Source organism: Hyla sarda, chromosome 10, assembly GCF_029499605.1.
Source record: "Hyla sarda isolate aHylSar1 chromosome 10, aHylSar1.hap1, whole genome shotgun sequence".
Lineage (NCBI taxonomy): Eukaryota > Metazoa > Chordata > Amphibia > Anura > Hylidae > Hyla > Hyla sarda.
In genome coordinates this window covers 76,711,150-76,855,328 of record NC_079198.1, presented here as the reverse complement: position 1 = coordinate 76,855,328, position 144,179 = coordinate 76,711,150, and the positions used below count along the sequence as shown (strand labels likewise).

The following is a 144,179-nucleotide window of genomic DNA, read 5'->3' as shown; positions in this document are numbered from 1 at the left end:
GTGCGTTGAAACCATGTTGCTGTATCGATGCTGAAGTGGAACTGTAAAGATCCGCCCCTTGTTGCCGGGGGTGCGGAAGTCGGCACTGCACCATTGAGGCACTTCCAGACGGCGGCCATTTTCCCGAAACCCTGCATAAAAGGAGCAGCACCGTCGGATCCTCTCAGTTTTCCGTAAGTCATCAAATGGAGCAACATAGCAGAACAGGCAAGATGGCAAGAGTCCCAAGATGGCGCTGGAGGCCTGAAAAGTCTGGTGGCTATTTGGCGATAAGCCCGGACTAATCCAGTATATGAGGGAGCACCTTCTTCCCCAGCCAGGGAAGCCCATCCCTCAGTTCTGACAGCCCAGTCATCTACAGATGTGCTCAGGCCTAATCCTGTTGTCAAGGAGGTTTGGCCTAAACAGCGGGCACCAATTAAAGTGCCTTGGCCTACTGCTGCAGAGGAGGTTTGGCCGGCCCAAGGGGCACAGTCCCTTGGACCCCGTTACATGTCCCAGCCTCGGAAACAGTCCGACAGGCGAGGTTGGGATGGAAAATTTCCAGGCTGAAGAAGCCTACCAGTGATAATTCTGCTATCTGTCACTAACTTTGCTTTGTGGAGTACTTTTGTTGTTACAGGTTATGCAACGTTCAAGAAGAAGTGCCTGACGAACTTGCCAAGAAGTTTATTCGTAACCATATATGTAAGCATGTGCCTGGCTTTTAGTAGTGATTCTTTACTGAGAACTCAGTGGAGTGGCACTAGAAAAACATGTATATACTCTCAGAGTAATATATTTTCATTTATATATTTGCACAAGTGAATGCACATGGTGGTGTACTATAAAGTTAATGATGTGCTGTAATAAAATGTATATAATGTGTTTGTACAAAAATTTTAAGTGTACAGTGTCTTTTTTTCATGGCAATTTATAAAGGAGGTATCCTAACCAGATCAGGAGAAGTATAGCCACTACCTCACTGCCATGATAACTACCAGCTAGGTATAAGTGATAATGGTAGTGCTGTGTATAAAGTTGTCAGTATAACACATATTCTAATTCAGTCAGCTTATATAATGTATTATGTAAGCTAATCTTATATAGTCTTAGCCTAGTTAGTACTGTATCTAACATGTACATTTCCAGTCCATAATTCACCTGTCTAACATTTTTCCTGTCCATGTGTACAGGATACTGTTCTGGACAGAGGGTTCCCCAGAAAATATAAATAAAGCACGTAGAGCGACAGATTTGCTGCATATAAAGGTAACACTGGTATGTTATATAAAAACATGCATAGAGTTATGGGGAGAAGTGGTTGGTGCCGAGGGGCCCCAGTAGCGAAGGCATCAGGTAAAGAGCCTCAGGCAGCCTGATCTGAACTCAAGTATATTGAATGTGATAAAAGTGTAGTTATAAGGGTAATGAATCCCACATGTTTATGTTTCGTTATTGAAAGGAACATGTATGGACGTTTTCACAAAAATTCTACATGAATTTGTCTCAGTTCTTTTTATTCAGACCTGTGAAAGACATTCGACAATAATGTCCCAGGAACTGTCAGTCTGGACCCCAGTGGCCACTTCCAGTCATCCACCCTCCAGGACTGGGTGCCGAGGACGGCTGTGTTTAAGAGGGTGAGTTTGAGGTGGCCCAGTACAGGAGTTCATATTGTCAGGCAGCCTCCTTACAGTGTCCTCTGGGCTCCCCCTGTATCTGTTCTACTGTAATTGTATATTATCCCCTATGTTATGAATATAAGAGTGTTGTATTTTTAACCAAGCATTTTTCTGTTTTTGCACTTTAGTTTTTTCCTCCTCACCTTTTAACCTGTTGGGGACGAAGGGCGCATGCATACGCCCTTGCGTCCTGGTACTTAAGGACGAAGGGCGTATCCATACGCCTGTGGGAATTTCGGTCCCTGCCGCGCGCCGGGTGGGGACCGGACCAGGGTGACTGCCGATCAGCAGGCACCCCGTGCAAATGCCTGGGGGGTCATTAGATCCCCCATGTCGGCGATCGGCGCAAATCGCAAGTGAATTCACACTTGCGATTTGCGCCGATTACGGGTCATACAGGTCTATGGTGACCCGGTGACCCGGAATATAAGAGGGATCGTGGTTGTCTATGACACCTACGATCCCCCTGAAGGGATAGGAGTGAGGTGCCACCCCTCCTATCCCTGCTATTGGTGGTCTAGACGCGACCACCGATAGCAGATCGGGGGCGGGGGGTTAACTTTCATTTTCCCCATCCTGCCCACCCACAATAGGTGGGGCAGGACGGGGAAACCGGCGGGGACCGGCGCCAAAGATCCACTTACCGATCCGGAGGCTGCAGGCCACGGTGATCGGCGAGCGGCGATGACGTGCAGCAGAAGAGGACGGCTCCCTGGATCCTACGGAAGCCGATAAGTTGCCTAGGGCTACAGTCTGAGACCATTATACAGTGGCCTTTAACCTGTAGCCCTCCAGATGTTGCAAAACTACAACTCCCAGCATGCCCAGACAGCTGTTTGGGCATGCTGGAATATGTAGTTTTGCAACAGCTGGAGGGCTACAGTTTGAGACCATTATACAGTGGTCTCTAAACTGTATCCCTCCAGATCTTGCAAAACTACAACTCCTAGCATGCCCAAACAGCTGTTTGCTGTCTGGGCAAGCTGGGATTTGTAGTTTTGCAACATCTGGAGGGTCACAGTTTGGAGATCACTGCAGTGGTCTATAAACTGTAGCCCTCCAGATGTTGCAAAACCTCAAATCCCAGCATGCCCAAACAGCATGCTGGGAGATGTAGTTAAGTACCTCCAGCTGTTGCATAACTACATCTCCCAGCATGCCCTTCGGCGATCAGTACATGCTGGGAGTTGTAGTTTTGCAACAGCTGGAGGCACACTGGTTAGAACATACTGAGTTAGGTAACAGAACCTAACTGAAGGTTTTCCAACCAGTGTGCTTCCAGCTGTTGCAAAAGTACATCTCCCAGCATGCACAGTCTGTCAGTACATGCTGGGAGTTGTAGTTTTGAAACAGCTGGAGGTTTGCCCCCCCCCCCCCCATGTGAACGTACAGGGTACATTCACACGGGCAGGTTTACAGTAAGTTTCCTGGCTCAAGTTTGGGCTGCGGCAAATTTTTCGCCAGAGCGCAAACTCCTAGCGGGAAACCCACCGTAACACGCCAGTGCGAATGTACCATAAAAACGCTACACTACACTAACACAAAATAAAGGGTAAAACACTACATATACACCCCCTTACACTGCCCCCCCCCCCAATAAAAATGAAAAACGTATTGTACGGCAGTGTTTCCAAAACGGAGCCTCCAGCTGTTGCAAAACAATAACTCCCAGCATTTCTGGACAGCCACTGACTGTCCAGCCATGCTGGGAGTTTAGCAACAGCTGGAGGCACCCTGTTTGGGAATCACAGGCGTAGAATACCCCTATGTCCACCCCTATGCAATCCCTAATTTAGTCCTCAAATGCGCATGGCGCTCTCTCATTTTGGAGCCCTGTCGTATTTCAAGGAAACAGTTTAGGGCCACATATGGGGTATTTCCATACTCGGGAGAAATTGCACTACAAATTTTTGGGGGCTTTTTCTCCTTTTACCCCTTATGAAAAGGAAAAGTTGGGGGTTACACCAGCCTGTTAGCGTAAAAGAAATAAAAAAATTTACACTAACATGCTGGTGTTTCCCCCATAATTTTTATTTTCATAAGTGTTAAAAGGAAAAAAAGACCCCAAAACTTGTAACGCAATTTCTCCCGAGTACGGAAATACCCCATATGTGGGCGTAAAATGCTCGGTGGGCGCACAACAAGGCTCAGGAGTGAGAGCGCACCATGTACATTTGAGACCTAAATTGGTGATTTGCACAGGGGTGGCTGATTTTTCAGCGGTTCTGACATAAACGCAAAAAAATAAATACCCACATGTGACCCCATTTTGGAAACTACATCCCTCACGGAACGTGACAAGGGGTATAGTGACCCTTAACACCCCACAGGTGTTTGACGAATTTTCATTAAAATTGGATGGGAAAATGAAAAAAAAATTGGTTTCACTAAAATGCTGGTGTTACCCTAAATTTTTCATGTTCACAAGGGAAAATAGGAAAAAAGCCCCCCAAATTTTGTAACCCCATTTCTTCTGAGTAAGAAAATACCCCATATGTGGATGTAAAGTGCTCTACGGGTGCACTAAAATGCTCAGAAGAGAAGGAGCGCCATTGGGATTTTGAAGAGAAAATTTGTCCGGAATTGAAGGCCACGTGTGTTTACAAAGCCCCCATAGTGCCAGAACAATGGATCCCCCCCACATGTGACCCCATTTTGGAAACTACACCCCTCACGTAATGTATTAAGGGGTGCAGTGAGCATTTACAGGTGTCTGATTTTTGGAACAGTGGACCGTGAAAATAAAAATTTAATTTTTCATTTGCACAGCCCACTGTTCCAAAGATCTGTCAAACGCCAGTGGGATGTAAATACTCACTGCACCCCCTTATTAAATTCTGTGAGGGGTGTAGTTTCCAAAATGGGGTCACATGTGGGGGGGTCCACTGTTCTGGTACCACGGGGGGCTTTGTAAACGCATATGGCCCCTGACTACCATTCCAAACGAATTCTCTTTCCAAAAGCTCAATGGCGCACCTTCTCTTCTGAGCATTGTAGTTCGCCCGCAGATCATTTTATGTCCTAACATGGGGTATTTCCATACTCAGAAGAGATGGGGTTACAAATTTTGGGGGGCATTTTCTCCCATTACCCTTTGTAAAAATTGTAAATTTGGGGGGAAAATGCACTTTAGTGAAAATTTTTTTTTTTTCCATTTACACATCCGATTTTAACGAAAAGTCATCAAACACCTGTGGGGTGTTAAGGCTAACTGGACCCCTTGTTACGTGTCTTGAGGGGTGTAGTTTCCAAAATGGTATGCCATGTGGGGTTTTCTGCTTTTCTGACACCACAGGGGCTTTCTAAATGTGACATGCCCTCCAAAAAACATTTCAGCAAAATTCACTTTCCAAAATCCCATTGTTGCTCCTTGGGTTACACATTTTTGGGGGCTTTTTCTCTTATTACACGGTTGTAAAAAAAAAAACTGAGTCTACAAGAACATGCGAGTGTAAAAAATGAAGATTTTGAATTTTCTCCTTCACTTTGCTGCTATTCCTGTGAAACACCTAAAGGGTTAACACACTCACTGAATGTCATTTTGGATACTTTGAGGGGTGCAGTTTTTATAATTGGGTCATCTGTGGGGTATTTCTAATATGAAGTCCCTTCAAATCCACTTCAAAACTGAACTGGTCCCTGAAAAATTCCAATTTTGAAAATTTTGAGAAAATTTTGAAAATTGCTGCTGAACTTTGAAGCCCTCTGATGTCTTCCGAAAGTTAAAACATGTCAACTTTATGATGCAAATATAAAGTAGACATATTGTATATGCGAATAAATATATAATGTATTTGAAATGTCTATTTTCCTTACAAGCAGAGAGCTTCAAAAATAGAAAAATGCAAAATTTTAAAATTTTTCATCAAATTTTTGCATTTTTCACCAAGAAATGATGCAAGTATCGACAAAAATTTACCACTACCAAAAAGTAGAATATGTCACGAAAAAAACAGTCTTGGAATCAAATTTATAAGTAAAAGCATCCCAGAGTTATTAATGCTTAAAGTGACAGTGGTCAGATTTGCAAAAAATGCTCCTGTCCTTAGGGTCATAATGGGCTCCGTCCCCAAGGGGTTAAAAATCATAACCCTTTCAATTTTGCACCTAAAAATACTTATGAGGGATTATTTTTTTTGCCACCAACGCACCTACGCGTTTCGACTTAACAGTAAGTCTTAGTCATGGCCATGACTAAGACTTACTGTTAAGTCAAAACGCGTCAGAGCGTTTGTTTCTTGCTCTTTTTCTATGCTTTTATATTTTTCGTGCACTGGATTTTAACATGTAAGGAAGAAAATTTGACATTTTACCCAGCCTGGGAGCTGGAATCTCCTCCTTCCACTGTGCTTGACTGATAAAGCCTGGCCCTGCCAAGCTTTATCATTCTGAGCGCTGGAGCCGACACAGGACATGAGGTAAGCCCTCAGGCTACCTCAGCAGTGGATTGCTCCCCCCCCCCACCCCCGCGATCACGCTGCGGAGGGGGCGATCCACACCACTGGACCAACAGGGATGGAATAAAGGCACCTTTAGACGCCGTTGTCAGCTTTGAAAGTGGCGATCTAAGGGTTAATGCCCAGGGTACGAAGCCCCTGTAAGGCTACCCCTAAAACGTAACTTTAACTTTACTTGTTAAAAGGTATCATCCCAACAAAAAATAAGTTAAAACTGATGATCAGATGATCTAGTATAAGTGCAATAAATTATAGGAAAACTGTCTCCAATTATTGATCATATAGCCCTGCAGTGGCTACTGGATCAAAGGATCATTCTAGTATTGCTTAAAATTCACACTCTATTGCCGCCCCTACATGTTTCGCCGCGCCTGCGGCTTTCTCAAGAGGCAATAGTGGCAATGGCTGCTGCAAAATGGCGGCGGGGGTATTTATAACCCACCCCCTGATGTCATAATGGTGAGCTCATTCATTCTCACCAATAGATATTGCCATTACAAATACTGTCAAACAGATCACCAATCCCGTTTGGTCAGCCATTATAATCACCTGAGTAAGGTGCGGGACTCACCAATCGTGTGCTGTGCTGTGCCCTGTTTCCGAATGTGACGTGTATGCGTCACATTCCGTCATCTAGTAGAGCTGATATTCCATGCCTGTATCAGTACAATGCGCCGCGCATGACCGCTGAGCACTGTGGAAAACTTCTATACTTGCTGACATCATTTTATCTTATGTGCATGTGCTGAAACTTTAATACAAGACTCGCATCAAGGAGCAAGCTGCGCATGTATTGCCACTATTGCCTCTTGAGAAAGCCGCAGGTGTGGTGAAACATGTAGAGGCGGCAATAGAGTGTGCATTTTATGCGATACCAGAATGATCCTTTGCTCCAGTAGCCACTGCAGGGCTATATGATCAATAATTGGAAACAGTTCTCCTGTAATCTGTTGCACTTATACTAGATCATCTGGTCATCAGTTTTAACTTATTTTTTGTTGGGATGATACCTTTTAACAAGTAAAGTAAAAGTTACATTTTAGGGGTAGCCTTACAGGGGTTTCATACCCCCGGCTCAGCCCAGGGGTTAAGTGAATTTGGACATAAAGAATCCCGCCAGAGTCTACCCCATAAAAGTCCTGGGAGGAGTTTCTTCTCTCTCTTAGTTCTTGAGTCTTTGCTGAGGTGCAGTCGAGCCTAATAGTGTATCTGGAGTCATAGGAGGCCTCAAGTCAAGTCTGCAGCCACAAGCTACAAGTCTACAAGTAAGCTAAAGTCACAGCTTAGTCTGTCTCCAGTCAAGTCAAGTCAGCTAAATTGTCCAAAACCACTGCAGGTCCCAGCAAGCCCTTAAGGTCTCTGAAGTCACTGGTCACCTCCGTGGACGTGGCTACACTGTATAGACTGAATGAGTAAAGCTACCGTTGTCCGTAACTTGGCGTCGGAGTCATTATTGTCCCATGCCTAGCCCAGGATCTAGCGGTATACCTTCGGGTAGTATTGGCATCATGAATACAATGCCATCTGCCCCTAGGGTAATTCCATCTGCCCTGCATCTCACACCTCATACCACAAAGCAAAAATACATAAGAATTGCCGCCTTGTCAAATCCAAATTTGCTGATCTGGTTTTACAACTTAAAATCTGCAGTGGATCCGATTATTTTGGTGTGCAAATGTCAATATTTATGTTATTGTATTTGTTCTGCAGAGCCATACCCACTTTGTATAATAGTCAAAGAAGAATAATGGGGGCATTTATCAATACTGGTTTCTGATCAGATAATTTGTAAAAAAAAAAAAAAAAAAAAAAAGGCAAAATATTGTAAAAAAAAGAAAAAACTCACAATAATGATTTATGCAACATTCCATTACTGCATGGCTGCAAACAGAAAGCCCTTTAGCAATGCAGAGCCGCTGAACTATTTGGCCTTGTTCACATGGAAACATTTTCGAGCACAATCCAGCGAAAAAATGTAGCTCGTAAATTCCTTTGCAGCAGAGTTCCATTGTTTTCAATAGGATTCTGCTGCTCTGTTGCTCTGTGCACATGGCAGAATTTCCACACTGGAAACATCTAGCTTGAACATTCTAATTTCAGCTCAACGTCAATTTTTTCTGCGGAATCTGCCCGGAAATGCATTGGCTTCTATGGAGATGTTCTGTGGGCACCTTCTGTCTGCGGAATGTCCACTCGGAAATTTCCAGCTGGACATTCCGCCATGTGAACATAGCCTTATTTTTTGTTTAGATTAGTTTTAGATGATTTTATTGTTGTTGTTATTATTATTATCATTATTTAAAATAATAATATTTTTTATTATTTAAATTATTATTATCTAGATTATTTTATTATAAGCCTTACTTTTGGATTCTTTTCTTAGGCCCCTCAGGGGTTGGTGAGAAATAGTGACTAAATTGCTGGTTCAACAACTTTTTAACAGTCGCATTGAATAAATAAATGACCGCTGTTAACCCCTTAAGGACCAAGCCAATGTTCACCTTAAGGACTTAGGGAATTTTTGTTTTTGCATTTTCGTTTTTTCCTCCTCTCCTTCAAAAAATCACACCGCTTTTAATTTTGCACCTACAGACCCATATATATGGGCTTGTTTTTTGCGCCACTAATTGTACTTTGTAAGGACATCAATTATTTAAAATCTTCCGCCAAACCCAAAAAATATATTTGTGGGGTGAAATTGAAAAATAAAAACAAAAAACAAATTAAAACACCATTTTGTAACTTTTGGGGGCTTTTCGGTAAAAATTACAACTTCTCTTTATTCTGCAGGTCCATACAGTTACAAGGATACCCAATTCATGTAGGTTTTATTTAATTGTACAACTTTTAAAAAATCCTAACTACATGCATCAGAATTAGTATGTTTAATATTGTGATCTTCTGACATACATGGCTTTATGAGGGCTTATTTTTTGTGCAGTGGTCTGTAGTTTTTATCTGTACCATTTTTGTTTTGATGGGTCTTTTTGATCATTTTTTATCAGTTTTTTTTTTGGTATATGAAGTGACCAAAAATGCACAATTTTGGACTTAGGTATTTTTTTTTATGTGTTTGCCATTGACCGTGCTGTTTAGCTAACCCTACATTTACACATGTGGCGATACCACTTTTAAGAGGGAAGGAGTTAATTCACTTATTAATTTATTAACCTTTTTTTTTATATATTTTTTTTATTTATTTTTTTAAGCCCCCACAGGGGGCTACAACATGCAATCTTCTGATAGCATATACTGATCAATGCTATGCCATAGCATAGCATTGATCAGTGTTCTTGGTGCTCTGCTGCTCTAGCCTGCTGAGCACCCTTGCAGTAGCAAATCGCCAATCGGACGACGAAGAGGCAGATGAGGACCCTCTCATCGTCTGGTAAGATGATCGGGACATCACGATTTTGTCACAATAGTCCCAATCAGCTCCGCTTAGCTGCCTGGATAGTTTAACTTTCATTTTAGATGCTGCAATCAACTTTGATTGCGGCATCTAAAGGGTTAATGCTGGGCATCGGCCAAATAAGCAGTGCCCAGCATTAACCGTGGGTCCTGGCTGCCCGTAGCAACCGGGACCTACCGGGTTTAACCCATTCTTCGCTGGTGAGAATGGTTTAAACCTTGTAAACAGGACCAAGGCATAGATGTAAGCCCTTGGTCCTTAAAGGGGTTATCCACCATAATGTGATTTTAGTACGTACCTGGCAGACAGTAATGGACATGCTTAGGAAGGATCTGCGCTTGTCTTGGGACTAAATGGCTATGTCATGAGATTACCATAATACTGTGGCTAGCTTTTTGTGAACTGGTATTTCCTGTTTGACATTTTTTTTTACTACAAATCCCACAATTCCATTTTCCTCCCTCCCACACATCAGCCACCCCACCCATTGAAACATAAATGAGCTGCATCCATCAAAAGACCTGTGGTTTTCAATCAGGGTGCCTACAGCTGTTGCATTTGCAGATTGATTTCTCTCCCACCAAGCGATCCCTCCACCCATTGAAGCAAATAGGCCCTCTGTCATCAGCTGACTAGTGAGTCAGGTCTCGGCCGCATTGCAAGCTGGGAAAAATCTGAGACAACAGTCATTTTGTATGCTGATAAATATAAGTGAAAATCACAGAGGAAAACTGTCACACACAGGTACAGACACTATATTATGAACAACACTAACTTTACAGCCTCTGTAAAAATTCCTGGAATACCCCTTTAAGGGCCTTGATACTGTGAAAGGCAAGCCAAAAGTACACACCTGCTAGTGTTGTAGACAAATACTGTTTTAAGCATACTGGAGCGCATTGTCCTCCCCTCATAAGTGCATACCACATATGTACATCTAAGTGGTGTACCATTTTGTTCCTGTTAAAATCTTAAGGGCCTAGATACTGTGAAAGGCCAGCAAAAAGTACACACCTGCTGGTGTTGTACACAAATACTGATTTAAGCATAGTGGAGCGTATTGTACTCCCTCATATACGCACTAAGTATGCCAGTCAGAGAAGTGACAGGATGTGGCAGAGGCCTAAATACATCAGGCAGAGGTCGCAGCAGACTAGGGACGAGTGGAAGCAGGAGTCGCAGCATGAGGCCTGAGCTCCCGGTGTCAGCTAGCGGTCCTGTCTCAAGAAGCAACCCATCTGCCATCATCGATTGCTTAACACGATCATCCACTTCATCACAAGTGACATCTGACACGTCCAGTCAACAGTCGGTGGATTCCTCAGACACAACCCTCATTTGGCATGGCCCGGGAACAGTAACTGTCCTCCCATTGCCTCTGTCCTATGCTGTTCTCTCCCCCACAGAAGTATCTTATGCTGTGGGTTCAGCTCCACTATTTAGTGAGAATGATCTACTAGAGGACAGTCAGCAGCTACTGCCCAGCCAAAAAGTGGAGGAGACATCCGCCGCTTCCTCAGCGAGGCGGGCAAGTATTGATGAGGAGAGTGTCGTTGGTGTAGCGAGTGTTCAGGCTCCTGAAGCAGACACTGTTGAGGAATCTGAGGAGGACATCAGTGACGTGCAGACACAATTCGATGATGATGAAGCCAATCACACTTGGGAGCTGGATGCAGAAGGTGCTTCATTATCATCATCATCATCAAGAGAAGAGGGTTACAGGTTGCCCGTGAGGCAGCAGCTGAGCCAGCAAGGTGGTAGCATGGTTGGCAGTCAGCATGGTGGCAGAAGTGGAAAGTTTGGAGCCAAACGTGCCCGGGAAAGACCACCTGCTTCTCGGCAGCCTACCTTCCTGGGACATAGTGGAACAGGGGTTCTTGGAGTTGGAGGCAGTAGCAGTCAATCAGTGCGGACTGTTGGTGGGGAAATCAGCTACTTGGTAGTGTGGCAGTTTTCATTAAGCATTCGGAGGATGATAACCTGGCCACATGTCGGCAGAAGGTGAAGCGTGGCCAGGGTGCCATTGTTGGCACCATGGCCCTGCATCAACAATTGCAGCGTCACCATAAAGCGGCCTGAGAGAACCGTGGCTCCAATGTGGTGGTTCAGCCTGCAGCATCACCCAGTGGCATGCTGCTCCCTGTTTCAGCCAGTCAAAGCTCCACCTCCTCAGCCAAACGGAGCTGTGTCATACCCTCCTTCTCTGATGACTTCCGGCTCTACACCTTATTGGACCTTTGCTACCGGCACAAAATGGGGGCTTTTTTTACACCCACTGAGACGCAGGACAAACTGACCTAGTACAAAGACATCCTATGTAGTCAGCTGACCCATGCCTATCTGCGCCATCGTTCATCCTCTCAGAGGTCTGACTCGGGGGGTCCTCTGCCTTCACCTTCCACTGCCATGGCTGCTGGGGAGGGGAGGGGTGACAGGAGCAGTACCAGCTCCATCAGCAGGAGCCTGAGTCTACAGTCGCTGATGAGTAGCTTTCTTCACCTTCATAGTGAAGCAACTCATCAGCAGGAGGTAGACCTGGAGTAGGACCTGAACCAGCAGGTGGTGGCATCCAGCAGGTGGTGGCATACCTTGACATGACCATGCCAACACACCTTGAAGAGCCGCCGGACTTCTGGGAAGCCAAACTTGATTTGTGGCCGCAACTAGCAGAGTTTGCCCTGGAAAAGCTGTCCTGCCCGGCCAGTAGTGTGCCATCAGAGCTGTTTTTAGTCCCACGGGGGCCATAGTCACCCCAAGGAGAACTCGTCTGTCCACAAAAAATGTGGAGAGACTTACCTTTGTGAAGAGGAATTAGGCATTGATCAGCCAGGATTTCCACCCACCAATGCCTGATCAGAGTAGAATCAGAGTAGATTGACCAAGGTGCCATACAACACTTTACAAATATGGATAGTGCAAAACATATTTAAGGTGCTGCTCCCCAGTTACAGACATTCCTCGTCATCAGACCTCAAATAAGTATTGAGGATATGCATTAGCTAAAACTTAGCTAAAAATTTCCAGGCCAAAACTTTTTTTATATATCAACTGGCTCCGGAAATTTAAACAGATTTGTAAATTACTTCTATTACAAAAACGTATTCCTTCCAATAGTTATTAGCTTCTGAAGTTGGGTTGTTTTCTGTCTAACTGCTCTCTGATGACTCACGTCCCGGGAGCTGTGCAGTTCCTATGGGGATATTCTACCTAGTGTTGAGCGGCATAGGCCATATTCGAATTCGCGAATATTCGCGAATATATGGACGAATATTCGTCATATATTCACGAATATTCGCATATTCGTTATATGCTCGTTTTATTTTCGCATATGCGAATATTCACGTATGCGAAAATTAGCATATGTGAATATTAGCAAATACAAAATCAGTACACGCGAAAATTCGCATATGCGAAAATTAGCATATGCTAATTTTTGCATATGCGCATTTTCGTACGCCAGTCTCACACAGTAGTATTACAGCCTTCTTTACACCACACAAGCTGGAAGCAGAGAGGGGTGATCACTGTGATGTGTACTGTGAAGAAAAAAAAAAAAAAACGAATATTCGTAATTACGAATATATAGCGCTATATTCGCGAAATTCGCGAATTCGCGAATATGCGATATTCGCAAATAATATTCGAATTGCGAATATTCGCGAGCAACACTAATTCTACCATCATGCACAGCTCCCAGGACGTGACATCATCATTGAGCAGTTAGACAGAAAACTTCAGAAGCTAATAACTATTGGAAGGCTTAACATTTTTTAATAGAAGTAATTTACAAATCTGTTTAACTTTCCGGAGCCAGTTGATATATATATATATATATATATATATATATATATATATATATATATATATATAAGGTTTTGCCTGGAATACCCCTTTAACTTTTCTTTAGATAAAATATATGTACCCAATTTTTTTTTTTTTTTAATCAAACAAAAGGTAAGGTGTGCAAAAAACAACATGTGCCACCTACACCACTAAGTATTGATGTGATGCAAAGACTTCTAAAAGGTGGAAGGGAACAACGTATGGTCCATTGTAACGGTGGGGGTAAAATCTTCCCCTGTAAGGTCCTACTCTCGCATTATTAATTCCCTTAATGGATGAAGCTCGTGTAATGAGCGAAACAGAGTCTGTTGCCTACTACTTACCCCCCCTGCACAGATCCCTCTCCCTGACTGCATTTCATGTTGTGAGTATGTATCAATAAAGAAGCTTTTAAAGAGAAGACTGGTGAGTGCCACTGTATTGAAGATTTGAACTTTGCCACTACGTCAGAGCACCACCACATCTCTATTGGTTTATCCTTGTCGTACGCCCGTCTCACAGTCCAGCTTAGCCAGTAGGAGCAGAGCCGAATATCACATCTTCGCTTTGCCTTGAGATTTGTATATTACTTCTATTAAAAAAATCTTAATCCTTCCAGCACTTATTAGCGGCTGAATACTACAGAGGAAATTATTTTCTTTTTGGAACACAGAGCTATCTGCTGACATCATGAGCACAGTGCTCTCTGCTGACATCTCTCTCCATTTTAGGAACTGTCCAGAGCAGCATATGTTTACTATGGGTATTTTCTCCTACTCTGGACAGTTCCTAAAATGGACAGAGATGTCAGCAGATAGGTCTGTGCTTCTGATGTCAGCAGAGAGCACTGTGGTCCAAAAACAAAAGAATTTCCTCTTTCCAATACAGCAGCTAAGAAGTACTGGAAGCATTAAGCTTTTTTAATAGAAGTCATTTACAAATCTGTTTAACTTTCTGGCACCAGCTAATTTAAAAAAAAAAAAAAAAAAGTTTTCCACCAGAGTACCCCTTTAAGTTTTACGTAATGCATATCCCCAATACTTACTTGCGCACACTAACACTTTTACAAAAGAGACCGTTTTCTTCTGCCTACCCGTCTCAGCTAGTATTCTGATCCTGCCACCCGCATGATGCCACACATCTGATGCCAAGTTCTCCTTTTTTCACCTAACTTCATCACCGGGAACTGGTATAGCCACCCACCGAACCACTCTGTCACTGGGTCACTTTTGGGACTCCTGATGCTGCTGCCACCTCCAGGCTGTCTCATTCTGCCACCATATGTTCCCCTTATGCTGTTGCCACCTCTAGGCTGTCTCATTCTGCCACCATATGTTCTCCTTATGCTGCCACCACCTCCAGGCTGCGTCATTCAGCCACTATATGTTCTCATCATGCTGCTGCCAACTCCAGGCTGTGTCATTCAGCCACTATATGCTGCCACCAACTCCACGCTATGTCATTAAGGCACAAAATGGTCTCCTAATGCTGCCGCCACCTCCAGACTGTGTCATTCAGCCACTATATGGTCTCCTCATGCTGCCGCCACCTCCACCCTGTGCCATTCATGCACTATATGGTCTCCTCATGCTGCTGCCACCTCCACCCTGTGTCATTCAGGCACTATATGGTCTCCTCATGCTGGTGCCACCTCCACGCTGTGTCATTCAGCCACTATATGGTCTCCTCATGCTGCCACCAACTCCAGGCTGCATCATTCAGCCACTATACAGTCTCCTCATGCTTCTGCCACCTCCACGCTGTGTCATTCAGGCACTATATGGTCTCCTCATGCTGCTGCCACCTCCACGCTGGGTCATTCAGCCACTATATGGTCTCCTCATGTTGCTGCCAAGTCAAGGCTGTGTCATTTATACACTATATGGTCTCCTTATGCTGCCGCCACCTCCAAGCTGTGTCCTTCAGCCACTATATGGTGTCCTCATGCTGCCACCACCTCCATTCATTCAGCCGCTATATGGTCTCCTTATACTGATGCCACCTACAGACTGTGTCATTGTGCTGCTCTGCGACAGTGATTCTAATAGTGATGTCTCTGATCTGCATGCCATACTGAATAACAGTATTATTTCACTAACCAAACACACATGCTATGCATATTACAGCAAGGCAAACTGTTCTACACCCCCATTGAGGCTCTCTGTAGGCCAGAAATAACAATTTTTAATAGTGATTCACTGCCAATAAATTCAGACCAAAACAAATTTTGGGGGAAAAATCGGCCGAATCGAATTCTTCAAAAATGTGCTCATCTCTAGCTGCAACATTTCAGGCAAAAAATGTAGTCTACAAAAAAATGAGTGCAAACGTGATGGTAAATGCCCCCCCATTGTGTGCACACTTTCTGATTGCTATTGTTTGTGAGGTAACCACTCACTGTTTTCTTGTATGCCATCTTAGATTTAAAAAAATATAAAACTATTGCGCACTAACCCAGGAATGTGACCTTTGTTATAGAAATGCTTTCTTTTTGATCTTTTCTAAACATGACTGTGACAGTACATCATATTTTAATCATATCACTGCCGATTTCCCACCCTTTACTTACAACCTTTGATGGACATGTAGCATAACTGCTTGTTTGCTCCCTTTGAGGGAAATTTTGTCTAACTACATGGGTTTCTTTCATCAGTTTCTGCTGAGCTTTGCTCCAATAACTCGCACCCTCATGTAACATGTCTGCCGTACAGCTGCCTTGTCTCAGCACCACGCTCCGGCAGTAGTGGAATATAGATGCTTCCTAATTAGAAGAGATCAGGCCAGTGATATAGTCACATTAAACACAGCATTCCTGTCCTGATCCCAACATCAAATCTCCATCATCCCAATGAGTTGAATATCAGACACATCCTCACAGGAGCTTCCTGCTGTCTGAAGTATACACACGTCTTTTTATCACTTCAATAAAATGCTGAATATCAGCACAAATCAGAGACAAATCTTCCCTTGTTGAGAAGAGGGAGATATAGATAGTGAGAGAAATTCATCTCACAGTCTGTCTCACTGCTGGATATGAAAACACTGCCAGATGTAGGAACAATCGCCATCCTAACACCATCTTTCCAGCCTTTTGTGTCCAATATGTCTTTTCAGAAAGCAGCATCAGAGGGGCATGAAACGATGCGGTACAAAAAAAAAAAGACACTTTTATCAACAATTTAGATGGCAAAATAGCTCATGTTTAACTTAAAGTTTGGACTTGTAACAGTAAGGCCATGTTCACACAACAGAATCTTTTGGATGAGATTCTGCTGCACTATGCACATGGCAGAATTCCCAATTTTGGCACGGAAATCCCACAATGAATCCTATCGATTTCAATGAGATTCTGCTGCACTCTGCACATGGCAAAATTCCTGATTTCTTCAGCAGAAATCCCATTTCAGCATCCGCAGACATGTCTATTCTTTCAGCAAATTCTGCTAGGAAATGCATTGCTGTCTATGAGATGGGGCAGTACCAAGCAGTCCAAGCACCCACAGGAACATTTAAATGTACGAAATGTCCACCCGTATTTTCTGAGTGGACACTCCTCAATATCTTGTGTTGTTGTCGAAACCATTCCCAAGTTTCCTCTAAGAGTTCTGCATTGGGGGGGGGGGGGGCAAATTTACAATACACTAGGGGAAAATTTGATGCACCTCCCCCATCTATATGTTTAGTAAGATTTAAGCACTTCAGACCATGCTATTGAGTCCTGCTAAATAGGTGTATATAGTAAGTGACCAAGAGGAAGTCACTTGGCCATTAAAGTGAATGGGCCCGCTGCAGTGTGCCACGGTATATGGTGGCATCCCTTTTTAAAGGAAATGCTGTTATTTAACTACAGTAAGGCTAACTGCTGTATGGGGTTTTCTATGGGGATTTACTCCTTCTCTGGACAGTTCCTGACATGGACAGAGGTGTCAGCAGGGAACACTATGGTCTGACAACTCAACTTCCTCTGTAGTATACAGCAGCTGATAAGTTCTGGAAGGATTAAGAATTTTTAATAGAAGTAATTTACAAATCTGTTGAACTTTCTGGAACCAGTAGATTAATATATATATATATATATATATATATATATATATATATATATATATTCTACCGGAGTGGCCCTTTAAGGATTTATTAGAATTTTTTATAAATTACTAATTGAAATCTGGATTGGGTAGCCTTTCATTATACCTAAGACTTGATGGTACCATAAATGTGCATTTCCTATAATATAAGTCAAATCCTGTTCTTGGTTATTTCCTTTTAATTCAACAAGACTACAAAAACAAAAATGAAATGTGATTTCACTTAGCTGATGTTTTACTCTTAGAATACTGGAACCTTCAAGGGAAAGGTCTCAGAACATGTTCTTAAGTATAAAAAAAAACAACAAAAAAAAAACCGGGAGGATAGCCTGTTCTGTGACCCTCGGGAGCTGTTATAGGACAATGGAATTAAACTAACGATCTCTTTGAGTTGATGATATTTCCTCCCTTGCTGTTTAGTTTGCGATGGGCATTTGCTGACATGGCCGAGGCCCCTGAGATGTTCGTGTCGGCCCTCTTAATACACATATTGGAGAAATCATTACCCCAGAGTCCCAATTAGCAGAGATTTAGACTGGGATAATTACAATTTGATGGGAACCTGCGGCAGTTATCCGCGGGCAGAGAAAAGCCAGAAAAGTTTTCTCATTGTTACAGAAAAAGCTCTCTGGGTATGGAAGTTTTCACTTCCTCCCCCACTTTAACCATGTATCTGCCACATATCTCTTTTTGCCAGGTTTTTACAGTTCTGTTTCACGCATATCAGTTTCATAGAAGCTGTATATCATCTTCACTAACCAAAATACATAAGAGGTATAAGAGTCAGATCTCAAGTGTGATATAAAACTGCTGCAGTATATATTACATTATCTAGAATTGGGCCATTCTGGCATTTGGTGATCAGACAAAGTATTTTATAAGTTATTGAGTAATTCTTTTCAATCAGACTAGTTTCCAGGATGTCCACTGTGAGTACTTGGGACAAAGCGATGATATTTTCTAGCCAGGTTAACCTTTATGTTGTTCATCATCCAATGTTAAATGCTCAGAAAACATAAAGGATGTATAGTACACTTGTATGTCATAGATCATCCAGGAAATTATGTAATGCGTGCTATTGCCAACATTGCTGAATAACGTCAAATAAAATATTGTAAATATTATCTGATGGGTTCAAAGCCTTACAACAATAATGTAATAAGGGTAAAATGTAGGGAAAAGGGCTAAACATAGGAAAAAATTTGTATACACCATGGAAAAAACTATACTCCACTAAATCAGTAAATCAAGGCCACTGTGATCCACACAAAACAGTGTTACACAAAACTCCAGACTAAACTATGTTACATCTAGTGCAGGATCTGAGAAGGTGGAGCATGATTTAAAGGTAATCTGTTGCCTCATATTTAACATATGAGCTGCAGACACCATTAGATAGGTGACAGAACAATACCAAGCCTATATTTGTTTGGTTTGCCACAACTTTTAAAATTATGCTTTTCTCCCTAGGCTCATGTGACAAGGATATGGGACTTTACTGCTTGAGTGTTGCAGCATTTCTTGCCTCCTGGGTCCCCCTCCCAGCTTTGAGTGATCTGTACACTAGTGTTGCTCGCGAATATTCGCAATGCGAACTATATATTCGTAATTACGAATATTCGTTTTTTTATTTTATTTATTTTGTAATCACAGTACATATCACAGTGATCACCCCTCTCTGCTTCCAGCTTGTGTGGTGTAATGAAGGCTCTAATACTACTGTGTGAGATTGGCGTGCGAATTTTCGCATATGCAAATTTCCACTTATGCTAATTTTTGTAAATTCAAATTTTTGCATACGTGAAATTTTCGCATATGCATGTTGGCTCACTGTGGTGGAATAATGTAGACTTCCGTTTACTCACTCAGAAGTGGCCCTCTGACACAACACTCCAAAAGGTGCATCCAGAAAAGTCTTTCTGATGTGGCAGACAGGCATCACTAACTCCAACCGAAGGCTTCTCAAATGAAGATAAAATGCTCCCTCTCAGAGACAGGAATCTTGTATAATGCTATTCTCACATTTTGGACAGGACCAGGAGCAAGAACCAAGAACAGTGACCTTATTGTAGAAAGATGTTAACTGGTGTTATAGGACCAGGGGAAAGGAGTAAACATTTGAATCTGGTTCCTGTATTACACATTAAGGGGTGATTGTGGCTAGTTCACCTGAACTGCTCAGGTGCGTTATGAAACGGCAGACAGCTCACAAGGAGAGGGTTCTCTGCTCCTCAGGGAAAAGCATTGTGAGTAAGCAAGTGTTGGATGTTTTGTCTGGGAGCTGTGTGGTAGGGTCCAGCTCTGCTTTGTTAGTTGCTTATGTAAAGTTAGTGGCCAGATGGCTTGGGTTTACTTTTATACTGTTTGTTTTTCAGTTTGTTGCAGTCAGTTGTACTTGCTGGAGTGGACTGTATATGTGTGCCAAAAGCACCCGTCGAACCCAGGAGACAGCAAACCCGTGAGCTAATACCGTTGTACTAGGTGAAAGACATGTAGCCTAGATGTAGATATGCCTAGAAATAGCAGAGCTAGTAAATTTACATTTTGCTGGCTGAACTCTCAGCAAGTGTATGGCTTGAAAATGTTACCCTGCATTAAAGGGGTACTCTGCTAGAAAACATTTTTTTTTCATCTACCGATGCCAGAAAGTTAAACAGAAATTAGTTATATTTAAAAATCTTTAACCCTTCCAGTACTTATTAGCGGCTGTATACTACAGAGGAAGTTCTTTTCTTTTTAAATTTCTTTTCTGTCTGACCACAGTGCTCTGTGCTGACACCTCTGTTCACATCAGAAACTGTCCAGAGCAGGAGAGGTTTGCTATGGGGATTTGCTCCTACTCTGGATAGTTCCTAAAATGGACATAGGTGTCAGCAGAGAGCACTATGGTCAGACAAGAAAATTCAAAAAGAAAAGAACTTCCTTTTAAAAAAATGTTTTCCAGTCGAACACCCCTTTAACCCCTTAAGGACGCAGGGTGTACCCATACACTCCAGTTTCTGAGTCCTTAAGGACTCAGGGTGTACAGGTACGCCCTGCATTATTCAGGCCCCTGCCGCTCGCCGGGCAGGGACCAGACCGGGATGCCTGCTGATATCTTTCAGCAGGCATCCCGGCATATCGTCCAGGGGGGGCCTGGGTTTCCCCCATATTGGCAATCGCCGCAAATCGCCGATCAATTCAGATTGGTGATTTGTGGGGATTTTGGGCTGATCGGGTCTCTGATGACCCAATAGCCTGGAAAATAGGGCTGATCGGAGATGTCAGAGACATCCTCGATCATCCTGAAGTATAGAAGCGAGGTGGCAGTGATGCCATCTCCTCCTATCCCCTATCATTGGTTGGTTAGGACTAACCCATCAATGGCAGTTGGGGGCGGGGGAGTTGCAGTTGAAATCCCCGTTCTGCCCCTCCCTGGATGTCGGGCAGAGCGAGGGGAAGATGGCGGCGGGTACCGGGGCAGTGGATAATGGTTTCGGGACCAGCGAACGCGGCGGGATTGGCGGCGGTATCTGTGGCAGTGAGGAGGCGCTGGAGCAGCGGTGAAGGCAGCAGTGAAGATCAGTGGTAAGTGACCTTCACTACTGCATTCTTGGAGTTGCCAAACTACAACTCCCATCATGTCCAGACAGCTAAAGGCTGTCTGGGCATGCTGGGAGTTGTCGTTTTGCAACATCTGGATGGCCACAGTTTGGAGACCACTATACAGTCAGACTGTCCAGGCATGCACAGAGTTGTAGTTCTGTAACATCTGGCCCTTCAGATGTTCCAGAACTACAACTCTCACCATGCCTGGCCAGTCTCAGCATGCTGGGAGATGTACAGAGTGGGCCATTTATATGGATACACCTTAAAAAAAAAAAAAAACTTTTCAAGTGGGTGGTAACCATGGCGGCCATTTGAAGTCGGCCATTTTGAATCCAACTTTTGTTTTTTCAATAGGAAGAGGGTCATGTGACACATTAAACTTATTGGGAATTTCACAAGAAAAACAATTATGTGCTTGGCTTTAATGTAACTTTATTCTTTCAATGGTTATTTACAAGTTTCTGACCACTTATAAAATGTGTTCAATGTGCTGCCCATTGTGTTGGATTGTCAATGCAACCCTCTTCTCCCACTCTTCACCCACTGATAGCAACACCGCAGGAGAAATGCTAGCACAGGCTTCCAGTATCCGTAGTTTCAGGTGCTGCACATCTCGTATCTTCACAGCATAGACAATTGCCTTCAGATGACCCCAAAGATAAAAGTCTAAGGGGGTCAGATCAGGAGATCTTGGGGGCCATTCAACTGGCCCATGATGACCAATCCACTTTCCAGGAAACTGTTCATCTAGGAATGCTCGGACCTGACACCCATATTGTGGTGGTGCACCATCTTGCTGGAAAAACTCAGGGAATGTGCCAGCTTCAGTGCATAAAGAGGGAAACATATTATCACGTAGTAATTTCGCATATCCAGTGGCCTACATGATGATGTGTTTCCCTCTCTACGCACTGAAGCTGGCACGTTCCCTGAGTTTTTCCAGGAAGATAATGCACCACCACATTATTATTGTCAGGTCCGAGCATTCCTAGATGAACAGTTTCCTGGAAAGTGGATTGGTCGTCGTGGGCCAGTTGAATGGCCCCCAAGGTCTCCCGATCTGACCCTTAGACTTTTATCTTTGGGGTCATCTGAAGGCAATTGTCTATGCTGTGCACATACGAGATGTGCAGCACCTGAAACTATGGATGCTGGAAGCCTGTGCTAGCATTTCTCCTGCGGTGTTGGTATCAATGTGTGAAGAGTGAGAGAAGAGGGTTGCATTGACAATTCAACACAATGGGCAGCACATTGAACACATTTTATAAGTGGTAAGAAACTTGCAAATAACTCATGAAAGAATAAAGTTAAGTTAAAACCAAGCACATCATTGTTTTTCTTGTGAAATTCCCAATAAGTTTGATGTGTCACATGACCCTCTTCCTATTGAAAAAACAAAAGTTGGATTCAAAATGGCAGACTTCAAAATGGCCGCCATGGTCACCACCAATCTTGAAAAGTTTCCGCCTCACATATATCAATGTGCCACAAACAGGAAGTTAATATCACCAACCATTCCCATTTTATTAAGGTGTATCCATATAAATGGCCAACCCTGTAGTTTTTCAACATCTGAAAGAGCACAGAATGTACACCACTATACAGTGGTGTCCAAACTGTAGCACTCGTGATGTTGCAAAACTACAACTCCAAGCATGCCCAGACTGCCCAGGCATGATTGGAGTTGTTGTTTGACAACATGTGGCCCTTCAGATGTTGCCAAACTACGACTCCCAGCATGCCTGGGCAGTCTGGGCATGCTTGGAGTTACAGTTTGGCAACATCTGGAGGGCTACAGTTTGGACACCACTAGACAGAGGTCTCCAAACTGTTCTCCTCCAGTTGTTGCATAACTACAACTCCCAACATGCACTTCGGCTGTCTGGGCATGCTGGGAGCTGTAGTTTTGCAACAACTGGAGGCACGCTGGTTGGGAAACATTGTCTGTTTCCTAACCCAATGTTTCCCAACCCATGTGCCTCCAGCTGTTGCAAAACTATAACTCCCAGCATGCACTGACAGACCATGCATGCTGGGGGTTGTAGTTTTGCAAAATAAGGCACACAGGTTGGGAAACACTGAGTTAAGTAACAAACTTAGTGTTTTGATACTAGTGTGTCTCCAGCTGTTGCATAACTACAACCCCCAGCATGCACGGACAGCCAAAGGGCATGCTGGAATTTGTAGTAATGTGCCTCCAGCTGTTGTATAACTACAAGTCCCAGCATGCCCTTCTGCTGTCCGTGCATGCTGGGGGTTGTAGTTTTTGCAACAGCTGAAGGCACACTGGTTGCGTAACACTGATAGTGTGTTACCTAACTCAGTGTTTTGCAACCACTGTGCCATCAGCTGTTGCATAACTGCAACCCCCAGCATGCACGGACAGCCAAAGGCCATGCTGGGAGTTGTAGTTTTGCAACAGCTGAACCCCCACATGTGTGATTGTACCCTAAAAACACTACACTACACTACACCTACACAAAATAAAGGGTAAAACACTACATATATACACATACCCCTAGACAGTTACCCCCCCCCCCCCCAATAAAAATTAGAAACGTCTGGTACGGCACATCTTCTAAAACGGAACCTCCAGCTGTTGCAAAACAGCAACTCCCACTATTGCCGGACAGCCATTGACTGTCCAGGCATGCTGGGAGTTTTGCAACAGCTGGAGGCAGCCTGTTTGGGAAACACAGCCGTAGGGTAATTTTGATATCGGAGGCAAGTGTAATTCTTGCATCCGGGTCAGTCCCTATGTAAATACCTAATTTAGGCCTCAAATGCGCATGGCACTCTCTCACTTCGGAACCCTGTCGTATTTTAAGGCTATAGTTTAGTGCCACATATGGGGTATATCCGTACTTGGGAGAAATTGCCTAACAAATTTTGGGGGGCTTTTTCTCGTTTTACCCCTTATGAAAAGGTAAAGTTGGGGTCTACACCAGCATGGTATTGTAACATTTCTTTATTTTTTTACAATAACATGCTAGTGTTGCCCCACACTTGTCATTTTCACAAGAAGTAAAAGGAAAAAAAGACTCCCAAAATTTGTAGCACAATTTCTTCTGGGTATGGAAATACCCCATATGTGAACGTAAAATGCTCTGCGGGCACACAACAAGGCTCAGGAGTGAGAGCACCATGTAAATTAGAGGTGATTTGCACAGGGGTGTCTGATCGATATAGCGGTTCTTCTGACATAAACGCCAAAAAAAAAAAACATTTTGGAAACCACACCGCTCACGGAACGTAACAAGGGGTATAGTGAGCCTTAACACCCCACATGTGTTTGACAAATTTTCCTTAAAGTTGGACGTGAAAATGAAATTTTATTTTATTTTTTAACTAAAATGCTGGTGTTATCCCAAATGTTTAATTTTCACAAGGGATAATAGGAAAAAAGCCCCCCAAAATTTGTAACCCCATTTCTTCTGAGTATGGAAATGCCCCATATGTGGATGTAAAGTGTTCTGCAGGCGAACTACAATGCTCAGAAGAGGAGGAGCGTCATTGGGCTTTTGAGGAGAGAATGTGTCTGGAATTGAAGGCCATGTGTGTTTACAAAATCCCTGTGATGCCAGAACAGTGGACCACCCCCACATGTGACCCCATGTGACCAAAATTGGGTCATTTATGGGTATTTCTCACAGAAAGGCCCCTCAAATCCACTTCAAACTTAACTGGTCCCTGAAAAATTCAGATTTTTTAATTTTTCGTGAAAATTGCTGCTATACTTTGAAGCCCTCTAATGTCATAAAAAAGTAAAAACATGTCAACTTTATGTTGCCACCATAAAGTAGACTTTCTGTTGCCAGAGTTTCAAAGTTAGAAAAATGCAATTTTTTTTTTATTTTTCACCAAGAAAGGATGCAAGTAACACTAAAAATGTACCACTATGTTAAAGTAGAATATGTCACGAAAAAATAATAAACGGTAAAAGCATCCCAGAGTTATTAATGGACAAAATGACAGTGGTCCGAATTGCAAAAAAGGGTCTTTAAGGTGAAAAAGGGTCCTTAATGGGTTAAAGGGGTACTCCGGTGGGGAATTTTTTTTCTTCAAATGAACTGGTGCCAGAAAGTTATACAGATTTGTTACTTGCTTCTATTAAAAAATCTTAACTCTTCCAGTACTTATCAGCTGCTGTATGCTCCAGGGGATGTGGAGTTGTTCTTTTTAATTGGTGTGAAACAGCGTTGTCACTATGGCTCTCTGTTGGCGTCCTAACCCGACCTGACTGCATGTTTTTTACCGCACAAATTAAGTAAGAAAAAAGCTTCAGAAGTTGTGAGTGCCTTTTCTCTACATATTGCCGTTCTTTTTAATCTGACCACAGTGCTCTCTGCTGACACCTCTGCCCATGTCAGGAACTGTCTGGAGCAGGAGAGGTTTGCTTTGGGGATTTGCTCCTACTCTGGACAGTTCCTGACCTGTCAGCAGAGAGCACTGTGTTTAGACTGAAAAGAACTACACAACTTCCTCTGCAGAATACAGCAGCTGATAAGAACTGGAAGGATTAAGATTTTTTAACAGAAGTAATTTACAAATCTGTTAAACCTTTTGGCACCCGTTGATTTGAAAAAAAAAATTCCAAAATTCCAAAGAGTACCCCTTTAACTCTCCTGTACCTGAAACACATTTTATGCAATATAAAAAAAAACTTACTATTCTCATCTACCCGACTACTTTCTTATGATAGTAGCTAGGATAGTCATTTTCTTATACCTGATACTGGACTGCCCTTTAACCCCTTAAGGACCCAGGACGTATGGGTATGCCCTGGCTTCCCGGTAGTTAAGGACCCAGGGCCTACATGTACGCCCATGGGAATTCCGTTCCTCGCTGCGCATCGGGCGGTGGCTGGACCTGGATGTCTGCTGAAATCATTCAGCAGAAATCCCGTGCAAATACTCAGGGGGGTACTGAGATTCCCCCATGTCGGCGATCGCCACAAATCGCCGGTCAATTCAGATTGGCAATTTGTGGCGATTACAGGTCAATCGGGTCTCTGGTGACCAGGTGATCTGGAATAAAAGGGTGAATGGTGCTGTCCGAGACAGCCCCATTCACCCTTACCCAGCAGGAGTGAGGTGGCATGCGGGAGCGACCGATCAATCACTGTACTGCTGGGCGGCGATCGGGGTTGAGATGGGGGCCGGCGGGGGTCTCCTACCATTCCCTGGTCCGGCGGGGGTCCCCTCAGGAGTGGCGGTGGGGGTCCTGGTGGCAGGTGCAGTGGCAGCAGCGGCGATGGTCCCGGCGGTGCAGGCAGCAGGATACAGCTGGAGGTGAAGCCTGTTCCCCTCTTGCTGTTGCTTAGCAAGAACTCTCAGCATGCACAGCCAAAGGGCATGCTGGGAGTTGTAGTTTTGCAACAGCTGGAGTTCCAACTACAACTCCCAGCATGCCCTTTGGTAGTCTGTGCATGCTGGGGGTTGTAGCTATCCAACAGCTGGAGGCACATTTTTTCTATGAAAAAGTGTTCATCCAGCTGTTGCATAACTACAACTCCCAGCATGCACAGACTACCAAAGGGCATGCTGGGAGTTGTAGCAGTATGCCTCCAGCAGTTGCAAAACGACATGCCCTTCGACTGTCAATGCATGCTGAGTGTACAGTTTTGCAACAGCTGGAGACACATTGGTTGTGAAACAGAGTTTGTGTCCTAACTCAGTGTTTTGCAACCAGTGTGCCTCCAGCTGTGTCAAAAATACAACTCCCAGCATGCACTGAGAGACTGTACATGCTGGGAGTTCTAGTTTTGCACAGTACACCCCCCCCCCACCCCCCAGTAAAAAAAAGTCTTGTACGGCACTGTTTCCAAAATGGAGCCTCCAGCTGTTGATAAAAAACAACAACTCCCAGTATTGCCAGACAGCCACTGACTGTCAAGGCATGCTGGGAGTTTTGCAACAACTGGAGAAACCCTGCTTGGGAAACATTGCCGTAGGGTATTTTGGTGGCAGATGCAAATCCCCAAAACAGGCCTCAAACGCGCATGGCGCTCTCTCGCTTTGGAGCCCTGTCGTATTTCAAGGAAATAGTTTAGGGCCACATATGGGGTATTTCCGTACTCGGGAGAAATTGCGTCACAAATTTTGCTGGGCTTTTTCTCCTTTTACCCCTTATGAAAAGGTAAAGTTGGGGTCTACACCAGCATGATAGTGTACAAAATTTTTTTTTTTTACACTAACATGCTGTTGTTGCTCCATACTTTTAATTTTCACAAGCGGTAAAAGGAAAAAAAACACCCCAAAATATAGTAATGCAATTTCTCTTGAGTACGGACATTCCCCTATATGGGGGTGTAAAATGCTCTGTGGGCGCACAACAAGGCTCAGGAGTGAGAGCGCACTATGTACATTTGAGTTCTATATTGGTGATTTGCACAGGGGTGGCTTTTTCTCCTTTTACCCCTTATGAAAAGGTAAAGTTGGGATCTACACCAGCATAATAGTGTAAAAAAATAAAAAAAATGTTTACTTACATGCTGGTGTTGCCCCATACTTTTATTTTTCACAAGCAGTAAAAGGAAAAAAACACCCCCAAAATTAGAGATGTCGCAAATTGTTCCCCGGCGAACAGTTCCCGGCGAATTTAGCATGTTCGCGTTCGAATCGCCAGGCGAACATATGTTAAGTTCGATCCACCCCCTATACTTTAACATTGCAGTAAACTTTGACCCTGTGAGTCAGAGTTAGCATACACATTACAGACAATCAGCAGCAGTCTTTCCCTTTCAGACCCTCCTACCTCTTGCACGGACACCATTTTACCCTCATTCAGCATGCTGCAGGCTTAGGAAGTGGAGGATCAGAGAAGCTGCTCCTGCTGTATAGGGAAAGCGATAGCTAGGTTGCTACTAGGTGGTGTATTCAGGGTCCAGTTTACTTATAAAGCACTAGTGTAACATCTGCTTTAAGGACAGCACCCAAAAAAGCCCTTTTTAGTGCTGAAAGATTGTCTGTGTGTCTTGCAACAGCTGGAGGCACCCTGGTTGGGAGCGAACCGCTGGTTAAAAGGGGTCCTCCAGAATCAAACTTAAGTTCCTTCAAGCAATTAACTACTACAGTATTCAAAGGGCTGAAATATATCAGTCCGTGTGTTTTGCAACAGCTGGAGGCACCCTGGTTGGGGACCACTGCTTAAAAGGGGAACTCCGCTGGCAAGCTTTTTTGCTCATTGTCACACTAGTGCAAATCACATTAGGTGTGACAGTTGTGCAAATAAAAAAAATACCTTTTTTGGCTGTTAAATAAAATCAGTCGTCACTGTCAGTTTACGTCAAAGTTACCATTTTTTTTTGCCTGCAGGGCAAATTGTGTCACCCTAGTGCAAATCACATTTGGTGCGACACTTGCGCAAATTTAACCAAAAAAATTACAGGAAGAGGAAAGCTACCCCGCAGGGGCCGTCGTGGTGCTGGAATTCCCTTTGGCCCTAGAATGGCCAGTGTTCAGAGGCCACGTACCCTGAACCCCCAAAGTTCTGAGGACTTAGTTGGCTGGCTATCACAAGACACCCAATCTACTACAGCTTCCTCTCAGAACCTTGACGCACCATCCTTCTCCTCCTCTAGCTTAGCTTCGGGCACCTCTCATGCTACCACTTGCTCGCCTGCCGCCACCACCAACACTAGCACCACAGCAGCTTTACTTGATCTGTCAGAGGAGTTATTTACACATCAGTTTGAAGACATGAGTGATGCGCAACCATTATTGCCAGAGGATGTAGTTAACAGGGATATGTCTCAGTCAGGCAGCATTACACACATGGACGTACGGTGTGATGATGATTTTGTACCCGCTTCTGCTTCCTTTCTTGAGGTGTCAGATAGCGGTGAAGGTGTTGATGATGACGATGTGTCCGTGGATGCCACGTGGGTGCCTGCTAGAAGAGAAGAAGAGGGGGAAAGTTCAGATGGGGAAACAGAGAGGAGGAGGAGACGAATTTGAAGCAGGGGGAGGTTGTCGCAAGGAGCTAGTGGCACAGTCAGACAGCATGCATCGGCACCCGGGGTCAGCCAGATGGGACGCCAATCAACGCATGCTGTTGCCACCACCAGAATCCCATCATCGCAGAGCTCAGCAGTGTGGCATTTTTTTGTGTGTCTGCCTCTGACAACAGCGAGTCGTGGGAAGTCCAACACCCACCTAGGCACAACTGCTTTGCGAAGGCACATGATGTCACATCACAAACGCCTATGGGATCAACACGTCAGTACAAGCAGCACACAAAGTCAAAGCCGCCATCCTTCTCCTGGTCCAGCATCTTCAGCCAGGTCAACCACTGCGGCCCTCCTTGCCCCCTCTCAACCATTCGCCTCTCCGTCTCTCGCCATTAGCAGTTCCTTCACATCTGCCCACAGTCAGGTGTCTGTCAAGGAGATGTTTGAGAAGACAATGTCTCAAAGTCACCCCCTAGCCCGGCATCTGACAGCTGGCTTGTTGGAACTGCTAGCCCGCCAGCTTTTACCATACAAGCTGGTGGAGTCTGAGGCCTTTCAAAAATTTGTAGCCATTGCACAAAAGGCAATCCCCAACCTTTACTCCATTGTGCAAAAGGAAATTTTGGCATGTCTGGCACCCAGTGTAGGGGCAAGGGTCCATTTGACCACTGATACCTGGTCTGCAAAGCATGGTCAGTGCAGGTATATCACATACACTGCGCATTGGTAAACCTGGTGACGGCTGCCAAGCATGAAATGCGTGGCTCTGCAGAGGAGTTGGTGACACCTCCACAACTTGCAGGCAGGCCTGCTGCTACCTCCTCTACTCCTCCTACCTCTTCCATAACATCCTCGGCTGAGTCCTCTTCCACTGCTGCGTCTTGCTCCACATCACCGGCACCCCCCCAGCTCCCTAGGTGCTATTCCACAAGTTTCACGCCATCTTGGAGTTGACTTGCCTCAAAGCGGAGAGTCACACCGCACCAGCGCTCCTGTCGGCCCTGAACGCACAGGTGGACCAGTGGCTGACTCCTCACCAACTGGAGATCGGCAAGGTGGTTTGTGACAATGGAACAAATTTGTTGGCGGCATTGAGGTTGGGCAAGTTGACACATGTGCCGTGCATGGCACATGTGTGTAATCTGATTGTACAACGCTTTGTGCTCAAGTACCCAGGCTTACAGGATGTCCTGAAGCAGTCCAGGAAGGTGTGTGGCCATTTCAGGTGTTCCTACACGGCCATGGTGCACTTGTCAGATATCCAGCGGTGAAACAACATGCCAGTGAGGCGCTTGATTTGCGACAGCCCGACACTCCTAATGTTCGACCGCCTGCTCCAACAAGAAAAAGCCGTCAACGAATATTTGTATGACCGGGGTGCTAGGACATCATCTGCGGAGCTGGGGATTTTTTTGCCACGTTACTGGAGGCTCATGCTCAATGCCTGTAGGCTCATGCGTCCTTTTGAGGAGGTGACAAACCTGGTCAGTCGCACCGAAGGCCCCATCAGCAACATCATACCGTTTGTTTTCTTCCTGGAGCGTGCCCTGCGAAGAATGCTGGATAAGGCAGTAGATGAGCATGAAGAGGAAGAGTTGTGGACACCATCACCACCAGAAACAGCCTTATCAGCATCGCTTGCTGTACCTGCGGCAACACTGGAAGAGGATTGTGAGGAAGAGGAGGAATGTGGCTTTGAAGAGGAGGAGGAAGACCAACCACAGCAGGCACCCCAGGGTGCTCCTTGTCACCTATTGGGTTCCCGTGGTGTTGTACGTGGATGGGGGGAAGAATATGATACCTTCCCTGACATCACTGAGGACGAGGAACGGGACATGAGTAGCTCGGCATCCGTCCTTGTGCAAATGGGGTCTTTCATGCTGTCGTGCCTGTTGAGGGATCCTCTTATAAAAAGCATGAAAGAGAACGACCTGTACTGGGTGTCCACGCTACTAGACCCCCGGTATGAACATAAAGTGCCTGACATTTTAGCACATTACAGCAAGGCGGAAAGGATTCAGCAGGTCCAAAATAAATTAAGAAGCATGCTGTACACAGCGTATAAGGGTCATGTCACAGCACAACAGGGATCTAAAAGGGGAAGAGGTGAAAGTAATCCTCCTCCTCCTCCCACGAACACGCCGGCAAGGATAGGATGCTGTACAGATATGCTGTTAATGGAGGACAAGCGGAGCTTTTTAAGTCCTATGCATCGCCACAGCCCTTCGGGGTCCACCATCTGAGAACGACTTGACCGACAGGTAGCAGACTACCTGGCCTTAACCGCGGATATCGACACTCTGAGGAGCGATGAACCCCTTGACTACTGGGTGTGCCGGCTTAACCTGTGGCCTGAGCTATCCCAATTTGCACTCGAACTTCTGGGCTGTCCCACTTCAAGTGTCCTGTCAGAAAGGACCTTCAGTGCAGCAGGAGGTATTGTCACTGAGAAAAGGAGTTGCCTTGGTCAAAAAAGTCTGGATTACCTCACCTTTCTTAAGATGATTGAGGGATGGATCCCGAAGGGACTGACACTGGGTGATACATTTGACTGAACAAGGCCTGATCAGATGAGCTGCCTTGGCCTAAAAATGGTCCACACGCTGCTGTATTTGAACTCTGAATGCCGGATGACTTGCGTGACATATCCGCCACCAACTAGGGTTCAAGCCGCAATGCTTTAGGGCACTTTCTTCCTGGCGAAAGAAACAGAAATTTTTCTGGCCGCTGCTAGCAGCGGCTGCGACAATACCCAATTTTTCATCCATGTGTACATGCCTAATTTTTCTGGCCTCTGCTACTGCACTTGTTATTGTGCTGCAATTTTTATGGCCGCTGCTACAGCTGCGACAATACCAAATTTTCCAGCCAGGTGTACATGCCTAATTTTTCTGGCCTCTGCTGCTGCACTTGTTATGGTGCTGCAATTTTTATGGCCGCTGCTACAGCTGCAACATTACCAAATTTTCAAGCCAGGTGTACATGCCTAATTTTTCTGGCCTCTGCTGCTGCACTTTTTCTGGTGCTGCAATTTTTCTGGCTGCTGCTACAGATGCGGCTGCGACAATACCAAATTTTTCATCCATGTGTACATGCCTAATTTTTCTGGCCTCTGCTGCTGCACTTGTTATGGTTCTGCAATCTTTCTGGCCGCTGCTACAGAAGCGGCTGCCACAATACCAAATTTTTCAGGCATGTGTACATGCCTAATTTTTCTGGTACTCTCTGCTAACATCTCTGTCCATTTTAGCAACCGTGGATATTAGATGTATGCTAAGGGTAGCATGGTGGCTCAGAGGTTAGCACTGTCTTGGGTTCAAATCCCACTATGTGCTGCCTCAAGGGGGGCTCTAACTATGTGCTGCCTAATATGGGGGAATCTTATGTGCTGCCTAAAGGGGAGTTCTAACTATGTGCTGCCTAACATAGGGGAATCTATGTGCTGCCTAAAGGGAGGATCTAACTATGTGCTGCCTAAAGGGGGGCTCTATGTGCTGCCTAAAGGGGGCTAAAGCACATTATTCCAAAGAATTTAGGAATAATAGGTGATTTATGGATTAAAACCAGACTCTGCATCAACTACGTTCACGACATCACTACCTAAAATTTAGTAACGCAATTTGAGGTCTAAATTCGTGATTTGCACAGGGGTGGCTTATTTTACAGTGGTTCTGACATAAACGCAAAACAATAAATACCCACATGTGACCCCATTTTGGAAACTAGCCTTAACACTCCACAGGTGTTTGACGAGTTTTCGTTAAAGTTGGATGTGAAAATTAAAAAAATTATAGTTTTCACAAAAAATGCTAGTGTTACCCTAAATTTTTCATTTTCACAAGGGAGAATAGGAAAAAAGCCCCCCAAAATTTGTAACCCCATATGTGGATGTAAAGTGCATCGCGGGCGCGCTACAATGCTAAGAAGAGAAGGAGTGCCATTGTGATTTTGGAGAGAGAATGTGTCCGAAATTGAAGGCCATATGTGTTTACAAAGCCCCCATAGTGCCAGAACAGTGCCCCCCCACATGTGATCCCATTTTGTAAACTACACCCCTCACAGAATGTAATAAGGGGTACAGTGAGCATTTAAACCCCACAGGTGCCTGACACATTTTTGGAACAGTGGTCTGTGAAAATTAAAAATAAAATTTTTCATTTGCACAGCCCAGTGTTCCAAAGATCTGTCAAATGCCACAAGGATGTAAATGCTCACTGCACCCCTCATTAACCCCTTAAGGACTCAGCGTTTTTCCGTTTTTGCATTTTCATTTTTTCCTCATCACCTTCTAAAAATCCTAACACTTTCAATTGTGCACCTAAAAATCCATGATGGCTTTTTGCGCCACCAATTCTACTTTGCAGTGACATTAGTCATTTTTACCAAAAAATCCACGGCAAATCGGAAAAATAAATCATTGTGCGACAAAATTGAAGAAAACATTTAATTTTGTAACTTTTGGGGGCTTCAGTATCTACGCAGTGCATTTTTCAGTAAAAATAACACCTTATCTTTATTCTGTAGGTCCATACAGTTAAAATGATACCCTACTTATATAGGTTGGATATTGTCATACTTCGGAAAAAAATCATAACTACATGAAGGAAAATTTATATGTAAAATATTGTCATCTTCTAACCCCTATAACTTTTTATTTTTCCGCGTACAGGCTGGTATGAGGACTCATTTTTTGCTATATGTTCTGAAGTTTTTATTGGTTCAATTTTTGTATTGATCGGACTTTTTGATCGCTTTTTATTCATTTTTTCATGATATAAAAAGTGACCAAAAATACACTATTTTGGACTTTGGAATTTTTTTGCGCGCACGCCATTGACCGTGCGATTAAATTAACAATATATTTTTATAGTTCGGACATTTTCGCACGCGGCGATACCACATATGTTTATTTTAATCTTTATTTAAATTTTTTTTTTGTTATGGAAAAAGGGGGGTGATTCAAACTTTTATTAGGGAAGGGGTTAAATGACCTTTGTTAACTTTTTTTTCACTTTTTTTTTTGCAGTGCTATAGCTCCCATAGGGAGCTATAGCACTGCACACACTGATCTCCTATGCTGATCCGTGCAAAGCCAAAGCTTTGCACCAATCAGTCAGATAGGGGCTTGATTGCTCAAGCCTGTAGCTCAGGCTTGGAGCCATCAATCGACGATCGGACGCCGCGGAGAGAGGTAAGGAGACCCCTGCCTGCGTCCCAGCTGATCGAAACATGATTTTATCGCGATGTCCCGATCAGCCCGACTGAGCTGCCGGGAAGCATTTTCTTTCATTTTCAGACACGTCGGTCAACTTTGATCGCCGCGTCTGAAGGGTTAACAGCGCGGCACAACGATCGATGTCGCGTGCTGTTAGCCCAGGGTCCCGGCTATGATTATCAGCCAGGACCGACCCGGTGTGATGCGGGATCACCATTTTTCACACCGGTACCGGGCTCAGGGCATACAGGTACGCCCTGAGTCCTTAAGAGATTAAATCTGTGAGGGGTTTACTTTACAAAATGGGTCCAGATGTGGGGGGGTTCCACTGTTCTGGCACCACGGGGGCGCTTTGTAAACGCACATGGCCACCAATTTCTGTTCCAATCAGATTCTCTCTCCAAAAGTTCAATGGTGCTCCTCTTCTGAGCATTGTAGTTCGCCCGCAGAGCACTTGATGTCCAAACATGGGGTATTTCCATACTCAAAAGAAATGAGGTTACAAATTTTGGGAGGCTTTTTCTCCTATTACCCCTTGTGAACATGAAAATTTAGGGGTAACACCAGCATTTTAGTGAAAAAAAAATATTTTTCATTTTCACGTCCAACTTTAGCGGAAATTTGTCAAACACCTGTGGGGTGTTAAGGCTAACTGTACCCCTTGTTACATTCCTTGAGGGGTGTAGTTTCCAAAATAGTATGCCATGTGTTTTTTCTTTTTTTTTCTTTTTTTTTGCTGTTCTGGCACCATAGGGGCTTCCTAAATGTGACATTTCAGCTAAATTTGCTTTCCAAAAGTCAAATGTGACTCCTTTTCTTCTGAGCATTGTTGTACGCCAGCAGAGCACTTGATGGGGTATTTCCATACTCAGAAGAGATGGGGTTACAAATGTTGGGGGGTATTTTCTCCTACTACCACTTGTAAAAATGTTACATTTGGGGGAAAACTAGCATTTTAGTGGGAAAAAAATGAGATTTTACACATACAACTTTAACGAAAAGTCTTCAAACACCTGTGGGATGTTAAGGCTCACTGTACCCCTAGTTACCTTCCTGGAGGGGTGTAGTTTCCAAAATATTTCAGAATCCATTTCAGAAAATCTCACTCTCCAAAATCCCACTAACGCTCCTTCCCTTCCGAGCCCTCTAGTGCACACACAGATCACTTGACATACACATATGAGGTATTTCCTTACTCGAGAGAAATTCGGTTACACAAGATTTCTCTCCTTTTACCCCTTTTAAAAATTCAAAAACTGGGTCTACTGGAACATGCCAGTGTAAAAAATGAAGATTTTGAATTTTCTCCTTCAATTTGCTGCTATTCCTGTGAAACACTTAAAGCGTTAACAAACTTTTTTTTAATGTCATTTTGAATATTTTGAGGAGTGTCGTTTTTATAATGGGGTCATTTGTGGGGTATTTCTAAGAAAAAGGCCCTTCAAATCCACTTCAAAACTTAACTGGTCCTTGAAAAATTTCGATTTTGAAAATTTTGTGAAAAATTGGAAAATTGCTGCTGAACTTGGAAGCCCTCTGGTGTCTTCCAAAAGTAAAAACATGTCAACTTTATGATGCAAACATAAAGTAGACATAATGTACTGTATATGTGAATCAATATATAATTTATTTGGAGTATCCACCAAGAACATTTTTCACGAAGGCATTATGCAAGTATCCACAAAATGTTACCACTAACATAAAGTAGAATATGTCATGAAAAAACTATCTTGGAATCAGAATGAAAGTAAAAGCATTTCAGAGTTATTAATGCTTAACCCCTTAAGGACGCAGGGTTTTTCAGTTTTTGCACTTTAGTTTTTTCCTCCTTACCTTTTAAAAATCATAACCCTTTCAATTTTTGACCTAAAAATCCATATTATGGCTTATGTTTCGCGTCATCAATTCTACTTTGCAGGGACATTAGTCATTTTACCCAAAAATTCACGTCGAAATGGAAAAAAAAATCATTATGCAACAAAATCGAAGAAAAAACGCCATTTTGTATCTTTTGGGGGCTTCCGTTTCTACGCAGTGCATATTTCAGTAAAAAACACCTTATTATTATTCTGTAGGTCCATACGGTTAAAATGATACCCTACTTATATACCGTATATCCCGGCGTATAAGACGACTTTTTAACCCCGAATTTTCTTCTGAAAAGTCGGGGGTCGTCTTATACGCCGGGTATTGGGGTCCGGCATAGGAATACTTATGATTATCTTCCTGGCTAATGTGTGCAGCTGCAGGCGGGGGCCGGCCAGAGCATGTACAAACTAATAACTGTACAGTATACTTAAAAATCAGGGTGCCTCCAGCTGTTGTGAAACTACAACTCCCAGCATGCCCGAACCGGCAAAGGCTGTCCGGGCATGCTGGTAGTTGTAGTTTCACAACAGCTGGAGGCACCCTGGTTTTTAGTATACATGAATTCATTTTTACATGCTCTGACCGGCCCCCACCTGCAGCCGCACACAGTAGCCGGGAAGATAATCATAAGTATTCCTATGCCGGACATCCCTGTGTCCCGAAAAATCTTTTCGGAACATAAGGATGTCTGCGGGTCACTTACCATTCCCCGACCACCACGCGTCCTCCTCCGGTCCTCCTGCGGTCTTCCTCCGGTCCTTCTGCGCTTCTCCACCTCTCTATGGTTGTACGCACTTGACGTCAGCGACGTCCCGTGCGTGCAACCATAGAGTCGCAGGAGGACGAGAGCTATTGTGGGGGAACATGCTGCCTACCTAATGTGGGGGAACTATACTGCCTACTTAATATGGGGGGAACTACAATTTACTGTACATGGCGGTAGGAATGGTAGTCTTATACGGCAAGTATATCCCAAACTTCATATTTTAACTGTAAAAGTTGGGGGTTGTTTTATACGCCCAGTCGTCTTATACACCGGCATATACGGTAGGTTTCGTTTTGTTGTACTTCTGGAAAAAATCATAACTACATGCAGGAAAATGTATACGTTTAAATATGTCCTCTTCTGACCCCTATAACTTTTAATTTTTTCCACGTACGGGTCGGTATGAGGACTCATTTTTTGCACCGTGATCTGAAATTTTTATCGGTACCATTTTTGTTTTGAACTGACTTTTTGATCACTTTTTATTCATTTTTAATGGTATAAAAAGTGACCAAAAATATGCTTTTTTTGAATTTTTTTTACGTGTACGCCATTGACCGTGTGGTTTAATTAACTATATATTTTTATAGTTCGGACATTTACGCACTCGGCGATACCACATATGTTTATTTTTATTTACACTGTTTTATTTTTTTATGGGAAAAGGGGGGTGATTCAAACTTTTATTAGGGAAGGGGTTAATTGACCTTTATTAACACTTTTTTTAAAACTTTTTTTTGCAGTGTTATAGGTCCCATAGGGACCTATAACACTGCATACACTGATCTCTCATGCTGATCACTGGCGTGTATTGACACGCCTGAGATCAGTGACTGGATCTCAGGCACGGAGCAGTCATTCGTCGATCGGACACCGAGGAGGCAGGTAAGGGCCTTCCCGGTTTCCTGTAAGCTCTTCGGGACGCCACGATTTCACCGCGGCGGTCCCGAACAGCCCGACTGAGCATCCGGGTCACTTTCACCTTCACTTCAGACGTGGCGGTCAGCTTTTGAAGGGTTAATACAAGGCATCACCGTGATCGGTGATGTCCTGTATTAGCCGCGGGTCCCGGCCGTTGATAGCTGCCGGGACCGACCCGATATGCTGCAGGGACACCGAGTGACCCTGCGGCATATCGCGGGAGCCGTCGGAGGACATAAATATACGTCCTTCGTCGTTAAGGGGTTAAAGTGACAGTAGTCAGATGTGCAAAAAATGGCTGGGTCCTTAAGCTGAAAATGGGCTTGGTCCTTAAGGGGTTAAATGAACCCACACTAAATGAAACACACAGGGTTAAATTGTGGGTGAACTGGATTAAAACAATGCATTACCTAACTGGCTTGGTGCTGCTGTTCTGGAGATACACACTGTTATAGCATCCATTGCTAATATGTAAATAGATTGCTTTGTGCAATGGAGGTGGGACCCCGCATACCAAACATCCTTGCCTTCATCCCCTCTGCTCCAATATTCCTACCCACTTCTTAAATATTTATGGAACCACCCTCTGCCTTGTGAGAGTAAGGTGGGTGGGCATATGGGTGCAGAAGGGATAAAGGCAGGGATGCGTTTTATGCCAGCTCCCGTTTTCATTGTACAAACCGGGCCAATTACATATAAGCAATGGATATGCTATCTTTTTTATATACTTTAAGGACCCAAGTTCACATAAGCACAAATAAATTCTAGAGGCGGCTTCATATGATGCACTAAAACAGGAAAACTGGATTAAACCTGGATAAACCTCTTAAGGACGCAGGGTGTACCTGCACGCCCTGTGCCGGTCCCAGTATAAAAAGCGGGCTCACCCCGGCGTGACCCTGCATCATACCGGGTCAGTCCCAGTGGCTAATGATAGCCGGGACCCTGGGCTAATAGCGCGCGGCACCGATTGTTGTGCCGTACGAGGCAAAATTGATTGCCTCGTCTAAAATGAAAGTAAAAGCTTCTCGGCAGCTCAGTCGGGCTGATCGGGACCATCGCGATAAAATCGCAATGTCCCGATCAGCTAGCACGAGATCGGAGGTCGCCTCACCTGTTTCCGTTGCGTCCGATCGGCGATTGATTGCTCCAAGTCTGAGATTCAGGCTTGAGCAATCGCTATGGCTTTGCAGGAATCAGGGTAAAAGATCAGTGTGTGCAATGTTAAAAGTTTGAATCGCCCCCCTTTTTCCATAAAAAAAAACAGTGTAAATAAAAATAAACATATGTGGTATCGCCACGTACGGAAATGTCCGAATTATAAACATATATTGTTAATAAAACTTCACGGTCAATGGCGTACGCGCAAAAAAATTCCAAAGTCCAAAATAGCGCATTTTTGGTCTCTTTTTTATATTATGAAATAATGAATAAAAAGCAATCAAAAAGTCCGATCAATACAAAAATGGAACCGATAAAAACTTCAGATCACGGCGCAAAAAAATTAGTCCTCATACCGGCCCGCACGCAGAAAAATAAAAAAAATGATAGGGGTCAGAAGATGAGAATTTTTAACGTATACATTTTCCTGCATGTATTTATGATTTTTTTCAGAAGTTCGAAAAAAATCAAACCTAGATTTGTAGGGTATCATTTTAACCCGTTAAGGACTCAGCGTTTTTCCGTTTTTGCATTTTCATTTTTTCCTCATCACCTTCTAAAAATCATAACACTTTCAATTTTGCACATAAAATTACATATGATGGCTTATTTTTTGCACCACCAATTCTACTTTGCAGTGAAATTAGTCATTTTATCAAAAAATCCACGGTGAAACGGAAAAAAAATTCATTGTGTGACAAAATTGAAGAAAAAATTTAATTTTGTAACTTTTGGGGTCTTCCTTTTCTACGCAGTGCATTGTTTGGTAAAAATTACACCTTATCTTTATTCTGTAATTCCATACAATTAAAATTATACCCTACTTATATAAGTTTAATTTTGTCATACTTCTGGAAAAAAATCATAACTACATGAAGGAAAATGTATACGTATAAAATTGTCATCTTCTGACCCCTATAACTTTTTTATTTTTCCGCGTACAGGGTGGTATGAGGGCGAATTTTTTCGCCGTGTTCTGAAGTTTTTATTGGTACCATTTTTGCATTGATTGAACTTTTTGATCACTTTTTATTCATTTTTTTTTCTTTATATATTAAAAATGACCAAAATGCACTATTTTGGACTTTTTTTTGCGCATATGCCATTGACTGTGCGGCTTAATCAATGATATATTTTTATAGTTTGGACATTTACGATACCACATATGTTTATTTTTATTCACTGTTTTTTTTTATGGGAAAAGGGGGTGATTCAAACTTTTATTAGGGAACGGGTTAAATGACCTTTATTAACTTTTTTTCCCTTTTTTTTTGCAGTGTTATAGCTCCCATAGGGGGCTATAACTCTGCGCACACTGATCTTTTACCCTGATCCCTGCAAAGCCATAGCTTTGCATGGATCAGCATTCTAGGTGCTCGATTGCTCAACCCTGTAGCTCAGGCTTGGAGCAATCAAACGCAGATCGGACGCGATGGAGAAAGGGGAGGGGACCTCCGCTCGTGTCCTAGCTCCTTGGGACATCCTGATTTTATCGCGATTGTCCTGATCAGCCCGACTGAGCTGCCGGTAAGCTTTTACATTAGTTTTGGATGCGGCGATCAACTTTGATCGCCACGTCTGAAGGGTTAATAGTGTTGTGCTGCGCGCTATTAGCCCAGGGTCCTGGCTATCATTAGCAGCCGGGACCGACCCAGTGTTATGCGGGGTCACCTTGTGACCCCGTTTTTAAACACCGGGACTGGGCGCAGGGTGCACAGGTACACCCTGCATCCTTAAGAGGTTAACCGTGTGGACCTACAGAATAAAGATAAAGTGGAATTTTTACTGAAGAATGCACTGTGTAGAAACGGAAGCCCCCGAAAGTCACAAAATTGCATTTTTTTCTTCACTTTTATCGCACAATGAAATTTATTTTCTGTTTCGCTGTGGATTTTTTGGTAAAATGACTAATGTCACTGCAAAGTAGAATTGGTGGCGCAAAAAATAAGTCATCATATGGAATTTTATGTGCAAAATTCAAAGCGTTATGATTTTTAGAAGGTGATGAGGAAAAAATGTAAATGCAAAAACGGAAAAACGCTGAGTCCTTAACGGGTTAAAACTCTGCCATGCCTCCCTCCACCCCACTTTCCTACAAAATCTAGAGAGGAGAGTCCTCACCAATCCCTTTTTTATTTTTACTCATTTTGTCCATACTGGGGTTCATAGTACAATTCATATCTCCCATAACCCATAGACGATATAGACAAATGCCAGAATTACTGCCGTCACACCATTTACCATAAAGAAAAACAAATCTCCTGTATCTATCTGCCTTTTCCAGGGAGATTATAAACGGAGTCTTTTGGTGAACATACACAGATACACCTAGAGTTTAATTAGAGTACCTTGAATGATATTCCTGCAATGCTCATCTTTTTCTCAGTATTTTTTATCTGGTCCATTGTGGGTCTCAACCAGGGCAACAATATCTGGCAAAATGTCTTTGAATCACATCAAATATAGCAATTTTTTTTACCCTATCGGCCATACCACAAATATTCCATACTAAAATTTTAAGACTCACTACTCAGAGAGAAAAGAAGAGGAAAAAATTCTCTCTCTCCTTTCCCTCCTAGCCCCTCCCCCCTTAACCCCTTAACGACAGTAGGCATAAATGTTCGTCATGGCGCCTTGGTACTTAACGTACCATGACATACATTTACGCGCCATCATGATCGCAAGCACCGGAGCGGTGCTCGTGTCATGCGTGGCAGGTCCTGGCTGATATCAGCAGCCAGGGATCCGCCGGTAATGGCAGACATCCGCAATTGTGCGGATGTCCGCCATTAACCCCTCAGATGCCATGATCAATACAGATCACGCCATCTGCGGCAGTGCGGTACTTTGAATGGATGATCGGATCGCCCGCATCCGATCATAAAGCATGGCAGCCAGAGGTCTGCTCAGCTGTTTCCGGCTGTCTCTCGGGGTCTACTGCTGTGGTCTGAAATCGAGCTGACCAGAGCAGAAGGTCACCGATAACACTGATCAGTGCTATGCTTATGCATAGCACTGAACAGTATTGGCAATCAAATGATTGCAATAAATAGTCCCCTATGGGCACTAATAAAGTGTAAAAAAAAAAAAAAAAAAAAAATGTAAAATAAAAAAGTTAAAAAAATTGAAAAATCCCTTCCCCCAATAAAAAAAAGTAAAATGTCAGTTTTTCCCCATTTTACCCGGGGAAATCACCCCTGCAATCTAGGAGCGAGGTGGCAAGCCTGTCACCTCCTCCTATACCCTGCGATTCTTCGGTTAGTTAACAGACCAATCGCAGGGGGGGGGGGGGGGCGGTTACTTCCTCCCGCCCTGCCCGGCCCCTGGAAGTCCGGAGAGGACTGGAGGAAGACCGGAGGACGCAGCGGAGGACGGGGGAGTGCTGGGGACCGGCCCCGGTACTTACCTCGTCCCTGAAGACCCGGATCCCGGCGATGAAGATGGCGGCGGCGGCGACAGGTGAGTGGATCTTCAGCCGCGGTCGGGCCCTTTACAGCAATGCACGTCGCTGTAAAGCGACATGCATTGCTGTAATGGGACCCTGTATACTACAACTCCCAGCATGCCCAGACAGCCCTTGGCGTCTGAGCATGCTGGGAGTTGCAGTTTTGCAACATCTGGAGGTCCACAGTTTTGAGACCACTGTGCCCTTCCAGATGTTGCAAAACTACACATCCTCAGCATGCCCTTTCTGTCCAGGCATGCTGGGAGTTGTAGTTCTGTAACATCTGGCCCTTCAGATGTTGCAGAACTACAACTCCCAGCATGCTTGGACAGTTTTGGCATACTGGGAGTTGTAGTTTTGCAACAACTGGAAGGGCACAGATTGGGAACCATTGTATTAGTGGTCTGCAAACTGTAGTCCTCCAGATGTTGCAAAACTACAACTCCAAGCATGCTGGGAGTTGTAGTTCGGCAACATCTGGCTCTAAAGATGCTGCCGAACTATTACTTCCAGCATGCCTGAGAATGTTTGGGAGTAGTGGTTTTGCAACAACTGGAGGCACACTGGTTGGGAAACATTGTATGTTTCCTAACTCAGTGTTTCCCAACCCGTGTGCCTCCAGCTGTTGCAAAACTACAACTACCAGCATGCACTGATAAACTGTGCATGCTGGGAGTTGTAGTTTTGCAACAGCTGGAGGTTACCCCCCCCCCCCTGTGAATTTACAGGGTACATTCACATGGACAGGGGCTTACAGTGAGTATCACGCTGCAGGTTTGCGATGCAGCAAATTTTGTGCGGCAGCTCAAACTCGCAGCGGGAAACTCGCAGTAATCCCCCGCCTGTGTGACTGTACCCTAAAAACACTACACTAACACAAAATAAATTAAAAAGTAAAAAACACTACATATACACATACCCCTACACAGCCCCCCTCCCCATCCCAATAAAAATGAAAAACGTCTGGTTCGGCACTGTTTCCAAAATGGAGCCTCCAGCTGTTGCAAAACAACAACTCCCAGTATTGCCGGACAGCCGTTGACTGTCCAAGCATGCTGGGAGTTTTGCAACAGCTGGAGGCACCCTGTTTGGGAATCACTGGCGTAGAATACCCCTATGTCCACCACTATGCAAATCCCTAATTCAGGCCTCAAATGCACATGGCGCTCTCACTTCGGAGCCCTGTCGTATTTCGAGGCAACAGTTTAGGGCCACATATGGGGTATCGCCGTACTCAGGAGAAATTGCCTTACAAATTTTTTGGTGCTTTTTCTCCTTTCACCCCTTATGAAAAGGTGAAGTTGGGGTCTACACCAGCATGTTAGTGTAAAAAAATAAATTTTTTACACTAACATGCTGGTGTTGCCCTATACTTTTCATTTTGACAAGAGGTAAAAGGGAAAAAAGCCCCCCAAAATTTGTAATGCAATTTCTCCTGACCACGGAGATACCCCATATGTGGGCGTAAAGTCCTCTGGGGGCGCACAACAAGGCCCAGAAGGGAGAGTGCACCATGTACATTTGAGGTGATTTGCACAGGGGTGGCTGATTGTTACAGCGGTTTTGACAAACGCAAAAAAAAAAAAAAAACACATGTGACCCCATTTCAGAAACTACACCCCTCACGGAATGTAATGAGGGGTGCAGTGAGAATTTACACCCCACTGGTGTCTGACAGAGCTTTGGAACAGTGGGCTGTGCAAATAAAAAATTTTGTACAGCCCACTGTTCCAAAGATCTGACAGACACCAGTGGGGGGTAAATGCTCACTGTACCCCTTGTTACGTTCCTCAAGGGGTCTATTTTCCAAAATAGTATGCCATGTGGGGGTTATTTTGCTAAATGCGACATGTCCCCGAGCAAAATTTGCTCTCAAAAAGCCAAATATGACTCCTTCTCTTCTGAGCATTGTAGTTCGCCCGTAGTGCACAACTTATGGGGTACCTCCATACTCAGAAGAGATGGGGTTACAAATTTTGGGGGGTATTTTCTGCTCTTAACCCTTGCAAAAATGTGAAATTTGGGGGGAAACACACATTTTAGTAAAATTTTTATTTTATTTTTTTACATATGCAAAAGTCGTGAAACACCTGTGGGGTATTAAGGCTCACTTTATTCCTTGTTACGTTCCTCAAGGGGTCTAGTTTCCAAAATGGTATGCCATGTGTTTTTTTTTTTTTTTTTTTGCTGTTTTGGCACCATAGGGGCTTCCTAAATGCCCCTCAAAAAAAGCATTTCAGAAAAACGTACTCTTCAAAATCCCCTTGTCGCTCCTTCGCTTCTGAGCCCTCTACTGCGCCTGCCGTACACTTTACATAGACATATGAGGTATGTGCTTACTCGAGAGAAATTGGGCTACAAATATAAATATACATTTTCTCCTTTTACCCCTTGTAAAAATTTTAAAATTTGGTCTACAAGAACATGCGAGTGTAAAAAATGAAGATTGTGAATTTTCTCCTTCACTTTGCTGCTATTCCTGTGAAACACCTAAAGGGTTAAAACGCTGACTGAATGTCATTTTGAATACTTTGGGGGGTGCAGTTTTTATAATGGGGTCATTTGTGGGGTATTGCTAAGATGAAGACCCTTCAAATCCACTTCAAACCTGAACTGGTCCCTGAAAAATTGTGATTTTGGAAATTTTGTGAAAATTGGAAAATTGCTGCTGAACTTTGAAGCCCTCTGGTGTCTTCCAAAAGTAAAAACACGTCAATTTTATGATGCAAACATAAAGTAGACATATTGTATATGTGAATAAAAAAAATATTTATTTGGAATATCCATTTTCCTTACAAGCAGAGAGCTTCAAAGTTAGAAAAATGCAAAATTTTCAAATTTTTCATCAAATTTTGGGATTTTTCACCAAGAAAGGATGCAAGTTACCACAAAATTTTACCACTATGTTAAAGTAGAATATGTCACGAAAAAACTTTTTCGGAATCAGAATGATAACTAAAAGCATTCCAGAGTTATTAATGTTTAAAGTGACAGTGGTCAGATGTGCAAAAAATGGCCGGGTCCTAAGGTGTAAAATGGCTGGGTCCTTAAGGGGTTAAATTAAACCCCCGTTGGATAAATCTACGGTAGTTGGGGACAAAGAATGGTTTATTAAACAACTAGAAACCTTCTGGAAAATAAATATAAATTCAACCAACTATTTAAATGTGTGGAATACAAGGAAGGCAGTAGTACGGGGTCTTTATGAACGACAAATCTCAAGGAAAAAAAAAAGAGTTTGAAGCCACAGAAAGTAAATTACGTAGTAAAGTTTTGGGGATAGAATTAAAGGAAGGACAAGGTAGTGAAGAATGTCATAAGAAGTTAAGAGAGGCTCAAGATAAATATGCATCTTACCTATTAGAAAAAGCTCATCATAAAATGTAATTTCTGGGGCAGAGAAATTATTTTGAAAAAGGGAAACCTAATAAATTACTAGCCCAAACTCTTAAAAACCGGAGAGAAAACAATGAAATCATTATGTTAAGGAACAGTAGAGGAGAGATATTAAGGGACAGTGAAAAGATAGAATTGGAGTTAGTTTCATTTTACTCAGATTTGTATAGGTCGGAAGGGAGATCAAAAGATGAAAAGGTATGTACATTTCTGGATAATGTCAAATTACCAAAATTGTCAGAAATAAGTACTGCCGAACTGGAATGTTTGGCTTTATTGTCAATTGGTGGCAATACCACCTGGATCAGATGGCCTGCCTTTCCAAATTTATAGAAATTATGCACATTTTTTATTACCAAAACTGTCGGTAGTTATAAATTAATCCTGGATAGGGGGAGCCCTGCCTAAATCAATGTGGGAAGCAAATATTACCCTTATTAGATAACAGGATAAGGACCTGTTGGATGTAGGATCATATCCTTATTGAATACAGATATTAAATTAATCGCCAAAGTTTTAGCAAGAAGTTTAACCCCTTAAGGACTCAGCGTTTTTCCATTTTTCCATTTTCATTTTTTCCTCATCACCTTCAAAAAATCATAACGCTTTCAATTTTGCACATAAAATTCCATATGATGGCTTATTTTTTGCGCCACCAATTTAACTTTGCAGTGACGTTAGTATTTTACCCAAAAATCCACGGCGAAACTGAAAAAAATTCATTGTGCAACACCTTATCTTTATTCTGTAGGTCCATACGGTTAAAATGATACCCTACTTATATAGGTTTGATTTTGTCGTATTTCTGAAAAAAATCATAACTACATGCAGGAAAATTTATACATTTAAAATGTTCATCTTCTGACCCCTATAACTTTATTTTTACATCTACGGGCCCGTATGAGGGCTAATTTTTTGCACCTTGATCTGAAGTTTTTAGCAGTACCATTTTTGCATTGATCGAACTTTTTGATCGCTTTTTATTCATTTTTTTATGGTATAAAAAGTGACCAAAAATACGCTATTTTGGACTTTTGAATTTTTTTGCGCATACGTCATTGACTGTGCGGTTTAATTAATGATATATTTTTAAAGTTCGGACATTTATGCATGCGGCAATACCACATATGTTTATTTTTATTTTCACAGTTTTTTTTATGGGAAAAGGGGGGAGATTCAAACTTTTATTAGGGACTCAGCCCATTTTGGCCTTAAAGGGTAGCTCCCACCATCCATTTTTTTTCTTTCTGTCCCTGCCTATTGCCCATCTCTCCCTAACCCCCTACCTCCCTTTACATTTTTTTTTACTATATTAAAATTACTTTTTGTCTGCCTGGTAGTGTGCTCACTACCAGGCAGACTTCCCCAGCAGGCACCACGTCACTGATGCCTGCTGGGGCCGGCACTTCCGCCTTTAGCTCACTATACAGGGTGCCTCCAGCTGTTTCACCACTACAACTCCCAGCTTGCCCTGACATCTACTGGGTGTCAGGGCATTCTGGGAGTTGTAGTGGTGAAACAGCTGGAGGCACCCTGTGGTGAAAACAATAACTTTGTTTAACCAGCGCAGCAGTGCTACTTCAGGAGCAGCAGCAGCGGCGGCGGTGGCGCTCTCCCGAACCCCGCTCCCCACCCCCATACCTCTAGCGCTGAGCGGCAGCGCTCCCCTGAACCCCGCTTCCCCCACCCCATTCCTCCAGTGGTGAAGACTTACCGGAGGATCAATGAGCTGCCTCCGGACAGGGTAACGGCCTCCGGACAGGGTAACGGGGGTGGGCGGGGCCGCGCGCGAGGCCAGTGGAGCTGGCCAATGCGTGCAGCCCCAGCTATCAGCGTGCTCGCTCTCGCCTGTTTGATTGACAGGCGGGAGCGAGCACCGCAGTGACTGGATTTCGACTCATTGCCAGGCTGAAATGAGTCGAAATCTAGTAGTGACGTCACTGCAGAATGCATTCGGCCACTAGGAGGGCGACCCTTAGTGGCCGAATTTAAAAGTGATTTTAAACTTGTTTAAAATCACTTTTTTTTAATTAAAGTATATTAGAGATATGTTGTAGTACTTAAGTACTACAACATATCAATTTTTAGATTTCATGACAGTGCTCATTTAAGGACTCAGACAATTTAATTTTTACGTTTTCGTTTTTTCCTCCTCGCCTTCTAAAAATCATAACTCTTTTATATTTTCATCGCCAGACTAGCATGAGGGCTTGTTTTTTGCATGACCAGTTGTCCTTTGTAATGACATCACTCATTATATCATAAAATGTATGGCGCAACCAAAAAACACTATTTTTGTGGGGAAATTAAAAAGAAAAATTAGCAATTTTGCTAATTTTGGAAGGTTTCGTTTTCACGCCGTACAATTTACGGTAAAAATGACATGTGTTCTTTATTCTGAGGGTCAATACAATTAAAATGATACCCATTATTACATACTTTTATATTATTGTTGTGCTTAAAAAAAATCACAAACTTTTTAACCAAATTAGTACGTTTATAATCCCTTTATTTTGATGACCTATAACGTTTTCATTTTTCCGTATAAGCGGCGGTATGAGGGCTCATTTTTTGCTCCATGATCTTTACTTTTTTTTGATACCACATTTGTATATAAAAAACTTTTAATACATTTTTTATAATTTTTTTAAATAAAATGTATTAAAAAAGTAGCAATTTTGGACTTTTTTTTTTTTACGTTCACGCCGTTCACCGTACGGGATTATTAACATTTTATTTTAATAGTTCGGACATTTACGCATGCGGCGATACCAAATATGTCTATAAAATTTATTTTTTTCGCTTTTTGGGGGTAAAATAGGAAAAAAACGACGTTTTACTTTTTTATTGGGGAAGGGGATTTTTCACTTTTCTTCTACTTTTACTTTTACATTTTTTTACATTTTTTTTTACACTTGAATAGTCCCCATAGCAATACCATGATTGCTAATACTGATCTGTTCTATGTATAGGACATAGAACAGATCAGTGTTATCGGTCATCTTCTGCTCTGGTCTGCTCGATCACAGACCAGAGCAGAAGATGCCGGGAGCCGGACAGAGGCAGGTGAGGGGACCTCCGTGCGGCGTTCTGAATGATCGGATCCCTGCAGCAGCGCTGCGGGCGATCCGATCATTCATTGAAATCGCGTACTGCCGCAGATGCCGGGATCTGTATTGATCCCGGCATCTGAGGGGTTAATGGCGGACGCCCGCGAGATCGCTGGTGTCGGCCATTGCCGGCGGGTCCCTGGATGTGATCAGCAGCCGGGATCAGCCGCTCATGACACGGGCAACGCTCCGATGCCCGCGGTTATGCACAGGACGTAAATGTACGTCCTGGTGCGTTAAGTACCACCGCACCAGGACGTACATTTACTGCCTGCGTTCTTAAGGGATTAAATGAGCTTTAGTAATTTTTTTTGTAGTATTATAGCTCCCATAGGGGGCTATAACACTGCACACACTGATCTTTTACCTTGATCCCTGCAAAACCATATATTTGCATGGATCAGCATAATAGGGGGTTGATTGCTCAAGCCTGTAGCTCAGGCTTGGAGCAATCAAACGCCGATCGGACGCGATGGAGCAAGGTAAGGGGGGCCTCTGCTCGCGTCCAAGTTGATCGGGACATAGCGATTTTATCGCGATAATCCTGATCAGCCCGACTGAGCTGCCGGGAAGCTTTTACTTTTGTTTTCGACGGGGCGATCAACTTTGATCGCCGCGTCTGAAGGGTTAATAGCTTGTGGCACAACGATCTGTGCCGCGCGCTATTAGTCCAGGGTCCTGGGCGCAGGGCGTACAGGTATACCCTGCGTCCTTAAGAGGTTAAATAAAGTAATTGAACAGATTGTGAGAGAAGAGCAAGGAGGATTTATTCCTGGACGTACAGAACATAGGAATATTTAGAGAGTTTATGAGGCTATGCAATTTTATGGATCTGGTCCCCGCTCTATCCTGTCATTGGATGCTACAAAGGCGTCCGACAGGGTAGAGTGGGGATTCCTTTGGAGAGTCTTGGAGTGCTTCAGGCTGGGTCCGAGGTTCATAAGTTATGTTAAATTACTATATAATCAACCGGAAGCGAATATTTTGATTAATGGTATTCCATCAAAAAAGTTTAAATTGAGCATGGGAACCAGGCAATTGTGCCCCCTATCACCTTTGCTATTTGCATTATATATTGAACTGCTGGCAGTATGGAGGGAAGGCGGATTTTGAAGGATTTGGAGTAGAGGGAGTGAGTAATAAGATCCTGCTGTATGCAGATGATATTCTCTTATTTGTAACTAATCCCCGGGAAAAGTCCCTTTAATTATTAAGATGTTTGATACCTTTAGTTCAATCTCCGGTCTAGATATAAACTGTGGTGAATCGGTGCTATTCCCATTGGATGAAGAAATAGAGAATTCAAAGGAGAAACTCAAGATCCTTAACTAACAAATCAGAAAATTTTACGTTCCTGGGGGTAAAAATATGATCTAAAATTGATAGCTTTCAGCAAGATAATCTTATACATTTTGTATCTAATTTGACTCGAAGAGTGGGAATTTGGAGTAGGATGCCCTTTTTGATGTCCAAGAGATCGGCAATTATTATGATGGTCATTCTGCCCCAAGTTTTGTTCTTATTTAAAGCTACGCCCATAGGGATAGGAGCTTCTTGGTTTAGGAAAGTTGAAGTCCAACTTGGCAGGTTATTGTGGGGACGCAAATGAGTACAATTAGAATATTAGAATTTTAAACCCCTCTAGGAAAGGGGAGGTATTAATCTCCCTAATCTAAAAATATATTATATGTCTAGCCAATTTTTTTAATTGATTAACTGGAAGGAATCTGCAGTCCTTAATAAATTGATAAGAGAAAGGAGCTTAACAAATATCTTTGAATTTCTCGAACTAGGAACTTTGATGGAATTTAGTCGGGGGTTGGGTATTCTTTGGGGAAAATTTTATAAGATATGGTGTTCATTAAGAAGTAATCTGATAGGAGTAAATAGTTTAAATTTCACTGTAGTTAACAGGAATTTGAAGGAATTTTTGACTTGCAAAAGTAAATGTTGGGAAAAACTGGGGGTCCGTAGGGTTAATCAAATGTTTGAAAATGGAAAGTTACACGAATGTAAACACTTTAAAGAAAAAATTGGGATGAAGGATAGTGAAATTTTTTTTTATGTACAAATTAAACATGCAGTTGCCTGTACAACAAATAAAAGTTGTTTTATTATAAATAACCATAGAATTTTTGAGGGTTTATTAAGTTGGAATTGGGGAACAAAAAACTTATCACGTTCGTATAAATTTTTGAACTCCTGGTTAGGAGAGGATGGTTGCAAAATATAAAAAATTGATGAAAGAAGTTGGCGGGTTGGTGGATGAAACTTGGCACAATATTGGTGTTAATCTGAATGGGGTATAACTGAATATGCAGCACAAAATCACCCAGTTTAGAATGTTACATAGGGCCTATTATACCCCCATCCAAATGAGGAAATTTGGTATATGTGAATTGTCAAATTGCCTGAGGTGTGGAAGTGGGGATGCAGATGTTAGACATTATGGGAGAGATTTATCAAAACCTGTGCAGAGGAAAAGTTGCCCAGTTGCCCATAGCAACCAATCAGCTTGCTTCTTTCATTTTGCATAAGCCTTGTTAAGAAAGTAAGAAGAAAGCTGATTGGTTGCTATGGGCAACTGGGCAACTTTGCCTCTGCACAGGTTTTGATAAATCTCCCCTTATATGTGGGATTGTCAAGAAATATCTGACTACTGGGAGCAAGTATTGAACATTCTTGAAGGTAAAATAGGAAAAAAAGATTCCTCGTACTATTGTGTTCGTTATTTTAGGGGACATAGAAAATATGGGGACGATTAAGGAGTTCTTATGAAGGACTGTTCTATGCAAGATTGGTAATAGTGCGTAATTGGATTAAACCTGATGGACCCTCTGTGGGAGAATGGCAAAGAGAAGTTCAGAGTGTTAAAGGGGTACTCCGGTGAAAACATTTTTTCTTTTAAATCAACTGGTGGCAGAAAGTTAAACATATTTGTAAATTACTTCTATTAAAAAATCTTAATCCTTACCCTTATTAGCTGCTGAATGCTACAGAGGAAATTCCTTTCTTTTTTGGAACACTGATGACATCACGAGCACAGTGCTCTCTGCTGACATCTCTGTCCATTTTAGCCACCATGCATAGCAGATGCGTAGCAGATGCGTAGCAGATGCGTAGCAGATGTATGCTAAGGGCAGCATGGTGGCTCAGTGGTTAGCCCTGCTGCCTTGAAGTGCTGGGGACTTGGGTTCAAATCCCACTAAGGACAACATTAAATAAAGCGTTATTATTATAATAATAACATCAACAGAGAGAACTGTGCTCGTGATGTCATCAGAGAGCATTCCAAAAAGAAAATAATTTCCTCTGTAGTATTCGCAAGCTAATAAGTACAGGAAGGATTAAGATTTTTTTAATAGAAGTAATTTACAAATATGTTTAACTTTCTGCCACCAGTTGATTTAAAAGAAAAAAGGTTTTCACCAGAGTACCCCTTTAAGAGAAAAGAGCAATTATGGGCGAAAGGGAAGAAAGGAAAAGATAGATGGAATAAAATACGGAAATACTGGCCTTCATAAATATTAACAATAGTACTCTTTCACTTTTTTCTTTTCTCTCTCTCTCTCTCTCTCTCTCTCTCTCTCTCTCTCTCTCTCTCTCTCTCTCTCTCTCTCTCTCATTCCTTGATGGGCAGGGGCTTGACCCTTTAGAATAGGGTGGAAAACATTGCAAGAGATTATTCCTCCTCGTGTAAATCCTTTGTAAAAAATAACAATGTTATGGAAGATAAGATGATCAGAAGTTAGGAAATATAGGTCGCTTTAATGGTATTGTTGTAATTGAATTCCTCCCTTTTCTGGTGGGATCGGGGGTTGGGTATAGTGTGGGTGAATCAGCTTTCATTTTCCCTTTAATTCCTGAAGTGGACACTTTTTTTTTTTTTTACATTCAGGCATCTTGACAATAAAAGGGGAAGATATTACTGTATATGATCCTAGTCAATATCCAATTTTTTGCTCCACTTCCAATTATCAATAACCCTCCAGCCAAAGTTTACAAATAGAGATGAGCAAATCGAACAAAGTCGAATTTCTTTCCAAATTTCATAAAAAATTAGATTCGGACTGAATCCGGACTTCGAGTCGATTAGAAATAAGGAATTTCTTCCTTAGTGACACCCCTACGATCGTCCTGTATAATGTATAGATGCGAGTGGCTTTCTCCTGTGCTCGCATCTCTGCAATAGATAGGATGATCGCAGCAGGTTTCAGGAGTGACACCTGCTGTGATCTGTCCTTAACTGCAGGTACTACTACTCCCAACATGGAGCATATGATGATTGAGAACAATCCATGACACTGGCAGGTCTCAGCATTGCAAAGGGGGCCGTGCATGCTAAAAATTCTGCAGGGTGCCAAAACTTTTGCAGACACCATGTTTTCTGTTATTTTGAAAGTGTAAATGATGGAAATAAAATCTGACTTTTGTTGACATATTATAAGAATGTCTAATCTGTAATTTGATGCCTTTTGGAGATTTTCCCATCTTTCCTTGGCTTCTTTATGCACATTAATAACATTTTTCACCTGGGGTGCCCAAACTTTTGATTTCCACTGTACGTATATATACCGTATTTATTGGGGTATACCACGCACCGGCCTATAACACGCACTCTCATTTTACCAAGGATATTTGGGTAGAAATTTTTTTTTACCCAAATATCCATGGTAAAATGAGGGTGCGTGTGTGCGCGTGTATACCCCGATAGACCCCCAGGAAAGGCAGGGGGAGAGAGGCCGTCGCTGCCCGCTTCTCTTCCCCTGCCTTTCCTGGGGTCTAGAGCCCTGCTGCCGGCCCTTCTCTCCCCCCTAGCTATCTCCCCCCTTGCTATGCACGGCGCGGCGCACTGACGTCATGCGCCGCGCCGTGCAGCGCATAGCAACGACGCAGGGGACGCACGCCGGAGGCCTGCAGCAGCGCGGACCCGACCCCGGCAACAGGTAATTATGCCACCGGGGATGGGGGGAGGCTACGGGGCAGTGGCGCCGGCAATGGGTGCCGCTGCCCCTTCTCTCCCCCTGGCTGTCGGCGCCGCTTCTCTCCCCCTGGCTATCGGCGCCGACAATGTGGCGCAGGCACTGATAGTCATGGGGACAGAACTGGCAGCGGCGCCGATAGCCAGGGGGGAGAGAAGGGCCGGCAGCAGGGCTCTCGACCCCCAGGAAAGGCAGGGGGAGAGAAGCCGGCAGCGATGGCCTCTCTCCCCTGCCTTTCCTGGGGGTGTATCGGCGTATAACACGCACATAGACTTTAGGCTAAAAGTTTTAGCCTAAAAAGTGCGTGTTATATGCCGATAAATACGGTATATATATATATATATATATATATATATATTATTTTCTTCGCTCATGTAAATGTAGATGTTAACTTTCACATTAGCTCATATATATACAGTAGATATATACAAATATATATATATATATACACATTTTCACTCACACAGCAGACAGATGAATGAAGAACAGGAAATAGGAGTAAAAGACTTTCATTTAATAATGAAACCACAGCCAATTACGGTCAAACCACTTGACCTACATTCCTTTGATGTTCTATTATAATTTGACCTTAATTGGCTGTGGTCTCATTGTTCAATTAACCTTAATTAACCTTAATTTAATAACCTTAATGCCATAACAGGGTTTATCTTCTTTCTAGTAATATCCTATCCTGATCAAGGGAATTTTCTCATCACCCTGCCAGTTTCTGTATCGGGGCCATTAACTTTATTAATTATTAATAAACTCCAGCCCACAAACACATCTCCATAAAATAGGGTATAAGCATATAGGGGCAGGAATAGCACTTTAACATAAAGCCGCCATCATGAACCCAATAGCAAACACCCTTGCTTGTTTGGCTTGTCTATTGCACTGCAGTTAGTTATTCTACTATCTCTCTCTTTCCTAGCTGCAAGTATTACAATGCAGCATTTTCAGAAACTTGTGCAATAAACCAAATCGGTTGTCTACTCTAGTCTACTGCCCATGGCTTTTTCAAAGACATATTATTAAAACATTTTCTTTTTATTTATTTATTTATTTTTTTTACATTTCTATTTTATTGAATTTTATGTAGATAACATATAATCAATAGTGTTGCTTGCGAAAATTCGCAATGCAAATTTTATTCGTGAATATCGCACTATATATTCGCAATTACGAATATTCGTTTTTTTTTTTCACAGTATGCATCACAGTGATCATCCCACTCTGCTTCCAGCTTGTGTGGAGTAAAGAAGGCGCTAACACTGCTGTGTGAGACTGGCGTGCGAATTTTCGCACATGCATATTTTTGCATATGCAAATTTCCACATATGCAAATTTTTGCATATGCATATTTTCGCATATGCAAATTTTTGCATATGCGAAAATAAAACGTGAATATTACGAATATGCGAATTTAGCGAATTTATGACGAATATTCGTCCATATATTCGCAAGATATTGTAAATTCGAATATGGCCTATGCCACTCAACACTAATAATCAACAAATAAACTGGTCATATTATAAAGGGCATTTGTCCAGTTACAGGCAATGAGAGGTAGCAAATATTCAGTTGAAGAGCATAAAATCAACCTGTAGCTACACAATCAATGAATACTGCTAGACTGGCAATATAGCTGTAGCTAGCATCCTCAATACCTAACTTTACTTTACCAATCTCCTGTCACCATATGAGCACTAGAGATGTCGCGAATTGTTCGCCCACGAACAGTTCCCGGCGAACTTAGCATGTTAGCGTTCGCATCGGCGGGCGAACATATGTGAAGTTTGATCCAACCCCTATACTTTAACATTGCGGTAAACTTTGACCCTGTGAGTCAGAGTCAGCAGACACATTACAGCCAATCAGCAGCAGTCCCTCCCTTCCAGACCCTCCTGCACGGATGCCATTTTACCTTCATTCGGCTTGCTGCAGGCTTAGAAAGTGGAGGGACAGAGAAGTTGCTCCTGCTGTAATAGGGAAAGCGATAGCTAGGTTGCTGCTAGGTGGTGTATTCAGGGTACACTCTACTCCTAAAGCACTAGTCTAACATCTGCTTTAAGGACAGCACCCAAAAAAGCCCTTTTTAGGGTTCAAATATCAGTCCGAGTGTCTTGCAACAGCTGGAGGCACCCTGGTTAGGAGGGAACCGCTGGTTAAAAGGGGGTACTCCAGTGTAAAACTTAAGTTCCTTCAAGCAACTAACTACAGTATTAAAAGGGCTATAAGTTCAGTCCGTGTGTCTTGCAACTGCTGGAGGCACCCTGGTTGGGGACCTCTGCTTAAAAGGGGAACTCCGCAGGCAACCTTTTTTGCTCATTGTCACCCTAGTGCACATCACATTTGGTGTGACACTTGTGCAAATAAAATTAAAAAAATAACTTTTTTGGCTGTGAAATAAAACCAGTCAGTTCACGTAACAGTTGTGAGTTTTTTTTTGCCTGCAGGGTAATTGTGTCACCCTAGTGCAAATCACATTTGGTGTGACACTTGTGCAAATGAGAAAAAAAACTTTTTTTTTTAAGTGTGAAGTAAAACCAGTCAGTTCACGTCACAGTTGTGAGTTTTTTTTTTTTTTGCCTGCATTATTTATGATTTAGAATGAAAACTAGAAAAAAATTTATGAAATGCACCCCTCGTTCATTTTTAATATAGCTGAATTTCTGGTCCCTGCCCGCTCCCGAAAATTGAAAGACATAAAAAAATAAATTTAAAAAAAAGTAACATTTTAAACAGGGATCAATTTATGTGGGCGGGCAAGGACCTTTGTAGAGTTTCACGTCATACCTCGCCATACCTCGCCAGCTTCAAGGGAATATACTGGCGGAAGATGAGTCTCCCCTTAAAACTGATAAGAGACTCATCTACCAAGAGCTCCCTGAGGGGTACATAGGCCTCCCAAAATTTGGCCCCAAAGTGATCTATGAACAGCCTCACTTTGTAAAGCCGGTCATAGACGGAATGCAGGCATTTCCATGTGGCCTTGAACCATTCCCGAGCAATAGCCATACCGTAGAGTGGGGTTTGGTAGAGGATATCACCGCTCCAGTACTGCCGCACACTTTTTTGGGCCCATATGCAGCACGAGGCCCCAAAATGTCCTAATTTCGGCTGCATCAATGACGAACCCTCCATTGGGCCTAGCCAAAAAAGAATCAGGGTGGTGGGAAATGAACTGTTGGGTGTACAAGTTCGTTTGCTCCACCATATGATTGACAAAGTCATCACTGAAATAAAAACTAAAATAGTCTATTTCAGTGTATCTCGCCGTGTCAATCCGGATTCTTGAGTTGCCAACAAACTTAGGAATCCGTGGCTGATAACCCTCTGGGGGTCTCCAGACAGGATCACTGGAAGTGGGCTCCCGTACACTTGTCTGGGTGGTCGGACTCTTAAGAGCAGCATGGACGCTCGTACAAGTGTCAGCCACTGGGTCACTATCATGGGGGGTGTGGCCTCGCCTGGCAGCGCAGCCGCCACACAGGCAGCTCATCATCAGTGCTAGATGATTAGGAGGATGAGGAAGGACACAGAAAAGTAGGATCTTCCTCCTCCTCACTGGCAGATTCGGAGTCGGAGGCAAGTAAAGTGTATGCCTCCTCCGCCGAAAATGTCCGGCAGACCATCAACGTTTTTCTACATTGGTGGGCGGTGATGGGGGGGGGGGGGGGGGCTTGTGTGTTTGGTGTAACTTATGTATAGCGGTGTGTGATTATAACTCACACCGTCATATGGGGGGGAAAAAACGCTGCGGCCAAAAAATAAAGGGGGGCCAAATGCGGCGGACCCTGGAGGACCTATAAGGGGGTCAGGAGGGGAATTTTTTTACTTTTTATTTTTTTTTACCTCCTACCTGTCCCGTTACTTTCAATCTCATGGTCCACTACACAGCTTCTCTTCAGCCCTGAGGGGCACAATGGCTCCTTCCCAGAGCTCTGCCCGCTGACTGAACGTGGTGGGCAAGCAGAGCAAAGAGAAGGGGACATTAACCCCTCCTCTGCCGACTGCTATTGGTCGGACGAACCAATAGCAGCGCTTCTGGGGAGGTGACAAGATCCACCCCCTAGCTACAGGAGTTGATTGGCTTTGTATAGTACACCGCTGATCACCTCCTAATTCTGGGTCATCGGGTCACACAGGACCAGAATCGCCACAAATTGCCGGTGTGATTCATCGGCGATCGTTATAATGGAGGGGTGTGAGGACCCCCCTGGCCATTGTCCCCCCCTGACCCCCCTGGCCATTGTCATTTCAGCAGGCATCCTGTTCCGGTCCCCGCCCCGGTGCGTGGCTAAGACCGAAATTCCCACGGGCGTACAGGTACGCCCTGTGTCCTTAAGTACCAGGACGTCAGGGTGTACCTGTACGCCCTATGTCCTTAAGGGGTTAAACACATTAATAAAACATATTACTAATAAAAACTTGCCGAGAATTTAGCAGGATCAAATTGATTATTTTTTTTTATTCGGCGAATCGGCCGAATCAAATTTTCAAAAATTCGCTCATCTCTATTTACAAACTCTCGTTCATATCTTTCATCTATCCGTTTCACATCTTACAGTTTACTGTGGATGGGACATCATTAATCCCCTGCTCAGGGCTTCTCTCAGGTGACCAGAAGAATAAGAGAATTCTGCCAGAGCGTGAAATAATAAATAAATAAGAGACAGTTGGCAGATCCAGTGAAAGGCTTGCACATTTTGGGCTCCAACTCAAAGATAAACAGAGCTTCAGATAAACAGAACTGCTGAGCTCTTGGCACAGAGAGGAAACCAAACAGAATTACAGCTCATCAGGACACAACAGAGAGATCAGAGGGACAGGATGGAGTAGTCAGCGCATAATCTTCCAGGGGGCAGCATCTGGGGGGGTCCTGGTGCCACTTGGCAAATAAAGTTCCAAAGACCCTGTTAACAAAATAAACAGAGGGCAGCAGGATAGGGGCCAGTGAAGAGTCCAGAAATACTGCGATATCACAGAGAAGTGCTATCAGGCTTCAGCAATTAAAGTGAATTACTTTACATTAGAGCTAAAGGGGAAATTGAAACTGGGAAAAAATCTGTCTATGAATAAAGAACGGTAATTGCAAAGAGGATCTTCTTTTTTTTTTTTTTTTTATAAATCCGAACAACAGCTAATGAGTGAGGTCACAGATTAGTGGACTGAGATGGCAGAATTAAAGTGTATGGTGGTGTCGAATGGATTTACTGCAGTGTTTTAGAGATCTGCATACATAGACACTCTGTAATATATTATCACCAGCTCTTTCAAATCAAGTATATAAAAACTACACACAGTAGCAGGGGAGCTAGACGATTACCATGTAAGCACGACAACCCACACATATACAGGATATTATAAAGAACAGCCTGCATTCTGCTCAGAAGATCATCGATTGAGTCACAGCAGATATTTGCTTTGAGCAGCTTCATGGGAATGGGTCACTTAGATGGACTGTTTTTATTTGGTCCCAAACTCACTGGGTCAGGTTAGAGGACCCCCGTGATCAAGCATCTTATTCCCTAGGGGATAAGATGTCTAAGCGTCGGAGTACCCCTTTAAATCTTTCTGTAAAATGCTTCTGTTATGTACTGAAATACAATGATAAACATTTTAAATGTTTTGAAACTTTAGGTATGAAAGCAGATTTACTATGGCACAACTCAAGTTGCTTTACTACATAAATAGGGTAGGGTAGGTTTTTTGGTTCTCTACGCTTGGTTGCCATGGTTTTCCATGAATAAAGAATACTGAATTGAAGCATATGAAGCTTGGTGAGTGCCCTAATGATTTCTATCTTTATGAAATGATTGCTATTGGACTGCAACTTGATATAAGTGAGCACCACTTTTTGATATATGGCTGGAAACAGGGGTCATGTCCTGGAAAAAAAAGTGAAGGAACTCATCCAAGATTTTCATTCAATTGCTGGTCCTGCCGGACTCATGCTAATGGCAATGGTGTTCCTGCTGGGAAAAAGTGCAGGAACTCAGTTCCCATGCATTCCTGCAGGACTTGAGCCCTGCCTGGAAGTCTCTAAAAAGATGCATTTCCAATAGTGGGCAAAATTTTATGTACCTACAGCAGTGCTGAGGTTTCTCTCTTTGAAATTGTTTTTAGAGGATGTTTAGATAATGTTTATGCAAAATTGTGGGTGAACCCACTGCATTGGATGAAAATAACCTCATCCCACATGAATAGTCTCAACGATTTAATATTGGCATTATACAGGATAGGGTGATAGTGCTTACCTTTTCTTCTCAGGACAATCATTCTTACAAATGTCCCAAGCAGACTGAAGGAGCTTTATATGAGAAAATATTGTCATCCCTGTCCTCTGCAGACCAATCCCTTTCTTTTCTTCAGAATGTCAGTCTCTCCGAGATGCTTTTTCTTGGAGAGAAGTGACTTCTTTGCTGCCTCCAAAGGCCAGCCTCCAAAGACTTCACCTGCATGCTGCCCTTCCTGAGCAAGCTCTGCACTGGTGTTGAACCCATCCTGTGTTTGATGGTCCTCCTGGCACTTGATGGACTTTCTTGGATGCCCTGAAGCCTTCTTCACAACAATTGGACCTGTCTCATTAAAGTTCCTGATGACCCGATAAATGGTTGATATAGGGACAATCTTACAAGCCGTTAAGGCTTTAGAGCAGTTTTGATGCAAAGCAATGATGACTGCATGTGTTTGCTTGAAGGTAACCAAGGTTAAAGGGGTTATCCTGGAATCTAAAAACATTGATCGTTTCTTTCAAAGACCAAAGATAATTATGTGGCATGGCTAAGATATTCCAGGGATTCACGGTCTAATCAGAGTTATTCGCTTTTAGGACCATCATAAAGACTTCTCCTGGCCATCACACGTCTCTGCAGAATCTGCAGCAGAAAAAAAATGTTAGGGTCCTTATTCCAGCACCAATTCAGTTCAATACAAACTCCCCATGTGTATTACGCTGCCCCCATATAGTAGTTATAACTACTATACCTATATAGTTATACCTATATAGTTAGTTAAGAACCCCACACTGACCCCATATGTAACAGAGTGAGAAAAAAAAGCAATACTTCTATGTCACATGGCTCCCCCAAATCTTCAAGGACACTGTGCTTCCCTGACGATCCTCTCCTCTTCTATGAGCGATGAAGGCAGTTTGAGACAGAGATGCTGCCTACATCAGTCCTACTACTTGTGCATTTTAAAGTCACACAGACAGTTAAGAGCTGCGCTCACCTGGGGATCCAGGATGTGTGCCCCAGATCCCTGGGTAGGCCTCTCTTCCTTGTTAGTGATGAGCGGCATAGGCCATATTCGAATTCACGATATTTCGCGAATATATGGACGAATATTCATCCTATGTATGCTATGTTTGTTCTCTTTTTTTTCTATGCGAAAATTTGTAATGAGATTTGCATAGTGCGCATGCGTGATTCTATCTTTCGCCTAAAAGAAGGGAGGGATCAGTGTCCTCTGACTGGATATTGCATATTCGTGAATATTTGCATATTCGCATATATTCGCATATTTGCAAAAAAAATGAATATTTGTCATTACGAATATATATCTCTATAGTCTAAATATTCGCAAAATTGCGAAGTGTCGATATTCACTGTAAAAATTTGCATTTGAATATTTGCGCTCAACACTATTCCTTGTGACACAATATAAATTGTGCTTACAACAACAAATTACCATGCTGTGGATTTGGAATCCACACCACAAGTTAATTTCCAGATATACATACAGTATTTTTTAAATCTCATCCAGTCTGCTACTGTATATGCGGTAGATTTAAAGCATTCGTGTCACTAGGCTTCAGCAGCAGGATTCTTTTACACTTCCTGAGTAATCTTGTAGTCCAAGACATGCTCTAATACTCACACGACCAGATGGATTCCAGATGACCTACGACTTCGGAGTTCAGGGAACCTGTCTTATCACGTGAGTCTCAGAGAAACTCTCAGGCTGCAAGATTACTCAGGAAATTTAAATTGATCCTGCCGCTGAAGCCTAGAGACACTAACCCTTTACAGATCTTCAGCAAATAAGCAATGTGTGACCCACTCAAAGCTTGCCTGTCAATAAAAAAAACAAAAAAAACCCAACTTTGACAAATCCCAGCGACATTTTAATCGGTTGGGGTTTGAGACCTTGGCCAGCAACAAGAATGAGCAGGGAAAGTGCAGCAGCGTACTTCTCTCATAGCTCTGTGTGCATGAGATCTGGACTATCCAATAGGCTTAGAGGACACCCTGTTCCAAATTATTATGCAAATAATACTTAAGTGTCACAAAAATGTTATATGTTGTTTTTCAGTTTAACTCATGGATGGCATTGTGTCTCAGGGCTCTTTGGATCACTGAAAATAATCTAGGACACCTGTGATTATTTGATTGCCAGGTGAGCCCAATATAAAAGGGGTATTCCAGGATTTTTTTTTATTTGACTATGCTACAGGGGCTGTAAAGTTAGTGTACTTCATAATATAGTGTCTGTACCTGTGTGTGACGGTTTCCTCACAATTCTTTTGTGATTTTCACCCCAATATTTATTTTTAAGAGCAAACACAATGACTGTTGTATCAGATTTTTCCAGGTTGAAATGCGGTCGAGACCTGACTCACTAGTCAGCTGATGATAGGGAGCCTGTCTGCTTCAGCGGAGGGATCGCTTGGGGGGAGAGAGAGCAATCTGCAACTAGTGCAACAGCTGTAGGCACCCTGATTGAAAACCACAGGTCTGTTGAATGGATGCAGCTCATTTATGTTTCAATGGGTGGGGTGGCTGATGTGTGGGAGGGAGGAAAATTGAATTTTTGGATTTGTAGGCAAAAAAAAAAAGCTCATACAGGAAATTCCAGTTCACAAAAAGCTAGCCACAGTATCATGATAATCTCTAAGGAAAAATTACTAAAGGTGGGTGTTCCACATTATTAACCCCTTAAGGACCCTTGACGTATGCGTACGTCATGACAACCTGGTACTTAAGGACCCATGATGTACGCGTACGTCATGGAGAATTCCGGCCCCTGCCGCGCACCGGGCAGGGATCGGAAGCGGATGCCTGCTAAAATGCTTCAGCAGGCATCCAGGGCAAACGCCGAGGGGGGCCATGTAGACCCCCCATGTCTGCGATCATCGCAAATCACAAGGGAAATCTGCGGCGATACCGGGCTGATCGGATCTCTGGGACCCGACTGCCCGGTAATTTAGCATGATCCCGGTTGTCACAGACAGCCAGGACCATGCTGAAGGCTAGGAGCGAGGTGGCAAGCCTGCCACCTCCTCCTATCCCCTGCGATCCGTCAGTTAGCTGTCAGACCAATCGCAGGGGGGGGGGGGGGCAGTTACTTCCTCCCACCCTGCCCAGCCCCTGGAAGTCCGAAGAAGACGGGAGGAAGACCGGAGGACGCGGTGGGGGACGGGGGAGTGCTGGGGCCCGGTACTTACCTCGTCCCTGAAGACCCGGATCCCGGCGATGAAGACGGCGGCGACAGGTGAGTTCCTCTTCAGCCGCGATCAGGCCCTTTACAGCAATGCACGTCGCCGTAAAGCGACATGCATTGCTGTAATGGGACCCTGTATACTACAACTCCCAGCATGCCCAGACAGCCCTTGGCATCTGGGCATGCTGGGAGTTGCAGTTTTGCAACATCTGGAGGTCCACAGTTTGGAGACCTCTGTGCCCTTCCAGATGTTGCAAAACTACACGTCCTCAGCATGCCCTTACTGTCCAGGCATGCTGGGAGTTGTAGTTCTGTAACATCTGGCCCTTCAGATGTTGCAGAACTACAACTCCCAGCATGCCTGGACAGTTTTGGCATACTGGGAGTTGTAGTTTTGCAACATCTGGAAGGACACAGATTGGGAACCACTGTATTAGTGGTCTGCAAACTGTAATCCTCCAGATGTTGCAAAACTACAACTCCAAGCATGCTGGGAGTTATAGTTCGGCAACATCTGGCTCTAAAGAGGTTGCTGAACTACTACTTCCAGCATACCTGAGAATGTTTGGGAGTAGTGGTTTTGCAACAACTGGAGGCACACTGGTTGGGAAACATTGTCTGTTTCCTAACTCAGTGTTTCCCAACCCGTGTGCCTCCAGCTGTTGCAAAACTATAACTGCCATGCTGCATGCTGGGAGTTGTAGTTTTGCAACAGCTGGAGCCCCCCCCCCCCCCCCCCTGTGAATGTACAGGGTACATTCACATGGGCAAGGGGCTTACAGTGAGTATCAGGCTGCAAGTTTGCAATGCAAACTGTACCCTAAAAACACTACACTAACACAAAATAAAATAAAAAGTAAAAAAACACTACATATACACATACCCCTACACAGCCCGCCTCCCCAATAAAAATGAAAAACGTCTGGTACGCCACTGTTTCCAAAATGGAGCTTCCAGCTGTTGCAAAACAACAATTCCCAGTATTGCCGGACAGCCGTTGACTGTCCAAGCATGCTGGGAGTTTTGTAACAGCTGGAGGCGCCCTGTTTGGGAATCACTGGCATAGAATACCCCTATGTCCACCCCTATGCAAATCCCTAATTCAGGCCTCAAATGCGCATGGCACTTTGGAGCCCTGTCGTATTTCAAGGGACACATATGGGGTATCGCCGTACTCGGGAGAAATTGCCTAACAAATTTTGGGGGGCTTTTTCTCCTTTAACCCCTTATGAAAAGGTGAAGTTGGGGTCTACACCAGTATGTTAGTGTAAAAAATAAAATTTTTACACTAACATGCTGGTGTTGCCCTATATTTTTCATTTTGACAAGAGGTAAAAGGGAAAAAAGCCCCCCAAAATTTGTAATGCAATTTCTCCCGACTATGGCGATACCCCATATATGGGCGCAAAGTGCTCTGGGGGCGCACAACAAGGCCCAGAAGGGAGAGTGCGCCATGTACATTTGAGGTGATTTGCACAGGGGTGGCTGATTGTTACAGCAGTTTTGACAAATGCAAAAAAAAAAAACACATGTGACCCCATTTCGGAAACTACACCTCTGACGGAATGTAATGAGGGGTGCAGTAAGAATTTACCCCCCACTAGCGTCTGACAGATCTTTGGAACAGTGTGCTGTGCAAATTAAAAATTTCATACAGCCCACTGTTCCAAAGTTCTGACAGACACCAGTGGGGGGTAAATGCTCACTGTACCCCTTGTTACATTCCTCAAGGGGTCTAGTTTCCAAAATGGTATGCCATGTTGGGTTTATTTTGCTGTCCTGGCACCATAGGGGCTTCCTAAATGCGACATGCCCCCCGAGCAAAATTTGCTCTCAGAAAGCCAAATATGACTCCTTCTCTTCTGAGCATTGTAGTTCGCCAGTAGTGCACTTCACGTCAACTTATGGGGTACCTCCATACTCAGAAGAGATGGGGTTACAAATTTTGTGGGGTATTTTCTGCTATTAACCTTGCAAAAATGTGAACTTTGGGGGGGAAACACACATTTTAGTGATTTTTTTTTTTTTTAACGTATGCAAAAGTCGTGAAACCCCTGTGGGGTATTAAGGCTCCCTTTATTCCTTGTTACGTTCCCCGATGGATCTAGTTTCCAAAATGGTATGCCATGTGTTTTTTCTTTGCTGTTCTGGCACCATAGGGGCTTCCTAAATGCAACATGCCCCCCAAAAACATTTCAGAAAAACGTACTCTCCAAAATCCCCTTGTCGCTCCTTCGCTTCTGAGCCCTCTACTGCGCCCGCCGAACACTTTACATAGACATATGAGGTATGTGCTTACTCGAGAGAAATTGGGCTACAAATATAAGTATACATTTTCTCCTTTTACCCCTTGTAAAAATTCAAAAATTGGGTCTACAAGAACATGCGAGTGTAAAAAATGAAGATTGTGAATTTTTTCCTTCACTTTGCTGCTATTCCTGTGAAACACCTAAAGGGTTAAAACACTTACTGAATGTCATTTTGAATACTTTGGGGGTGCAGTTTTTATAATGGGGTCATTTGTGGGATATTTCTAATATGAAGACCCTTCAAATCCACTTCAAACCTGAACTGGTCCCTGAAAAATTGTGAGTTTGGAAATTTTGTGAAAAATTGGAAAATTGCTTCTGAACTTTGAAGCCCTCTGGTTTCTTCCAAAAGTAAAAACTTTTCAATTTTATGATGCAAACATAAAGTGGACATATTGTATATGTGAATAAAAAAAAATGTTGGGGGGGGGGGGGATATCCACTTTCCTCACAAGCAGAGAGCTTCAAAGTTAGAAAAATGCAAAATTTTCTAATTTTTCATAAAATTTTGGGATTTTTCACCAAGAAAGGATGCAAGTATCGACAAAATTTTACCACTATGTTAAAGTAGAATATGTCACAAAAAAAACAATCTTGGAATCAGACTGATAAGTAAAAGCATTCCAGAGTTATTAATGTTTAAAGTGACAATGGTCAGATGTGCAAAAAATGGCCGGGTCCTAAGGTGTAAAATGGCTGGGTCCTTAAGGGGTTAGAGCACCATTTTCAAGCAATATTGGAATATTTAAGCAGTATGGGAAAGATAAAGGACCACTCTGCTGCCAAAAAGAATGAAATAGATCAATGCCTTGGACAAGGTATGAAAATGTTAAATATTTCACGAAAACTTAAGAGTGATCATTGCACTATTAAGCGATTTATGGCTGATTCAGAGCAAAGACGGGTTCTTGCAGATAAAGGCACATTGAGAAAGATTTTTGCCAGATCCATTCATCAGATGAAGAGATCAGCTGCTTAAATACCATTACATAGTAACAAGCAGATATTTGAAGCTGCTGGTGCCTCTGGAGTCCCACGGACATCAAGGTGTAGAGTCCTCCAAAGTCTGGCAACTGTGCATAAACATTCTGTTTGGCCACCCCTAACCAATGCTCACAAGCAGAAACAGCTGCAACAATATGCAGAAAAATACACAAAGACTAATTCTCAAACAGTGCATTTCACTGATGAGTGCCGTGCAACACTGGATGGTCCAGATGGATGGAGTAGTGGATGGTTGGTGGACGGCCACCCTGTTCCAACAAGGCGGCAACGTCAGCAAGGCGGTGGTAGAGTCCTGTTTTGGGCCAGAATCATGGGAAGAGAGCTGGTCAGCCCCTTTAGGGTCCCCAAAGGTGTGAAGATGACCTCTGCAAAGTATGTGGAGTTTCTGACTGACCACTTTCTTCCCTGGTACAGAAGGAAGAACTATGCTTTCCGTAATAAAATCATCTTCATGCGTGACAATACACCATCTCATGCTGCAAAGAATACCTCTGTATCAATGGCTGCTATGGGAATAAAAGGAGATAAAGTCAGGGTGTGGCCTCAATCCTATTGAGAACCTTTGGAGCATCCCCAAACAAAAGATCTATGAGGGTGGGAGGCAGTTTACATCCAAACAGCAGCTCTGGGAGGATATTCTGACATCATGCAAACAAATTCAAGCAAAAATTGTCCAAGAACTTACAAGTTCAATGGATGCTAGACTTGTGAAGCTTATATCAAATAAGGGGTCCTATGTTAAAATGTAATGTGACCTGTTAAAATGTTTAAAAAGTTAAAGATGTTGTTAAAAGTTTGATTGAAATAGCTTTTGATTTCAGTAAATATGCTGCGAACACAACAAATGACAATTTTCAGTTCTTTACAACCTATAAAGTGTTTTGAAACTTACTGTAATATTTTGGAACAGTGCATTGTAAGATTTTTATGTTTAAAAAAAATATGGTTATCATTACGAGGTTTTTTCAATAACATTTGAATTGTACTCTTAATAGTTGATAACATGAGAATTATGCTGACTGTTATTTACATCTATTATTTAGGTAAATGAGAAAAATATCATTTCTATAATAGTTTGGAACAGGGTGTACATGTCCATGTACGTCACATAACACAGAGCTGGGAGAGAGACTGCTAAATCTCCCTTCTCCTTCTTGTGATTGGACTTGGTCAGACCCCAACTGATACAAAGTTTTCATATGTCTCTACCACATATCAAAAGTCTTTTTTTTTTTTTTTTAACCTCTTCAGGACATAGGGCGTATGGATACGCCCTGAATCCCGAGTCCTTAAGGACCGAGGGCGTATCCATACGCCCGTGGGAATTCCGGCCCCCACCGCTAGCCGGTTGGGGACCGGAGCCGGATGCCTGCTGAAATCGTTCAGCAGGCATCCCGGCATATCGCCCAGGGGGGTCATTATGCCCCCCCATATCGGCGATCGCCGCAGATCGCTGGACAATTCAGTCCAGCGATCTGCGGCGATTCCGGGTCAATCGGGTCTCCAGTGACCCGGTGACCCGGAATTACTGGCTGTTCGGGGTCGTCTCTGACGGCCCCGAACAGCCAGAGCCTGCAGGGGTGAGGTGGCACTGGTGCCACATCACGATCGCCCTGATTCGTCGGCCGGATTACCGGCCGACCAATCAGGGCGCCTGCTGCGGGTGTCACTCCCGCACCCGCTCCGCCCCTCTTCCGGAGGACGTGAGCGGGTGCGGGACGTGCACCCCGGGTGCTGGGGACCCCGATCCCCGGCGTCCCTGTTGGGATCGGGGCCCCAGGAGCAGCTGCGGCGGCGGGACTGACCTGCAGCGTCTGGATCGTTGGAGGTGAGTGACAGCCTCCTGCTGTTGCTTAGCAACAGCTCCCAGCATGCAAAAAGGGCATGCTGGGAGCTGTAGTTATGCAACAGCAGGAGGCAGACCACCACAACTCCCAGCATTCCCTTATGGGCATGCTGGGACTTATGGTTTTGCAACAGCTGGAGGCACATTCTTTCTATGGAAAAGTGTACCTTCAGCTGTTGTCTAACTACAACTCCCAGCTTGCACAAACAGCTAAAGTGCATGCTGGGAGTTGTAGTGGTGCATCTGCTGGTTGCATAACTACAACTCCCAGCATGCCCGTTGGCTGTCGGTGACTGCTGAGAGTTGTAGTTTTGCAACAGCTGAAGGCACACTGGTTGTGAAACTCAGAGTTTTTTTTAACCTAACTCAGTGTTTCACGACCGGTGTGCCTCCAGCTGTTGCAAACTACAACTCTCAGCAGTCACCGTACACCATGCACCGTACATGCTGGGAGTTGTAGTTTTGCAACAGCTGGAGGCACACTGGTTGTGAAACACTGAGTTAGGTCACAAACTCAGTGATACATAACCAGTGTGCCTACAGTTGTTGCAAAACTACAACTCTCAGCAGTCACCGACAGCCAACGGGCATGCTGGGAGTTGTAGTTATGCAACAGCTGGATGTCCCCCCCCAATGTGAACGTACAGGGTACACTCACATGGGCGGAGGATTACAGTAAGTATCTGGCTGCAAGTTTGAGCTGCCGCAAACTTTCTGCTGCAGCTCAAACTGCCAGCGAGAAACTACTGTGAACCCCCGACCATGTGACTGTACCCTAAAATCACTACACTACACTACCACAAAAAATAAAATAAAAAGTAAAAAAAACACTACATATACACATACCCCTACACAGCCCCCCTCCCCTCCCCAATAAAAATGAAAAACGTCTGGTACGCCACTGTTTCCAGAACGGAGCCTCCAGCTGTTGCAAAACAACTCCCAGTATTGTCGGACAGCCGTTGACTGTCCAGGCATGCTGGGAGTTTTGCAACAGCTGGAGGCACCCTGTTTGGGAATCACTGGCGTAGAATACCCCTATGTCCCACCCCTATGCAATCCCTAATTTAGGCCTCAAATGCGCATGGCGCTCTCACTTTGGAGCCCTGTCGTATTTCAAGGCAACAGTTTAGGGTCACATATGGGGTATCGCCGTACTCGGGAGAAATTGTGTTACAAATTTTGGGGGGTATTTTCTGCTTTTACCCTTTTTAAAAATGTAAAATTTTTGGGAAAACAAGCATTTTAGGTTAAAAAAAAAATTTTTTTTTACATGTGCAAAAGTCGTGAAACACCTGTGGGGTATAAAGGTTCACTTAACCCCTTGTTACGTTCCCCGAGGGGTCTAGTTTCCAAAATGGTATGCCATGTGGGTTTTTTTTTGCTATCCTGGCACCATTGGCGCTTCTTAAATGCGGCATGCCCCCAGAGCAAAATTTGCGTTCAAAAAGCCAAATGTGACTCCTTCTCTTCTGAGACCTGTAGTGCGCCAGCAGAGCACTTTTCACCCCCATATGGGGTGTTTTCTGAATCGGGAGAAATTGGGCTTCAAATTTTTAGGGGTATTTTCTGCTATTACCCTTTTTAAAAATAAAAGTTTTTTGGGAAACCAAGCATTTTAGGTAAAATTTTTTTTTTTTTTTTACATTTGCAAAAGTCGTGAAACACCTGTGGGGTATTAAGGTTCACTTTATCCCATGTTACATTCCCCGAGGGGTCTAGTTTCCAAAATGGTATGCCACGTGTTTTTTTTTTTTTGCTGTTCTGGCACCATAAGGGCTTCCTAAAGGTAACATGCCCCCCAAAAACCATTTCAGAAAAACGTACTCTCCAAAATCCCCTTGTCGCTCCTTCCCTTCTGAGCCCTCTACTGCGCCCGCCGAACACTTTACATAGACATATGAAGTATGTGCTTACTCGAGAGAAATTGGGCTACAAATACAAGTAAAAATTTTGTCCTTTTACCCCTTGTAAAAATTCAAAAATTGGGTCTACAAGAACATGTGAGTGTAAAAAATGAAGATTGTGAATTTTCTCCTTCACTTTGCTGCTATTCGTGTGAAACACCTAAAGGGTTAAAACGTTGACTGAATGTCATTTTGAATACTTTGGGGGGTGTAGTTTTTATAATGGGGTCATTTATGGGGTATTTCTAATATGAAGACCCTTCAAATCCACTTCAAACCTGAACTGGTCCCTGAAAAATACTGAGTTTGAAAATTTTGTGAAAAATCGGAAAATTGCTGCTGACCGTTGAAGCCCTCTGGTGTCTTCCAAAAGTAAAAACACGTCAATTTTATGATGCAAACATAAAGTAGACATATTGTATATGTGAACCAAAAAAAATGTATTCGTAATATCCATTTTCCTTACAAGCAGAAAGCTTCAAAGTTAGAAAAATGCTAAATTTTCAAATTTTTCATCAAATTTACGGATTTTTCACCAAGAAAGGATGCAAGTATCGACAAAAATTTACCACTATGTTAAAGTAGAATATGTCACGAAAAAACAGTCTCGGAATCAGAATGATAACTAAAAGCATTCCAGAGTTATTAATGTTTAAAGTGACAGTGGTCAGATGTGCAAAAAACGCTCCGGTCCTTAAGGCCAAAATGGGCTCCGTCCTGAAGGGGTTAAAGCTCTTGGGGACCAAGGGCGTACCCTCATCCTGCTCCCCTTCTATGAAGTGAGGTCACGACCTGACCCTGCGTCATAGCGGGTTGGTCCCGGCAGCTATATGCCGCCGGGTCCCGTGTCTAATGCCAGACATCACCAATCACGGTGATGCCTGGCATTAACCTATTACACACTGTGATCAAAGTTGATTGCGACGTCTAAAATAAAGAAAATACAGTCCTTCACCTGTCTCCTCCTTGTTCGATCTGTGCCTCCATGCTCCAGGAAGCCTCAGCAGCAGGGCTGGTGCAAGTATTTTTGTCACCCTAGGCAAAACCTAATTTGGACACCCGCCCCTTGGCCGCACCCCTTTTTGTGCACTATACTGTTATTAATTAAAATCTACTATACAAAGATCAATATTATCATATACAGTGACCTTACAGAAGTAGATACCAGTTCCACATAGGCTTCACGGGCAGTATAAGTAATTACAGCTACATGTAGGGACTCACAAGTGTAGACTTCTCTGATCTGAGTCAGTCACCTATTTTGATTACCTCATCTGGCCCAGACAATCATTAATTCTCCAGCATTGACTGTTCTTTGCGGAATCTGCAGGACAAACATTTTATTCTCCTCCTTCTACCACAATCCCCACCTCTATACAAACTATCTCTGTGTATTGCTCCACACAGCAATAGTGCCCACTTTGTTACCTCTCACATTACCCCCATATATAGCAGGCTCCTTACATATTCCTCACATTGACACCTCGCATACATTTCTCACGTATATCTTACATTTCTCTCATGTTCATTAAATTGCCCCTATATTCCTAGCATACATCGCCCCCATATTCCTTGCAGTAATTGCCCCATATTCCTTGCATACATTGCCCCCACATTCCTGATATAAGTTGCCCCCAAATTCCTCATATACATTTCCCCCACATTCATTTTATACATTGTCCCCAGATTCCTTATATAAATTGCCCCAAGATTCCTTATATACATTGCCCCCAGAGTCCTTATATACATTGTCTCCAGATACCTTATATAATTTGCCCCCAGATTCTTTATAAACATTGTCCCAGATTCCTTATATAATTTGCCCTCAGATTCTTTATATAAATTTCCACCTAGATTCCTTTTATACATTTCCCCCAGATTCCTTATATAATTTGCCCCCAGATTCCTTGTATATATTGCCCCCATATTCCACATATGCATTGCCCCCATATTTCTCATATATATTGTCTACATATTCTACATATACATTGCCCTTTCCTATTACTAACACAAATTTCACCATATGCAAGCCCCATTAAAAAATAAAAAAGACCACTCACCGTTTCCCTGAAACCCCATGCACTCCTCTCTCCGTGGCGCCTATTCTTTCTGTGCATGCAGCATCACACACGCTGCGAACACAGAAAGTCCAGTCCGCATTGACAGGATGGAGCTACGCAGCTCCATCCTGTTGCTGCCGCACGCAGCGTACTTTGAACTTTGTGTGTGTCTTAAAGACGCACACAAAGTTTAAAGTGGCGCTTGCTTAGAGCATATGGGACGTGAGTCCTGGATCCCTGAGCGGTGCCCGCATGTACTGGGCGCTCTAGGCTGGCGCCTACCTTGCCTAATGGTGGCGCCAGCCCTGCTCAGCAGCCTGGAACAATCAAGCACAGATAACACTGATCAATGCTACTTTAACCGCATGTTCAATGGCGTATACGTAAAAAAATAGTCCAGAATTGCGTATTTTTGTTCACTTTGTTTACCTTAAAAAATTGATAAAAAGTGATAAAGTCATATCAAAACCAAAATGGTACCAATAAAAACTACAGATCACAGCGCAAAAAATAACCCTTATACAGCCCCGTATACGGAAAAATTATAGGGGTCAGAAAAAGTTAAAAAATTTTAAAAGAAGCAAAACAAAACCTATATAAGTTGGGTATCTCTTTAATCATATAGGCCTACAGAATAAATATAAGGTGTCATTTTAACAAAAAAAGTGCACTTCATAAAATCAGAATCCCCCAAAATATCCAAAATTGCGTTTTTTTTTTTTTAAATTTTACCTCACAAATATTTTTTTGCCTACGGTTTCGTCATAGATTTTGTGATAAAATGATTGATGGTATTAAAAATTTAAATTGGTGGTGCAAAAAACAAGCCCTCATATGGGTCTGTAAGTGGAAAATTGAAAGCGTTGGGATATTTAGAAGAGGAGAAGAAACAAAAGAAAGTGCAAAATTGAAAAATTGCCCGGTCCTCAAGGGGTTAATGACAGTGCCCAATTACTTTTCTTCTTAAAACATTAAAAATAACATACATAGACAAGATAGATAAATTCACTCTAACACAATTTTCAGTACACACAGACATATACACAATTTAGAACAAATAAAAACTTACATACAGACACCACATATACATTACACTAACCTCTGTTAGATCTGTCATGCACTCTCCTGTCTTGGCAGATGGATCGCTCTCCCTCCATGCCAGGACATCTGTAGAGGGGTCAGGTCAGGAGGAGATATAGTATTCCAGCTGATGGGTGGCATTCTGTGTCCTCCATTCCTCTGTAGCTGTATGGGGTAAGGTGGCCGAGCTCCCCTGACATAGCCTGTCCCCAGCCCTCTTCCAAGTTCACAGTCAGATGTGCTCTGAAGCTCTGGACACGAAGATTCGGGGGAACTGTCCTTTGAATTTGGGTCCCGAGCCTGAATGCCTTTATGCTTAGTGGTGCCCCTGATTCAAGCTATATCATAGCCTTATTAAATAATGTATGTTTTCCCTATTTAGACATAGAAATATGGTAGCACTGCGGGAGATATAATATCCCAATAAAATTCTGAATGTATTGTATTCAGAACATTCTATAACATGTTCATAATAGGGGTCATATTCAGAACACTTTTACATAAAAAATTTTGTATTTGGTACAAAACAGTTTCCATCAGATATTCAAAGTGTTTTACATGAGAATGATCCAAGGTTTACACTAGTCTCACACCAGTTTAGCAAAAGGGGGCGTGGTTATGTAAACTTCATGATTTTCATTATATTTTCATAGGCGTGCGAGTCCATTTTACATCAAAAATTACACATTAGCTCTTTGCTAGAGTATAAATCACAGAAATGGTTTTATTTATTTTTGATTTGTTTTTTTATTTCTTTTTTTTTTTTTTTTTGGGGGGGGAAGGTGTTATTTAATCAATTATTGTAATATAAATATTAATATTAGCAAATGTTAATTTTTTTTTTTTTTCCCATGGTCACTGCACCTGCACTCGCATTTAACCCCTGGACATGTTTTATTCATACAGTAATGGCTTATATGGGCACTAGTAATCACGGAAGAATTTTCTGGGATGTACAATTTGACAACAAAAATGGCAATTTTGGTGCCAAACATGGCAAAAAAAAATCCATATCTCGGCAAAAATTTTTTTTCAATTTTGGCACAAATAAACATTTTAAAAAAGTGCCATGAAAACTAACTCTCACATATTTATTATATTTTTAAATCAGCACAAGAGACCTTTAAAATGCGAGGATGAAAAAAAGAGTGGATTAATATCGCTATAACAGAAATGACTGTAGTTTTGAATATTTCCCTCAATGTTTGTGTTTTGGTAGAACTTCGACTGGTGTTAGAATGGCAAGTGGGTTCAGATGGCAACTATCCCACATGGAAAGTGTGCGTGTGTGTGTGTGTGTGTGTATGTGGGGGGGGGGGGGGGGGTTACTGAAGATGATTACTAAGGAAGAATTTTGAAGAAGAAACACTATAGTAAAGTATTTATTAGACTTAAATCATAATTTTCTAAACATTCTAAACTGCCAACTGATAGCTGGCTACAATGTGTAAACTGCCCTTGCCGGCCTGTTAGATTGGGTTCACGTATGTCCGGCATCCGGCATAGGTGAACTCAGCCTAGTGTTTCTGGACGGCGGACAGAGGAACGCAGCAAGCTGTCCAGTGTCCTCCGGCGTGTCCAACCATCCGGCGTCAAAATTGACACGCTGGGTGATTGTAAACTGTCCCATTCAAATGAATGGGATCAGTTCTAGGATCAGTTTCCCTCCGGTGCATGCCAGAGGGAAACTATGTCGGACGCCCAATATATGTGAACCCAGCCTTAGTTGTCCTCTCACTCTTGTCTTCTTGGTGCACATTCTGCTATCACCGTCCTCACCAGTGGGGAGCATTTTAATTCCTTATTGTCTCAAGCCCAAAGTATCTGCATTCTGTTCTTTCAGCCAAGATTCCCTCAGCTTCTCTCTCTGTAGCTCTACACTAGAGACAGCCTCTCATGTTTCGCACTGTCATTTTTAACACTGCCTAAGGGTATGTTCACACTAAGGAATTGGAGAGGAATTTACTCGACTAATTCCGCTCGCTTATTCCTCTCCAATTCAATCAGCAGTGAAAGACCCAATAGAGTTTAACTGTATTTCTGCTTCTCAGTTCAAACTGAGGAATTTCCGCAAGCGGAATGCCAACACTGAATTCCATTCCGCATGAAAAATTAACATGTTCTTTCTTCATGCAGAATCCGCATCTTTGTCTAGAAATCAATGAAATTTTTTTTAGCCCGACGCTGTTCCGCGTAGAATTCACACAGAATTTGCGTGGAATTCGTGCAGAATTTGTGCAGAATTCATGTGGAAATTCCCAGCAAAAAAAAGTTAATTCTGCGCAGAATTCCACATCAATTCCACGCCAATTCCGTGGAAAAAAAATGGAAGTTCCACTACGGAATTTTTAAGCGACAATTGCTCACCAATTCCTCAGTGTGAACATACCCTTGGAGCTCCAAATCCTTGTATACAGCGATATGGTTAACTGTGTGTACTTTTACCTAAATTGTTAGATGGACAGGAACTTTATTGCAGAAAGAGGTGTAAATGTTAGGCCCAGGAAGTGAAATTAGAAGCATTATATTCACACCCATGAACCTGATTCATGCCCCCACAGCCTACGTATCACACCCCTAAAAATACTATTCACACACCTTTTAGTGATAAAGTTCCAATCTATCTGACAATTCAGTGAAAAGTACAAATAGTCAGACGAATCTTAAAACCTTTCGGAACAGGGGGAAGGGGCAAAAAAGCATTAACACCATTAGAATCAAAACACAAAGACTACAATGTAATATAAAAATTGGAGCCTGCCCTCACTCACCATGCATTAACTTCCTCCCTGAGTATACTGTACTGTGCTGGGTCTCTTCATCCAATCACTGCAGGTTGCTATGTAATCCTCTCCTCTCTGTGTTCTCCTCTCCCCTCTATCTGACAGGACATTAGTGAACACAGAGGAGTGCTAGTCCTGCCCTCATTTCCTGGACTTTGTTCATGCCTATGCTTCAGCTGAGACAAAGACGATGCTGCAGCCTGACAGGATTATGCTCTGGATCATTGGGAATCCTTATGAAGAAGAAAAAGAAAATAAAAACAGATTTTTTATGAATTATATGAGAAGGGTAAATGTTTTGCCAAGATGTTCAACATATAAAATTCTTTTTGATTTTGACATTACCCATTTAAAGTGTAGTGTAGTGAGACGTTAGTCCTTTGTTGTTTTTTTCTTTTTGTCTTTTTGTATTCCTCTGCAGCACTGAACAGTGGGAGGACTAGTGTGACACTAGTGTTGTGCTCAGCAACTTTTACCTAATAAGTTTCCCAACTGCTGTTCCTTTTACACTTTCACATAATGCAGTCTCACAGACACAGAAAGAAACTGCAGCTGCATGCCCCTCATTCCTGTCTTTTTATTGTACTACTGTAGATTTTTTTTTTTTTTTTTGTGACGGAGGTGCAGAAAAGGAAAGTAATTTTTCTCTTTATAGCAGAGACCCTCTAAATGATCACATCTTTTTTTTCATGTCTTATTCAACAGTTTCTCTTGAATTTACATATACTTTTATGTGTTGATTAAAGTGAAGGCTAATTGTTGTTAATTTTTAGAAAATGTCAAAGGAAAAGTTTTCCTATTTTCCTCTAATGGGATTAGCACCTGCTTTTGGCTAGAAATATGGGGGATGTAAGGCTTTGATCACATTGGTGTTTTTAACTATCCATTGGGATTCTGGTATTTTTGTCGGCAAGAATAATGTTGCCTGCAGCACTTTTCTTGCCGTTAAAAAATACCTCTAATAGAAACCTGATGAACTCTTTTACTCTTTTATAAGTCAATAGGATCTGTTAGAATTTTATTAAATTCAATTGAAATGGATCTGACATTCTTGTCATAGTTCTGTTATGAACAAAACCTGGAAGAAAAAATAAGGAAATTAGGCTGTGTGAATGTATTCAAAGTAAAATGTATCACTACTGATACACTATTCTATGAATGTATGAGGCCGTGTAAATGTATCCAAAATAAAATGTAAAATGGATATTGTATAAAGAAAGACCAGCTGAAATGGAACCACAACTCAAAGACCTGGAAGAAACTATAGCCACAGTTAAACAAACCAAATTTAATAGGGACTTCTGTGATTATACAACCAATTCTGTGTACACATGGGACAAAAACCGTCACAATCAAAAAACAAAATCAATCCTCAAAAAACATGGTAATGTGAACAGTGACTATAATAAGGAGAGGAAGTCTGTTAATTTCAGTTCATCGGATTTGGACGTAACCCACAATTATATTAATTATTCTGAAAATGACCAAAATGATCCGGCTCACCGTCCACCGTAGGCATAAAAAAAACGAGGAGCGTTTTTCCAAGAGGGACCAAAAAACAAAGACCAGGAAAAATCCCATAAAAAAATGAACAGCCAAAGAAAACGCAGACACCATAGAGGAGGACGAAAGCATCGGACGAACACAGTCAAGCCAAAACAAGAAGTGGAAAATGAAAGTAATGTTACATCACCTGTAGTCAACATGTCAGCTACCATTCTCTCTAAGGCACAGTTAAATGTACTTTTAAAAGGACTCAACTTCGTGCCCAAACAATCATTCAACATTTATGACACCATAAAAGATGTAAACCTATTTGTCAGAGCACTTACCATAAAGAATTTTTTTTTTGCCATCAATAACACAGAAAAACCTGATGACCTCATCAGTGTTGGACCATAATAACAAACATAATAATAAATAGTGATGAGCAGCAGGGGCCATATTCGAATTTGCGATATTTCACAAATATATTGATGATTATTCGTCCTATGCTCGCAAAATTTACATATTCGATATTCACTTTTTTTCCATGCAAAAATTTGCATGTGAAAAAAAAGTGAATATTCGTCATTTCGAATATATAACTCTATATTCTAAATATTTGCGAAATCACGAAGTGCCAATACTCGTGACAAAAATTAGCATTACCAATATTTGTGCTCAACACTAATAGCAAACACCGACGTAAGTGTTTGCTGGCACTGCCTATTGGAGAATTGTGCTATTTTACACAGGATGTAATTGTTGTACTGCATCCCTATTGGCACAAGTTGTTACAAGTAACGCTGATAGGTTTGTTATTATGGTCCAAAGCTGATGAGGTCATAGGGGTGTCTATAAATACCCCCCTCCACGATTTTGACACTGCCATTGCCACTGTTTGCCTCTTGAGAATGCCGTTGTAATGGCGAAACATGTTGAGGCTGGCGCTATAGTGTGTTATTTTAAACATTATTCAGTGGGTCAATAGGTATCGGCAGTACCTTGTATTCTATATTGGAGTAGTATCTCCCTGATACATACAGTTCATTGGTCCCACTGGAATAATCATTTAATAATCTTTTCTCGGTTCATTTTATCACATGGTCAATAAAAGTTATATTTTAGGGGTATATTAATAGGGGTATTATACCCCCGGCTACAGCCCTGGGGTTCAGTCAGTTGTCATCATATAAAATGCGGACAAGAAGGGATGCGTAGTTGCTCTGGACATTCTACTGTACGAAAAAATACTGTTGAATATGGTCAATGATCCGTGAACAAACAGGCAAATTCCTTAAAAAATAAGTTAATCAAGTTACTGGAGGAGGGTGTAATATAAGGTTTATTGTTGCAACAACAACATGATTTTTTGTGCCAATCTCATCCTGTTTGTCCTGTTTTCCATGCCCTCCCTAAAACACATAAGCATTGCTTTCCACCCCCTCTCTGCCCTATAGTGGCGGGGATAGGGTCTTTACTAGAAAGGTTCTTGGATTCATTCACTTGGTATGGCATACAGTAGGGTTTATTGAAGATACTAAATCGCTATTAAATACAGTAAACAGATTATCATGGCATGAAAATTATTTTTTTATCTTACGATGTATCACTGTATTCATGCATTCCACATAACAAAGCTATAATAGCAATTGAATATCATTTAAGTAAATACAGTGTATTCTGTTCTGATCTATGTACAGTGGGGCAAAAAGTATTCAGTCAACCACCAATTGTGCAAGTTCTCCCACTTAAAAAGATGAGAGAGGTCTGTAATTTTAATCATAGTTATAACTCAACTATGAGAGACATAAAGAGAAAAATAAAAATCCATAAAATCACATTCTCTGATTTTTAAAGAATTTATTTGCAAATTTTGGTGGAAAATAAGTATTTGGTCACCTACAAACAAGCAACATTTCTGGCTCTCACAGACCTGTAACTTATTCGTTAAGAATCTCCTCTGTCCTTCACTCATTACCTGTATTAATGGCACCTGTTTGAACTTGTTATCAGTATAAAAGACACCTGTACACAACCTCAAACAGTCACACTCCAACTCCACTATGGCTAAGACCAAAGAGCTGTCAAAGGACACCAGAAACAAAATTGTAGACATGCACCAGGCTATGAAGACTGAATCTGCAATAAGCAAGCAGCTTGGTGTGAAGAAATCATCTGTGGGAGCAATTATTAGAATATGGAAGACATACAAAACCACTGATAATCTCCCTCGATCTGGTGCTACACGCAAGATCTCACCCCTTGGTGTCAAAATTATCACAAGTACGGTGAGAAAAAATCCCAGAATCACACGGGGGACCTAGTGAATGACCTGCAAAAAGCTGGGACCAAAGTAAGAAAGACTACCATCAGTAACACACTGCGCCGCCAGGGACTCAAATCATGCAGTGCCAAATGTGTCCCCCTGCTTAAGCCAGTACATGTCTGGGCACATCTCTAGTTTGCTAGAGGGCATTTGGATGACCCAGAAGAGGTTTGGGAGAATGTAATATGGTTAGATGAATCCAAAGTAGAACTTTTTGGTAAAAACTCAACTCGTCGTGTTTGGAGGATAAAGACTGCTGAGTTTCATCCAAAGAACACCATACCTACTGTAAACCATGGGGGTGGAAACATCATGCTTTGGGGCTATTTTTCTGCTAAGGGCCAGGACGACTGATCCGTGTAAAGGAAAGTATGAATGTAGAATTCGATTTGGCCGATTCGCTGAAAAAATTCAGTTCAGTTTGAATTTATTTGCGGTGAATCGCTATAAAAATGGCTATTTCTGGGCTACAGAGAGCCTCAATAGGGGGTGTAAAACACTTTGCCTTGTCGTAACACGCATAGGGAGTGTGCTGTGTTAGTGAAATAATACTGTTATTCAGTATGACATGCAGATTACAGGTATCGCTATTAGAATCATTGCAGCAGAGTGTCTGGATGTGGCAGCAGGGTCGGGAGACCATGTGGCGTCACAATTGAAGAGATGAAAGAGATTTTTTTGTACTTAAATTTTCATTTAAATTAATTTTAATTTATTAAAAACATTTTTTATCCTTTTTTGAGGACCCATTCTGGTAAGCATCGAGCTGGTGGTCCACCGCGAGGCGACCTACCACCTGTCCCAGCCCCTGCCTCTAAGTGCACCCCCAAGTGTCCACTTGAAAAGGGAGGGACTGCAGTACCAGTAACTTGGACAGGAGCACATTCAGCTTCTGCACCATTGGATAAGGGGGCACATACTGCTAGAAGTTGCTGCAGTGAAAAAGCTTGTACTTGTATCTTGAAATTGAGTTGTCGGTCCTCCGCGAAGAGAACTACCACCTGTTCCAGCACTTGCCTCTCCGTGCTCCCCTACCCTACCCCGACTGTGAAACTACGAATGTTTAATTTAATCAGTTATGGTTCATGATTTGTATTATGTTTGTATTATGTTTATTGATACACAGGTCTTTATAACTGTGATTTGTAATTCTTGGTCAACTGCGTTTTAACACACAGTGTGCATAACATGTTATTGCATGTGATATAATTTTTTTCAACTTGTTCAAAAACTACAACTATTATAGCTGCAGGATACAGTAATAATTTTTGTGCCATATGCGTGTGGTCTGACAGTGTTCATACGTTTTCTTATGAAATCTTTACATCAGTTTTTTTTGCTTCTGTTGAACTGTGCGTATATCCAGCTGAATTTTCTGTTGGATACATGCCTACTTGAGAGACATATGCATACTATGGCACATTGTCAGGTTAAAGTCTGTTTATTTCTGTTTATACTGTCATATTACTATTTAACCCGGTGATACTTACCTGTACAATTACGTCATATGTTCCATCCCCGAAACTTTCGTCAGTAGAAGGCGTTCCGTCACTTGCAAGCCTTTCTTTGTTCATTACTCAGAGTATATAAAAGGTGCATGTAGCATTTAGTACTGTGCCATGATTAAGAACCAGATGGTTCAAAACGTGTTCGTTTCTGCTATGCTTTTAACTCACTCACCTTGGATATTATCATTTTAATCATGTGAAATACATTTTGGACTTTTAATATTTTTTGGGAGCTGGAGTTTTTGCTCAATGTTCTAAATAAAATGTATCACTACTGATAGACTATTGGATGAATGTATGAGGCCATGTGAACATACCTAAAATAAAGTTGTATAAGATCAGTGTGTGCAGTGTTATATCCCCTATGGGAGCTATAACACTACAAAAAAAAGTGTAAAAAAAAAGTTAATAAATGTCATTTAACCCTTTTCCTAATAAATGTAAATAAAAATAAATATAAACATATGTGGTATCGCCGCGTGCGTAAATGTCCGAACTATAAAAATATATCAATAATTAAACCACATGGTCAATAGCGTATGCAAAAAAAATTCCAAAGTCCAAAATAAAGTATTTTTGGTCACTTTTTATATCATGAAAAAATGAATTAAAAATGATCAAAATGTCCAATCAATACAAAAATTCTAAATATTCATTTTTCGCAAGTATGGAAATACCCCATGTGTGGACGTCAAGTGCTTTGCTGGCGCACTACAATGCTCAGAAGAGAAGGAGTCACATTTGGCTTTTGGAAAGCAAATTTTGCTGAAATGGTTTTTGGGGGCATGTCACATTTAAGAAGCCCTATGGTGCCAAAACAGCAAAAAAACAAAACAACATGGCACACTATTTTGGAAACTACACCCCTGAAGGCACGTAACAAGGGGTACAGTGAGCCTTAACACCCCACAGGTGTTTGACGACTTTTCGTTAAAGTCGAATGTGTAAATTATAAAAAATGTTCACAAAAATGCAGTTTTTCTCCAAATTTGAAATTTTTGCAAGGGGTAATAGGAGAAAATGCCCAACAAAATTTGTAACCCCATATGTGGATGTAAAGTGCTCTGCGGGCGCACTACAGTGATCAGCAGAGAAGGGCTTTTTTCCCTTGTGAAAATGAAACATTTTGGGTAACACCAGAATTTTTGTGATTTTTTATTTTTATTTTTCATATCCAACTTTAACGAAAAATTGTCAAACACCTGTGGGGTGTTAAGGATCACTATATCCCTTGTTACATTCCATGAGGGGTGTAGTTTCCAAATTGGGGTCACATGTGGGTATTTTTTTTTTTTTACAGAACCGCTGTAAAATCAGCCACCCCTGTGGAAATCACCAATTTAGGCCCCAAATTTACATAGTGCGCTCTCACTCCTGAGCCATGTTTTGCGCCCACAGAGCATTTTACGCCCCACATATGGAGTATTTTCGTACTCAAGAGAAATTGTGTTACAAATTTTGGGGGTCTTTTTTTCCTTTTACCTCTTGGGAAAATTAAGAGTATGGGGCTACACCAGCATGTTAGTGTAATTTTTTTTTTTACACTAACCACAAGTTTTCCTTTTCATAAGGGGTAAAAGGAGGGAAAAAAAATTGTAACACAATTGCTCCCGAGTACAAAAATGCCTCATATTTAGCCCTAAACTGTTTTCTTGAAATATGACAGGGCTCCGAAGTGAGAGAGCGCCATGCGCATTTGAGGCCTAATTTAGAGATTTGCATAGCGGTGGACTCAATTGCAAGCATTACAATTGCATCCGCTACCAAAAATATTCTGCGCCAGGGATTCCCAAAGAGGGTGCCTCCAGCTATTGCTAAACTCCCAGCATGCCTGGACAGTCAGTGGCTGTCCGGCAATGCTGGAAGTTGTTGTTTTGTTACAGCTGGAGGCTCCGTTTTGGAAACACTTCCGTACAAGCCGTTTTTCCTTTTTATTGGGGGGGGGGGGGGGGAGACAGTGTTTTTGGCCAGATGGTTCAAGCCAATCACAGCTCTCTTTGGGAAATAGGAATATGTGCATATATACTGCAGTGCAGGGGACTATAGAAGAGCAGCCGCTGCATCTATACATTATACAGGAGGTTCACAGCGGGTGTCAGGAGTGACATCCACTGTGATCTTTCCTTAACTGCATGTACTACTACTCCCAACATGGAGCACACTCTGCTCCATTCTGGGAGCTGTAGTACCTCGCTGCAACCTGTCTATTAATGCAGGTACTACAGCTCCCAGCATGGAGAAGAGTGTTCTCCATGTTAGGAGCTGAAGTACCTGCAGGTAAGCACAGATCACAGCGGCTATCACTACTGACCCCCAATGTGATCATCCTGTCTATTGCAGAGATGCGGAGCGGCTGTATACAGCATTCGCATCTCTGCACTATACTCTGGCCGGCCACTCACTCATTCATATTTCCCGCGAGAGCAGTGATTAGCTGCAACCATCCGGCCAATCCCCACTCTGGGCGGAAAATATGAATGTTCTATTCACATCACTGGCCGGAGTATAATGCAAAGATGCGAGCATTGTATAGAGCCGCTCCACATCTCTGCTATATTATGGACGATTGCATCGGATGTCACGACTAACACACAGGGTGATATGTCTATTAGTGCAGGTACTACTACTCCCATCATGGAACAGTCTGTTCCATGCTGGGAGTAGTAGTACTACCTAAATAATTTAAAAAATGTAGAACATTTTTTCCATCATTACTGTATCCTTTTTTATTTATTTATTTTTTTATTTTGGTACCCAACAAATTTTGGGTACCAAAAAAAAAACTGCCAAGGTGCAATTTCCACACAAAACAAAAAATTTCTGAAAAAACGCCAGACGCAGGAAATTGCTCTTCCGTTTTTCTGGCATTTTTTCTTGCGTTTTTTTCAAACCCCAAAATGCAGGACAAAAGAACAAGTAGAAACTTAGCCTTAGGGTACATTTGCACTGTCAGGGGTTTACGGTGAGTTTTCCGCTAGGAGTTTGAGCTGAGGTGGAAAATTTTCTGCAGCTCAAACTTGAAGCAGGAAACACCCTGTAAACCCGCCCGTGTGAATGTACCTTCTACATTCACATGGGGTAAGGGGGGGCAAACCTCCAGCTGTTGCAAAAGTACAACTCCCAGTATACACTGACCGACCGTGCATGCTGGGAGTTGTACTTTTGCAACAGCTGGAGGCACACTGGTTGGAAAACCTTGAGTTAGGATCTGTTACCTAACTCAGAATTTTCCAACCAGTGTGCCTCCAGCCGTTGCAAAATTAAAACTCCTAGCATGTACTGATCGCCGAAGGGCATGCTGGGAGTTGTAGTTATACAACAGCTGGAGGCACGCAACTACAACTCCCAGAATATCGAAACAGCTGTTTGCTGTTCGTGTATGCAGGGAGTTGTAATTTTGTAAGATTTAGAGGGCCACAGTTTAGAGACTACCGCACAGTGATCTCCAAACTGTGGCCCTCCAGATGTTGCAAAACTACAAATCCCAGAAAACTGCTGTGTGGGCATGCTGGGTGGTGTAGTTTTGCAACATCTAGAAGGCTACAGTTTAGAGACCATTGCACACTGATCTCCAAACCGTACCCCTCTAAATCTTGCAAAACTACAAATCCCAGTATGCCCAAACAGCAAACGGCTGTCTGAATATGCTGGGAGTTGTAGTTTTGCAACATCTGGAGGGCTAGAGTTTAGAGACCACTGTATAGTGGTCTCTAAACTGTGGCTTTCCAGATGTTGCTAGGCTACATAGCCACACCAGGGAGCAGTACCTCATGGACCAGGGACCTCCTGCCGCCGATCATCACAGATGGTAAGGGAACTGAACTTTAACCCCCCCCCCATCCCCGATCTGCTATTGGTCGGTTGCTTCTGACCAACCAATAGCAGGGATATGAGGAGTGGCATCCCTATCCCTTATTTTCCTGGTCACCGGGTCACTGGAGACCCGTATGACCCGGAATCGCCACAGATCGTCAGTATGAATTGACCCCCTCAGGCTCTCTGTTCGGCATTCTTGAGTTCTCCCATAGAGCTATATAGAGGGGGCTTGGTGGCCCCCACTTCGGGCAGGGTTCGTGATGCACCCATGTGATGGAGATACGGGGATCCAAACAGCATATAGCAGGGTGCCCCGCGATCTAAAACTTATCCCTTATTCTAGGGATACGTTTTTTTTTCATGAGACTTCTCCTTAAATGAGAAACCTTTCTATTGTGTAATATCATTGGTAAGTTTAACTTAGTCCTTTCCAGACTAAATGTATATATCATTTAACCACAACATATAAGTTCATGACATTCTAAGTGAATCAGTATGTTATGCATATTCCCCATTATTTATTGTTAGTGCACTTGAGTTCACCATTTATACCCTCCACTACCACCCCAATAAAGTGCCGTCTATTTTTTTTTTTTCTCCTTGAGAAACATGTAGGAAGAGGTAGACAAACATGTAGGAGGTAGACAGTATCTCTAAGTAGTGATCAGTTCCCGAAGCAAGTCAGAAAATAGAGTGTAATATCCATTTACCCTACTTTGCTGTGTTATATAGTTATACCTACCAGTGATATTGTACATACAGAGGTGTCTCATTAATACATCAAAGGCATCAGTTATAGGATTATTATTATTATTTGTGATTCAATTGGGGATCCTAGTTACAGTGTGACTATACTTGAATGGTGCAAGAAACTATCAATCAGTGTTTTTTTTTTTTTTTTTTTAAGGTATTATTAACCCTTGTGGGTTATTGATTGTGTTGACTGTAGCCCCTTCCCATGTGTCATTGGGCAAAATCCTGTTATACCTTTATTGAAATATTTCACAAAGCCGCTTTCTGCAATATCTGCTATGCAAACTAACCCTTATTAAGTCCTTTCATCATTATTTCTCTTTCTTATACATAAAGCATGGTATATCATACTCTTCTATTTCATAATTAGAAATATATAATTTTACCTATTATCTACAACAGATTATCAAATTATTAACATGGGTCATGTATTGATTGAGAAATTATAAGTCATTTAGTTATTGGCTGCTAAAGGGAGAAATCTCTGCCAGTAGGGTGTTGCCAACAATTCTTCTGAAATCTCGTACTTACAGAGTTAGATCCATAAATCCTCAAAACCTCCAGTTACACCATATTGACAAAGGGTAACTCAACTCCTGAGTGGCAATGGCAACGCATGTAATTTTGTATAGTTTTATTGCTCTTCTCTCAAATGAGCAGATGAAATAATTTCCTGGCAGGATCACGCGGGCTGCGTCCAGCCATCCTTATCACAGCTCTCTGAACGCCCTGCGGAGTTGCAGAGCAATTAGTGTATAAAGGTTTTTTTTTTTTCTGCAGAGGACGCCAGCATAACAATAAGAAAGAGACAGACAGAGATTTAGTCTGTTGCTGATACGGACAGCAAGTCTGGTGTGATACCCAATGCACATCACAGGCACATTACCTGACCTTTAGACATAGTCCTCTATGTGACCCAGGCCATGGTAGGCTGCACCAGTTTGGAAAAGAAGTCACTGATATATTATGGGATATTGATAAACACAAAGCAAGCACATGTGTCTGGGTGTACAGTTCCTCCTCTCCTGTGCAGACTCTAAAGTCTTTATTTATTTAAATTTTTTTATAAGTATTTATTTATAACTTTTTGGTAGAAAATAAACAAACATATAATAACACTTAGCTCAAGCACAGAGCTCCCCAACACCCCCACAATATAGAAGGTAAAGTCATGATGGTGTGGCCGCACAGGAGTGGAAAATTAAGGAGGCCTGCGCCTGAACAACCACAAACACAAAAGACAACACACAAACAATCAACCATACACACCTACTCCCAGAGCAACCCCTCACCTCACAAACCCAGGAAGAAACAAGCACCCTACCCAGAATCACTCACCCGTTCTGGGGGCACCACCGATTCACCTATTAGTACTAAAGTATTTATTTGAGCCTTCATTGTGTGCAATCTACAGCTAACCACTGTTAAAGGGAACCTGTCATTGCTTTCATACTACCGATACCCAAGTTATTGGATTGGTACTCGATGGTTTCTCCTTGCCCCTACTGCCCTTGATAGATATTTTACTGTTTGGGTACAGGGAGTGATATATTAATCAAAGTTTGTTGGGACATGGAGAAGTCGCCAGGGACCACCTCAATAACTTGTGGTTCAGGCAGCATTAAAGTGGTGACCGGTTTCCTTTAAAGGAGTACTCCAGAATACGAAAACGTATCTCCTATCCTAAGGATAGGGGATAAAGTTAGGATAAGTTTCAGATCATGGGAACCCCCGCAATCTCCCCTATGGAACCCCGGCAGTCTGCAAGAAGGGGGGGGGGGTGTTGACCATCGCACAAAGCAGCAGCTGACATAGCCCCTCAATACAACTATATGAGAGAGCCGGAGCACTGCATTCTACAATCTCCGTCTTTGCCATATCGCTACATTGAGGGGGTGTGCCGGCTACCACTTTGTGCGGTGGTCGACGAGCGCTATTTGGCCGGAGACCCATACAGAAGATTGCGGGGGGTCCCAGTAATTGGATCCCTGAGATCTAAAAGAGGATACGGTTTCATATCCTGGAGTACTCCTTTAAACTTATTTATGCACAAGGCAAGGATTATTTTATCCCAGTGGGACTAAGACTCAAATTCCTCTGCAACAGACAAACATGGTCTCAAACTAACTTCATAGAAATAAAAAAAAGCAAAATAAAATTGGCATGAAAGTTTTCAATGTACACCGAGTTCCAAATTATTATGCAAATTATATTTTGTATTTTGTAAGAATACAATTCAAATTTTACAATGCACTGTTCCAATATATTACAGTAAGTTTCAAAACACTTTATAGGTTGTAAAGAACAAAAAATTGTCATTTGTTGTGTTCGCAGCATATTTACTGAAATCAAAAGCTATTTCAATCAAACTTTTAACAACATTTAAACTTTTTAAACATTTTAACAGGTCATGTTACATTTTAACATAGGACCCCTTATTTGATAGCAGCTTCACAAGTCTTGGATCCATTGAACTTGTGAGTTTTTGGACAGTTTCTGCTTGAATTTGCAAGATGTCAGAATAGCCTACAAGAGCTGCTGTTTGGATGTAAACTTCCTCCCACCCTCATAGATCTTTTGCTTGAGGATGCTCCAAAGGTTAGGTTCTCAATAGCATTGAGGTCAGGGGAGGATGGAAACCACACCCTGACTTTCTCTTCTTTTATTCCGATAGCAGCCATTGATGCAGAGGTATTCTTTGCAGTATGAGATGGTGCATTGTCATGCATGAAGATGATTTTATTATTAAAAGCATAGTTCTTCCTTCTGTACCAGGGAAGAAAGTGGTCAGTCAGAAACTTCACATACTTTGCAAAGGTCATCTTTACACCTTCGGGGACCCTAGAGGGGCTGAATAGCTCTTTTCCCATGATTCTGGCCCAAAACATGACTCCACCACCACCTTGCTGATGTTGCAGCCTTGTTGGAACAGAGTGGCCGTCCACCAACCATCCATGACTCCATCCATCTGGATCATCTAGGGTTGCACGGCACTCATCAGTGAACTGGACTGTTTGAAATTTAGTATTCATGTATTTTTCTGTCCAATGCAGCCATTTCTTCTTGTGAGCATTGTTTAATGGTGGCTGAATAGAAGGTTTATGCACAGTTGCAAGTCTTTGGAGGACTCTACACCTTGATGTCTGTGGGACTCCTGAGGCCACAGCAGCTTCAAATATCTGTTTGCTGCTATGCAATGGTCTTTTAGCAGCTGCTCCAGCTGCTCTCATGATCCAATGCATGGATCTGGCAGAAATCTTCCTCATTGTGCCTTTATCTGCACAAACCCGTCTGTGCACTGAATCAGCCACAAATCTCTTAATAGTGCAATGATCATGCTTAAAGGGATACTCCACTGGAAAACATTTATTTTTTTTAAATCAACTAGTGCCAGAAAGTTAAACAGATTTGTAAATTACTTCTATTTAAAAATCTGTATCCTTCCAGTACTTATCAGTTGCTGTATGATCCAAAGGAAGTTATTTTCTTTTTGAATTTCCTTTCTGTTTGACCACAGTGCTCTCTACTGACACATCTGTACATTTTAGGAACTGTCCAGAGTAGGAGCAAATCCCCAGTGAAAACCTATCCTGATCTGGACAGTTCCTAAAATGGACAGATGTGTCAGCAGAGAGCACTGTGGTCAGGCAGAAAGGAAATTCAAAAAGAAAGGAACTTCCTTTGGATCATAACTGCAGCTGATAAGTACTGGAAGGAATACATTTTTTAATAGAAGTAATTTACAAATCTGTTTAACTTTCTGGCACAAGTTGATTTAAAAAAATATATATTCCAGTGGAGTACCCCTTAAAGTTTTCGTGAAATACCTAATGTCTTCATCTCTCGTCCAATGCATTGAAATATTTCACTCTTTTCGGCAGCAGAGATATCCTTTTTCTTCCCCAAATTGATTGAAAATGGTGCTCTGCTGAATAATGTATAACACTCACCTTTAGTAGTTTTTCCTTAAATTGGGCTCACCTGGCAATCTTATTATCACCGGTTTCCAAGATGGTTTTCAGTGATAAAAATAGCCCTGAGACATAATGCCATCCATGAGTTAAACTGAAAAACTAAATATTTACTCTTTGTGACACTTAAATATAATTTGCATAATAATTTTGAACAGTGTGTAATAATGATAGAAGGATCTATTAGAGGGAATGTATACATAAGAGAGTTGTTCCAACATATGGGCAGAAAGCAGCTACAGCTCCTCTTTTGTAGTTGCTAGATAGATGCATAAAATACATAAAATGATGGTGACAAGGACATGCAGCCACGGACAGGCATGTCAGAGACCCATTCAGAGCCAAAAGCATAGTCCAAATTTAAAGCCGAGGTCAGAAGTCGGAAGGTATCATTAGAGACAAATTGAGGTACAATATCGTAGTCAGAAGCCGATACCAGGACCAGAACCAGGAGGGAATGCCAGTAGCCATGTCAGAAGTCAGAAAGAGAAGCCAAATCGCCAGTGAAAAAATTTCGAAATTAGAGGGGACGGGAAGTTTTGGAGAAGCCGAGGAGCAGAGATCACCACTTTAGGCTGGACAGGTGAGTATGTTACACTGCGAAGTTTAGATGTATCAGGAAGTGGATGAGGATCAGTTTGCGATGTGTAGTCATATTAAACAATAAGACAGCTTTTTTATGGAATATATATTTAGAACTGATCTCTTTTATAATTCATTTTTGGTCCAATTTGGTTCATCTGTCCGATTTGTTTCAGATTTGGATCCTGATTAAGACATGCCCTGGTTGAGCTGCCAACCCAAAGTATGTAGAGGGAAAGGGAATCTTGTCAAAAGCTAGAGTCCCTTCTCCTGTACAGTACACTGAATGTCTGGACCAGGTACAGGACACCAGGCCCAGTGAATGCTGTAAGGGGAAACTGCGGTGCATACTGCAACATTGCTTATATCCAGGCTAATCAGTGTACAGGAGCAGGGAGGAAAACAAAGCTGAAACAAATTATAAAAGTATGGAAACTAAAAAGTATGATCTTTTTTAAAATCTAGCCAAATTTAATTGATGCCAAATGAATTCCCTCGCTAATATTCATCATTAGCTTGAGGGCATAAACGGGACTTTATTTCTTTAGTTATTTTGCCTTTTGTTAACAATTTGCAAAGATAACAGCATGTTTATATATATTATCTATATCTATCTATCTATCTATCTATCTATCTATATATATATATATATATATATATATATATATATATATATATATTAAATGCATATGCTATTGTATTATACAACATGTAAATGGCTCCCTTTTGGATCCATAAACCTTGTCCTGAACTGATGACATTTATAAAAAGAAAAACTGCATTTATTGTAACAATAAGCTGCAAGACAAAGAGCATACCGTACAAATATTCTCTACTGCCTGAAGCCCCTTTTTTTCAGAGCAAAGTTAAAGACTAAATTTAGAATTTATTGTCTTTAAACTTTAAGATGTTCACTTTGATCATCGTCAGTTTGCAGTCCTTATTCTGGGCATAAATCATCATGTCAAAGTTTATTTTGCCTTTCACATTCAAAAGTTGGTGCCCCAGATCAGCAGGTTTTAAGTTTTGCACAGGTGCTACAATCAGATTAATACAAAATATTGGGGTCTGGATGTTTTCTGTCTAGATTGCTGAAATCGGACACGTTGTTGACTGAGTTCCTCTACTGACCTTGTTGAACCTGTCTGACATTTCTACAGAAAAGTGGTTCAATTCTTCTGCTTCCCTGCAATCTGCAGAATGTGAGGGGCTGATCCCAGGAAAGACGATGTCACCAGGGGTGATAATAAGCTGTCACAGTGACACTGTCATAACACTGGCAAGTGACACAGTGACAGCTTATTACGGTCTCTCTTATCTGCAAAGCTATGGCTTCCCTAAGGCACTAAAAATGGATTAACCCTTCAATCCTCTCCATAGCACATGCCCAATATGAGCGGCTATTGCATCATCATCCCATCCTAGTCAATTAGAGAGATTTGTAACAAATAATCAACTGTAGATTTTTCTATAGACTTACATTGTTACATTAAACTTTTCTTTTCAGATTAATCCATTTACCGTGTGTGGAATAAATTGTTATCTCGGAACTCTGGTCCACCTGATTTGGCAAAGAATTAACTGAGATTTGCATTAAAGAGAAACAGTTTATATAATATAAAAATTGTAATGAGTTAGTGAGTGTTTGACTAATGAATTAACTTAGTATGGGAGCATATTATAAATCACCGGTTATTTTACTATTTTAAGAATAATATACAAAAAAGGAGATGATCCGCTCACCCTTTCAGCAGCAAGTCCAATAGTCCCAAACTGGCCAGGTGCACGGGGTGTGATAGCCACCATCACGGTGAAGACTGAAAGGAGCAACTCCCTGGGGGAGAAAACCAGCACTCCAGTTCCAGTCAGGGTATGTAAAAAATTGAAAGCTTTATTTCCATCTTCTTAAAAGCATTACAAAACAGGGGAAAAAAGACATAATATCACAAAGACACTGACACGTTTCAGGAGGACTTTTTATCAAGGAATACAAGACTGTAATGAAACCTCGAATCATAGGCATGCGCAGCCTATTGCATTAGGGTGTGCACCCTAAAGCACAAATACACATATATACACACACACACACACACACACAAATACACTCTTGCTTGCATGCACACATACATAAACAGACCTGCACTCATATAGCTGCAGTATAAGTCCCTGCAAATTAGGTTGGCAGTACAGTTCCCCCACATTAGGTTGGCAGTACAGTTCTCCCACATTAGGTTGGCAGTACAGTTCCCCCACATTAGGTTGGCAGTACAGTTCCCCCACATAAGGTGCAGTACAGTTCCTTCACATTAGGTTGGCCATACAGTTCCCCCACATTAGGTGCCGTACAGTTCCCTCACATTAGGTGCAATACAGTTCCCCCACATTAGGTGCAGTTCAGTTCCCCCACATTAGGTGCAGTACAGTTCCCCCACATTAGGTGCAGTACAGTTCCCCCACATTAGGTGCAGTACAGTTCCCCCACATTAGGTGCAGTAAAGTTCTCCACATAAGGTGCAGTATTGTTCCCCCACATTAGGTGCAGTATAGTTTCCCCACATTATGTGCAGTATAGTTCCCCCACATTACGTGCAGTACAATTCCTCCACGTTAGGTGCAGTACAGTTCCCCCACATTAGGTGAAGTATAGTTCCCCCACATTAGGTGTAGTATAGCTCCCCACATCGGTGCAGTATAGTTCTCCCACATTAGGTGCAGTATAGTTCCCCCACATTAGGTGCAGTATAGATCCCCCATATTAGGTGCAGCATAGTTTCCCCACATTAGATGCAGCATAGCTTCCCCACATTATGTGCAGTATAGCTCCCCACATTAGGTGCAGTCTAGCTTCCCCACAGACATACAACCTACAGCCATATACAGTGTATGGCTGGAGGCTGTATGTCTATGTACTTCCCCACTTCAGTGTTCTGACCACCGGTCCAGGGTCACAATCTACTGCTATGGCCAATAGATTATAGCAGTAGGTCCTGGGCCCGGAGGAGCGGTGGTCGGAATGCTGAATATTACATGCAGCCAGCTGGTGCTGGTGACTTACCATTCCGGCCGGCGTGTGTCCTCCTCCACGATGCTCCACTCCTCCGCTGCTATGGGCGCATGCACGGGCCGTCAGTGATGTTCCTGCATGCGCTACCTCCCGGCGGCACCTGCGTTTTTGTAGTTAACGTGGGAGCCACCGCAGAAAGGTAACCGAGAGATTCTCGTGTCCCAAAAAGATCTTTTTTAGACAAAGGGATGTCCAGAATGTGACGGGGGCCCCCTGCAAGCTGCTCACTGGCGGCCGTGGATCCCCCCCCCCCCCGGGCTTGATTAGGAAGTCCCTCCCTCTTCATTAAAGAGATTAAACAGCTGCTACATACCTCTGTGGAAATGGATATTAACCCTATTCATGATTGGATATAACAGGTAATAGACATACTGTGTATATACCTATGGGAAATATATGCATAAAAGATAATATCAATGTGCATACATATGTAACCTAGGTAATGAACACGTGTACCTGAACAGTTTCTTGACAGCAAAACATTATTTTTTTCAGGATAAAGAAAATGAAATTATGGCCACTACAACTACCATACCGGACCTCAACAAAAGACGAGAAACTAAAATTCCATTATATTTTGAGTTACGTGATCAGGTTACTTTAATGGAACTTAAATTACAGTATGACAGTACTGAGAGATATACAGTGTCATCTACTTCAACGAGACTCAGAATCAGAATCAAAAATGAACATTTTTATCCCATACAGTCTAGGTCCCCCCACATGAATTCCTTCCAACGTGTAGTTGAGAGGGAACTTTTTGAATTGGAGAGAGCAACTGCTGCAAGTAGTTTGCCGTTTCACATGACAATCAGAGACCGCAAAGCATTAAAGGAACTGCAAGAGTTCTCTGATATTAAAATCAAGTCATCTGACAAAGGTGGCTCGGTCGTCGTGTTGGACCGTGAACTACTGTAGATTGTAAACAGGTGTGGGATATGTTCAGCGACAGCACCACATATCGTAAACTTAATTCTGACTCCACTACTGACATACAAAATAAATCAAACACTAGAGTTTTTTTTCACGTAAGATGGAGGAGTCACTTTTTGTTTCAGAACCAACCATGTCCAATCTTCCATTGTCTACATAAGATACACAAAAATATATTCCCTCCCCCTCTCCGCCCAATAGTTTTGGGCATTGGCTCAATGAGAAGCTCTCGATGTGGTTGGATAGTCTATTACAACTGCTAGTCACCAGAGTCCCTCAGTACATACAAGACACCAAAGATCTTTTGGTGTCTTTTAAGGATTTCAAATGGGAAGCTGATATGACATGTATTTCATGTGATGTTGCTTCTTTCTATAGTGTCATACCCCATGACTGTGCCCTTATGGCACTTTAGTACCATTTCAATACTTATAGTAATTACAACTCTGATCTCAAAAACTGCATATTAGATGTCACGTATCTTTTACATACCAATAATTATTTTTCGTTTTATGGATCTTTCCTCCTTCAGGTCAGGGGTTGTCCGATGGGGGTCCCTCTTTGGCCAACCTCTACATAGCCTAATGGGAGGAAAGATCCATCCACACCACAGCCAATCCCTTTCTACGCCACATCGCGTGGTATGGACAATATATTAATGATATAATTGCGGTGTGGCGGGGACCGAGTGACCATCATACCATCTCTTCCTTTACACAGTATCTTAACAACAATACAGACAATTTATTTATCACATATAATTCCCACCCAAATGAAATGATTTTTTGGAATGTTTGTTTTCTTTTTGTTTGTTTTAAAAAAAAATGGCTATTAAACATACCGGTATAGTCAGTATAAAAGGATACACAAAAATTGTACTAATCATGCAAATTTTAAAATACAGTCTACAACTCTACAAGAACGCTTCAAAGAGAAACATTATCCCACTAAAGTATTAAGTAACGCTTACCACCGTACCAAAATACTCACTCAGGAAGATTGTTTGGTGACCAGCTTCAAGCAGAAAGATGAAGACAAAGAAAAAGCTTCATTTTCAGCCCCTTTCATTACTACCTACAGCAATGATGCCCGTCTCATCAGAAGAATAGTCACACGCCATTGGCGTGTATTACAAATAGATCCTCATTTTTCCAAAACTATCCCCCAGCAACCTCAGTTAATGTACAGAAAATTGGCATCACTGAAGTCTATTCTGGCCCCAAGCCAGATTAGGAGACAGCAGAATAAAGACATCACTCACACTGATCTTCTAGGGAGACCGCTCAAAAAAGGGAGCTACAAGTGCAAGAAGGCCCATTGCCTTTGCAGTCGGCAGATCTCCAATGGCTTGTCAAATTTTACTTCCTCATTGACAGGTAAGAATTTTCCTAAAAAATTTCATCTTACTTGATCATGTCATTTACATGATCCAGTGTCCCGATTGTCCACTACAGTATGTAGGATGCACCACTCATCCTCTTCCTCTCAGATTGAACCAGCACAGACAAAACTTAAAAAAGAAGTTTTTGCTCCACGGAGTTTCCAAACATGTCACTATATCACATCCAAACAGTGTAAAGCCAATTTCAATTACACCCATTGATCACGTACCGGCTTCAACAAACAACAGATTTGAACAGCTGAAGAGACTGGAAATGTTCTGGATGTATAAGATGCACACGTTATCCACGTTATCTCCCCATGGTCTCAATGAGATGAGAGAAATTATCACATGAACACCAACACTCACATTTGCTATACTTTGTTAATACATCATGGCCTCCCACTACTGACAATCTAATTGATGATCTAATTGATTGTAACAACTATACATACCTGTATACGGCATCACTCTTTTCATGTCCTTTGTGCATGTCTTCCGCAGTCCAGACCCATGATACGTTGTCCTATTTTTGGATCCATTTACTATTCAACATCATCTCTACTGAGCAGGTCTCTCAATACAAATATGCATCACTGTCCCTTTCTTTACGCACCATCTTGCAACCACTGTATCTGGAGGCTCATGAGATACGCCCCAAACCATACTACGGTACTCCACAATCATATGTATATATATATATATATATATATATATATATATATATATATATACACACACAGTATATATGTTTCATATATCATTGTTATTGTATATCTTATTTTAAGTGATGTCTGTATTTATTACATTCTATTTTGTGTTCTAATCGAGCGTTTTGTTTTTTTAATACTGTCTGTAACCTAGAGGGTTCATATGCCTGACAAAGAGCCCGTTCTGGGCTTGAAACACTTGTTAATGTCACATTGCATGTTCTGTTGGAATTAATCACCTTTATATCTACAATTCGTCTGAGTGTCTGCGCCCGATTGATGCCCCATTTTTCCAGAGGTACTCCTTGCCTCCACCTTGCTTTGCCATTAATTACCGGTCCTCATGTTTGGACCACCGGAGGGACCACGAGGCTGAGACTGTTTGATGCATGTTCACCCAGATGTTATGCTCTCAGCAGAACTCTGCCAGGTAAGGGACCATCTTTTTGGCCCCATTTTGATTCTACTTATCTACCGGGTAATCTGCACGAGGTGAGCACCTTTTTCTTTCTTCTCTTGTCATCAGGTTACATATTTATGCACATTGATATTATCTTTTATCCATGTATTTCCTATAGGTATGCATATGTCTATTACCTGTTATATCCAATCATATATAGGGTTAATATCGCTTTGCACAGAGGTATGGAGCGGCTGCTGTTTAATCTCTTTAATGAAGAGGGAGTGACTTGTACATTTTTTGTCTATTTATTCGGGGTTTCATTAGACTTGTATGCTTTGATAAAGAGTTTTCCCTAAACGCGTCTGTGTTTTTATGATATTTTGTCTTTTTTTGTAATGATTTTAAGAAGATGGAAATAAAGCTTTAATTTTTATACATACCCTGACTGGAACCTGGAGTGCTGCTTTTCTCCCCCAGAGAGTTGCTTCTCTCATTTTAAGAATAATGCCATGTTTTACATGGCTGAAAGTATGGATCTGTCAGTTACTTTAAAGTGAGCTGCAGAGTATGCATATGTCATGTCTGTGTTAGGGAGCAGTGCAGGCCTGGATCTCAACCCTTGTCCATACCTACTTGGACATTTTCCCCCCTTAACAGCAGCCCCCCCCCCCCCCGGGCGATTGGCCCTACACTGAATGCCAAGAAGTATGGGTGCAAACAAGCTTCAAACAGTCCTGGTGAGCAACACAAGTGATAACAAATTAGAAGAAAAAGGGTAAATAGAGACATCCATACAGTCAGAACCTAGAGGGCAGTGTAGTACATAATTAAAGTCAATACAGAGTCAAAAAGGCAAGAGTCAATCTTTGAGAGGGGTGAAGTTTGTAGGCAGGCAGGAGAGGTGAGGTGGAGTTTGTGAAGTTTGTAGAGCAGGCAGGAAAGAAGTCAGGGAACAGGCAAGAGGTCAAGTCACAGGAGGTCAGAACAGTAAAAAAAAAACTCTGGTAATAGAAATGCTTGTGACTGAACCATTATGACTGGCACAGCCTGGAAACATTGAGCAATATATATCTTCCACCTTTTTATTGGCTGGGCCATGACAAACATGCAGGGCCATCTTTAAGACAGCAAGAGATACCACGTAGTGAGAGGACAGCTGCATTTCTAACAACACAGCTTTAATTAAGAGTTGCATGATAGTGTTGAGCTAGACTGTTGGGCTTAATAAGGTTAACTTATAGTAAGGAGTAGTCTAGTAGATAACAGAAGATAGAAGTTCCATGGGATGGGCCCACCTAATGTGAATGGGAGTTGTCACGATGCCGGCTGGCAGGTAGTGGATCCTCTGTGCCAGAGAGGGATTGGCGTGGACCGTGCTAGTGGACCGGTTCTAAGCCACTACTGGTTTTCACCAGAGCCCGCCGCAAAGCGGGATGGTCTTGCTGCGGCGGTAGTGACCAGGTCGTATCCACTAGCAACGGCTCACCTCTCTGGCTGCTGAAGATAGGCGCGGTACAAGGGAGTAGGCAAAAGCAAGGTCGGACGTAGCAGAAGGTCGGGGCAGGCAGCAAGGATCGTAGTCAGGGGCAACGGCAGAAGGTCTGGAAACACAGGCAAGGAACACACAAGGAACGCTTTCACTGGCACTAAGGCAACAAGATCCGGCGAGGGAGTGAAGGGGAAGTGAGGTGATATAGGGAAGTGCACAGGTGTAAACACTAATTGGAACCACTGCGCCAATCAGCGGCGCAGTGGCCCTTTAAATCGCAGAGACCCGGCGCGCGCGCGCCCTAGGGAGCGGGGCCGCGCGCGCCGGGACAGAACAGACGGAGAGCGAGTCAGGTAGGGGAGCCGGGGTGCGCATCGCGAGCGGGCGCTACCCGCATCGCGAATCGCATCCCGGCTGGCAGCGGAATCGCAGCGCCCCGGGTCAGAGGACGTGACCGGAGCGCTGCCGCGGGGAGAGTGAAGCGAGCGCTCCGGGGAGGAGCGGGGACCCGGAGCGCTCGGCGTAACAGGAGTCTTATGACTCTCCCCAATGGCTAATGTCAGGGATAGGGGGGTAAGGTATCTTTAAAGCCATATGTTTTCAGTGGAATCATCCTTTCGAAGGGGATTCAGGGAGGGATGTTAGAAGCTGGATAGGCGTATGGTTGCGTTGTTATGATAGAGTATAAGATATGAAATATATAGGTTGAGGTTGTCTACTTGACATGGTGGGCTGGTGTTCTCATATCACCCTACAATATCAACCTTTTATGCCCTGCCAAAAACACATAAATCAACAAACCCAGTCAAAGGCCGCCCTATAGTTTCCGGCAACAACAATTTGACGGAGAAAATAAGTCAGTATGTGGATAAAATTCTTACCCCCTTTGTATCTTCCCTCCCCTCACACTTAAAGGACACAAAGGACACTGTCCTTAAAATAAATGACCTAACAGTGAATAAAAACACCTCTCTAATGAGCCTCGATGTAGAGAGCCTTTATAGCAATATAGCACATGATCTAGGGATCACAGCGGTGAACACTTTTCTCTCTACACGGAGTACACACTTCCATAGGCACAATCAACTAGTCTTGACACTTCTTGAATTTATTTTGACACACAATTACTTTCTTTTTGGTGGTGCCCTCTATCGGCAGACGAGGGGCACCGCCATGGGGACAGCCTGTGCACCGTCTTTTGCTAATTTATTTTTAGGGTGGTGGTAGAGCACGATTGTTTTTAGTGACGTTTTTTCACAATACACGGAGCACATTCTTTTTTGGGGAAGATACATAGATGATATTTTAATTTTTTTGGGATGGTGATGGGCCTTTGTTCGGAAGGTTTGTGGATGAACTTAACAACAATGATATTGGCATGAAATTCACGGCAGAGGTTGGGGGACGTAGTATCAACTTTTTGGACCTGACTATCTATATAGATAGAAACCAGCGGATCCAAACGGATATTTACCGAAAGCCAACCTCGACCAATAGTTTTTTACACTGGGAGAGCTGGCATCCTGAAAGCCTGAAACGAAGCATCCCAGTAGGTCAATACCTTCGAGCAAAACGTAATTGCTCAGAGGATGGCACTTTCCAGAAAGAAAGTAGTAACTTAATGGAGAGATTAACCGCAAGAGGGTATCCGAAGAGATGTATGAGAAGGGCCTACAATAGAGCAAAACGAAGTGACCGTGCAATCATACTGGGACCAAAGAAAGTACCGACTGTAAAACCTACCATTAGATGCATAGGCACGTACGATGCCTATGCTTCAAAGGTTAGGACAATTTTGACAAAATACTGGAGGATTCTTAAATCGGACCCGGATCTGAATGAGACACTAACAGAAAGACCAAGTATTACCTACAGACGAGGAAAGAATTTGCGAGACCTGCTTGTTCATGGCCACCACCAAGAAGGAAGAGAGGAGTCAAGACCGGGGACATGGTTACCGGCCCCCCCACAGGGATCATACCCCTGTGGTCACTGTGCCTCCTGCAAGTTTATGACAAAAACCAAGAATTTTACCAATCCACAGGATGGGAGAAAATACGATATTAGGAAATTCATAAACTGCAGCAGCCGGAATGTAATATACATAGCAAGATATACATGCCCCAAACTATATGTTGGAAAAACTATACAGGAGTTGAGAAAACGTATTAGCAAACACATCAGTACAATTAGAACAGGGACGGATACTCCTATAGCGAGGCATATGAGAACAAAACATAGTAATAAGCTGGATGAGATAAAATTTTGGGGCCTGGAGAAATATGAAATTGGCCCAAGAAGAGGAGATATAAATCAGACTCTACTTAAAGAGGAGGCAAAATGGATCTACCGCCTCAACAGTAAAAACCCTGGAGGATTGAATGAAGATTTTTCCTTCACACTCTTCCTCGAATGAAGAGGAAGATGCCTGTGTATGTAAACATTGAAAATAACAAAAATATTATAGAGATTATCCTGTGAATTTGTGAACACTTTTTTCACGTGCTGGCAACTACCTTCACCTTAGCCGACATGACCGGAAGAAGGAAAGGATAACATATGGTGATAGATATATACTAGGGAGGCTTGAGAATAGTAAGAGAAATTATAAGTTATAATTACGATCTGATATATATAGGGGGGATGACATATCCCCATTATAGACACGCGAAACAAAATCCCCAACCACCCCCCCTTTCCCCCTCCCCCCCTCCCCCTCCCTCCCTTCCCCTCAACCCCCCCCCCACCCCCCCCTCCATCCCCCCCCCTCTCCCTCCTTGGGAATTAACTAATAACAGCATCTGGATGTGAAAATATGATTAGGAGAACCCATATACCTAGACACAGGGAAACCTGAAAAATCTATACATACAAAAGCGATACCTGGGCACTCAAACATGAAAACAAGCAAAAATACAATAATTACCTTAGGAGAAGACGAGGACCCATGGGTGGAAGGGATGTGCTTGGAGGATGTGAACCTTAAAATCAACAACAAAAAATAATAAAATAAAAGGATGATAAAAAAAAGACTTATAAAATATCAAGATCCAATAAACTCTAAAAAACGAAAATTAAGAATGATTAGATATGTTTAATCTAACAGAATCATAGTAATTAAGGAGCAAATGAGACATAATGGAAAAACATAAAATCGATAAAATCACTACAAAAATACAGAAGATCTACAAAAATAAAACTACTATAAGGAATGATTAAATGATGTATAATAAAATCTACAACGAGAATGAAAGTAATAAAAGAAAAAAGCCTCAAAAATTTAGATCACCTAGCATACGTATACAGAAAAAGAATAAGCATACAAGAAACAGTCAAGGAAGGCTTAAGCTTATGAAGGATATGAAGAATAGAAAACTCCCTACGAGAAATGGGATCGATCAGGGACATATGCGCGCATAGAGAATAGAGATAGGGCTTGCGTGTCAGGAGACGGAGCTTGCGTTCCACTGAGAACGGGACAGAAAGTACTGCGCACGAGCGAGAGGATGCGCGTGCGCAATAGCGACAAGAAGATGCCCGGGATCATAAGATGACGGGGCATGCGCGAGAATGGCGGCCGGAACATACGGATTGCCAACCATGTCCTGATTGGACCCCAACCCTTCATTCGGCGCATCGGAAGTGATGCGCCGATACAGGGTTATAAAAGGCAGTGCCGCACGCTGAACGCCATATTAGGCAGCTCTCTGAAGAAGTTAGTTTTCTAACGAAACGTTAGAGCAATTTATCAAGATTTTAGACAGGAAGACAGTGCGTATTAAGGGTGCGGAGTTACTGTGTGATAGCAGAGTGATACACTCACCACACACAGTGAGAAACAAGATAACTCCTACACCAGTACTATAGCACCACCAAGTGGGCATATACAAGAAGACACACTGTCTCTCCTGATAATTTTAAATATATATAAGTTTCACAATCACAGTTAGACCTTTTAAGTAATAGGAATAAAAGTTATATTTTAATTGGATTACAGACAGGGTTTTGCTCCCCGGAAGGGAGGATCTCCTCCCAGAAGGGGATTGGAAAATTTGGTGTTCTCATATGGTGACATCTCCCAACCTGAAGAAAACCATGTACTGCCAGTTTGGACATCTGAAGTTTAAGTTCATTAGATAAATAAATAAAAAAAAGCAAGTTAAATAAATAAATAATATTTATCTTAAAGGACCCATGGTTTACTTTTATCACATTATCCATTTATTAATCATCCATTGAAATCAGGGATTTATTTTGAGGGTACTTCGACTAATGATGTAAGATAAGTACATTCTAGGTAACATTAAAGGGATCCAAAATCAAGTCCCATTATAACTCCTTCCATTCAATAGACTTTCCTTCCCCAATTACAATTAAGCTCTCTCCATTACAAATTGTAAAGGGAACCTGCCATCACTTTCATTCTGCCTGAAACACACAACTTATCAGGGCGGTCCCCGAAGGCTTCTCCCCACCCCACCTGTCTCATTTGATAGACCTCTCCTTGATGGTGTATCAATCAGTGCTGGTGGGGCAGCCCCAAAGACTAATGGTTCAGACAGCATGAAACTGATGACAGGACCCCTTTGAGATTGAAAAACACAGAACGCTGAAAACTCAGAGACAGGAAATGATAAACAGAATAAACTTTAATTAAAGCTGCCAATAACCACTGTTCATTTGCCCTATTTAGGCATATTGATGTCATAGAGGGGTTCATACCATGATCATATCCCATCATATTCCAGAGTTAAAAGCTGATACCTAGCAGCAGCTCTTGTAGACTTAGATTAGTCATGTATAACATTTGAAAGGAAAACTTGCACTTGTTTTATGCTGTCCAAATCACAGGCAGCATGAGCAGGGTCCTGGAAAACTATGATCTACTCTTAAATGCTCAAGCACTTTAGAAAAATAATAGTTTTAAAAAAGCTGCAGGGACCCTGGTACATAGTCACTGGGTATGGTCCCTGTGGCTATTTTCTGCTCTGCCAGTCCTGAGTAACAAATCTTTCCTTATTAAATCTTTCCTTATTGTGTTAAAGGGGTACTGCACCCCTATCCAAAGGATAGAGGATGAGAAGTCTGATCGCGGGGGTACCACCGCTGGGGACCCCCAAAATCTCCCTGCTGCACCCGGCATTCATTTAGAGCAATGGGAGCAGCGTCGGATGCCCGTGACTTCACGGCCGCACCCTGCTCATTACATCATGGCAACGCCCCGTCATTGCAAATATATGTGGCTTGCCTTGAGGGGGCACAGCAGTGAGGTCACGAGCGGGGCATGATTGTGACGTCACGAGCCTCTGCCCCGCATTGCAATTCATTCGTCACGGAGCGAAGTTCACTCCAGGCACCAGATGTCTGTGGTGCTGCAGCAGAGATTGCGGGGGTCCCCTGCAGCGACCCCCGCAATCAGACATCTTATCCCCTATCATTTGGATAGGGGATAAGATGTCCAGGGGCGGAGTACCCCTTTAATTCCCAGAGTAAATCACAGTGTTCTATGACCCAGCTCACTGTACCAAGTTCATGCTGCCCGTGGTTTTGATGACAGGTTCCCTTTAATTAGCACACTGTAATTGCATATTTTTCCTGGAGCCCAAGGTAATTCCCGTTAACAAATGTAGCTAAGTACAGGGGTCTTGCAAGCATCTTTGTGACTCTTCTATTAGAGGGGTTGTCTGTAAGAATAAAACCTTTCTACTATGTACTCTAAATGGTTAAAACAAACAACTTAATTAAATGCAAGAAATTAAATAGAAGCTATCCTGCAATCGTTCTGTCAGACAATTTTTCTTTGATTTGACAGGTCCTAAATTGTGATTGCCACATTATGTTCAATTTTGACTGCTATCTGTTGTCAGATAAAAAAGCCTGAAAAGACTACATGAGTCAGAATGGCACATTTATATCTGTCTAACCGTCCTTGTCCACTGTCTTTAATGAAAACATCAAAACTGTTTTTAGATGCTAGACCTAATTGATAGAGAACGAGATGAACTGTGTATTGAACTTAAATATGTCATCAAAGATGAATTGAAGAAAAAACTAAGTAAAAATGAAAAAGACAAAGAAATTGAAGTGGATGACAGACGATACAGCCAAATTGCAAAATAGAGAAGAGCTGCAAAACAAGAAGGATAAAAATCTTTTGAAGGAACTGAATTGTGAATTTAAGGGACATGACAGGAAGGACAAATGGACAATATTACAACACCTGAAAAGACATTAAAAATGGAACAAAACATGAAAAACTATCTGCCAGAATATCCATGACAATTCATGTGTATGTTGAAAGATATTAATCGGTATATTAAAACATATACCGGTATATTGAAACAAACATATGCAAAGAATGTAAGAGCGGCGATGAAAAGAGATCAATAACAACACAAATGGAAATATCTACATCAAACTAAATTGTGTCAGATTGGCTGTAAAGATGTATAAAAAAAACAAAGATCTAGAAATCAATAGAAATAAATAAAAATTGGCCCAATTGATCCCATTAACCTCTTAATAATGCAGCCTTAAAGGGGTACTCCAGTGGAAAACTTTTTTATTCGAAATCAAATGGTGCCAGAAAGTTAAACAGATTTGTAAATTTGAATCCTTCTAGAATTTATCAGCTGCTGTATGCTCCACAGGAAGTTGAGCTCTGTGGTCAGACTAAAAAGAACAACTTCCTCTGTAGTATACAGCATCTGATAAGTACTGGAAGGATTAAGATTTTTAAATAGATGTAAATTACAAATCTGTTTAATTTTCTGGAGCCAGTTGAACAATTTTTTTCCCCACCAGAGTACCTCTTCAAGGCCCATTTTCCAAATTTGACCTGTTTCACCCGTTTGACCTGTTTTATGGAAGTGTAAAATTTTGGTCAATACTTTTAGCTATAATTTTAGAAAAACTGAAAAATTTGGTAAAACTTTTGAAAAGTTAGCAATTTCCGAAATTTGAAATTTTCTGCTTTTAAGAAACATACTGTATTTATCGACGTACAATACGCATTTTTTTCGGCTAAAATTTTTAGCCTAAAGTCTATCTGCGTGTCATACGCCGATAAGCCGCTGCAGTTCAATGATTTAAAACAGGCGCTTTAAATCAATGAACTTCAGCGGCTTTTGCAGGTGCAGAGACCTGCCTTCGCTGCCAGCTTCTCTGCCCCTGCCTGTCCTGGGGTCTAGAGCCCTTCTGCCGCCGCTTCTCTCCCCCTGGCTATCTGCCGCGCTGCCCCATCTCTCCCCCTGGCTATCGGTGCCGCTGCCCCAATGGTTTCTGCTGCCCCTTTTCTCCCCCTGGCTATCGGCACCGGCAACGGGGCAGCGGCACCGATAGCCAGGGGGAGAGAAGGGGCAGCGGCGCCGATAGCCAGGGGGAGAGAAGCGGCGGCAGCAGGGCTCTTGACCCCAGGAAAGGCAGGGGGAGGGAAGCGGGCAGTGACGGTCTCTCTCCCCTTGACTTTCTTTGGGGCTTCTGCAGGGTCAGAAACAGTGTATCGGGGTATACACATGCACACACATGCACCCTCATTTTACCAAGGATATTTGGGTAAAAAACTTTTTTTACCCAAATATCCTTGGTAAAATGAGGGTGCGTGTTATAGGCCAATGCATGGTATACCCCAATAAATACGGTAATCATTCCCCATAAATGAGCAAATAATTTACATTTCCAATTTGTTTACTTTAAGTTGGCATAATTTGGTGAATGTCATTCCACTTTTTAGGATATCAGAGGGCTTAGAAGCTTTGCAGCAAATTTTGAAATTTTCATGAATTTCCAAAACCAATTGTTTTAAAGGACCAATTCATTTCTGAAGTGGATTTGAGAGGGATGGATGCAATAAACCCCCTCATAACACACAAATTTAAAAACTACACCCCTAGAAGAATTTACAACAGGATTACGAAACTCTGTTAACCCTTTAAGTGGTTAACAGAAAGTAAATTCTTGGAAGTAAGTTTTTAGAAGTAAAATTCTTGCAAATTTATCTGTTATTAATTTTACTGAATATCTGCATTTTTTTATTTTTTTTTTAAATATCACATGGCACTAATGTACTTCCTGACTCGCAAACATGCCTTAGAAATAAAGGAGTGCCACATGCCTCTCCAAGCAGTTGCAGGGGGTATTGGATGTGTATGTTAGCCAACTCCCACTGCGATTACCCCTCCTGCCACCTCTCAGCTCACAGAGCGTTTATTACCTTCACGCTATGATGTGTATACACGTCATATAGCGGGAAGGGGTAAAAGGAGCTGATCAGTGGGTTCCTGGCTGCTGGGACCCCCCAGAGAAAATAAGAACAGATGCGAAATGTTCCATGCAGTGAATAGAGTGCGCTGAGCAGGCACAGCCAGTACTCCTTTTATTTTATACGAGGCTGAGCTTGTAATCATAGGGGAATCCTGCAGTCAGACACCCACCGCTCAGCTAGCTATCCTCTATTCTATGGAGAGGGGGACAACTTTTGCTTGTGGGACAACTGCTTTTGAACATTAACCTTTTTTTTTGTTGCAAAAACCAATATGCTTCTCAGCTATTACGAGACCTCATATCTTGCCATTGCCCTCCTTAAAGGGGAACTCCACCCCTAGAAATCATATCTCTTATCCAAAAGGATAGGGGATAAGACTTCTGATCATGGAGCTCCTGACGCTGGGGACCCCCGTGATCTCCCTGCTGCACAAAGCATTCGTTTAGAGCATCGGGTGTAGTGCTGGAGGCTCGTGATATCACTGCCACGCTTCATTGGTGACATCACAGCCACGCCCCCTCAATGCAAGTCTATGGGAGGGGGCATGATGGACATCACGCCCACTCCCATAGACATGCATTCAGGCGGCATGGCAGTGACTTCACAAGCTCGGTGTGACTGTGATGCCACGAGCCTCCGCCCCACATCACCAGTCATCCTGCATGGAGTGAAGTTCACTAGAGATGTCGCGAATTGTTCGCCGGCGAACAGTTCCTGGCGAACTTAGCATGTACGCGTTCGCATCGCCAGGCGAACATATGTGAAGTTCGATTCGCCCCCTATACTTTAACATTGCGGTAAACTTTGACCCTGTGAGTCAGAGTCAGCAGACACATTACAGCCAATAAGCAGCAGTCCCTCCCTTCCAGACCCTCCTACCTCCTGCACAGATGCCATTTTACCTTAATTCGGCATGCTGCAGGCTTAGAAAGTGGAGGGACAGAGAAGCTGCTCCTGCTGTAATAGGGAAAGCAATAGCTAGGTTGCTGCTAGGTGGTGTATTTAGGGTCCACTTTACTCCTAAAGCACTAGTCTAACATCTGTTTTAAGGACAGCACCCAAAAAAGCCCTTTTTAGGGCTCAAATATCAGTCTGTGTGTCTTGCAAAAGCTGGAGGTACCCTGGTTGGGAGGGAACCACTGGTTAAAAGGGGTACTTCAGTGTAAAACTTAAGTTCCTTCAAGCAACTAACTACAGTATTAAAATGGCTATTAGTTCAGTCCGTGTGTCTTGCAACAGCTGGAGGCACCCTGGTTGGGAGGGAACCGCTGGTTAAAAGGGGTACTCCGCTGTAAAACTTAATTTCCTTCAAGCAACTAACTACAGTATTAAAAGGGCTATAAGTTCAGTCCGTGTGTCTTGCAACTGCTGAAGGCACCCTGGTTGGGGACCTCTGCCTAAAATGGGAACTCCGCTGGCAACCTTTTTTGCTCATTGTCACACTAGTGCAAATCACATTTGGTGGGACAATTGCTCAAATACCTTTTTTGGCTGTGAAATAAAACCAGTGCTGCCTGAAGGGGGGCTCTAACTATGTGCTGCCTAATATGGGGGAATCTAGGTGCTGCCTAAAGGGGGGCTCTATGTGCTGCTTAAAGGGGGGCCGTGCTGCCTAACATGGGGGAATCTATGTGCTGCCTAAAGGGGGGATCTAACTATGTGATGCCTAAAGGGGGGGGGGGAATCTAACTATGTGCGGCCTAAAGGGGGCTCTATGTGCTGCTTAAACGGAGGCTCTACCTATGTGCTGCCTAAAGGGGGGATCTAACTATGTGCTACCTAATATTAGGGAATCTATGTGCTGCCTAAAGGGGGGATCTAACTATGTGATGCCTTCAAAGGGGCTCTATGTGCTGCCTAAAGGGGGATAAAGCACGTTATTCCTAAAAATTTAGGAATAATAGGTGATTTATGCCCTTTATGGATTAAAACCAGACTCTGCATCAACTATGTAATTTTCCATGGGAGTTTTGCCATGGATCCCCCTCCAGCACACCACAGTCCAGGTATTAGTCCCCTTGAAACAACTTTTAAATCACTATTGTGGCCAGAAAGAGTCCCTGTGGGTTTTAAAATTCGCCTGCCCATTCTAGTCAATGGCTGTTCGCCCAGTTTGCCGGTTCGCGAACATTTGCAGAAGTTCGCGTCCGCCGTTCGCGAACCGAAAATTTTATGTTCGCGACATCAATAAAGTTCACTCCGTGCACCGGATGTCTGGGGTGCCGCAACAGAGGGTCTGAATTATTATCTGCTCTTCCTAGTTATTCTGCACATATACATATGATATGTACCTTTTTTTTTTATTTCTCATTATAGATATATTTCTTTATTTATTTTTTTCTATTTTCTGTCTGTCTACTCATATTTTTACACCAAAGCATGTAGCTATATCAGCAGGACATTTGCTATTGCTAAGTTTCATTTACTTTATGATCAATAATATTAGGAAATTATCTGCCATAGGGCAAAGTGATGACTTGAGATGTGTAACAGATCCAGGTATTGTTCTAGATGTCATATTTACTGAAAAATCTGTAAAATCTTTAGGTCAACCATGTCATTGGTGGTATAGTGGTTTTTATGAACCATAGCACTGTGATCGGTGTAAGGCTCTGTGTACGTTGTTGGGGGATATTCACAACAAGCAGCAAATATGATGCAGAAATTTCTGTAACTGATAATCTATTCCATATATCTGAATGCGGTTGTTTCTGCAGCATGTGCATGCATTTCTGCAGGCTCTCTTGACATAATTGGGAGAGCCGCAACAAATCAACCACGTGTGAATATACTCAGTACAGGAGCTATATATTTAGTGCCAATGACAGGCTCGTATCCTGTCCTGGAAGATCATGAAAGCCTTTCCCAATCTCCCAGGATGGAATCGGATCCCGTCCTTGGCATTAAATTTATGATTCCTTCACAGTTCATTGCTAATTAAATTAGAAAAGCGATGTTTGATCCAATTCTGCATCCTGCACAATGACATCTGTGTTATTAAATTACCTTACCCTACGTTTGGCAATATTTGTAAAATTCAGTAGATAGTTCAGTATTGCTGAATAGCAATGAATAATTTGACAATTGTGATTAAATTATGTTCTAGTCCTACCTGAACGGAAGAAAAGTTTACTAAGGTTGTTAGGCCAGTTGACTTTCAAACCTTACATTGGAACATAAGTGAACAGGTCGATATGGTGGAAAATGCATCTGAATAATTTTGAACATATGTGTAGATATGTAGATATGTGGATTTAAATGGTGGTCCTGATGTCATCCCATTTGGTCATGCGGGAATATGTGGGCTGTTGGGAAGTTGGCAATGGGTGAAAGCGCAACTGTCACGAAGAATATGCTTGTGAAGCTGCACACACCGTGCACTAGGGCTTCACAAGGATATTCTAGACATACATTTAGAGGTCAGTTAGGCTGCTTTCTACTTACAGAATGCAGCATTATTATCCCTCAGCAAGTCAGGCTGACAGTTAGGGAGGCGAAGCCCGGGGGTCCGCTCTGCTCCGGGCCACACTGCCTCATTTTGCCTACGTCGTGCAGTTGATTGACTGTCAGGGCTTGCACCCAACAGAGCTATAAAGGGCCGCTGCAAGCAAGCTCTGCCTGTCAATCAACTGCACGACGTAAGCAAAATAAGGCGGTGCGTCCCAGAGTAGAGCTGACCCCGGGCTTTGCCTCCCTAACTGTCAGCCTGACTTCCCGATGGATAATAATGCTGCATTCTGTAAGTATAAAACAGCCTAATGGATCTCTAATGCCCAGAATATGCCTATTAAGCCCAAGTGCACCATGTGTGCAGCGTATGTGTGCAGCATATTCTTCGTGACAGTTGCCTATGAAGCTCTAACCACCTCACCGGTATAAGGACCCAGCAATAACTTCATATACACAGTTATTTTGCTTAAAGGGTAGCTCCCACCATCCTATTTTTTTTTTTGCTAGCCCGTTCCCCCCCCCCCCACTACGGCACTAGCCCGTTCCCTCCTCCCCTCCCCGCCCTGCAGACCCCGTTCCCTCATTACACTTGCAGTTACTGCAGAGTCCGGCAGCGGGCGTGCAGGGACAGCGGCGGCAACGAGGCGGCGGCGGCGGTGTGCGGGAGGAGTGGCCTCCCAGCCAGTGGCCGGGGAGCCAATGCACTCGCTCCCGCCTTTCTGACAGGCAGGGAGCGAGTGCAGCCTAACTGAAAAAGGACTGATTGCCACTCCAAAATCAGTCCTTTTTCAGTGGCCGGTTTTTAAATGTAAATTAAACCTTTTTAATGGAAAATAATGATAATAAAAGTATATTAGAGATATGTTGTAGTACATAAGTACTACAACATATCAAAAAATAAAGTTGGTGACAGTGCCCATTTAAAATGATAAGGGAGCTTCTTATAATAGTGGCAGTTCAAGCTTGGTAGTTTCAGTAACATATAAACTAATGTCACTGATGATATGTGATGTCATTATTGTTTATCTCCTTCTTCAGGAGGACTCTGGCTTTAGTTGTTTGTCTTTCGTTTTGTCCATCTACTCCTGCCAATAAATGATTTCACTAGAAAATTGATACTTGCTAGTTTTTTTTTTTAGCAATTATGGAAAATAAACGTACTCTCCATGATGTTACTAGGATGGAGAATTCCCCAGTCCCTGATAGTACTATAATTATGTCTAATAGGGAACATAATGAATTCCAGGGAAACATGTTGATGTTTATAGGAAATCCTCCTTTTACCCCCTGTCAAATAAAGGGACTTTTATTGACACTTTTTATTCATTGGTCGCAAATGAATTTCATTCAATTGATAAAGGTTCTATCCTTCCCTGTAATGATAATCTCACCGTCGGTGAAAGGAAGGGTCTAAAATCACTAAAAAATAATAATACCCCGCCGATAAAGGGGCGTGGGCGGGGGTCGACAGTGATCTTAAATCGTGAGAATTATATCCATGAGTCACTAAATATTTTATCTGATTCTGATTATTATCGGAAACTTGACTGTGATCCCTCAGGTGAATATTTTAAACTGTATAATAATTTAATTCAGGATGCTATTGAGTCAAATATTTTAAACAAAAATGGACAGGATTTTTTAAGAATTAAAACATATCAACTACCTTTAATCACTTGCCAAAAGTCTATAAGGACGAAAAAAGACCACCAGGGATACCTATACATTCCGGGATTGGTGCAATTATGGGGAATTTATCCCATTATATTGATCTTCTCTTACAACAATATGTGCTTTTTTAAGAAACTCAACTCATCTTATTTCTGATTTGAGGCAATGTAATTTTATTGGTGATTTTTCATATTTATCATTTGATGTCAGTGCACTTTATTCAAATATATTATAGACCAAAGGATTACAAGCAGTCAAGTTTTTTCTTGACCAGGATGAAGACATGAATGAGGTACAGTCTTAATTTATTTTGAATGCTATCTCATTTATTTTACAACATATTTTTTTTAGTTTTAATGACTTTATTTACCAACAGACACGCGGCTGCATACATCGCACATTTTATATTATAAATGTTTCATAGATGACCTGTTTATTGTCTGGAGAGGCACTGAAAATTATGGTCTTTCTTTTGTGAAACGTATTAATTGCAACGATTGGGGTTTGAAATTTACCCCAAATTTTTATAAGAATTTTTTTTTTGAATGATAATAATATTGATACATGTACTTATTTTAAAAAGGTGGATGTGAACAGTTTTTTGGATTATAGTAGTTGCCATTATCCTAAATGGATACGTAATATTCCTTATGGCCAATACCAAAGGATCAGAAAAAATTGTAGACATGATTCTGACTTTATTTCCCAATGAGCAATTCTACACAAGCATTTTAAATAGAAGGGTTTTCCACAAAAGATTTTGAGCACTACTTTTAAAAAGGTGAGTAGGTGAAAATGCTTTTGTACAAAAAACCTTAGACAAAAAAAGAAAAAAATCCCAATTTTAATCAAAGAAAATTTTATTTTATTACCAATTATAACAGTTCCACATTAAGAATTCATCATATTTATAAAAAAAAATACAAATTGGTTGGTTTTATTGCAAGACCCTATTTTAAGACAGCACATTCCAAAAATCACTGATATAACGTACCATAGGGCCATGACACTCCGTAACCATCTGGCTCCTAGTCGGTAAAAAAAAGAACGAAAAATCCAGACCAGTCTAAATTATCCAATAATGGAACAGTAGGTACTGTAAAATGTGGGTCTACAAAGTTTCTTTGTTGCCGTTAGGTTGCGCAGGATAATTCTGGACATATAAAATCCCATTCAACAGGGGAGATGTTTGTAGTAAAAGAGCTATACAATTGTGCTTCATCTTATGTGGCCTATTTACTTACCTATAAATGCAGAGTCCAATATGTTGGTCGAAAAGTGCAGACACTTTGTGCTAGAATGAATAAGCACCATCACAATATTTCTATCAATTTTATGCAACACAGTGTCTCCCGTCATGTGTTTTTAATGCATGCCCAGAATGCAGAAGGTAATTCTGTATGTGTTTTGGAATCAATTCCAGAAAATTCCTTAAATCACTACCAAAGACTTATAAATAGGGAGTCCTTTTAGATTTTTGAACTTAATACCTTGTCCCCTGGAATGAATTGTCCTCTTAATGAATTGTTTGAAAAAACTGAGTGATTTGTTTTTCCAGACAGCTGTTTGGGCATGCTGGGATTTGTAGTTTTGCAAGATTTAGAGGGGTACATCTGTAGCCCTCCAGATGTTGCAAAACTGCAAATCCCAGCACACCCAAACAGCAAACAGCTGTCTCGGCATGCTGGGAGTTGTAGTTGCATATCTACATCTCCCAGCATGCCCTTCGGCGCTCAGTACATGCTCGGAGTTGTAGTGTTGCAACAGCTGGAGGCACACTGGTTGGAAAATACTGAGTTAGGTAACAGAACCTAACTGAAGGTTTTCCAACCAGTGTGCCTCCAGCTGTTGCAAACGTACAACTCCCAGCATGCACGGTCTGTCAGTACATGCTGGGAGTTGTAGTTTTGAAACAACTGAAGGTTTGCCCCCCCCATCTGACTGTACAGGGTACAGTCACATGGGCAGGTTTACAATGAGTTTCCTGCTTCAAGTTTGAGCTGCGGCAAATTTTTTGACGCAACACAAACTCCTAGCAGGAAACTCATTGTAAACGCCTGCCAGTGTGAATGTACCCTAAAAACACTACACTACACTGCACTAACACATAATAAAGGGTAAAACACTACATATACACCCCTTACACTTTCCCCCCCAATAAAAATTAAAAACGCATCGTACAGCAGTGTTTCCAAAACGGAGCCTCCAGCTGCTGCAAAACAACAACTTCCAGCATTTCCGGACAGCCACGACTGTCAAGGCATGCTGGGAGTTTAGAAACAGCTGGAGGCACCCTGTTTGGGAATCACTGGTGTAGAATACCCCTATGTCCACCCCTATGCAATCCCTAATTTAGTCCTCAAATGCGCATGGCGCTCTCACTTCAGAGCCCTGTCATATTTCAAGGAAGCAGTTTAGGGCCACATATGGGGTATTTCCCTACTCGGGAGAAATTGCACTACAATTTTTTTTCCTTTTATCCCTTATGAAAAGGAAAAGTTGGGGGCTACACCAGCCTGTTAGTGTAAAAAATAAAAAATGTTACACTAACATGCTGGTGTTGCCCCATACTTTTTATTTTCACAAGTGTTAAAAGGAAAAAAAGACCCCCAAACTTTGTAACTCAATTACTCCTGAGTGCGGAAATACCCCATATGTGGGCATTAAATGCTCTGCAGACGCAAAACAAGGCTCAGGAGTGAGAGCGCATTATGTACATTTGAGGGCTAAATTGGTGATTTGAACAGAGGTGGCTGATTTTACAGCAGTTCTGACATAAACGCAAAAAAATAAATACCCACATGTTACCCCATTTTTGAAACTACAGCCCTCACGGAACGTAACAAGGTGTATAGTGAGCCTTAACATGCAACAGGTGTTTGAAGAATTTTCAATAAAGTTGGGTGGGAGAATGAAAAAAAAAATTAAAATTTCACGAAAATTCTGGTATTACCCTAAATGTTTCCTTTTCACAAGGGAAAACAGGAAAAAGCTCCCCAAAATTTGTAACCCAAAGAACATATCCCATATGTGGATGTAAAGTGCTCTGCTGGCGCACTACAATGCTCAGAAGAGAAGGAGCACCATTGGGTTTTTGAAGAGAAAATTTGTCTGGAATTGCAGGCGCCGAGTGTGTACAAAGCCCCCATAGTGCCAGAACAATGGACCCCCACATGTGACCCCATTCTGAAAACCACAACCCTCATGTAATGTTATTAGGGGTACAGTGAGAATTTACACCCCACAGGTGTCTGACAGATTTTTGGAACAGTGGTCAGTGAAAATGAAAAATGTAATTTTTCATGTGCACAGCCCACTGTTCCACAGATCTGTCAAACACCAATGGGGTGTAAATACTCACTGCACCCCTTATTAAATTCTGTACGTGGTGTAGTTTCCAAAATGGGGTCACATGTGGGGGGTCCACTGTTCTGGCACCACAGGGGGCTTTGTAAATGCACATGGCCCCTGACTGGATACAAATTTTGGGGGGCATTTTCTCCCATTACCCTTTGTAAAAATGGTAAATTTGGTAAATGCTAAATGACCTTTAGTGAATTTTTTTTTCATTCACACATCCGAATTTAACGAAAAGCCGTCAAACACCGGTGGGGTGTTATGGCTCACTGGACCACTTGTTACGTGCCTTGAGGGGTGTAGTTTCCAAAATGGTATGCTATGTGGGGGGTTTCTGGCACCATAGGGGCTTCCTAAATGCCACATGCCCCCCATTTCAGCAGAATTCACTCTCCAAAATCCCATTGTTGCTCCTTCCCTTCTGAGCCCTCTACTGCGCCCGCCGAACACTTGACATACACATATGAGGTATTTCCTTACTCAAGAGAAATTGGATTACAAATTTTGGGGGGCTTTTTCTCCTATTACCCCTTGTAAAAATGCAAAAACTGAACAAGAACATGCAAGTGTAAAAAATGAAGATTTTGAATTTTCTCCTTCAGTTTGCTGCTATTCTTTTGAAACACCTAAAGTGCTAACACACTTACTGAATGTAATTTTGAATACTTTGAGAGGTGCAGTTTTTATAATGGGGCCATTTGTGGTGAATTTCTAATATTAATGCCCTTCAAATCCGATTTTGAAAATTTTGTGAAAAATTGGTAAATTGCTGCTGAACTTTGAAGCCCTCTGATGTCTTCCAAAAGTGAAAACATCAAAAGTGGCAACATTAAAACTGGATCCTTATCAGGCGCCGAACAGTGGAAGAAAGGTCTGTAGTACATGGATATGCTTCATAAGGTTTATTTGTAACACAACAGCAATGCGTTTCTTGCCTGTAAAGGGCACTTCATCAGGCCATGTGTATACAAGAATGGCAGAGAATTCAGTTTAAATAAGCCTAGCGTACCTTCTAAAGGTTACGTTCATTATGCTATTCAGGTTCCGTTACTAAGACTCGAATAGCTGTGGCGAATGTTATATTCATGAAGTTAATACAGACATACTGAAAATTCCCTAGAAGTCAATGTTCACAGATGGTTCATTCATAAATAAAAGTATTCAGATAATGTATTCTAAGTTAATATGTAAAAATGGCATAGTGGAATCTTAGTAAACTGTAAGGCTGATGCGCATATACAGCCGGAGAAGGCGCTAGCAGGAACTCTGTTTGTAACAGAGTCATTGAATGAAAGCGCTATACACGCCGTGGCTAGCGGTGGGCGGAGTCTGCAGGATGTAATATGTTTGTAACAGGGTTAGTGAATAACAGCGCTATACACACCGTAGCGTGGCTAGTGGTGAGCGGAATCAACAAGTTGTAGTGTGAATCCAAATGGGTGCAGTGGATAGAGCTGAAAGAAGATCTTCATAGTTAATCGGTAAGTCGGTAAGATTTGCTGCATAGCAGTAGCAATGATTGTGTGATTAGAGAGTGGTATGAACTAGGAGATTGAATGGACAATCCATTTTTATCCAAAAATAAAAACAAGAATAAGAAGAACTAACTTAAGCAAAAAACAAATAGGAGCAATGAAGAAACTCCAGAAAAATCGAGACCTGGTTTTCAGAGCTGCCAGGAGGAGGTCTGGTTATCCTCAACTATGCTCAATATCACAACGTAGCCCTATGTATTCTCTAAGATATCGCTTTGTATGAGAAAGTCCAATGAGACTCTTTTACCAAAATAAAAAAACAATTAGGAGTTCTCTTCCAAGAAGCACAGCAGGCCAAAATCCTCAATAAACAAGAATACCAATTCCTCACTATGAATCTCCTTAACCGTCCATATTTTTATAAGTAATCCCCCAGTCGGCAGATCATTGCCAGCACCAATTCCCTCACCAGCAACCTTTCACACTATATAGATCTATTTCTTCAAAAACATGTTACCACACTTCCCAGTTGTCTTCATGATTCCACACAGCTCATTCAACACCTGTCCAAAATACCATGGGAGTCTACTTATTTAAGGGTTACCTGCGATGTGGCGGCCCTTTATACAAATATAGCTCATCATCTGGGCCTAGAGGCTGTTAAAGAAATCTCTGATCTACAGCATTCTTTTCTCCTTAAAGGTCTTAAGTTTATCCTTGAAAACAATTATTTTACATACGATGGGGACATCTATCATCAGACGAAGGGAACTGCAATGGGGGCAAAAGTAGCCCCCTCACACGCCAACTTATTTATGGGGGCATTTGAAACCAGGTACATCTGGAACAATCCAATTTTTCAGAAACACGTGACACTTTATCACAATATATCGATGATCTAGTGTTTATTTCGAATGGGCCTCAATGCTCGATAGATGAATTTGTGGAGTCCCTTAACCTCAATGAATGGGATCTCAACTTTACCGTCAATTCCAGTCTAGAGTCCATTGAATTTCTTGATCTCATCATCTCACATCATGAGAATGCATTTATTACCTCTACATATTTCAAGAAAGTAGATACTAATAGTTATATTGACTTTGGGAGTGGTCATTATAAAAAATGGCTTGCGAATGTATCCTACTCCCAATATAAGCATATTAGGAAACATTTTACCCGGGAAGAAGACTTTCGGACACAGGCTGGCATCTTACAAAAAAGGTTTTTAGGAAAAAATTACCCCAAAAAACTAAACTCCTATCTGATGCATACCAAAAAACCAAACATCTCGCACACGAAGATTGTTTGATTTCCAGAAAAGAGAGAGAAAAGGACAATGATAAAACAATAGTAAAGGAGACTAAAAGATGAGACTAAAGGGTGGGAGATGACGTTGAAAAAATGGTATCTTAATTTTATAACTACTTTTAGTAGATCAGCACTAGAGATTAGAAATATTTTTAAAAAACATTGGTTTATTCTAGAAGGTGATACATTTTTGAAGGAATGCCTAACAAATACACCCGGCATCACCTTCCGAAGAGCTCCCACGCTGAAAAATATTCTGGCACCCAGCCAGATAAAACAAAACCACCCAAGAAAACAAGGGTTAACTACGGCTGGAAGCTATAAATGTGGAAAAAGCAGGTGCCTATGTTGTCATGATATTACACACCAATAATACAACTTCACCTCCAATGTCACTAATGAAGTTTTTCCCATCAAGTATAATTTGTCTTGTGAATCAGACCACGTAATTTACTTAATTCAATGCCACTGTGGAATACAATATGTGGGATGTACCACCATGAAACTAAGGAACAGGATAAAAAAACACCGTTTTAATGTGAAGACAGGCTCTATGCTCCATAGCCTGTCAAGACATTATAATACCATACATCATGGCACCAAAAAATCCTTCACTGTTACCCCTATTGATTACATCCCCAAACACAAATCCTACCAATTTGAATTACTGAAAAGATTGGAGGTGTTTTGGATTTATAAGTGTGGCACATTGCAACCAAGGGGTCTGAACAAAATTTCTGAAACCAGTTTAGTCTGAATTTTTATTTCTTGCATACATCTCAAATATCCTTTCACTTCAACATTTTCCCTTACTATAACCATTAGGGAGATATTGATGGAATGGTTTTACAATATTACATTACGAATTATCCCAGTTATTAATGCTTAAAGTCACAGTGGTCAGATGTGCAAAAAATGCTCTGTTCCTTAAGGTGAAAATGGGCTTGGTCCTTAACCCCTTAAGGACTCAGCGTTTTTCCATTTTCATTTTTTTCCTCATCCCCTTCTAAAAATCATAACACTTTCAATTTTGCACATAAAATTCCATATGATGACTAATTTTTTTATGCCACCAACTCTACTTTGCAGTGACCTTAGTAATTTTACAAAAAAATCCACAGCGGAACAGAAAAAAAATTCATTGTGCGACAAAATTGAAGAAAAAATGCCATTTTGTAACTTTTGGGGGCTTCCATTTATATGCAGTGCATTTTTCTGTAAAAATGACACCTTAACTTTATTCTATAGGTCCGTACTTATATAGGTTTGATTTTGTCGTACTTCTGAAAAAAATCATAAATACATGCAGGAAAATTTATACGTAAAAAATTCTCATTTTCTGACCCCAACTTTTTTATTTTTCCGCGTATGGGCCGGTATGAGGGCTCATTATTTGTGCCGTGATCTGAAGTTATTATTGGTTCCATTTTTGTATTGATCGGACTTTTTGATCGCTTTTTATTAATTTTTTCATGATATAAAAAGTGACCAAAAATACGCTATTTTGGACTTTGGAATTTGTTTGCGTGTAGGCCATTGACCGTAAGGTTTTATAAAAAAATATATTTTTATAATTCAGACATTTCCGCATGCGGTGATACCACATATGTTTATTTTTATTTACACAGTTTTTTGTTTTTTTATGGGAAAAGGGGGATGATTCAAACTTTTATTAGGGAGGGGGTTAAATGACCTTTATTAACTTTTTTATAGTGTTATAGCTCCTATAGGGGGCTTTCCTCTGTAATATTCAGCAGATTATAAGTACTGGAAGGATTAATATTTTTAATATAAGTCATTTACAAATCTGTTTACCTTTCTGGCAACAGTTGATTAAAAAAAAAAGTTTACCACCGGAGTACCCCTTTAAGGTAAAAATGGGCTGAGTCCCTAAGGGGTTAACAGCAATAGGCCATTATGTGTTTTTTTTTTGTTTTTTTTTAAATATTTGCATAGCTACCCATTTTCTATGGTACAGCTAATCTATTATATAAGGAACAATTTTTTGAATATTTAAAGGTAATTATTATGTGTTTTGAAGAAGATTATTATTAGAAGATAAAAACGTGTATAGGTAGCTGCATCCCGACAATAGGGACAATAGTATTACTGCCAGATGAGTACTAATGTGAAAAAGGTTGTGTATCCCAAACAACCTGCGAACAATGTATAAAGTGGGGGTACACGTTCCTCAAGTCTGGGCTTGATCGTCACCAATAAATGGGTGTATATAAAATATGTGTAAAAAATTATGTAGATCCAGTGAATTAATTTAAAACAATATTTTATTACAATGATAGTGCTTGTGATGTCCTTTGTAGGGTCCTTACATCGGACTCACCACGATAAGCAAGGTATTGAATGTATAAAATATTCATACAATGAAATAAAATAAAATAAAATAGACATATAATATACAGGGTAAAAAACTGCTGGTATCCCAGTGTGGCAAATAGTCTGTAGCACTTATAGATGTATGCACGGAGATCGTGCCTTGTATGGTTGATTACAAATAGTCTGAGTTGCAATGTCTCTGTATAGCTCATATCTGGTCAGGATACTGCATGCGGCAGCGTGTTGGTAAGGGGTTAAAATCAATGTGCTCTGCGGCGCTGGGGTTTCCTTGTGTGTATCCCACTAGTTACATAGTTAGTACGGTTGAAAAAAGACATACGTCCATCAAGTTCAACCAGGGAATTGAAGGGTAGGGGTGTGGCGCGATATTGGGGAAGGGATGATTTTATATTTCTTCATATGCATTAATGTTATTTTGTTCCAGGAATGTATCTAATCCTGTTTTAAAGCTGTAAATTTTTCCTGCTGTGACCAGTTCACAGTTCTCATTGTAAAGAAGGCGTGTCGCCCCTTGAGACTAAACTTTTTCTTCTTCAGACGGAGGGAGTGCCCCCTCGTCCTTTGGGGGGTTTAACCTGGAACAGTTTTTCTCCATATTTTTTGTATGGGCCATTAGTATACTTATATACATTTATCATATCCCCCCCCCCCCTTAAACGTCTCTTCTCAAGACTAAACAATTGTAACTCCTTTAATTGCTCCTCATAGCTAAGATGTTCCATGCCCCATATTAGTTTAGTCGCGCGTCTCTGCACCCTTTCCAGCTCCACAGTGTCCCTTTTATGGACTGGTGCCCAAAACTGAACAGCATATTCCAGGTGAGGCCGTACCAATGCTTTATAAAGGGGGAGTATTATGTCCCTGTCCCTCGAGTCCATGCCTCTTTTTATACATGACAATATCCTGCCGGCCTTGGAAGCAGCAGCCTGACATTGCATGCTATTCTGAAGTCTGTGATCTACAAGTACACCCAGATCCTTCTCTACCAGTGACTCTGCCAGTTTAATCCCCCCTAAGACATACGACACATGCAGGTTATTAGTACCCAGATGCATAACTTTACATTTATCCACATTGAACCTCATTTGCCAAGTGGATGCCCAGACACTTAGTCTATCCAAGTCATCTTGTAACCTATACACATCCTCTATAGACTGTACTGTGCTGTGCTACAAAGCTTGGTGTCATCTGCAAAGATAGAAACAGAGCTGTTAATTCCATCCTCTATATCATTGATAAATAAATTAAACAACAGTGGGCCCAATACTGAACCTTGGGGTACACCACTAATAACCGGGGACCAATCAGAGTACGAATTATTGACCACCACTCTCTGGGTACGATCCATGAGCCAGTGTTCAATCCAGTTACAAACTAAAATTTCCAAACCCAAAGACCTTAACTTACCTGTCAGACGTCTGTGAGGCACAGTATCAAATGCTTTAGCAAAATCCAGAAACACTATATCCACAGCCATTCCTCTGTCAAGGCTTCTTACTCACCTCTTCATACAAGCAAATTAGATTGGTTTGACAACTTCTATCCTTAGTAAACCCATGCTGGTTATCACTTATAATACAATTATCCCCTATGTATTCCTGTATGTAATCCCTTATAAGTCCTTCAAACAATTTACCCACAATGCACGTTAAACTTACCGGTCTATAGTTTCCTGGGGAAGACCTAGAGCCCTTCTTGAAGATTGGCACCACATTCGCCTTGTGCCAGTCCGTTGGCACAATACCAGACACCAGTGAATCTCTAAATATCATGAACAGGGTACAGATATTACTGAACTTAGTTCTCTAAGAACTCTTGGGTGCAATCCATCTGGCCCTGGAGATTTGCTTACATTTATATTACTTAACTTACCTTTTACCATCTCTACATTAAGCCAGTTCAGTACATTACATGATGTGTTACCAGCACTGACCTGGCCAATGTCAGCTCCTTCTTCCATAGTATATACAGAACTAAAGAACCCGTTCAGTAGCTCCGCCTTCTCTTGATTGCCCGTGACAACCTCCCCATTATCATTATTAAGGGGTCCTACATGCTCTGTCCTTGTTTTTTTTGCATTGATATATCTAAAAAAATATTTAGGATTAGTTTTGCTTTCTTTGGCCACCTGTCTCTCATTTTGAATTTTTGCTGTTTTTATTACATTTTTACATATTTTATTAAGCTCTTTGTACTGTTTAAATGTTATAGCTGACCCATCAGGTTTGAATTTTTTGAAGGCTATTTTTTTGTTGTTTATTGCTCTTTTAACATCATTTGTCAGCCATGTAGGATTTAGTTTTAATCGTTTATATTTGTTCCCCTTTGGTATATATTTAGCTGTATTGTTATTTAGAGTTGATTTAAAGATGTCCCATTTACCTTCTGTATCAGTATTTGACAACACCTCCCCCCAGTCTATGTCCTGTAGTGCAGCTCTCAGCCCAGAGAAGTTTGCCTTTTTAAAGTTATATGTTTTTGCCTTCCCCGCCTGTCTTTGTTTTCTACATTTTAAGTCAAAAGTAACGATATTGTGGTCGCTATTACCAAGGTTTTCCCGCACAGTTACATTACCAACCAGCTCTGCATTGTTGGAAATGATCAGATCCAACAAGGCATCACTTCTTGTTGGGTCCTCCAAAAACTGGCCCATAAAATTATCCTGCAATAAATTTAGGAATTGTCGCCCCTTTGTAGTTTTAGCCAACCCCGGACCCCAATCTATATCTGGTTAGTTAAAATCTCCCATTATTACCACTGTACCTGCCCGGGCAGCCCTCTCTATTTGTTTATGCAGCCAACCTTCTATCTCTTCAGTGATATTAGGGGGTCTGTAGATTACACCAAGTATTATTTTTTCAGTATTTCCCTCTTTTTGTAATTCTACCCACAGTGATTCCACATCCTCAGAATCATCACACACTATGGCATCGTTCACACTGACTTTCATACCACTTCTTACATACAGACAGACTCCACCACCTTTTCTGTTCATTCTATCTTTGCGAAACAATGTAAACCCCTGCAGATTTACAGCCTAGTCATGCGAGGAGTCCAGCAATGTCTCAGTGTCCCCAACTATATCAATATCTTCCTCCAGTATCAAGGCCTCAAGCTCCCCAATTTTATTTGCTAGGCTTCTGAATATACACTTTACATTTCCATCCTTTATGTTATTGGAGTTAATGGGATTCAAGGGTGTAAGTTTTATTTTCCTATGAAGCCTATTCCTATTAACTATTCTAACCCCTCCCTCCGCTCCACCCCATGTACATTTATAATTCCCACCTCTCTATCTACACTATCTTCCCCCTCTTTGCTGTAGGTTCCCTCCCCCCAAGTCCCTAGTTTAAACAATCCTCTACCCTTCTAACCATCTTCTCCCCAAGCACAGTTGCACCCTCCCCATTGAGGTGCAGCCCGTCCCTAGGGTAGAGCCGGTAACCGACAGCAAATTCAGCCCAGTTCTCCAGGAACCCACAGGGATAGAGATTGGTGAGTGGGATATAGATAGCCTCTTAATTGTAATCTTGTGGGTGCATGAGGCTGCGTTCTGCAGCACTGGAGGCCCCTCAAATGTGGACCACTCTACCCCAGGGGCACAGGGAAAGTTTTTAGTGGATTTGGGGATTTGGCACACTGTGCCTCTTACCAGCATAGTCCTGGAGCCTGGTTGCCAGAAAAAGTTTTTTGCTGGGGAGATGTCCGCTGGCAGGCGGGATGTGTACAACCCCGGAAGCGTGCTCCAGTAAATTTCTTGTGATCCGGTGAATGATGGTAAAGACCGTGAGGTTTTCCAATACTGGGGTACAGGTGATAGAGGCTAGACGTGTTTCGAGGTACTCATCTACCTCTTTTTCAATAGCAATGGCTGATTGGTTGTGGAGAGGTACTATTTATACCTGCAACAGCCCTGTAATTGGAAATTTCTCATCGTTATATACAAATTGTGTACTGGATAGGTTTTGCAGGTGATACGTATTCTCTGGTGTTGTGATGCAAAACCTGGATGTGGAAAATTCTTTGTCGACTTCTTGTTGAGTGTACAGATTTGATTGCAAAAAAATATATAAAAATTGGTATAGAGAGATGGTATATCGTGGATATGTTCATAAATGTTTATTATGTGGAAGTATGTTGAAGCATTATTTGTACTTATACATGGTGATCAAGATAGTAATAAATGATGTAAGGATGGCAAAAAATAATAAATATATATTATAATAATGCGTATGTAGAAATGTTTGTGATAATAAGATAATAGGTTGATATCATACATATTGATTCATAATCGGAATGGGGATTTATTATACTGAGTTGGTGTTACGTTGTATTGAGACTATAAACTCCAGACACGTATTGCAGAAGTGTGATATTTGAGCTATGTGTCCTAGACATTATATGTCTATTTTATTTTATTTCATTGTATGAATATTTTATACATTCACTACTTTGCTTATCGTGGTTAGTCCGATGTAAGGGCCCTAGAAAGGACACCACAAGCACTATAATTGTAATAATAAATTGTTTTAAATTAATTCGCTGGATCTTCATAATTTTTTACATATATTTTATATACACCCATTTATTGGTGACAATCAAGCCCAGACTTGAGGAAAGTGTACCCCCACTTTATTATTAGAAGATAATGTTATGAGGGGGGAAAAAGATTGCTTTATGCACAAGGCTGTGTCTTCTAACAAGTCCAAGGTCAGGCCTTTGATGATAATTCAATACAGCTGTAAGAAATTCATTGATGTAAAAACAGGAATGTAATTTAAGCATTACATTTGTTTAATTTCTGTATAGTAAGAATGTATTTCTAAATTAAATTAAGAATTTCTTAGAACCCATCACATGGGCCAGCTAAGCTTTTGTGTGGCCAGATGACAAAAATCTGACAATAGGACATAAATGAATCAGTCAATATGGTAGCAAATGTGCAAGAATCCTTTTGAATAGTTAAATAGATACCTATTTGTATGGTGGAACTCAACAAGCATATAAACAACACAAATGTATTTGTATTAAAATTATAGATATTTAAATTAGATTATTATAGGGTTCTAATATGTTCTACACTAGTAGAAAAGATAATGTCATGAATACAATAAGTGTTTTATGTGCAAGGCTGTGTCTTCAAACAAGTCCAAGGTTAAGGCTTTTGAGATACTTTAATATAGCTGGAAGAAAATTCATTGGTATGAAAAAGAAATACTATTGGAGCAATGCTTTTATTTAATTTTTGAATAGTGTGTTGTCATTCTTACTGTTTATACGTTTTTCCAATATTTTAAAATTATTCTAAATATTACTTTAGAGATTTAGATAAAACTTTCCATTGGGAAGTTGGTTTAGTTTTTGCCAAATTGTATTGTATTTTGCATTCTTATTTAAATAGGCACTGTCAGAAGCAAAAACGTTTTATATGTACATCTCGGTAAAACATTAACCTTTCTGATATACTGTGAAATTAATAATTCTTTTTAAATAAAAATTACATACATTTTATTTACCTTTTATAGAAATCATGGCTTACAAAATTATGGCTTTGCAAGCAGAAGCACAGGAAGGACAATGTCCAGTAAGTGAGGGTGGGCTAGCACTCCTCTTTGCAGTCTGATATGACAGGAAAGAGCACAGAGGAGTGCTGTCAGACAGGGGAGAGCACAGAAGAGTACTATCAGATGGGAGAGAGCATAGAGGAGTACTATCAAACAGGAGAGAGCACAGAGGAGTGCTATCAGACAGGAGAGAGTACAGAGGAGTACTATCAGACAGGAGAGAGCAGAGAGGAGTCCTATCAGAAAGGAGAGAGCACAGCGGAGTACTATCAGACAGGAGAGAGCACAGAGGAGTACTATCAGACAGGAGAGAGCACAAAGGAGTGCTATCAGACAGGAGAGAGCACAGATGAGTATTATCAGACATGAGAGAGCACAGAGGAATACTATCAAACAGGAGAGAGCACAGAGGAGTACTATCAAACAGAAGAGAGCACAGAGGTATCCTATCAGACATGAGAGAGCACAGAGGAGTACTATCAGACAGGAGAGAGCACAGAGGAGTACTATCAGACAGGAGAGAGCACAAAGGAGTGCTATCAGACAGGAGAGAGCACAGAGGAGTATTATCAGACAGGAGAGAGCACAGAGGAGCACTATCAGACAGGAGAGAGCACAAAGGAGTCCCATTGGACAGGAGAGAACACAGAGAAGTACTATCAGACAGGAGAGAGCACAGAGGAGTACTATCAGACAGGAGAGAACACAGAGGAGTACTATCAGACAGGAGAGAACACAGAGGAGTGCTATCAAACAGGAGAGAACACAGAGGAGTGCTATCAGACAGAAGAGAGCATAGAGGAGTACTATCAAACAGGAGAGAGCACAGAGGAGTCCTATGGGACAGGAGAGAGCACAGAGAAGTACTACCAGACAGGAGAGAGCACAGAGGATTCCTATTGGACAGGAGAGAGGACAGAGAAGTACTATCATACAGGAGGGAGCACAGAGGAGTCCTATCAGACAGGAGAGAGCACAGATGAGTGCTATCAGACAGGAGAGAGCACAGAGGAGTGCTATCAAACAGGAGAGAACACAGAGGAGTGCTATCAGACAGGAGAGAGCACAGAGGAGTCCAATTGGACAGGAGAGAGCACAGAGAAGTACTATCAGACGGGAGGGAGCACAGAGGAGTCCTATCAGACAGGAGAGAGCACAGAGGAGTCCTATCAGACAGGAGAGAGCATAGAGGAGTGCGATCAGACAAGAGAGAGCACAGACAGAGGAGTACTATCAGACAGGAGAGAGCACAAATGAGTCCAATAAGACAGGGGAGAGCACAAAGGAGTGCTATCAGACAGGAGAGAGCAAAGAGGAGTGCTATCAGTAGTGATGTTGCGAACACAAAGTTTTCCGTTCGCGAACGGCGAACGCAGATTTCCGCAAATGTTTGTGAACGTGCGAACCGCCATAGACTTCAGTAGGCAGGCAAATTTAATTTAAAATTAAATTTAAAACCCACTGGAACTCTTTCTGGCCACAATAGTGATGGAAAAGTTGTTTCAATGGGACTAACACCTTGACTGTGGCATGCCGGAGGGGGGTCCATGGCAAAACTCCCATGGAAAATTACATAGTTGATGCAGAGTCTGGTTTTAATCCATAAAGGGCATAAATCACCTAACATTCCTAAATTGTTTGGAATAATGTGCTTTAAAACATCAGTTATGATGCTGTATTGATCAGGTAGTGTAAGGGTTATGCCCGCTTCGAAGTGACAGACCAAACTCCCCGTTAAACGCACCGCAAACAACCGCAAACCTTCCATTTGCACAACCGCAAACTCCCCATTTGCACAAGGTTGGATACCAAGCTAGCCATGTCCCGTTCCTTGTCCTCACTGATGTAGTTGAAGGTCTCTTCCTCCACCCAGCCATGTACAACACCAAGGGTCCCTGAAAAGTGACAACAAGCCCCCTGGGACGCCTGCTATGTTTGGTCTTCCACCTCCTAAAGCCACCTTCCTCCTCTGACTCCTCTTCTTCAGACTCCTCTCTCTGCACTGCCTCTCTCTGCGTTATTATAAGGTGTGTTAAGTGATACTATTCTTATCAGTTTAATCCCTGTTATGTCCCCTATCAGGGGACATGTATATGGCATCGGTTTTAGGAACTGGGAGATGGAAAAAGATGCTTGGTCGGTGCTCCTACTTCAAATTTGGGGCACTGTGCGTGCAATCTAATGTGCCACAACATAGGAGTGGTGTGTTCAGTAGTACTATTCTTATCAGTTTAATCCCTGTTACTTCCCCTACCATGGTCGTGTAAAAAAAAGCCTGAAATGGCCACACACCTTCCTGGCCTGCTTCAGGACGTTCTGTAAGCCTGGGTACTTATGCACAAAGTGTTGTACGATCAGATTACACACATGGGCCATGCTCAGCACACGTGTCAACTTGCCCAAACTCAATGCTGCCAACAAATTTCCTCCGTTGTCACAAACCACTTTGCCGATCTCCAGTTGGTGTGGAATCAGCCACTGATCCACCTGTGAGTTCAGGGCGGACAGGAGTGCTGGTGCGGTGTGACTCTTTGCTTTCGGGGGAGTCAACCCCAAGACGGCGTGACACTGCTGTATCCGGTATGTGGAATAGTGGGGAGCTGGGGGGGTGCCTTTGATGTGGAGCAAGACACAGGAGAGGACTCAGCCAAGGAGGTTAAGGAAGAGGATGGAATAGGAGGAGTAGAGGAGGTGGCAGCAGGCCTGCCTGCAAGTTGTGGCGGTGTCACCAACTCGTCTTCAGAGCCGCGCATTTCATGCTTGGCAGCCGTCACCAGGTTTACCCAATGCGCAGTGTAGATGATATACCTGCCCTGACCATGCTTTGCAGACCAGGTATCAGAGGTCAGATGGACCCTTGTCCCAACACTGTGTGCCAGACATGCCATTACTTCCATTTGCACAATCCAGTACAGGTTGGGGATTGCCTTTTGTGCAAAGAAATTTCGGCTGGGTACCTTCCACTGCGGTGTCCCAATAGCTACAAATTTTTTGAATGCCTCAGACTCCACCTGCTTGTATGGTAAAAGCTGGCGGGCTAAGAGTTCAGACAAGCCAGCTGTCAGACGCCAGGCAAGGGGATGACTTTGTGACATTGGATTATTACGCTCAAACATGTCCTTGACAGACACCTGACTGTGGGCAGATGAGCAGGAACTGCTCAAGGCGAGAGATGGAGTGGCGGATGGTTGAGAGGGGGCAAGGAGGACAGCAGTGGTTGACGTGGCTGAAGATGCTGGACCAGGAGGAGGATGGCGGCTTTGAGTTTGTGTGCTGCTTGTACTTGTGTGTTGATCTCATAGGCGTTTGTGATGTGAGACCATGTGCCTTCGCAAAGCAGTTGTACCCAGGTGGGTGTTGGACTTCCCACGACTCAGTTTCTTCTGGCACAGGTTGCAAATGGCATCGCTGTTGTCAGAGGCAGACACACAAAAAAAAATGGCACACTGCTGAGCTCTGCAATGACGGCATTCTGGTGGTGGCAACAGCATGCGTTGATTGACATGCTGTCTGGCTGACCCCGGTTGCCGATGCATGCTGTCTGACTTTGCCACTAGCTTCTTGCAATGACCTCCCCCTGCTTCCAACTCGTTTCATCCTCCTCTCTGTCTCCCCATCTGAACTTTCCCCCTGTTCTTCTTCTCTTCTAGCGGGCATCCACGTGACATCCACGGACGCATCGCCATCATCAACCGCTTCACTTGTATCTGACAACTCAGCAAAGGAAGCAGCAGCAGGTACAACATCATCATCATCACTCCGTACATCAATGTGTGTAATGCTGCCTGACTGAGACATATCCCTGTTATCTGAATCCTCTGGCAATAATGGTTGTGCATCACTCATTTCTTCAAACTGATGTGTAAATAACTCCTCTGATGGATCAAGTGAAGCGGCTGTGGTGCTAGTGTTGATGGTGGCGGCAGGTGGGCGAGTGATAACTTGAGAGGTGTCCGAAGCTAAGCTGGAGGAGGATGGTTCGTCAAGGTTCAGAGCGGAAGCTGTAGAAGATTGGGTGTCCTGTGTTAGCCAGTCAACTATGTCCTCAGAACTTTTCTAGTTCAGGGTATGTAGCCTCGGAACACTGGGCATTATTCTAGGGCCAAAGGGAATCACTGCACCACAACCACGACGGCCCCTGCGGGGTGGCCTGCCTCTGCCTGTCATTTTTTTTTCGATTAGTGGTACTATGCGTGCAAGCTACTGTGACAACAGATATGAGTGGCACTGTGCACGAGCAGAAGTTGGCAGAGTAGACGCTGTAGGCCTGACACACACGCTTGCCGACAACTAACTGCTATTCAATCTATTACAGTCAATTATTATTATCTTTTTTAAATGTACACTACTGTTACACCAGATATGAGTTGCACTGGTGTGAGACTGTGCCCTGGCAGGCCCTGAAACGCACAAGTGTGGAGGAAACTGACTGCTATTATATTACAGTCAAAAAAGTTATTTTTTTTTTAAAGCAAGCTATTGTGACACCAGATATGAGTGGTGGCACTGCGCAAGTGGGCACAGACTACGCTGTGAGCCTGACGCGCTGCCAGGCAGGCAAATGCAATTAGATTACACAGGGGAAATTGCACTAAAAATGCTGACTGATGTTCTAGCCCTAAAAAGGGCTTCTTGTGGTGCTGTCCTAACAGCAGAGATCAGATGAGTCCTTCAGGACTTTAGTGGACACTTATTACTGTAGTTGATTTACAGAAAAAAAGGTTTCCATCGGAGTACCCCTTTTAACCAGTGGTTCTCAACCAGGGTGCCTCCAGCTGTTGCAAAACATGCGTGTGAAGGAAAGTGACTGCTATTATATTACAGTCAAAAAGTTTTTTTTTTTTTTTTTTTTTTAAATGCAAGCTATTGTGACACCAGATATGAGTGGTGGTACTGAGCAAGTGGGCACAGACTACGCTGTGAGCCTGACACACGCTGCCAGGCAGGCAAATGCAATTAGATTACACAGGGGGGGAAAAATGCAGACTGATGTTCTAGCTCTAAAAAGAGCTTTTTGGGGGGCTGTCCTTACAGCAGAGATCAGATGAGTCCTTCAGGACTTTAGTGGACACTGAATACTGTAGTTGATTGACAGAAAAAAAGGTTTCCATCGGAGTACCCCTTTTAACCAGTAGTTCACAACCAGGGTGCCTCCAGCTGTTGCAAAACACACGTGTGAAGGAAAGTGACTGCTATTATATTACAGTCAAAAAAAAAATATATATATTTTTTTAGATGCTAGCTATTGTGACACCAGATATGAGTGGTGGCACTGGGCAAGTGGGCACAGACTACACTGTGAGCCTGACACACGCTGCCAGGCAGGCAAATGCAATTAGATTACACAGGGTGAAAAAATGCAGACTGATGTTCTAGCCCTAAAAAGGGCTTTTTGGGGTGCTGTCCTTACAGCAGAGATCAGATGAGTCCTTCAGGACTTTAGTAGACACTGAATACACTAGCCTAGCTATCGATTTCCCTATTAAATCAGCAGCACCTACACTATCCCTCCTCTCACTAAGAATGCAGATTCAGAATGAAGCTAAAATGGAGTCTGTCCAAGAGGTAGGAGGGTCTGGGAGGGAGGGTCTGCTGCTGATTGGCTGGCATGTGTCTGCTGACTGTGAGGTACAGGGTCAAAGTTTACTCAATGATGACTAATAGGGGGCGGATTGAACAGCGCATATGTTTGCCCACGGCTGCGAACGCGAATAAGCTATGTTCGCCGGGAGATATGCCGGGATGCCTGCTGAACGATTTCAGCAGGCATCCGGCACCGGCTCCCCTCCAGCTAGCGGCTGGGGCCGGAAATGCGCAGGGCGTATCCATACGCTCTGTGTCCTTAAGGACTTGGAAACGGGGGCGTATGGATACGCCCTGTGTCCTTAAGGGGTTAAATTGATAGTGCATCCAGCATGTCACCCAGTCAGAGGCCATATGCCCAGCAGAGGTGAGTGAAATGAGTGTTAGGTTCCCATCCGAAATGAGGCCACCTCTGCGTGGTGGATGGGGGACATGTTTTTATCAAAAAGTGCGCTAAGAGCCTCCATTTTGACCAAGAGTGCTGCTGCAACCTTATTTTCTGTACACGTAGTACAACCTAGTACAATATTATAATGCAGGTGACAATGGCTTTTACTGCTCAACCTAACTGGCCCCTATAAGCTTTAGAGTTGTTGTACACCCCACTGCAGCAGTAAAGAATCGCTGTGTAGTAGAGCCCAGTACAGTATTATTATGCACTAATAGCAGGTGACAATGGCTTTTAGTGCTCAGCTATAAGCTGTAGAGTTGTTGTACACCCCACTGCAGCAATTCAGAGTCGCTGTGTAGTTCACCCAAAAGTTTACTTTCTCTCTCTTCCTTTCTTCCCTGTAAGTGATTCTCTGCAGTGATTTGGGCTTGTGGAAAATTGCTGCAGAGAAGCTTTTTTTCTGTGCAACACACACACTGCTCTATCTGTCTCTGCAATAAAACACTCTCTATGACATAAAATGCTGGAATGGCTGGCCGCAAGATGGCTGCCGATTATATAGGGTTGTGACATCACAGGGCTGGCTGGCTGCTGATAGGCTGCATGCTGCATGTGATTCAGGGTTATCCCGCCTACCTGCCTTACCAGAGTTTCTTGCCCCATGTCCTCACATGTGAATACGTCATTTTAGATGCCCTGGACCGCACTAAATGGAGCTTAATGAAGTGATTTGTTTCATTGAATCGCAGCGATATTTGGATTAGTTGGGAATCAAATTTTGCCTGAAATTCGCAATGAATTTGGATTCGTCAAATTTGATTTGCTCATCTCTAACCATCATCATCCGGAATAAAGTTTGACTTTTTTGTCTATAAAAGAACAAACCCAGAATGATTTATTGTCTTTTGCTTGGTGACATCAATTGTATTTGACATATTAATCAGCTATGAAGGCTAATATGGGCAAAACTGTGTATGGCTGGTCACTTAGCAGACCATCATTTTTCGATGGTTTCACAACCTTCCACCTACTTCTATCTAATGTCTATGGATACCTTTCATGGTAGGTGACATTATCTTAGCATACCAGAATCATTTTTAGCTGATGTCCCATAATTTCATTTACACATATTTCGTAATTTTTTTTTTGTCAAACACAACAATTAGAGTCAGTTCTATTAAAGTACAATAAAAAGTAATTGTTATATGACCTATATATCCTATTTATAGTGCATAAAATTTGGATGAGGAAAAAGATAAGACTTCTACTCCATATTTTAGATCATAAACCTGCTAGTAGAAAGAAAAATTATTTATTATGGGATAGTGTGACATGACAGCAGGCAGTCTTGATACCTCTGGCTATTCAGTGCTTATTTTGTTTCTATCAGTGACAAGAACCTGTAAGAGATAAAAATGAAACATATGGGCTGAAATTCATATTGACTGCCAGGATACAGGATTTCTTTCTTCCTGGAGGTGGTGAAAGTTGGATGCATCTTTATTTTCTGCCTGGTGAGTAGCAAAGAACATTCAGTAAATAATGTCACGCTCAACCCGCACCCAGAATGACTGAGTCTCATTAAAAAGTAATCTGGACAATTGTTCGAGTTTGGAAATAAGAGTCTATTATTGTGTTACATTCAGGAGCAAAAACTCCTTAGCGAAATACAAAATAGCATGGATCATATTAATCATCCTCATACAGAGTCTGTTCCCCGGAGCTTGCATTCGTATTATCTAAGACTTCTGATGATGGATACTCACTTGTAGATTTCTGTCCATTCTATTTACAGCTGTGTCTCTTACCTGCCTCATATAGCCGTGTTTCAGATAAAATATATTTATTACACAACATTTTGATTGTAAGACCCACGGGATCCATTACAAAACATGTGGTTAAGGGTTCATAAACCTATTGCTTTTAATCTTTTTTTTTATACTCTTTTATGCTATAAAATGTTTTATATTTTGACTTTGCTTTGAACCAGGAATTGCAAGAGCTCAGTTCTCTGTTCGGAGCAGATGAAGAAGAATAAGAAGTTAAGCCTGTAAGAGGAAGAAGCACAAGGGCCTCACAGCTCCAAAACAGGACCTAAGTAGGCTTACAGCTAGGCCTAGTGCAGTCATGGCTCACTGACATTACAAATCAGCACCCCACAGCTAGGAATTGCAGTACATACAATGCGTGGATAAGCAAGGAAGAAACTGTGAACCAAGCAGTTAGAGATCTGCGCCAAAGAGGAACTTGATTAATGTTGGATGGGTTGCAGAGAAATTGCTCTACAAAGCTATAGAAGAATACATAAGGCAACCCTGTTAAAGTCTAAGCAAAGCCTCCCTGAATTTGTGTGAAAGCATAATTGTCATCAATATTTACCACCTAAAGCTATGCACAGCATGTAAAAGCTGTGTAGCACAGTAATACAGGCATACCTTTTATTGTATAATCATTGGCTTTATGATTGTAAAAACTGCTTTAATTTCGAATCATGCACAGTCGGAGAGGCATGGCATGGGGTCCGCAATGCCAAGCCTCTCTTGGGATGTGACAGCATCTTGGCCCTGTGTGAGCGACATACAGCTCCGACCAATAGAGGCAGAGAGCTTGCTCACTTCCTGCCGTGCAACGTTATGGTTGCAGACGGCGCATGAACGGAGGAGCTGCATGTTGCTCACACAGGGCCGAAATGCAGTTGTCACGATTCGGCTGGCTGGAGGTGGATCCTCTGTGCCAGAGAGGGATTGGCGTGGACCGTGTTGGTGGACCGGTTCTAAGTTGCTACTGGTATTCACCAGAGCCCGCCGCAAAGCGGGATGGTCTTGCAGCGGCGGTAGCAACCAGGTCGTATCCACCAGCAACGGCTCAACCTCTCTGACTGCTGAAGATAAGCGCGGTACAAGGGAGAAGACAAGAGCAAGGTCGGACGTAGCAGAAGGTCAGGGCAGGCAGCAAGGATCGTAGTCAGGGGCAACGGCAGGAGGTCTGGAACACAGGCTAGGAACACACAAGGGAACGCTTTCACTGGCACAATGGCAACAAGATCCGGGGAGGGAGTGCAGGGGAAGTGAGGTATAAGTAGGGAGTGCACAGGTGAACATATTGATTAAGCCTGCTGCGCCAATCAGTGGCGCAGTGGCCCTTTAAATTGCAGAGACCCGGCGCGTGCGCGCCCTAAGGAGCGGGGCCGCGCGTGCCGGGACAAGACAGACGGGGAACGGGTCAGGTACGGGAGCCGGGATGCGCATCGCGAGCGGGCGCCTCCAGCATCGCGAATCGCATCCCGGCTGGGAGTGATATTGCAGCGCACCCGGTCAGCAGGTCTGACCGGGGCGCTGCGAATGAGAGGATGCTGCAAGCGCTCCGGGAGGAGCGGGGACCCGGAGCGCTCGGCGTAACAGTACCCCCCCCCTTGGGTCTCCCCCTCTTCTTGGGGCCTGAGAACCTGAGGATAAGACTTTTGTCTAGGATGTTGTCCTCAGGTTCCCAGGATCTCTCCTTTGGGCCACAGTTTTCCCAATCCACTAAAAAAAATCTTTTACCTCTGACAGTCTTGGAGGCCAGAATCTCCTTCACGGAGAAGACGTCAGATGAACCGGAAACAGGAGTGGGAGAAACAACTTTGGGAGAGAAGCGGTTAATGATGAGTGGTTTAAGGAGAGAGACATGGAAGGCATTGGGAATACGGAGAGAAGGAGGAAGGAGGAGTTTGTAAGAGACAGGGTTAATCTGGCACAAGATAGCGTGGTCCCAGTTTGTAACTGGGGACACGAAAGCGGACATATTTAGCGGAGAGCCATACCTTGTCTCCGGGAGCAAAAATGGGGGGAGTTCTTCTTTTTTTATCAGCAAATCTTTTCATCCGGGATGAAGCCTGTAAAAGAGAATTTGGGGTTTCTTTCCATATGGTGGAAAGATCACGAGTCACTTCATCCACAGCGGGCAAACCAGAGGGCAAGGGAGTAGGGAGGGGAGGAAGAGGGTGACGGCCGTACACCAAGAAAAATGGGGATTTAGCAGAAGATTCGGAGACTCTGAAGTTGTATGAGAATTCGGCCCATGGTAGAAGATCTGCCCAGTCATCCTGGCGGGAGGAAACAAAATGCCGTAAATAGTCACCCAGGACCTGATTAATTCTTTCTACTTGCCCATTGGATTGGGGATGATAAGAAGAAGAGAAGTTTAATTTGATCTTGAGCTGTTTACAGAGGGCCCTCCAGAATTTATACACGAATTGGACGCCTCTATCCGAGACGATATGCGTGGGCAAACCGTGAAGGCGAAAAATGTGTACAAAAAATTGCTTTGCCAACTGAGGCGCTGAGGGAAGACCAGGAAGAGGAATAAAATGTGCCATCTTGGAAAATCGATCAACGACCACCCAAACAACTGTGTTGCCACGGGATGAGGGCAAGTCCGTAATAAAGTCCATACCAATCTGTGACCAAGGCTGTTCAGGAACAGGCAGAGGATGAAGAAGACCAGCAGGCTTCTGGCGAGGAGTCTTATCCCGGGCACAGACAGTACAGGCCCGCACGAAATCAACAACATCAGTCACCAGAGTCGGCCACCAATAAAATCGAGAGATGAGTTGCAAGGATTTTTTGATGCCCGCATGGCCTGCGAGGTGGGAGGAGTGTCCCCATTTGAGAATCCCGAGACGCTGGCGTGGAGAAACGAAGGTCTTCCCTGGAGGAGTTTGCCTGATGGAAGCTGGAGAAGTGGAGATCAGACAGTCCGGAGGAATGATGTGTTGCGGAGAGACCTCTACTTTAGAGGCATCAGAAGAACGAGAGAGGGCATCGGCCCTAATGTTCTTGTCAGCAGGACGAAAATGGATTTCAAAGTTAAGACGGGCAAAGAACAACGACCACCTAGCCTGGCGAGGGTTCAGTCGTTGGGCAGACTGGAGAAAGGAGAGATTCTTGTGATCAGTGTATATGATAACTGGAAATTTTGATCCCTCCAGCAGGTGCCTCCATTCCTCAAGCGCCAATTTAATGGCCAGTAGTTCTCGATCACCAATGGAGTAGTTTCTCTCCGCCGGAGAGAAGGTCCTAGAAAAAAAACCACAAGTAACAGCATGCCCGGAAGAATTTTTTTGTAGAAGGACAGCTCCAGCTCCCACAGAGGAGGCATCTACCTCCAATAGAAAGGGTTTAGATGGGTCAGGTCTGGAGAGCACGGGAGCAGAAGAAAAGGCAGACTTGAGATGTTTAAATGCGTCTTCCGCTTGGGGAGACCAGGACTTAGGATTGGCATTTTTCTTGGTTAAAGCCACGATAGGGGCCACAATAGTGGAGAAGTGTGGAATGAATTGTCTGTAATAATTGGCGAACCCCAAAAAACGTTGGATAGCACGGAGTCCGGAGGGGCGTGGCCAATCTAAGACGGCAGAAAGTTTATCTGGGTCCATTTGTAGTCCCTGGCCAGAGACCAAGTATCCTAGGAAAGGAAGAGATTGACATTCAAAGAGACATTTCTCCATTTTGGCATAAAGTTGATTGTCCCGAAGTCTCTGAAGAACCATGCGGACATGCTGGCGGTGTTCTTCTAAGTTGGCAGAAAAAATCAGACTATCGTCCAGATAAACCACAACACAGGAATATAGGAGATCACGAAAAATTTAATTAACAAAGTCTTGGAAGACGGCAGGGGCGTTGCACAGGCCAAAGGGCATGACCAGATACTCAAAGTGTCCATCTCTGGTGTTAAATGCAGTCTTCCATTCGTCCCCCTCCCTGATGCGGATGAGATTATAAGCACCTCTTAAGTCCAGTTTGGTAAAGATGTGGGCGCCTTGTAGGCGATCAAAGAGTTCCGAAATAAGAGGTAAGGGGTAGCGTTTTTTTACCGTGATTTTATTAAGTCCGCGGTAATCAATGCAAGGGCGTAGGGAGCCATCTTTTTTGGAGACAAAAAAAAATCCAGCTCCGGCAGGAGAGGAGGACTTGCGGATAAACCCCTTTTTTAAATTCTCCTGGATGTACTCCGACATGGCTAGAGTCTCTGGAGCAAACAGAGGATAGATTCTGCCCCGGGGTGGAGTAGTACCCGGGAGGAGGTCAATAGGACAGTCATAAGGCCTGTGAGGAGGTAAAGTCTCTGCTTGCTTTTTGCAAAAAACATCAGCATAGTCCATATAAGCCTTAGGAAGACCGGATACCGGGGGAACCACAGGGTAACGACAGGGAGTACTGGGAACCGGTTTAAGACAGTCCCTGTGACAAGAAGTACCCCAGTTCTTGATTTCTCCTGTGGACCAATCAAGAGTTGGGGAATGGCGTTGAAGCCACGGTAATCCAAGAAGAATTTCTGAAGTGCAGTTGGAGAGGATCAAAAATTAAATTTTTTCGTGATGGGGTCCGATGCACATTAGGAGAGGTTCCGTGCGGTAACGCACGGTACAGTCCAATCTTTCATTGTTAACAGAATTGATGTAGAGGGGTCTGGCGAGACTGGTCACCGGGATGTTGAACCTGTTGATGAGAGAGGCCAAAATAAAATTTCCTGCAGATCCGGAATCCAAGAAGGCCATGGCAGAGAAGGAGAAGGTAGAAGAAGATATCTGCACAGGCACAGTAAGGTGTGGAGAAGCAGAGTTCACATCAAGAACTGTCTCACCTTTGTGCGGAGTCAGCGTACGTCTTTCCAGGCGGGGAGGACGGATAGGACAATCCTTCAAGAAGTGTTCGGTACCGGCACAGTACAGGCAAAGATTCTCCATGCGGCGTCGTGTCCTCTCTTGAGGTGTCAAGCGAGACCGGTCAACTTGCATAGCCTCCACGGCGGGAGGCACAGGAATGGATTGCAGAGGACCAGAGGAGAGAGGAGCCGGGGAGAGAAACCGCCTCGTGCGAACAAAGTCCATATCCTGGCGGAGCTCCTGATGCCTTTCGGAAAAACGCATGTCAATGCGGGTGGCAAGATGAATAAGTTCATGCAGGTTAGCAGGAATTTCTCGTGCGGCCAGCACATCTTTAATGTTGCTGGATAGGCCTTTTTTAAAGGTCGCGCAGAGGGCCTCATTATTCCAGGATAATTCGGAGGCAAGAGTACGGAATTGGATGGCGTACTCGCCAACAGAAGAATTACCCTGGACCAGGTTCAGCAGGGCAGTCTCAGCAGAAGAGGCTCGGGCAGGTTCCTCAAAGACACTTCGAATCTCCGTGAAGAAGGAGTGTACAGAGGCAGTGACAGGGTCATTGCGGTCTCAGAGCGGTGTGGCCCATGACAGAGCTTTCCCAGACAGAAGGCTGACTACGGAAGCCACCTTAGACCTTTCAGTAGGAAACTGGTCTGACATCATCTCCAAGTGCAGGGAACATTGCGAAAGAAAGCCACGGCAAAACTTAGAGTCCCCATCAAATTTATCCAGCAAGGATAATCGTAGGCCGGAAGCGGCCACTCGCTGCGGAGGAGGTGCAGGAGCTGGCGGAGTAGATTGTTGCTGAAGCTGTGGTAATAGCTGCTGTAGCATCACTGTCAGTTGAGACAGCTGGTGGCCTTGTTGCGCTATCTGTTGCGACTGCTGGGCGACCACCGTGGTGAGGTCGGCGACAACTGGCAGTGGGACTTCAGCGGGATCCATGACCGGATCTACTGTCACGATTCGGCTGGCTGGAGGTGGATCCTCTGTGCCAGAGAGGGATTGGCGTGGACCGTGTTGGTGGACCGGTTCTAAGTTGCTACTGGTATTCACCAGAGCCCGCCGCAAAGCGGGATGGTCTTGCAGCGGCGGTAGCAACCAGGTCGTATCCACCAGCAACGGCTCAACCTTTCTGACTGCTGAAGATAAGCGCGGTACAAGGGAGAAGACAAGAGCAAGGTCGGACGTAGCAGAAGGTCAGGGCAGGCAGCAAGGATCGTAGTCAGGGGCAACGGCAGGAGGTCTGGAACACAGGCTAGGAACACACAAGGGAATGCTTTCACTGGCACAATGGCAAAAAGATCCGGCGAGGGAGTGCAGGGGAAGTGAGGTATAAGTAGGGAGTGCACAGGTGAACATATTGATTAAGCCTGCTGCGCCAATCAGTGGCGCAGTGGCCCTTTAAATTGCAGAGACCCGGTGCGCACGCGCCCTAAGGAGCGGGGCCGCGCCCGCCGGGACAAGACAGACGGGGAACGGGTCAGGCACGGGAGCCGGGATGCGCATCGCGAGCGGGCGCCTCCCGCATCGCGAATCGCATCCCGGCTGGGATTGATATTGCAGTGCACCCGGTCAGCAGGTCTGACCGGGGCGCTGCGAATGAGAGGATGCTGCGAGCGCTCCGGGGAGAAGCGGGGACCCGGAGCGCTCGGCGTAACAGCAGTAAAGTCGTTCAAGAGATATGTGGCATTGCAGACCCCCGCCACACCTCTCCGACTGTGCGTGCTAAGTGCAGATCAATACAAAGACAGTAGTCTAATCATAATTGAAACAGTACATGTCCTAAAAAAAAACGAGTCAGCAACAAATAGGAACAAAAGAAAAATGCAGACATCAATATAGAAATCACAAAAGCCATCAAGAGTCAGGTCAGGTTGGTGGAGTCGAGAGGGTAATAACCACACAGGAGGTTATGACCAGGAGGAGGGTAGACATAACTAGTGTTGCTCGCGAATATTCGCAATTTGAATTTTATTCGCGAATATCGCATATTCGCGAATTCGCGAATATTCGCGAATATAGCGCAATATATTCGTAATTACAAATATTCGTTTTTTTTTTTTTGTTTTTTTTTCACAGTACACATCACAGTGATCATCCCTCTCTGCTTCCAGCTTATGTGGTGTAAGAAGGCTGTAATACTACTGTGTGACACTGGTGTGCGAATTTTCGTATATGCCAACATTTGCATATGCAAATTTTCGCATATGCGAATTTTTGCTTATGCTAATTTTAGTATATGCAAATTTTCGTATATGTTAATTTTTGCATACGCGAATATTCGCATATGCAAAAATAAAACGAGAATATTACGAACATGCGAATATTCGCGAATATGACGAATATTCGTCCATATATTTGCGAATATTCGCGAATTCGAATATGGCCTATGCCGCTCAACACTAGACATAACCACTAGCTGTCCACATCCCAGAAAGACCAAAGACCAACTTGTCCATTACAGCAATTATTAAAGAGCAAGGCACTCAGCAGTTCAAAATAAGGGGGAAAACTATAAGCCATAAAAAACACAGAACAAGAGGAAAAGGGGAAAAAAGAGCAGGGAAATGCAGAAAGGAAACAAGAAAAGCAAAAAGAAAAGGAGATGGAGCACGGGTAGGGAAAAAAGGGAGTAAGAGCTAATGTGGTGACACATGGGTGCAAGATATGCTTGTTAAATCAGGACGCCAGGGCACCGTTAGTCTATACACGGTCCGAGGTGGAGACAGCTTCTCCTGGGCCAGGCACTGGGCAATAAACACATTGATGCCAGGTTATGAATAACTGTCTTTTTATTGAGGCAGGAGCAGGTGGTACAATACTCACAGTACAGAGCAGAGTGGAAGGCAGTGTAACCCGTGGGAGCCTTTAGGCCTTGCTGGGACTTATGGTGCTTTTCCCCCCCTTGAAATGATTTGCTATTAGATATGACAGTCTTGAGACTTGGAGATATCCCGTGCTGACTACGGTTCTGCTAAGGTCCAATTTACTGACACCGCTAGGGTATGAACTCACCAACTCCTGTGTGTGGGGAACACTTGCAGAATGGCAGGGTTGATTTGATATTAGATTTTCTTTAGGCTTCCCTTGGAATCACTGTCCACTTCTTCCCACTCCATTCCACACTACAGCTCACATGGAGCTCTGCACAAAGCACTCAGCTCTAAGCTGAATATACTCATGGGCAACTCCCCCCCCCCCCCCTACACTGTATACAGTGCAATTTGGGGATTCTCAATAGGCAATCAGGGTCACATTGGTACTCTGCATCATACCTCCTTACAGATATCCAGTACATTCCTTGAAGGTACAGTGCAACACAATATAAATTAACAGATCAAATATTAAAATGAACACCACAGCATCACCTGAACAGCAGGGCCTAGGTCAGGCACCTGAAGCAATGTTTACCTTACAGGATGCACTCTGATACTGGGACACCAGACTAAGACATCCCAAACATGGAGCCTCCATCTACTGGGGAGAAAGCCTGTATCCGAGGAACTAAAGAGAGGAGGCAAATTTGAGCCATGGACACCAGCATTTCAGGAGTGCAAGTCAGCCAGACACTCCTCCAAACTCTAAATGCGCAGGACCTCCGTAAGCCAATCAGCGACCATCCAGGGGTGGGGGTGGGTGGTAGATCCAATGTTTACACACCATTCTGCTTGCCACCACCAACAGCAACAAGCCGCTCAGGCTTGCACAAACAGCCCTGGGCATGCCCTGCAACATAGCCAGGAGGAGGGGATATGGGGAGATGGTCACCTGGTACCCAGTGATATCCATAACCATGGCACGAACGGAAGACCAGTAGGCCGACATCAGAGGGCAGGTTAGCCAGACGCGAGAGATCATACCGCTAGCTTGATGGCACCGCCAGCACAGGCCAGAGGCTGTGGGATAGAATTTATGGAGGAGGGTAGGAACCCTGTACCAGCGAGAAAGAAGTTTATAATTTGACTTCTGCCAAGCCACTGATATATATATATATATATATATATATATATATATATATGACTTATGACAAAGCAAGAATGAAGTTTCCCAATCTGCTGTACTAGGGACACCACCAAGTTTACGCTCCCAGCTCATCTGAAAGGTCCTGGGAATCTCTTCTACAGAGGAGGGCATACAGGAACAACACTACATGTGTCGACTTACTCGTAAACAGACAAAGAGATTGAAAGGCTGTCAGATCCCTTTAAAAATCCCCAGACTCTTTCCATGTATAAAATGCTGCAACTATGAGTACTGAAAAAGAGAGTGTGCTGAGGGGCTAGGGTCCCCGAGGATGTCCTGCAGAGTTTTTAGTGAGGATGACTGGAGAACCCTAGTGATAGGAAAGGGATCATGCAGGGATATAGTAAGGAAACCACTAGACCGGAGACCAAAGGTACAAAAGCCGGGGCAGGAGGTTCATCTTAATATTAATACGGCCGATCCATGAGAAATCCTTCATATGCCATTTAGTAAGGTCCAACATAAATCGGATGAAAAAAGGGTAAAAATTCTATTCATGGATACGGGAGAGGTCTCTAGGGATATAAACCCCCTAGTTATCTGTAGGCGTTCGACCACCAAGTAAATGGGAAAAAGACTATGAACGAGGGCTAGATAAAGGGAAATGCTCATGGCCACACACTTTGTGTAATCGATTTTTTAACAACTCCATCCACTGAACTCCTCGATCACTAACAGGAGAACCCGTAGAGACGTCTCCGGGGAGTAAATGTATTAGAGCAGGTTGCCGGCAAATGCCGAACATTTAAATGGACAGAGGAGATGATAAGGGCCCATTAATTCAAATCCTTGCCATGGGATGTCTATACAGGGCAAGTATATAACTCAGGGTGAGTGGGCCAAGACCCAAGTGACCCAGGACCCCCCTAAGAAAACCCCAATTCAAAAGCTTTCTCAGCGTCCAGGAACCAAACCATGCAGGGAATGTGAGAGGCTTGGGCATGATGTATAACAGAGAAGGTCTTCTCTTATAAAGTATTATCTTGGGCCTCTCTAGAAGGAACAAGACTGACCTGGTCCAGGTGGATTAGGAAGTTCAGCAGGGGGGACAACAGCAAGGCTGTAATCGAGTCTTGAATACACTCTCCTAGCAAGCGAGAAAAAAGTATAATCAGTCAGACAAGTGAAGTAGCCGCCACGCATCACAAAGCTGAAGCAAATGCAATGCCCTCTTTATTCCCCACTGCGCAGCATAGGAAAGTGTAGAAGAGCCGGAGGAGGTATCAAGAGAAGAGGTGAATGCCACATTGAGTTCCCCACAGAGGATCAAGGTACCTTGAGAGAAGGCATTCAGGTTCTCTAGCATTCCTGACAGAAAATTCAGCTGTCCGTGGATGGGCGAATAGACACACGCAATGGCGTACTCCTATCCTTGTATAGAGCATTTG

The 144,179-nt window shown here is 42.7% G+C and overlaps 1 long non-coding RNA gene across 2 annotated transcripts; it reads left to right on the top strand.

The window, feature by feature from the left end:
- The first annotated feature begins 51,431 nt into the window (after nucleotides 1–51,431).
- Nucleotides 51,432–96,819, top strand: LOC130293948 (uncharacterized). Of its 2 annotated transcripts, XR_008848331.1 has the most exons (4): nucleotides 51,455–51,550; nucleotides 62,164–62,247; nucleotides 92,433–92,592; nucleotides 94,282–96,819. It is a non-coding gene; the product is annotated as an uncharacterized LOC130293948 (long non-coding RNA). The 2 variants fall into 2 exon arrangements; XR_008848330.1 differs by lacking the exon at nucleotides 62,164–62,247 and having other exon boundaries at nucleotides 51,432–51,550.
- Nucleotides 96,820–144,179: the final 47,360 nt, after the last annotated feature.